Source organism: Pan troglodytes, chromosome 21 (assembly GCF_028858775.2).
Source record: "Pan troglodytes isolate AG18354 chromosome 21, NHGRI_mPanTro3-v2.0_pri, whole genome shotgun sequence".
Lineage (NCBI taxonomy): Eukaryota > Metazoa > Chordata > Mammalia > Primates > Hominidae > Pan > Pan troglodytes.
Genome location: NC_072419.2, coordinates 12,501,251 through 12,639,904, shown reverse-complemented (window position 1 = coordinate 12,639,904; position 138,654 = coordinate 12,501,251). Strand labels below are relative to the sequence as shown.

At 41.9% G+C, this 138,654-nt stretch overlaps 4 protein-coding genes and 1 long non-coding RNA gene across 24 annotated transcripts; 3 read left to right on the top strand and 2 right to left on the bottom strand.

The window, feature by feature from the left end:
- Positions 1–20,941: 20,941 nt before the first annotated feature.
- On the top strand, positions 20,942–34,252 carry LRRN4 (leucine rich repeat neuronal 4). Its single transcript, XM_001167419.7, has 5 exons — positions 20,942–21,172; positions 22,198–22,857; positions 24,019–24,223; positions 30,114–30,251; positions 32,555–34,252. Exons 2-5 carry the CDS (start codon positions 22,203–22,205, stop codon positions 33,777–33,779), a joined length of 2,223 nt encoding a protein of 740 aa, XP_001167419.3. The 5' UTR covers positions 20,942–21,172; positions 22,198–22,202; the 3' UTR covers positions 33,780–34,252.
- Positions 34,253–34,820: 568 nt separating this feature from the next.
- On the bottom strand, positions 34,821–69,361 carry CRLS1 (cardiolipin synthase 1). 6 transcript variants are annotated; one of them, XM_054674597.2, is made up of 7 exons: positions 68,866–69,331; positions 65,529–65,666; positions 59,959–60,088; positions 44,068–44,153; positions 43,364–43,432; positions 40,881–40,972; positions 34,821–35,038 (listed from the first exon to the last, which is right to left on the bottom strand). In XM_054674597.2, the coding sequence occupies exons 1-7, from the start codon at positions 69,169–69,171 to the stop codon at positions 35,005–35,007; spliced, it is 855 nt and encodes a 284-aa protein (XP_054530572.1). In that variant the 5' UTR covers positions 69,172–69,331; the 3' UTR covers positions 34,821–35,004. The 6 variants fall into 6 exon arrangements, with proteins under 6 accessions (XP_054530572.1, XP_016792909.1, XP_024207941.1 ...); XM_016937420.4 differs by lacking the exon at positions 34,821–35,038 and adding an exon at positions 37,397–37,716 and having other exon boundaries at positions 68,866–69,361; XM_024352173.3 differs by lacking the exons at positions 34,821–35,038; positions 68,866–69,331 and adding exons at positions 37,397–37,716; positions 68,584–68,716.
- On the top strand, positions 68,221–137,266 carry TRMT6 (tRNA methyltransferase 6 non-catalytic subunit). Of its 7 annotated transcripts, XM_024352171.3 has the most exons (13): positions 68,253–68,301; positions 68,744–68,857; positions 83,974–84,114; positions 128,586–128,713; positions 130,205–130,314; positions 130,866–130,957; positions 131,088–131,171; positions 131,436–131,560; positions 132,333–132,691; positions 133,083–133,168; positions 133,765–133,867; positions 133,971–134,057; positions 136,380–137,266. In XM_024352171.3, exons 3-13 carry the CDS (start codon positions 84,056–84,058, stop codon positions 136,569–136,571), a joined length of 1,425 nt encoding a protein of 474 aa, XP_024207939.1. In that variant the 5' UTR covers positions 68,253–68,301; positions 68,744–68,857; positions 83,974–84,055; the 3' UTR covers positions 136,572–137,266. The 7 variants fall into 7 exon arrangements, with proteins under 7 accessions (XP_024207938.1, XP_024207939.1, XP_063658675.1 ...); XM_024352170.3 differs by lacking the exon at positions 68,744–68,857 and having other exon boundaries at positions 68,221–68,301; XM_054674595.2 differs by lacking the exons at positions 68,253–68,301; positions 68,744–68,857 and adding an exon at positions 74,751–74,905.
- Positions 76,485–124,522, bottom strand: MCM8 (minichromosome maintenance 8 homologous recombination repair factor). Of its 9 annotated transcripts, none has more exons than XR_010154079.1 (20): positions 124,029–124,522; positions 122,951–123,103; positions 122,582–122,686; positions 120,412–120,494; positions 119,851–120,000; positions 117,902–118,005; positions 116,400–116,598; positions 112,102–112,187; positions 107,875–108,026; positions 107,436–107,631; positions 103,421–103,451; positions 102,241–102,381; positions 97,404–97,545; positions 92,256–92,451; positions 90,422–90,641; positions 89,295–89,504; positions 88,069–88,145; positions 85,577–85,759; positions 81,748–81,937; positions 80,324–81,139 (listed from the first exon to the last, which is right to left on the bottom strand). XR_010154079.1 is itself a non-coding variant. In XM_003953675.6 (19 exons), exons 2-19 carry the CDS (start codon positions 123,096–123,098, stop codon positions 81,047–81,049), a joined length of 2,523 nt encoding a protein of 840 aa, XP_003953724.3. In that variant the 5' UTR covers positions 123,099–123,103; positions 124,029–124,522; the 3' UTR covers positions 76,485–81,046. The 9 variants fall into 9 exon arrangements, 6 of the variants coding, with proteins under 6 accessions (XP_003953724.3, XP_001166933.3, XP_003953726.3 ...); XR_010154078.1 differs by having other exon boundaries at positions 85,664–85,759; XR_010154080.1 differs by having other exon boundaries at positions 85,664–85,759; positions 122,947–123,103; positions 124,083–124,434.
- Positions 87,445–89,313, top strand: LOC134809144 (uncharacterized). The gene is made up of 2 exons (XR_010154081.1): positions 87,445–87,532; positions 89,191–89,313. It is a non-coding gene; the product is annotated as an uncharacterized LOC134809144 (long non-coding RNA).
- Positions 137,267–138,654: the final 1,388 nt, after the last annotated feature.

The window sequence follows — 138,654 nt, the reverse complement described above, 5'->3', positions numbered from 1 at the left end:
AGATATTTTATAATATCTGTCTTCTAAAATCACTTTAAAATTTTATTTTTAACTCACAAGATTTATTTTTTGGGGCTGGGCATAGTGGCTCACCTTGTAATCCCAGCACTTTGGGAGGCCAAGGCAGGAGGCTTACCTGAGCCCAGGAGTTCAAGACCAGCTTGGGCAACACAGCAAGACCCCATCTCTACAAAGATTTTTAAAAATTAGCTGGGCATGGTGGCACATGCCTGTAGTCCTAGCTACTTGGGAGGCTGAGAGGATCCCTTGAGCCCCAGGAGTTCAAGGTGGCAGTGAGCTATGATCATGCCATCACACTCCAGCCTCAGTGACCCTGTCTCAAAAAAAAAAAAAAAAAATTTGGCTTCTACATTTAGTTATCTCTATATTCATTTTAATTATTTTCTCACATAGCGTGACTTTCCTGCCTCTCTCCTTTCCACCCCTGTCACCCCAGAATCTCTCAGTGGTAGGAGAAAGAAGGGGAACATTCCTCTTTGTTATTTCACCCATCTTTCCTTCTCATGCACCCTACAGCCAAGGACTCTTGAGTCCAGGAAATCATAGCTGGAAAATCTGAAAAACTGAAAAAGTGAAGCCCTTGGCCCTCACTTGCTTCAAAGTTTTTCCAATTCCTTGAACCTCACTGGAGTTTTGTGGAAATATTGAGTGCTATCAGAAAGAGGGGAGGCCGGGCACGGTGGCTCACGCCTGTAATCCCAGCATTTTGGGAGGCCGAGGCAGGAGGATCACCTGAGGTTGGGAGTTCGAGACCAGCCTGACCAAAATGGAGAAACCCCGTCTCTACTAAAAATACAAAATTAGCCAGGTGTGGTGGCACCTGCCTGTAATCCCAGCTACTCAGGAGGCTGAGGCAGGAGAATCACTTGAACCTGGGAGGCAGAGATTGCGATGAGCCGAGATCACACCATTGCACTCCAGCTTGGGTGAAAGAGCGAGACTCCTCCATCTCAAAAAAACAAAAACAAAACAAACAAAACAAACAAACAAACAAAAACAGAAAAGAAAAAGCTATCCTGACATTTGCACACACATCTCATGTTGCATCAAGACTCAGTGATTGGCCGGGTGTGGTGGCTCACATCTGTAATCCCAGCATTTTGGGAAGCCAAGGCGGAAGGATTGCTTGAGCCTAGGAGTTCAAGACCAGCCTGGGCAACAGCAAGACCCTGTCTCTATTTAAAATAATCATAATAATTTTTGTAAAGGCTCAGTTATCTCAGAGGAGTCCCAATTTTTAAAAAACCTGAATGAGAATGCTCCTTACTAACACCTGTGGGGAAGATTCTTTCCACTAAAAGGATTTACCTCTTTTCTCCAACTTACTCTGTGAGCTCCAAAAACACACATAATTCCCCATGTGCTGCAGTGTCTTCAGTCATCACAGAGGAAAAATCCTATAGCCGCTTCTCCCCAGCCACTGCAAATGACAAACGCTGAATGGGGACTTAACAGGATAGTGTCTCTCTTCTTCACCCCTGGAAGTTGGGCGGGGAGGCCTCTGGCTGCCCTCTGACATCCCTCAGTTGCAAAAGTGGACCGTGGAGAGAAGGCAGAACCCTGTGTGAGAGGAGCAGAGGATCTGGGGGAGAGAAGGGCCCAACACCCCAAGCCTGTGCCCTCTGACTCAAGAGATGTGTTGATGGACATAAATGGGGCCGGTAACAGGGAAGGTAAATTAAGTTCAAAAATATAGACAGCTATGACTGCACCACTGCACTCCAGCCCGGGCGACAAAGCAGTGAGAAAATTTTATTCTCTAAAAATAAAATTTTAAAATAAATATATAAATATATATATAATATAAATAAAAAATACATATATATAAAACTGTAAGGAAAGAGTAGGGCTTGCAGCAAGGCCTGGGGTCAGGGCTCAGTGCATAGGCTCTATTGCTGGTGATGGGGTAGCTGGTTTGGGCCCAGCCCCTGGCTGGTAGGGGAGGCTATTGGAAGAGAGCAAAGACCTCTTCCAGGCAGTGCTACAGAGGTCAGGAGGCAGAACTAATGGTGGGATATTCTGGGAAGCCAGGAGGGCTGGGGATGAAGGTCTGACCAGGTGCTTACAAAGGGGCCCTGAATCTCTGTGCTACCAACTTAATTTCCTGAAATGTCACTAAAGAACCAACATTATTGGCAGCCAGCTCAGCCCATGTGACCCAATGTTATTTAAAAAGAAAAAGAAAAATGTAGCAGAACCACTGTTACCTTTCTAGGAGTTACAGACATCCAACTTCAAAATGGAAACACCCTCATTGCTATTGAGGGTGAGATACCACGCATGAAACCCACGTGGACTGCAACTCAAAGTGTGGTCCTTGGCCCAGCAGCATTTGTCAGAAAGGCAGAATCTCACAGGGCCAGGACTAGGGTGGCACAGGTGAGGCATCCCGGGCACAGCATTTAAGGAGGCCCTCACTGTCAGGGTCGTACAGGGCACCTCCTCGGCTCACCCTAGTCCCAGCTCTGAGGTCCACCCAGAACTTTCTGAGTCAGAGTCTGCCTTTTAACAAGACTCTCAGCGATATGTGTGCCCAGAGAAGTGTAAGAAGCTCTGGCCTTAGAGATGTGGCATGGATTTGGCAGGGAGGATACCAGACACCAGAGGAATTGTCAAGAAAGAGTGTAGATGCCATAAATTCTGCCAGCCAGTGTACTGAGTTAATGGTGTCCCCCCACATTCACATCTGCACAGAACCTGTGAATGTGACCTTATGTGAAAATAGGGTCTTTGCAGATGTAATCAAGTAAAGATGACATCATACTGGATTAAGGTGAGTCCTAAATTCAATATGACTGGTGTCCTTAAAAAAAGGAAAAGGTAGGCTGGGCGCAGTGGCTCATGCCTATAATCCCAGCACTTTGGGAGGCTGAGGCAGGCAGAGCACCTGAGGTCAGGAGTTCGAGGCCAGCCCGACCAACATGGTGAAAGCCCATCTCTACTAAAAGTACAAAACTTAGCCAGGCGTGGTGATGGGAGCCTGTAATCCCAGCTACTGGGAGGCTGAGGCAGGGGAATCGCTTGAACCTGGGAGGCAGAGGTTGCAGTGAGCCAAGACCGTGCCATTGCACTCCAGCCTGGGCAACAAGAACAGAACTCGGTCTTAAACAAACAAACTAACTAACAAAGGAAAAGAGCGGGAAAGGCCATGTGATGGTGGAGACAGAGACAGGGGTGATGCAGGTGCAGGCCAAGGAGTCCCAAAGACCGCCAGCAAACACCAGAAGCCAGGCCATGTGATGGTGGAGACAGAGACGGGGGTGATGCAGGTGCAGGCCAAGGAGTCCCAAAGACCGCCAGCAAACACCAGAAGCCAGGAAGAGGCAAGGACAGATTCCTCCCTGCGCCCTTCAGAGACAGCATGGCCCTGCCGCCATCTTGATTTTGGACTTCTAGGCTCCAGAACTGTGGGAGAATAAATTTCTGTTTCAAGCCACAAGGCTTATGGTAATTTTGTTACACCAGTTCTAGGAAAATAATGCAGCCAGAATCTTCACATCTTTAAAAATGGGGATGCTACCTTTCCACTCTATCACTGGAAGAAATGTATGAGAGAATGGTGCAGAAATGCTTTTAAAACCATAATATGCAATACAAATGTAAAGTATTATTTTTAACAAGAACATATTTTTAATTAGAAAAGTAGTTTATCAGCTTATTTTCAAATAAGTGTGATGGTTTGTGTGACAGTTTGGATCATTGTTCAGCAAATATTTTCTCCCCTCTCCTCTCCCAGCATGGGTAGCATATACTACCTGCCTGTTGCTGTTGGGCTTGGCCATTTGACTTCCTTTGGCCAATGGGATGTTAGTGGGTGTGATGTGAGCAGAGGCTGCCACTATGCTTTTGCAATCCTTTTGCACTCCTGCCTCCACTGTGAGAACAGGATTCCCCAGGTCATCACCTGAGCCACTGAATGGAATCCATGCAGCAGATCTAAATGGAGTCCACAGCCCGGAGCCAAGCCGAGCTAGATCAGCTGACCCACAGACAATTTGTGTGGGAACAAATTCTTGTTATTGTAAGCCACTGAGTTCTGGAGCAGTGTGTTAAGCAGCATCATTGTGGAATAGCTGACTAATGCAGGATGAGATATCCCCAAAAAGGAGAATAAGAAATCTATCCCATTCTAGCGGTATCCTAAGACACAGCTGATGGCATTTCAGAGTGTGTCTTTCTCATCTTTATACCATCCTGTCTCCTGGTTTTTGTTTTTGTATTTTAATAAGCTATCTATTAAGCCATTTGAAATTCATGGAAATTGGCCAGGCTCAGTGGCTCGCGCCTGTAATCCCAGCACTTTGGAAGGCCAAGGCAGGTGGATCACCTGAGGTCAGGAGTTCAAGATCAGCCTGACCAACATGGAGAAACTCCATCTCTACTAAAAATACAAAAATTAGCCAGGCAAGGTGGAGCACGCCTGTAATCCCAGCTACTTGGGAGGCTGAGACAGGAGGATCACCTGAACCTGGGAGGCAGAGGTTGCAGTGAGCTGAGACCATGCCATTGTAGTCCTCCATTGATTACAGTCCATCTCCACCACAATCAGGTCAAGATATATCCCCTACTCAGGTGTAATAATCTGGGACCTTTGTATCATGCATGTGGTTTCTTCAGAGACTCCGGTGTCTCTCTGCCAACACAACCCCATTATTCCGGCCATGCCATCAGGTTAAATAATTTGCTGAATTTCAGGGTAGGTTGACAGGTTGCCATAGCAGTCAAATAGGCCCCAGGAGCAACAGGGATACCAAAAGGGTAAGTGGCTTTGCAAACCAATGATAGAGCAAGTGAAATCAGCTCCCACCTCTCCAAAAAGCAGTCTCAACAATAATATAGCAAACATTTACATGGCTAAAAGAATTAGAAAGCTCGTATGTATTAAGGGCTATCACTTTTGTCTCCTATGAGTTCTCTCAATTCATCCCCTAGGTGAGGAAGGTATTATCAGCCCATTGTACAAAGTAGAAAACATGCAGTGGTGCACCGGTAAATGTTTACAACTCTGTGGACTGGGGAAACACTGATTTGCCAATTCCCATGGTGTAAAGATTCCCACCACAGCCAACATGATGTCAGTGAACACAGAGTTGGGAAGAAATGCAAACATCTGTCTTTCCAGTGGGGATAAACCAGCTCCAGCACGCATCAGAACTGTGCACAGAGAGGTCAAGCGACTTGTCGAAGTCACTCAGCTAGTATGTGGGAAGCGAGGATTTGTATGAAAATCTTCTGACTTGAGCGTGCTCCTCAACACTACTCTTGGTTTCCCATGAGAATGGCAAGGCCTCCGGAGCCAAGGGCCCTAGATAGTCTTTACTCGTGACAATGTCCTTGAGTTGATTTTTCTCAGAACATGTTTGAGTAAGACCTACAGAACTCCATAGACACTTTTTTCTTCCAATTACTTTACACTAGGTTTCAAATGCCAAAATAGTGAAAATTTCTGCTAAAAAGTTCTCAGATTCCCACTGTTGGTCCAATGTAACGTTTGCTTGCAAATCTGGGTGAGAGGTGGAGTTAAGAAGGAGAGGAAAGAGTTCTGCCTTTTTCCCGACAAAGACGACACCAAACCAGAGGACTTTCCACCCCTACAACTGGTTGGCCCAACTCTCACTAGTGTGTGGCAATCGTTGGTGCCAAGTCCTACCAGAGAGAGGTGACTTTTCCTAAGGGACTGAGTTCTGTTTCTAGAGGCTGCATGAAATGTTTTTACCCTGAGCTTTTCCTCCTTTTATAAGGTTCTTTTAATCAGGTGGACATCAGGAGAGCAAACAGGCAGCCAACACTTGGCAAGAACCTGCTGAATCCATTGCATGTAACTCAAGCAAAGTTCACCCTTTTAAGATAAGGGGCTGCACATGTTACTGTATGTTGGGGTAAGAAACATACATGGGCACAATTGGTCAGATATGAGACCACAGGGATTTGTGAGGCATGCCCTTAGTATTCATGATTCTGGTTTTTGCTTTGTTTTGTTTGAGATGGGGTCTCATTCTGTCACCCAGGCTGGAGTGCAGCAGTGCCATCTCAGCTCACTGCAACCTCCACCTCCTACGTTCAAGCGGTCCTCCCACCTCAGCCTCCCAAGTAGCTGAGACCACAGGCACGCACCACCACACCTGGCTAATTTTTTGTGATTTTGGTAGAGACAGGGTTTCGCCATGTTGCCCAGACTGGTCTTGAACTCCTGAGCTCAGGAGATCCACTGGCCTCAGCCTCCCAAGGTGCTAGGGTTATAGGCGTGAGCCACCGCACCCGGCCATTTATATATGGCATGAGCCACTGTGCCATACCTAAAATCAGCTGCTGCAGAACTAAAATGAGCAGATTGCAATTGTGGCCAACACCATTTTTTACCCAAAACCATTTTCCCATCTTCCTTGCTAACAGAACTTGATTTGGGCTGAATCAATGTGTCCAGATCAGTGATAGATCTACACTGGTCTATGCCAATTATGACAATCTTATTCCCTAACTGATCAGCTTCCTTTGTAGGTTGGCGGGGCCGGGGAGGGGCCATGGGATCCAATTCTGACCAATGAGGCCTAAGGGGAAGTATGCTTTGGAGATTTCTGGGAAAGTTTTTTCTATCCTAACAAAAGGGAAAGTCAGCTGGCTTCACCCTTCACCTTCCTATTCTTCCTGCCTTGAATGTGGATGTGACTTTTTGTTATGTAAGAAAAATAAATGAATGTATTTAAGCCATTGTTAGGTAGGGTTTCTGTATCTCATAGCTGAACGCATTTCTAACTGATAGTGGTGAGCAATGAACAAGTGAATTTTACAGTAATGGAGCAGAGGGTCAAGTTGACCCTACAATCTTTAGTTTGACTAATTGAATGACTGGAAACCCAATTGGTAGATAAATATAAAGAGTGTCATAAGGAGGAGAGGTCAGAGCACATAGGTAAGTTTTATTTGGGTGACTCTAAGACCTCAGTCATGCCTGACATAATGGGATTCTGTGACGCATGTGTGTGGACCTTTGCAATGGAGCTGCTCAGAACAGCCTTGGAACCCCCCTTTGGAAATTCTCAGCAAAGCCTGATTCACCTTCTCTGTAATTTCTTTACTGTCGATTATTTTTCAGTACTTTCATGGGGGGTTGATTTTTGGAAATATCTGAGACTAAGTAAGGTGCATTATGAGATTAGGATAAATAAAATATTTGGGCGAGTGATTTAATAAATAAACAATCCTGATAATTGTAGAGTGTGTGTGTGTGTGTGTGCGTGTATCAGAAACTCCTCCTGAAAGCAATTCCAGAACATGAATTACAAACATGTTTTTAACACTGGAAGCATCATTTGCAAAAAGATTTCACTTACTAAGTAATTTTGCTGAAGACTGACTTTTGCCAAATAATCTTTTTTATCTCTCTTAAAAGTTGGCAATCCAAACATTCTCTCAAGTAAAACAAGCAAGTATTCTCCATGTTCTCAATACTCCTCCCTCAGAAATGGTCTCAGAGTTCTCATCTTGGGTCCTTTATCAGATTTACTTTATGAAATTGAATATAATTTCTGCAGCAATAAAATGGAAATAATAGCATTTGCCTCCCTCCTAAAGAAATGTGGTGAACAAGAGTTGGTCAGCAACACCTAGAATCTGGAGTATCTCTCATGGGTTCCATAAATAGTTGGCATAATTAATAACTGCTAGTAAAGAGATTGTGTTATTAATATATTACTGAGGATTAATAATCATGTATTATAATCTTTCCAGAAATGACAAAATATCATCACTATTAAAATCTTCTTCAAAAAAATACCTAATGTTCCAATTCTCCGAGATTACTGTCCTACCCTCTTTTCTTCTCAACCCTCCACATCTGCCCCTCAGCTGTTGAGCTCACCTGCACATTATCGAGCAGCATGAAGTTATCATATGGGAACAGCCTCATCTTTTCACTGTGCACCTGTCCTCGCCATATCTTATTTCCTTCTGTTTCAGTGAGGAGTGCCTTCAGAGTATTATCCCCTTGTGGCCTCTGAAGGACTTTATTCCTGCAGTTTCCTCTTCTCTCTTCTGCATCATTCACCTCTCCCCACTCCCCAGTGCCTTCTCATCTAATCTGTAAACATGTTCTGTATCTGTGGGGTGTTTAAACATGGCTGCAAATTCCTTGACAGTCTTCCCATCAAGAGGGAGGATCTGGCAGGGCACGGTGGCTCATGCCTGTAAAGCCAGCACTTTGGGAGGCCGAGGCGGGAGGATCACTTGAGGTCAGGAGTTCGAGCCCAGCCTGGCCAATATGGCAAAACCCCATCTCTACTAAAAATACAAAAAATTAGCTGGGCATGGTGGCGTGCACCTGTAATCCCAGCTACGAGGGAGGCTTAGGTGGGAGAATCATTTGAACCCGGGAGGCTGAGGTTGCAGTGAGCCGAGATTGCACCACTGCACTCCAGACTGGGTGACAGAGCAAGACTCTGTCAAAAAAAAAAAAAAAAAAAAAAAAGGAGGTATCTACGTCCCCACTAATTAAATCTGGGGGTGGGGGTTGTGGCTAGATTGACCAATAGAGTACAGCAAAAGGAATACTATGTGACCTCCATGCATAGGTCATGAAAGGCCAAGCAGCATCTGTCCTGTGCTGGAGCACTCCCTCACAGAGCCCTGAGACCACTTCGCAAGAACGTCAATTACCCTGAGGCCGCCATGCTAGAGAAGTCACATGTCTGCACTCCAGTCGATAGTCCTGGTGGAGCCTAGCCTTCTAGTCATCCCCATCAAGGTGCCAGGCATGTGAGTGAAGCCACCTTAAACCCTCAAACCAGCCCTTTCAACAGCTGACTACCAGCAATGACCCCAGTCAATGCTGCAAGGAGCAAAACAATCATCTAGGGGGGCGCTAACCCAATTCCTAACCCACAAAATAACGGAATCAAATACAGCAGGTCAAATCATATTGTTTTATTCAATATCATTTTCTTATAATGTGGATGAGAAAAAAAAATTGGTCTACTGTCTCTGTGAAGTTTGCAGGTTCTCCCCATGTCTACGTGGGTTTTCTCCAGGCATTCTGGTTTCCCTTCACGTCTCAAAGCTGTGTATATCAAGTTCATTGGCGTGTCTACATGGTTCAAGTCTGAGTGAGTGTGTATGCATGTCTGAACGCACCCTGCAATGGGATGGCATCCTGCCCAGGGCTGGTTCCAGCCTTGCACCCTGAGCTGCTAGGATAGGCTCTGGCCACCTGCTACCCTGAACTGGAATAAGCAGGTAAATAATGATGTTGTTTTTGTTAATCTTTCTTAAATATAAAATATATGTATAGCTCACATTTATTTTATTTATTTATTTTGAGACGGAGTCTTGCCCTGTCACCCGGGCTGGAGTGCCGTGGCACGATCTTGGCTCACTGCAACCTCTGCCTCCCAGGTTCAAGTGATTCTCCTGCCTCAGCCTCCCAAGTAGCCAGGATTACAGGCGCATGCCACCACGCCCAGGTAATTTCTTGTATTTTTAGTAGAGATGGGGTTTTACTATGTTGACCAGGCTGGTCTCAAACTCCTGACCTCATGATCTGCCCACCTCGGCCTCCCAAAGTGCTGGGATTACAGGCATGAACCACCGCACCAGGCCATTTATTTTAATATTTAACATTAGAAGTGTTTTGGTCTTTATTTATAAGGTTTGGTGATGTTTTTGTGACCATAAATATGCCACAGGAACCTAACTCTTGTTTATATCAATTCGCCTATAGTAAAATTGGTTTCATGATACATGGCTTCATTCAAAGTCACAGTTTCCAAGAACCTATCAACAACGTTAAGTGGCGATGTACTGAATAATGACTTGTTTTAAGCCACTAAGTTTTGGGATACTTGTCAGCAAGAAATAACCACAACAACGTCCCCCACCTTAAATAGTTTTTAAACTCTACCTCGCCCTATTCTTCTGCTCCATCTCACCCTAAAGCTTCTCCAGAGAGTTAAGAAGGCTAACACACACTTTCCCGTGTCCTAACTCACTCCTCTCCTGCTTCAGTCTCAACCCCTCAGTAGACCCTGCTCTTGTCCAGGTCATAAATGTCTCCTCTTATTTAGTCTCTAAAAACCTGATCAGCCATGCTTTCCTCAATGAAACAGGCCTCTCCTCTTTCACGGTATCAAACTTTCGTGAGTTTTCTTCTATCTCCCTGACTGCTCCTTCTCATCCACCTCAGCTCATTCCTCCTCCTCTGCCCACCTTCAAAGGATAGAATGATAGCTTAATTCCCTTCTCTTCCATCTCTACTCACCTTCCCTAGGTGACCTCAACCCGTCTATTGCCTTTAAGCACCATCTCACTCTGATGCCTCCCAAATGTAGCCCCAGCTCTCCCCTGAATTCCAGAGCTGGATGGCCAATTGTCTCCTCAATTGTCTTCCTTGGAGGCCTGACAGACATCTCAAACTTCACATAGCCAGAACGAGCCTGTGGTTTCTCTACCCCTCATAGGTTGCTCTCTCAGATCCCTCTATCCCAGGAAATGGCATCTCAATCCAGCCAGTTCTCAGCCAAAAGCCTGGGAATCCTCCTTCATGCCTTCTTTCCTCTCATCACTCACGTGGCTGCTGGAACAAATTATCACAAATTTGGTGGCTGAAACCAACCCACGATATTTGATATGGTTTGGATTTGTGTCCCTACCCAAATCCCATGTCAAGTTGTAATCCTCAATATTGAAGGTGGGACTTGGTGGGAGGTGATCGGATCATGGGGGAGGATTTCCCTCTTTGGTGCTGTTCTCATGATCGAGTTCTCACGAGATCTGGTTGTTTGGAGGTGTGTGACACCTCCCCGCTCTCTCTCTTCCTCCTGCTCCAGTCGTGTGAAGATTGTTGCTCCGCCTTTGCCTTCCACCTTGAGTAAAAGCTCCCTGAGGCCTCCTCAGTCATGCTTCCTGTACAGCCTGTGGAACGATGAGCCAACTAAACCTTTCTCTTTGTAAATTACCCAGTCTCAGGTATGTCTTTATAGCAGTGTGAGAATGAACCAACACAATATTGTTCAGCCGTAAAAAGCAATAACATCTTGATACGTGCTGCCACATGGATCAACCTTGAAAATTATGCTTAGTCAAGCCAGAGACCAAAGGACAAATATTGTATGATTCCACTTATAGGAGGTACCTAGAATAGGCAAATATAGAGACAGAAAGTAGAACAGAGGTTACCAAGGGTTGGGGGAAAGAGGGAGTTATTGTTTCATGAGTACAGAGATTTTGTTGGGGATGATGAAAATGTTTCAGGTATAGATAGTGGTGATGGTTACCCAATATCATTGTGAATATATTTAATGCCACTGGAGTGCACACTTGACAAACGGTTTAAATGATAAATATTACGTCATATATATTTTACCACAATAAAAGTAACAACGACAACATACACATTTATTGTCTCTAAGTTCTGGAGGGGAGAATCCTGAAATCAGTGTCGCTGGACCAAAGTCAAGGTGTCACCAGGGCCACATATCCTCCAGAGGACCCCATCCACTTCCTTGCTTCTTCCAGTTTGAGAACTGCATTCCTTACATTCTGTGGTCCTTTCTCTATCTTCAAAGTCATCCATGTAGTGTCTTCCTTTGGTTTTTGTTGTTGTTGTTGTTGTTGTTGTTTTGCTTTTCTGAGACAGGGTCTCGCTGCATCACCCAGGCTGGGAGTGCAGTGCAATCACAGCTCACTGCAGCCTCAACCTCCCACCTCAGCCTCTCAAGTAGCTGGAACCACAGGCATGTACCACCATGCCTGGCTAATTTTTAAACTTTTTGTACAGACAGGGTCTCTCTATCTTACCCAGGCTGGTCTTAAACTCCTGGGCTCAAGTGATCCTCCCACCTTGACCTCCCAAAGTATTGGGATTACAGGCATGAGCTACCATGCCCGGCCTTCCTTCTGTCTTCACATTGCCTTCTCTGTAGTAAGTTCTCCCTCTTCCTCCCTCTTATAAGAATAGTAGTGATTATAGGACAGGCATGGTGGCTCACACCTGTAATCCCAGCACTTTGGGAGGCTGATGTGGGCGGATCACCTGAGGTCAGGAGTTCAAGACCAGCCTGACCAACATGGAGAAGCCCTGTCTCTATTAAAAATACAAAATTAGCTGGGTGTGGTGGCGGCGCATGCCTGTAATCCCAGCTACTCGGGAGGCTGCGGCAGGAGAATCGCTTGAGCCTGGAAGGTGGAGGTTGTGGTGAGCCGAGATTACGCCATTGCACTCCAGCCTGGGCAACAAGAGCAAAACTCTGTCTCAAAAAAAAAAAAAAAAAAAAAGGAACGGTAGTGATTACATTCAGAGCCCACAGGGATAATCACCTTATCTCAAGGTCTTTACTTTAATCATATACACAAAGTTCCTTTTACTATATAAGATAACGTTTACATGTTCCAGGGTCTAACACATGGATATATTTGGGGACTATTATTCAGCCTAACACACCTCACTTCCAATCCACCAACAGATCCTGTTGATTCTACTTTCAAAACATATTTCAAATCCGTGTACTTGTCTTCGCCTTTACTGTCATTACTCTCAGGGCAACATCACCACCTCCCCCATGGGCATTTTCAACAGCTTCCTAATGTAACTCTCCAGCTTTGCTTTTGCCTGCAATCCACACAGCAACAAGGGCATCTCAAACATAGCCGGCTCTTTCTTGCTATTGCCTGGAACATAATTCCCATGGCCCTGTGCATGACAGCTCCCTCTCATCCTCAGGTCTCAGTTCAAATAAAGTCACCCTTCTTGATGACCATCTCCACTCTCCTTTCCAATTCCTTTATGTCACATCACCCTGTTTATTTCCTTTATAACTCTAATTGCAATCTATAATTACCTACTATGCACCCACAGAAATTAAAAAATTTAAAATAAATAAAAATTTAAAAATCCATAATGACCGTGTTCATTTATTTGCATATTGTCCGTGTTCCCCAACAGAATGAGAGCTCCTTGAGAGGAGGGACTATGCCTGCTCTGGCATTTAGAACAGTATCTAGCACAGAGCGGCATTCAACGTGATGAGTGAATGAATAAATGAACCTATGAACGTGACACTGTAATCAAGGCCTGTGTCAGTCCAAATAAACAGGTTATGCTGTGGTAACAAGCACCCAAAAACCACAAAGGTTTATCTCTCATAGTATCTATGCAATGTGATCAGCTCTGGGGGAGCTCGGGTCTTCCTAGGGATCCAGGCTGATGGAGCAACCACCATCAAATAGTGGCAACTGGCATGCCAGTGAGGAAGACAGAGCTCTGGAGGGCCTCATACTAACAATTGGATGGCATTGTCTGGAAGTGACACACATCACTTCCTGTTGCAAATCATTGGCCAGAACAAAACGTGGAAACATGGCCCCACCCACCCACAAAGGGCCAGGCAGTACAATCCTACCAGTAGCCAAAAGAGGCAAAACCTGAACTATATGGCCAATAGCCCTGATGACTACCACAGTGCCTTTCACAGAATGACCCCAAATAACCTTTCCAATCTCTCCTCCCTACACTCCTCCTCCATGGCCCCTACCATCCTCCCACCCCCCCCGCCACCATACTGAACTACCTATTTGCTCAACACACCATGCCTTGTCAAGCCTCCATTTCTTTCACATACTGGGCCCTCTGCCTGGGATGCTCTTAAAAGATAACCACTATTCTGACCATTGATTCAGAACGGGAATTCCCTCTGCCTGGGATGCTGTTAAGAGGTAACCATTATTCTGACCATTGATTAGTTTTGCCTGTTCTTGAATTTCATAAAAATAAACCCATATAGTATGTACTCTTTTGTGTTTGGCTAAGAGATTCATCTGTGTTGTTAAGCATGGCATAGTTCATTCTTTTTTGTGGCTGTATAGTAACCCGTTGTATGACTATACCATGATTTACGTATCAGTTTTTCTATTGATAGCCTTTTGGGTTGTTTCCATTTTGGAGCATTTATAAAGTTGCTATAAACATTCTTTTGGTGGCTATACACACTCATTTCTCTTGAGTATAAACCCAGGAGTGTAATTTCTGAGTAATAAGGTAGACATATGCCTAGCATTCATAGAGACTGCCAAGAAGTTTTCCAAAGTAGCTATACCATTTGACATTCCCACCAGCAGCATATGAGTTCTAGCCAGGCACCATTTAAGCCCAGGAGTTTGAGATTAGCCTGGACAACATAGTGAGACCCCCACCTCAAAAAAAGTTACATTTGCTCCACAACCTTGGCAACATTTGATATTGTCAATCTTTTGAATTTTGGCCATTCTGGTGGGTGTACTACAGTATCTCATTATGACTTAAATTTGCATTTCAGTGGTAAATAATGATGTTGAGCATATGCTCCTATACTTATTGAACAGCATGCATTTTTTCATTCAACAAAATGTTACTGAACATCCACAATGCATCTGCTGTTTCTATAGCAATGGGGAATAAATAACACTCGAGCTCCACAAGATTCCAAATCATTGCTTTGTTTGTCAAGCACTTCTATTTTTGAAAGAATTTTTGTTAACATATTAGAAATCTAAATAAATGCACAGACAAACCCCGACTGCTCTTCTGAAGAAAATTCCAAATAAGGAAATGTAACTGATCAGAAACAGGAGAAGGAGAGGGCACAGTCACACTCATTCATTCAGTAAATCTGTCTCTCTCTCTCTCTTTTTTTTTTTTTTTGTGAGACAGAGTTTTGCTCTTGTTATCCAGCTGGAGTGCAACGGTGCAATCTCAGCTCACTGCAACCTCCACCTCCTGGGTTCAAGCGATTCTCCTGCCTCAGCCTCCTGAGTAGATGGGATTACAGGTGAGTGCCACCACACCCAGTCAATTTTTTGTATTTTAGTAGAGATGAGGTTTCACCATGCTGGCCAGGCTCATCTCCAACTCCTGACCTCAGGTGATCTACCCGCCTCGGCCTCCCAAAGTGCTAGGATTACAGGTGTGAGCCACCGCGCCCAGCCCAGTAAATCTCTCTTAAGCATCTATGGTGTGCAGTTGCTGCCAGATACTCAGATGCAGCAGTGAACAAGTTAGACATAATTTCTGGATGAACAGAGCTCACAGTTCAACTTTTTGTGATGTGCTGTGTGCTCACACTGTGCATGATTTTTTTCTGTCTTCCATCCCTTCTAGGCTGGGAACTGCTTGAGGGAAGGGTCCAAGCCTTGTTCATCTCTGAGCCCCCGTGTTATATACTGAGCACCTGGGTCGTACACTAGCATGGTCTCAAGATACATGTGCTGAACTGCTAAGCCAATTCATTTACTTTACAGATGAAAAATAAGAGATAGACAGAAGCTTAAGAACACAGACACTGTACCCAGAAAGATGGTAGCGGTGTCGGAATGAGAATTCAGCGTCTTGTGTCCCAGTTAAGGTCCGTTTCCCCTAGTATGCTGCCTCTGGCTGTGGTAAATTCCAGAATATAATTTGTAAATTTTCCTATCCACTGTCCCATCCCACTTCCTAAAGTCACATGCAAAATAAAGTGGCAGGTTAGAGTCTGAACTCACATTTCTGTTTGAATCTTTTCCACTATGGATTTTAAAAGGATCTCAAATGGTATCTTCTAAAATTCTAAGCATTCTATCAATCCTCATGCTGAAATCTGACTTGGTGAGTGACACTTCAAAAAGAAAATAAACATGCGTCTCAACCCATTACTACTTTATTTCCTCCAGATCATTTCCTCACAGGCAGGGCAGCCACGTCAGTGAACCCACTCAGATATCTTGGTTTCTACCACTTGGAAGCCTCTTTTCTACATTCCATTTTGGGAGAGCTGGCTCTTCCCGGAGACTTGACAACCTGGTACCGTCTCCTCCCACAATCACCCTCCCATTCTTCTGGCTTATCTCTGGTGTCAGAGAAGAATGTAATCTTCAGGCGTGTACATTCTGACTCCCATGTTTTGGGGAAGACCCCTCAGCGTAGCTGACTGGCATCTGGAGAGCAGGACAGGGGCAGCTGGCCGAGCAGTCACCTGTCACCTGGGCCAGCCCTCATCACCCCATTGCAGGCTGCAAGAGTTGTAAAGAGAGCTGGACAGGACTCACTTAGAAGATACCAATTCTGGGTCTCTGGGGCAGTCTGTATTGGGAGTAATTATTCCTGGAGTTCTGGGGGTAAATGGGAACAGCTGGAGTCAGAGCCCCTGAAACCGCTCTGTGGCTCGATGCTTGCCAGGTGTGTTTACTTAGCCATACCTTCAGGGAAAGACTCACATTGCTAATATCAGGGCAGGCGAGACCTGGTTAGCTGTGCAAATAAACCCAGAGCCAGAGTGGAACAGTGAGAATTAGATCGCCTTTGCTTTTCACTGGGTAATTAGGAACTCAACACTGTGTGACCTCAGACAAGCCAATTTCTCTCTCTGGGGCTCAGTTTTCTCCTAAAATCGACAAGGAGGGATGGGACCAGACAACTTCTAAAGTTCTTTCTAAGGCCAAAGATCCATGACTCTGATTTTTATCTAAATCCATAAAAGTGTGGCCAAGTATATAATTACTGGCTCTTTTTTCCCCCTGCTGCTATAGTTTTACTGTCTAACCTTGTAATCTTCTTCCAACAGATTTTTTCTCTCAAAGATCCTAAGAATGTGGGGAATCTGAATTGGAAGGTTTTCTGGGACTCAATTTTCTACCTCCACTTTTGCTCACTCCTCCGTCTCAACTCTCATCTTAGCCCTACTCAATGCTGGGATGCTGGAGGACTTGAGCTGTGAATTTCAGGAACTTGAATTTGATTTTTACTGATTTGAGTCCTGCCCCATCCACTCCTGGGAATTGTGGAGAACACCATGATCCTCCATGTACACTGTCATACCTTTTCCCATTCATTTGTCAGAACATTTCTCCTGTGTGCCAGACGCCACCCCAGGCACTAGGGCTAGGAAATAAACCATGCGGCTCTGTTATCAGGAAGTTTAGTCCTAAACTACAGAATAAGCCACATCAATCTGCTTGATGACAGGTAGCCAATGTTACCTAGGAAAGAATACCAAGGAAGGCACTTAATTCGCCTGGGGGCATCTGCTTGGGTGAAATCTTGAAGGATGCTATAGCAGGTGCTGTCAGTGCCTACCCTATCCCCTTAGCCCTCCGTGGAGTTGCTTGATCTATGTGCCCGGAAGTTAAAGCCACAGAAGAACCCTCAAACCAACAAAAAGCAGAAGCTGGCAGATAGATATCCCCTCTTCCTTGCCACTTAATGGAACAATCCTGAGGTATGCTCTACACAGTCTTACAGAGGCCCCCAGCAAGATGAGGCCCCCAGCAAGATGGAGCCCCAGTTGTCCACGGCAGTCTCTGCTCATCAACACATCATCAGTGCCTTTCCTTCCCTGTCTCACTTCCTTATTCCATCTCCGCACTCCTTGAGATCGCCTCCCAAATAAATTATGGGTATGGCACCTAGGTGTGTATTTCAGGGTCTCCTTTCAAGAGGGCCCACGCTAGTTATAAAAAAAAATTAGCTGAAATAGAGACTAAGGCAATAAAATGGGGGGCATCCAGGCAGAGGAACAGCTACAGTAAAACCATGGAGGGCAAGCATGGCACAGCACTTGGCGTGGCATTTGAAGGACGCATATTTGTTGGTTCCAGGATTGTGTTGCAAGACCTTAGCATTCTTCTCTGGAGAGGACAAACACTTTAGTCCTCTTGTCCTGACCTCCAAGAAGTGCTAGAAGAGGAGAAAAGGCTGGAAAAGAGGGCTGAGCCTCCCTGAGAGGTGCCTGGTAGGCCCTACCCAGTCATCCTCCTCAGTCTTGGGCCCACAGTGACCCAAGAAGTCAGCCCTGTGTATTTTGAGAATGAGCGGCTCAACTATGGAAGGAAATTTCCCAGTGTCTTGGCTTCTCACACAATTTGGGTCTAAGTATTTGGAGAAGATTCTCTTGTGCTTAAGGGCATATTATAGTATCAGATGCTGAGGTCTATGGAAGGCAATGTAAGACAGTGGTTTGGCCAGGCGCAGTGGCTCATGCCTGTAATCCCAGCACTTTGGGAGGCCAAGGCGGGTGGATCACTTGAGGCCAGGAGTTCAAGATCAGCCTGGTCGACATGGCAAAACCCCATCTCTAGTAAAAATAGCCCCTAAAAATTAGCCGGGCGTGATGGCACATGCCTGTAATCCCAGCTACTTGGGAGGCTGAGGCATGAGAATCACTTGAACCTGGGAGGTGGAGGTTGCAGTGAGCCACAGCTGCACCACTGCACTCCAGCCTGGGTAACAGAGGGAGACTCTGTCTCGAAAAAAAAAAAAAAAAAAAAAAGACGTGGTTAAATCACATAGCTCACTCCATATGTGCTCCAGAATCTAGAGCGCAAAAACCTTTGCGAGCCTCAGTTTCTTCGTCTGTAATATGATAGTAAGTACCTGGGGAGGATTAGATGAGACTATGCATATGGCATTAGGCTCTGACTATAGTAACTGCTCAGTTTTTAAAAAGGAGATGATGAAGCTAAGCAGAGTGTACTACCCACTGGGGCAAGGCCAACCGACTGCCCCAGAAAGACCGATAAGCAAACCCTGCCATGTACGGTCTGCCATCAGCCTCCCCAGCTCAGAAGCTGCACGGGGCAGCCTGCCAAGGATGTGTGTGCTAGGGCTGGGTATGACCAGGGAAACAGGACAGTCCAGAGGGCCAACCTCAGGTCAGCCTGGCCAGGCCAGGCCCTTGCCACCACTGGCAAACTGGCCAGCAAGCAGCAGTGGCAAGAAGTTGGCTCAGAGGGCCTGGGGCTTCAGGCAACCACAGGATGATGCCTCCAGGGGGATTCCTCAGCCAGGGCCACTCCAGAACCCTCGCCTACTGGTGCACAGAGGAGTAGCACCCTGACATGGCTCCCCAAGGTCCTGTTTTATAGGCCTCCGCAGTGAACCAGCTTCCTTCCTCCTCAGGGTCTCTGTTCAGTCCAGGCGTGTTTCCATGGATTTGGCTCCCTCTCATCTGGGAAAGCCCTGCCTGGACTCCCCAGACCCCTGCTGGCCTCAGCATGGTCAGTCGCCTTACATGGGTGGACCTGGCTGGTTTAACTCTGAGGGAAACATGATGTTCTAATTCTTTTTGTTTGTTTGTTTGTTTGATAGAGACGAGGTCTTGCTATGTTGCCCAGGCCTGTCTTGAACTCCTGCCTTCCTGCCTCAGCCTCCCAACATGCTGGGATTACAGGCATAAGCCACCATGCCTGGCTTAATGTTTTAATTTTTGGGCGTGGAGCTCTCCGTGCAAAGGCAAAGAGGAAGCAGGCTGCCCACTGGTCTGCGTGCTGACCCCACCTCTAACTCTCTGACTTCTTCCCACCTGGCCTCCTATGTCTCCATGGCATGTGTTTATACCTCTGGGGCCTGGGCCCGGGCTCCCTGGGAGGTGACTGCATGAGCCCCAGGCTGGGGAGCACAGAGCGGCCTCTCCTGCCCCGCTCGGGCAGAGGAGCAATGCTTGTGAGCAGCAGGGTCCTAGCTGGCACTGAGACTGGAAAGATCTTCAGGCTGTGGGTGGAGAAGGCCTCAATGGAGATCCTCGGGAATTTCCAATTAACCAATCAACCCTAATAGGCCAGTTTCTGAGGTATCCTGGAGTTCCTCAGGGCTGTCCAGATAAGGACTGACAGGAGGAAAGTTCTGGTCTCAGTGGCTGTCACGCAAAGCTGCGGCTCATTAACCCTGACGAACTCTCAGATGGGGCTAGGCGGGATTGGGGGAGGATGCAGATCAAAGGCCCTCAGAGGAAATGACCGAGCTCTGCCTTGGGACTCTGGGGGAGAGAGGTGCTGTCTGCTCTAAACAAAAAAAAAAAAAAAGAAAGAAAATAAAGCCACCTAAATCCCGTCATCCCACCATCTAGAGATAATCACTTCTAAACATTTTGTTATTTAGTATTTCCTTTCATTATGACTACAACATAGAGTATAATAAGTGAACATTTATTATATATAGGTGTGTTAGTCTCTTTTCATGCTGCTGACAAAGACATACCTGAAACTGGGAAGAAAAAGAGGTTTAATTGCACTTACAGTTCTATGTAGTCGGGGAGGCCTCAGAATCATGACGGGAGGCAAAAGACTCTTCTTACATGGCGGCAGCGAAAGACAATGAGGAAGAAGCAAAAGCGGAAACCCCTGATAAACTCATCAGATCTTGTGAGACTTATTCACTATCAGGAGAACAGCACGGGAAAGACTGGCCCCCATGATTCAATTGCCTTCCTCTGGGTCCCTCCCACAACACACAGGAATTCTGGGAGATACAATTCAAGTTGAGATTTTGGCGGAGACACAGCCAAACCATATCAATAGGTGTAAAATAAAAATGAATATTTTTATTTAAAAACTAAAAAAAAAAAAAAAAAGGTCTCTAAACAAAGCTCACTCAAGCATCACATCTTCGGGAGACCTGGGGCTGGTAATCAGGACCCATCCTCCCAGGCATGCAGCGGGAATGTTCTTTCTGCATTTCTGTCCTCTGTTTATTCTCACTCCTTACGAGAGACAAACGTCCACACTGTGACTGAGCGGGGTCCCAGAGCCACCAAACAAACTCTCCTCCGGGCCTCTTGGGTCTGGTTTGAGCCTGCTCTGCCCCAGACCCTTCTGAGGATCCTCTCTCCTGCCACTTTTTCCTGGAAATCCCTGCAAGCTTCCTCTAGACTCGGATGCCTTCCCTCCTTTGGGAGAATTGGCTTCCAGCCATCCCAGAAAATGGGAGCCACCTGGCAGGAAGGATCAAATTCCTAAGTGGTGACAGCGCTGCTCTGCCTCACTGCACTCCACTAGCCCTCACCGCTACTCCTTTCATTTCTCCAGCCTGGGAAAGGTAGTGTTCTGAGAGGTAAAGATGGGGAGGGCTAGGAGGAGGTGCCAGGCCTGGAAAGGGCCAGGGGCAGGCCCTAGCGGGAGAGGAGGGAGCTGAGCAATGAGGGTGTTGGCTAAAGACAACAGCGTCTTGATGGGAAAGGAGGAGCAATGGGAAAGACTGGAGTATCTCAGGCCCTCTCAGTGGATGGGGGTTGTGGGAGAGAGGCAGCTGGGAGACAGGCCTCCCTCTGGAGTTCGTAGCTGAGTTGCTGTCCAAATCAGTGGTCCCTAGAATCTATAAAACAAAACTGAGAACTTCAGAGGTGCATCCAGAGGAGCCACACTCCAAAAGGACCACTTCCAGGTAAGCGTGACACACTGCTGGGTGCACACGCTCCTGGCTTCAGGTTCCAGGATCTTTCTCACTGCCTTCATCCCCAGCTAGTAATAGAGAGACCCTTCCCCTGGAGCCTGGGTGGTGACTCGGAGATCTACTGGTCAGCACAGAGAGCTGGGGCAGGAATACACATCTGCAGTGATGAGGGATATGGAGCAGTGACCTCATGGCCAGGGCATGGTTAACGGTATCTTTGCCACTCCCAAGCTAGCCCATGGCTGCCGGATCTTCCTCTGCTTGATCTCCTAGCTGACCTGTGCAACCCTAGGTAGTCCAGAAATTCCACAACTAGCAGCTCCCAGCCATCCCTCCTGGGCAGGGCTAATACTGGGGGATCTGGCTTTTGTTAGAACCCACATGGGACCAGCAAATGTTTGACTCCAGGGTTCACAGGGCTTTGTTCTTCTGCTGAAGGCAACCCTGAGCATGCTCCCAAGAAATGGACTCCAGGACTTATTTTAGGCAAACTAGGATTCCCCTGTGGCTGGGCAGTTCTAATGGGGAAAAGCGGGGTAACTGAGAGTTGTTGAACGGACAAAATCTTCCTCATGTTTCTAGCCTCGTGAGGGCATTCACGTTTATGGAGCAGTGACTGTTTTCCTGGGGAGAGTTTGCAGCAATAAAGGGGACATCCCTTTCCTGTAGAAGCTCACAGGATGGGGGTACATAAACGGAGGGAGTTATTGAGAGATTCAGGCCCAGATTGGACAGATGAAGAAGGCCTCTCTCTCACGAGAAGAGGAAAAGGCATCCTTGAAGGGAGGAAGAGCAGGGGGTACCACAGTGCTCCTAGGGGAGACGACAGGGCAAAAGCAGACAGGGGAGAGGTCACTGCACACTGGGCGACTCTGGGAACGTCTCCCCGCCCTGCAGGGAACATCCAGCGCCTGTGCTCCTCCTCAGAGCCCTGGAGGTGGGGTTGGGACGCGCATCTGACTCTTTGTGCGGGGGTTCCTGTGGATTTGATGGGCGTCCTGCTGTTCTCTCCCCAGACGCCATGCGGCAAACCCTACCGCTGCTGCTGCTGACGGTGCTGCGCCCCAGCTGGGCAGACCCTCCCCAGGAGAAGGTCCCGCTCTTCCGGGTCACTCAGCAGGGCCCCTGGGGGAGCAGTGGCAGCAACGCCACCGACTCGCCCTGCGAGGGGCTGCCCGCCGCGGATGCGACGGCCTTGTCCCTGGCGAACCGCAACCTGGAGCGCCTGCCCGGCTGCCTACCGCGCACACTGCGCAGCCTCGACGCCAGCCACAACCTGCTGCGCGCCCTGAGCACTTCCGAGCTCGGCCACCTGGAGCAGCTGCAGGTGCTGACCCTGCGCCACAACCGCATCGCCGCGCTGCGCTGGGGCCCGGGTGGGCCGGCGGGGCTGCACACCCTGGACCTCAGCTACAACCAGCTGGCCGCTCTGCCGCCGTGCGCCGGGCCCGCGCTGAGCAGCCTCCGCGCCCTGGCGCTCGCCGGGAATCCGCTGCGGGCGCTGCAGCCCCGGGCCTTCGCCTGCTTCCCCGCGCTGCAGCTCCTCAACCTCTCCTGCACCGCGCTGGGTCGCGGAGCCCAGGGGGGCATCGCCGAGGCGGCGTTCGCTGGAGAGGATGGCGCGCCCCTGGTCACGCTCGAAGTCCTGGATCTCAGCGGCACGTTCCTTGAACGGGGTGAGTCCGGGCGCCCCGCGTTTTCAGCCGGCCTGAGCGCAGAGCCAGGCTGCGCGTGCGCTCCGGGGGGCAGGGCTGCGTTCTTCCTCGAGGGGTGACCCGGGTGCCCAGCTCGTAGGAGGGTTCAAAAAGACACCAGCTACATTTTTCGAGCAAGCGGGCCCAGTTTGAAGCGCCACACAGGAGTCACTTTCTTGAATCCTAAGAGATAGGAACTGTTACCATCTCCTTTTTACATATGAGGGAACCCTAGCACAGAAAGGCGAAACTTGGTCACACATTAAGCAAATCTGAACCCAGGCATTCTGGGTCCAGAGCCCAAAACTTTAACCACTCTGTTCTGCTTCCCAGCATGGCTAGATAAGTGCTTGTGGAATGGGGAAGTGAGTGCATGCTTTGGGGCTGATGAATGGAAAAACTGAGCCGCAAACATGCAGTTAGCTGAAGTGACTGAGGCTTCCAGGATGAATTCACTGATTTTTCTACCTGGTTGGGCAAAATAGTTTCTGTGAATGTTTAATCACTCAAGCCACAGGAGAGTGGTGAGGATAACCGGTCTCCTGTTCTTGGTGTTCTTTGATTCACAAGGTCGGTTTTACTATTTTTTAAAAAACACTTCACGTGTCTACAACCACCTGTTTCATCAAAGACAAAGAGAAAAAACAGCTAGAATGGGGAATACCGAGGGGAAGGGGCACGTTCTCCATGTATTAGGAGAGCCACAAAATTAGGTTTCTGGGGGCCCCTCGCCTCCTTAATTACGTTCCGCAGAAGTTCCCCACACTTGACAGACATCAGAGCAAAGTCTGGTTATTTTCTGTGTGGACTTTAATGAGAAGGTGGAGCAGCAACAGACTTGGAGACAGTGTCCTGGGTTCAAGCCTTGTCTCTGCCGCTTTCCAGCTATGTAGCCTTGGGCCAATCAATCCCCTCTCTGGCCTTGGCCGACTCAGATTGGAAGAAAGGAAGGACTGCTTGTCCCTGAGCACCCTTCCAGCTGAAATGACCACAATTCTGAGATTCCCAGAGCTGCTAACTGTGCCCGTGCTCAGCGATGACCTTCACCATTCACCTTGCCACTCTCGTTCTTCCTTCATGCCGTGCTGGCCTCCTGGGTTTGTGCGTTCTGGAGTAGTTGGCAGTTTCCCTTCTGTGTTTCAGTTGAGTCAGGGTGGATCAGAGACCTGCCGAAGCTCACATCCCTCTACCTGAGGAAGATGCCTCGGCTGACGACCCTGGAGGGGGACATTTTCAAGATGACCCCCAACCTGCAGCAGCTGGACTGTCAGGACTCCCCAGCACTTGCTTCTGTCGCCACACACATCTTTCAAGATACTCCACATCTACAGGTCCTTCTGTTCCAGAAGTAAGTGCTTCTGAGGCACAGCTTCATCACATGACTGATTTTTGCCCATTACGCTATGTTGAATTTTATAGAACAAACCAGACCTTAATTTTTCTCCCAATACTCTTCCAAATCCTCTCTGGGGCTTTGTTTTCCCCCACCCTTTGGGTGATATCTTGGGTAGGTCCCAGATAGTCCACCCAGCCACCTAGCCTTGCAACTCAGTCCAGTTCAGAGTAGCATTAGAACGCCAAACTCCTATGCCTTTAAAGTTTATTTTAAGCCCAGTCTTAGAAATTTACAGTGGGAAGAGGTGAGGAGGACCTCAGGTCTCCTCTCTGTCTGGATCTGCTTTCTTCCCCACATGTCATGCAAGTTCAGTCCCTTCCAGAATTTGAGTGGGTCTAGGGATGAAAGTATTGATATTGTTAGAAAATCCCTTGGAAGTCTATGGGCAGGCCCTGTTAGTCCTCTTTTACACAATGCAGTCACTAAAGATGGAATTATTCTTCTAAAAGGATGAACAACTTTTCAAAGCAAAGGCAGAACCATTCACTCATTCTGTCCTTTATTCAATAAATAGCTATTGAGCACACGATGTTGTGAGGAGAAATGCTTTGTATCTCTGGCTCAGACTCCTTTGAGCTCGATAAAAAGCCAAGAACTGTGTAAAGTGCCAGGATACAAATATCAAGTAGTTTCTTTATCTGTAAGATAGAGCTATGACAATAAAAGTTTGCTTTGGGGCTTTTCATGAGAAAAAAAGTATATGGTTTATGTAGAGCACTTAGCTCAGTGCCTGGCATATGGTATTTGTCCTCTAAAATTAGTGAAGATGATGGTGGTGGTTATAATGGAGATGCTGATGGTGATGACAGTGATGGTGATGGTGTTGATGCTGATTGATGTCAGTGATGGTGATGGTGATGATGAAGGGTGTTGGTGCTAATTATAATGCTGAGGATAGTGATGATTGTATGATATAATAGTGGTGGTGAGGCCAGGCATGATGGCTCATGCCTGTAATCCCAGCACTTTGGGAGGCTGAGGTGGGTGGATGACCTGAGGTCAGGAGTTCGAGACCAGCCTGGCCAACATGGTGAAACCCCATCTCTACTAAAAGAAATACAAAATTAGCTGGGCATGGTGGCATGTGCCTGTAGTCCCAGCTACTTGGGAAGCTGAGGCAGGAGAATTGCTTGATCCTGGGAAGTGGAGGTTGCAGTGAGCTGAGATTGCGCCATTGCACTCCAGCCTGGGCAACAAGAATGAAACTCTGTCTCAAAATCAAAACAAAACAAAAAAATAGTGGTGGTGAGAACACTGACAGTGGCAATGGTGATGTGATAGTGGTGGTGATATTAATAAAGATAATGATATTGATGGTCATGATGACTTTGGTGATGGTGACGTTGACAACGTGGCCACTGCTTTCAGGGAGCTCACAGTTCAGTATAGGTAGCAGATATCTGCCATTTATCATAACACATCGTGATCCATAGCAGAGACACACGCCATGTGCTGTGTTATAAGACAGGTGGGGGTAATGATCCATCAGACTGGATCAGAGAGGCTTCTTCAGGAACAGCATAATTGGTCCATATCTCAAAAGGCAAGTCCAAGCTCACCGGGTGAATGTCAGAAGAGAAAGGCCATCCAGGCCCAAGAAGAGCAAGCGTCCCAGGTTGAGAAGTGATGACCACTTCCTCTCATCCCTCTACTTGTCAATTCACTGCAATCTGACCACCCACATCAGCTGCCAAGTCAGTGGACACTTACGTCTGTGGAGCCTATTGTTTATTTCCTCCCTCTTGACGTTCTCTGCCTCTTTGGCCCCCAGATGTTGCCCTGGTGCTTCTCCAGCCTTCCTGGCTAGGCCTTCTTAATGTCCTTGCCTATTTCCACTTATAACTGTCTTGCAGGTCATTTGTCACCCTATGCACTACTCCAGCACCATCCCCTTCCCTAAAGCCTAATGCGTCCTCCTCCATCTCTGTGCTGAGGATGCTTAGTTGAGTATCTCCAGCCAAGGCCTTCTCATGAGCCCCAGAATCACGTATCTAATTGCCTGCTGGATAGTAAAGATCTATGAGGCATCCAGGGGAAACGTTCAGTAATAATAACACGAACCTCTTGTACTGTGCCAGGCATAGTTCTAAGCATGTATTGAAGTATTTACTCTTGCAGCAATCCAGATAGGGAGGATTCAGTCATTATTCCCATTTCGCAGGTGAAAAAACTGAGACACAGAGACGTTAAATACATTTCCCCAGTTCACATAGCTAGTAAATAGCAGAATCAGAATTTGAGCCCAGGCAGTTTGGCTCCACATCTGATACCTTAAACACAATGCTGCATCAGACTGAAGCTTGGAGGAGGAGAGTCTGAGCCAGAGGTATAAATTTGGGAGTATAAAGATGATATTTGAAGCCAAAGAAATTCATGAGATCACCAGAGAGACAGTACAGAGAGATGAGGGCCCAGAACTGAGCCTTGAAGAACCCCAACTTTTAACATCGGGATGAAGAAGAACCAGGAAAGGAGATCAAGAAGGTGTGACCAGTGGAGTAGCAGAAAAACCAGGAGAATGTGATGTCCTGGAGGTCAAGAGAAGAGAGTGCTTAAGGAGGGAGGGAGTGGTTGGCAAAACCATCAGGAGCCCTAGTCAGCTGAGAATGGGGTGACCACGGGATTTGGCAAAATGTGGGACATCAGCGACATTCATTCCCAAGGGAGCCAGGTGAAAGGGGTGGAAGAGTCATTGCAGGAGTCAAGTCCCCAGGACTCGTTTCGTTTCCATCCCCAACAGCCCCTGTGCCAGCCCCTTCCCTTTGACCCTTTAGGGCAACTCTAGATCAAGTCCTCTTCGTCTCCCATCTTCCTTACTGCCTTCTGACAGATGTTTCCATCTTCACAGGCCCCATTTTAGACCAGGGAGGTCATATTTTCATTTATATGATGGGCCCTTTTGACAGTCTCCTGACGCCTGTGGGTCCGCTCTTTTTTTTTTTTTGAGATGGAGTCTTGCTCTGCCACCAGGCTGGAGTGCAGTGGCGCTATCTCAGCTCACTGCAATCTTCACCTCCCAGGTTCAAGTGACTCTCCTGCCTCAGCCTCCCGAGTAGTTGGGACTACAGGTACGCGCCACCACACCCAGCTATTTTTTTTTTTTTTGTATTTTTAGTAGAGACGGGGTTTCATCATGTTGGCCAGAATGGTCTCTATCTCCTGACCTCGTGATCTGCCTGCCTCGGCTTCCCAAAGTGCTGGGATTACGGGTGTGAGCCACCGCTCCCAGCCATGGTCCACTCTTACCAGAAGAGTGGTGTGTGTCTGTGTGTGTGTGTGTGTGTGAGTGTGTATGTGTGTCTGCTTCTTTAACACCTTAAGTGACAAAATCTACCAGTAAGTCTAATAACTTTCATCATTTTAATGATTGTAAATGACATGGAACTACTGGAAAGTGACATGGAAGTATCTGCAATTTCTATTAACAATTCTCCAATAGAAATTATTTAGGAGAGCAAATGGAGACTTTTTCCACACTAGGGCCCTATCAGAAGTAGAGAATACCCAAAAGTGACATGCATCAGGAACCAGCCAGGCTCTCTCCTTCCTCAGCATGTGGGACTTTATCACGTGTAGGTGGCACTGGGTGGCAGAAAGAACCACCAAAGCTAATTGTACCTTTTCCCCTAAGAATAATTTTCTTTACATGTAGAACATGTAACATGCTGTCTACCTCACTAAGTTGTCATAGTGATGTTAATGAGACAATGTAAGGAAAGGACTCAGCGGTGTTACTCAAAGAAAAAAAAAATGTAATCCTCTTCCTTTCCCACTTCAGGGAAAAAGAAAAGCATTTCCTTTCCACACACACACAAAAATACTGATTGAACTCTCATTCTAACATTTCCATTCTAGCTATGTAAAATCTGCAAAAACAAGCATACACGCATATATACATATATACACTTGTATATGCACATATGGCTTAAGTTTTAATATAAATGGCACATACATAAATCTGGTGTCCCAGGGGTGACTGTCACTTTCCCACTGGCCAGAAGTGATAGAGCAGATCTGGGTGACATGTCTTTCCTTTCCCAGAACAACAGCATCTTCTCCAGAGTAGCAAAGGGCAGGTTCCCAGGCAGACTGAGGAAAGCCAGCCTTTGGTCAGAAGAGACTTGAATGTAAAATGCAGCTCCCATTGCCCATGATGAATTATCACTGAGTACATGTAAATGAGGCAAAATCTAGGAGGTCCAGGAGACTCAGGGAGTCGAGAAAGTCAAGGCCAAACACTCTGTGAGACTCTGGGTGAGAAAGAGAAGGGAGCCAGGAGCAGATCTGCCATTGCTAGGTGTGGTAGACTCTATGCAAAAATGGCCTCAGTAATTCCCCCCATCCCTGTAGGCACAACTCTTTGCAACATGATTGCAGCTCCTCCTATATATATTTTTTTAAATTTAAATTGTTTAGAGTCAAAGCCTAGTTCTGCTCCCCAGGTTGGAGTGCAGTGGCACAATCATGGCTCACTGTAACCTCTAACTCAAGCGATCCTCCCATCTCAGCCTCCCAAGTAGCTGGGACCACAGGTGTACTCCACCATGCCTGGCCAATTGTTAAATTTTTTTTGTAGAGACAGGGTCTTGCTATGTTTCCCAGGCTAGTCTGAAACTCCTGGCCTCAAATGATCCTCCCACCTTGGCCTCCCAAAGGGCTAGGATTACAGGCATGAGCCATTGCACCAGGCCCCATATTTCAAGGAGTCTATTGCTCTACGTCTTGAAGCTGGGCTTGACCTTGTGATTTGCTTGGGGCCAGTGGGATATTAGCAAATGTGATGTAAGCAGAAACTAGAAAGCAATTGAGCACCGGGGCCTGCCCTCTCTTGCTATTGGGGATCCCTCCACTACCATGTGAATAAGCCCAGGCTAGCCTCCTGGGTGATGACAGACACATGGAGAGAAGTCCCAGCACACCCAGTTGAGGCTTACACATGAGGCCATCCCAGATCATCTGGCCCCAGCTGAGCTAATCCAGACCACAAGAACCACTGAGCCAACCCACAGAATCATGCAAAGGAATAAATATTTATTGTTTTAAGTTACTAAGTTTGGAGGATACTCTCTACTTAGCAAGAGTTCACTGATGCACTTAAATGAGGCATCTTCCAAAGGACTGGCGTTGAGTGTCACCAGCCACAGTGCAATAACACTGGTCCATAATAACAATATCTATTTGTATGTAGAGATTTGCATTTACAAACACTTTTATCATCATGCATTCTTTTTGTTTTTTTGTGTTTTTGTTGTTGTTGTTTGTTTTGTTTTGTTTTATTTTTTGAGACAGGGTCTCACTCTCCTGCCTATCCTGGAGGGTAGTGGTGTGCTCTTGGCTCACCGCAACCTCTGCCTCCCAGGCTCAAGTGATTCTCCTGCCTCAGCCTCCCGAGTAACTGGGATTACAGGTGCACCACTACCTCCCGGCTAATTTTTGTATTTTTAGTACAGACAGAGTTTCACCATGTTGGCCAGGCTGGTCTCGAACTCCTAACCTCAAATAATCCACCTGCCTTTGCCTCCCAAAGTGCTGGGATTACAGGTATGAGCCACTGTGCCCAGCCAACACACATTCTTTTTGATACAACGATCAGTCATGGGAATATTGTACCCAGTTGATATGAAGCATAATATTTCCTGTTAGGTTGGTATCTCCATTTTACAACAGAGGACAAAAAATGAAGTTCAAGGTCATTAAGAGTTTTGCCCAAAGCAGTATTCTCCAACCCCTATCAGAATACTTCTGATACCATGGGCATGGTTCTGACACCATGCTTCTCTGGGAATATCTTTGATACAATTGTAAAAACCTGACTTAATTAATTTTTTTGTTTGTATTTCAGCTGCAACTTGAGTTCCTTCCCTCCTTGGACCCTGGATTCCTCCCAGGTCCTATCGATCAACCTCTTTGGCAACCCCCTCACTTGCAGTTGTGACTTGTCTTGGCTCCTCACGGATGCAAAGAGAACTGTCCTAAGCAGGTAACACATTTACAAAGCAGATGGCTGAGGGCAGAGGGTCAGCCTTCAGGAGCTGAAGTTCTCCAGCTTACGTCTTGCTCATGTGACCATGCTTGGCACTTTAGCCATGTTGGGCTGGGCAGCCCTTCCCATGTAGTCATACTCAGGGATCCAGGTGATGGAAGCTGCCTCCATTCCAGCCAGCCAGAAGGGGCAAAGAGCATGGAGGAGCAGACCTGGAGGCTTTTAGTGAGCCAGGCTGGGAGGTGTTACTCCTCACTTCCACTCACATTCATTAGCCAGGAGCCACACCTACCTGCAAGGGAGGCTGGGAAGTGTAGTCTGGCTTAACCACTGGGTTCTACTGAGTCTTCAAGATGGAGCCTGGCCTCCTGCTCCCGGGTTATCCAGTCCTAGGCCCGTGGGCTTACAGAGCTCTCCTGGGAAATTCTTATGAAGACTATTGGCTAGAAAGAGCTGTTTTTGCAGTGAGGAGCCACATTTAGGCTGGCCACCAGGACAATGGGAGCTGGGGGGCTGGGAACACCCCCAGTCCTGAGCACTTTGAAACCAGTTCCACCAAGTAAACACTATACCTTGGGAGGCAACCCCCCCTCACCACCATTCTGCAGGATTCTTTTTGTTTATTTGTTTGGAGACAGGGTCTTGCTCTGTTGCGCAGGCTAGAGTGCAGTGGTGCAATCATGTCTCATTACAGCCTCAACCTCCTGGGCTCAGCGATCATCCTACTCAGCTTCTAGAGGAGCTGGGACCAGAGGTGCAAGCCACCACACCCGGCTAATTTTTTTTTAATCTTTTTGTAGAGATGGAGTCTCATCATGTTACCCAGGCTGGTCTCAAACTCCTGGACTCAAGTGATCCTCCCATCTGGGCCTCCCAAAGAGTTGGGATTACAGGCATGAACCACCATGCCCGGCCAAGATTCTTTCCTCATCTCCCACCCAAGCCCAGCTGTGAAGTGGGGCTCAGTCTGCCCCCCAACCCCACATTCCCTCCAAAGAGAAGCACCTGGGCCCTTTGCAGTCAAGGGTCTCATCACAGTATTAATGATGAAGCTGAGACTACAGGCTCTGGAGCCAGAGAGTCCAGCTTCATCCTACTTACTACTGTTTTATTAATTTATTTTAGAGACAGGGTCTTGCTCTGTCATCCAAGCTGGAGTGCAGTGGCATGATCATGGCTCACTGCAGCCTCAGACTCCTGGGCTCAAGCAATCCTCCTGCCTCATCCTCCCAAGTAGCTGGGACCACAGCCATGTGCCACCATACCTGGCTAAGTTTTTGTTTGTTTGTTTTGGTAGAGACGAGGTCTCACTATGTTGACCAGGCTGGTCTCCAACTCCTGGCCTCAAGTGATCCTCCTACCTGGGCCTCCCAAAGTGCTGGGACTCCAGGCATGAGCCACTGTACCTGGCCTACTTACTATTGTTGATTTGAGCTGAGCTATTTCACCTGAGTTACTTTGGCTTCTACCTTCTCATCTGTAAAATGGGGTAATACAGTCTACTGCAAAAGTAGTGCAGACTAAATTAGTTGACACATTGGAGTGTGAAGAATAGCGCCTAGCATGTGGGAAGCACTCAGAAATGGTAGCTTGTATGAGTATTTTTTTTTTTTTTTTTTTTTTTTTGAGACAGAGTCTCCCTCTGTTGCCCAGGCTGGAGTGCAGTGGTGCAACCTCAGCTCACTGCAACCTCTGCCTCCCAGGTTCAAGTGATTCTCCTGCCTCTGCCTCCTGAGTAGCTGGGATTACAGGTACCCGCCACCATGCCCGGCTAATTTTTGTATTTTTAGTAGGGAGGGGGTTTCACCGTCTTAGCCAGGATGGTCTTGACCTCCTGACCTTGTGATCTGCCCGCCTCAGCTTCCCGAAGTGCTGAGATTACAGGCTTGAGCCATCGCACCGGCCCGAGTATGATTTTTATTACTAGTGCTTTCTTGCCAGGAAACAGACAGGTGAGAACAAAATGGCAAATGACACTTAGAGAATCTGAACTCCTTCTCAGTGCTTGCCCCGGGGTAGGCTCTGCCATTGCTAGCTATGGTGTCTTGGGCAATTAGTTCCTCCTTCTAAACTTCTGTTTGCTTCTTTGCCCAGTGGGAGTGAGGACAGGAGCTTCCTCCAAAGGTTTCCCCAGAATCAATGAGGTGATGCGTGTGTGTGCGGCGTGTGTGCCCTGGGGTGCCTGGCAGAGACGCGTTGATGGGCTTGGCAGGGGGTGACGTCGGCAATGAGGATTCAAAGCTCTGCGCAGAAGTGTCCCTGAAGCCAGACGTCTTCTAACTGGTTGGCCTCCCCTCCAGGGCAGCAGACACTATGTGCGCGCCAGCTGCGGGATCCAGCGGCCCCTTCTCAGCCTCCCTGTCACTCTCCCAGCTGCCCGGAGTGTGCCAGTCCGACCAAAGCACCACTCTCCGGGCTTCACACCCACCTTGCTTCAACCGCTCCACCTATGCACAGGGTCCCACCGTCGCGCCCAGTGCAGCCCCCGCCACCCGGCCTGCGGGAGACCAGCAGACTGTCTCCAAGGCCCCTAACGTGGGCTCTCGCACGGTAGCTGCATGGCCGCACAGCGATGCACGGGAGGGGACTGCCCCCTCCACGACCAACTCTGTAGCAGGTCACAGCAACTCCAGCGTTTTCCCCAGGGCTGCCAGCACCACCAGGACCCAGCACCGAGGAGAACATGCCCCCGGGCTTGTCCTTGAGCCTGATATCTCAGCTGCCTCCACCCCACCGGCCAGCAAGCTCCTGGGCCCCTTCCCCACCTCGTGGGACCGCAGCATAAGCTCGCCTCAGCCCGGCCAGAGGACACACGCCACACCCCAAGCCTCCAACCCGAGTCCTTCCGAGGGCGAGATTCCAGTCTTGCTGCTGGACGACTACAGTGAGGAGGAGGAGGGGAGGAAGGAGGAGGTGGGAACGCCTCACCAGGACGTCCCCTGTGATTACCATCCCTGCAAGCACCTGCAGACCCCGTGCGCGGAGCTGCAGAGGCGGTGGCGGTGCCGGTGCCCCGGCCTCAGCGGGGAAGACACCATCCCAGACCCGCCCAGGCTGCAGGGGGTGACGGAGACCACGGACACGTCGGCGCTGGTCCACTGGTGTGCCCCCAACTCGGTAGTGCATGGGTACCAGATCCGCTACTCTGCGGAGGGCTGGGCGGGGAACCAGTCGGTGGTGGGGGTCATTTACGCCACGGCCCGGCAGCACCCTCTGTACGGGCTGTCGCCGGGCACCACCTACCGCGTGTGCGTGCTGGCGGCCAACAGGGCGGGCTTGAGCCAGCCACGGTCTTCGGGCTGGAGGAGCCCGTGCGCCGCCTTCACCACCAAGCCCAGCTTCGCGCTCCTGCTCTCTGGGCTGTGCGCCGCCAGCGGCCTGTTGCTCGCCAGCACCATGGTGCTGTCCGCATGTCTCTGCAGGCGGGGCCGGATGCTACGCCTGCAGCGCTGCGACACGCACCTGGTGGCCTACAAAAACCCGGCCTTTGATGATTACCCGCTGGGGCTCCAGACCGTCAGTTAGCCCAGCTTCTGGGATAACGCGTCTCATCGAACTGGATCTGAGCGCAAAAAGGAAGACACAGACGGTCAAAAACGACCCCATCCGCTCCTAGGGTTTCTAATTCCCGTGAAGCCAGAATGCCTTGGGCACACATGGAACTTGCCACACTGAGTGTCTGGGTCCAAGGAACAACTGCCCTCCCTTCCTTCTACTTAACTCTCTGTTCCCAGGAACCTGATGGTCAATGCCAGATCGCTCCCCACTGCCGCCAGGCCTTCTTGTGTGTTGGTTCATTTGCGGTTTTCAGCAGTCAGTGCCGCTCTATCCCGTAGAATAGTGTATGGAAGTAGGAAGGGATGAAACAGAGAAATTGCATAACCCAGCCCCTTTGATCATGTTAGAAATCACATCCTCAGGTCTTTCCAGCGGAAGCTCCTTCATGGTCAAGCTCTAAGACACAATGAGCTCTGTTATTCAAGAAATCAATTCCAGTGTATTTCCAGTTCCAATTCCTGAGAACTAGGGTAAGGGGGAGAGCTAATGGTTGCTTCCTAAGGCCTTCTGGGTTTATTAGTTCCATTTCAGGACATGACAAGAAAATGTACTCCCGGCTTTACAGTTAAAACCAGTTTTCTGGGAACATTTGTCAAACACAGGGAAAGGCTGTCCTTTTAAGTTAGTGTTTACTGCATTTCACCTAAGACTAAATGGACAAATGAATTATAAATTCATTTTTTAGGAGGCATAATAAACTTTGGAAATATTTTTTCTTAATTAGAGGGAAGAAATGAGCAAAAGAGAACCCGAGGCTCTAGCTAGAAGCCCAAGTGTTTCTCTGCCCTAATTGCATCAAACAATGCCTTAATAATCTGTCTTCATGTGGGAGGCATCTACTCTGTCCTCTACTTTTTCACTTTTATGCAAACTCAGGGGAAACTCAGGAAAAAATGATTCTATGAAATTATAATTAGAGCCATATTTCTAGATTTTAATTTTCAACATTGGCATTTATTAATTTCCTGCAGCTGCTGTAACAAGTTACCACAAACTGGTAAAACTGGCTTAAAAGAACAGAAATTTATTTTCCTACAGTTCAGGCCGGAAATCCCAAATCAAAGCATCAGTGGGGTTGGTTCCTCTTGGAGGCTCCGAGGGAGTTGTTCCATCTCCTCTCCCAGCTTCGGATGGTTGGCAGCAATCCTCAGTATTCCTTAGCTCGCAGACATCATTCCAATCTATCCCTCCATCATCTCATGGCATTCTCTCTCTGTTCACATTTCCTTTTTTTTTTTTTTTAACAAAAAAAAACCTAGTTATTGGGTTAAGGCCCACTGTAATCCAGTATGATCTAATTCTATCTTGATTGCATCTAAAAAGACCCTATTTCCAAATAAGGTCACATGTACAGTACTGGGGGTTTGAACGTGAACGTATCTTTCTTGGGAGATGCGATTCAAGCCACAAGAGCATTTACTTCTACTGTAAGAAGAAAACAAATCAAGTTTAAATCCCATGTATCTTTTGTTTCCAAACCATGCTGCAGAAACTAAAACTGAACTGCACTATATATATTTCTAGGTGTCTGAAGTTTTGAAAGAGCTTCCCAAAACTTTAAGGTAGATCCCTAGTTTCATCATAAATGTAACTAAAAGAATTGGCCTAAATGATTTCAAAGATCTCCACCAGCTCCTGGTTAAAAACTGCAAAGCTATGATGTTGTGGGCTTGTAAAAAAAAACAAAATACACACACACACACACACACAAAACTGCAAAGCACAGTTGGTGTGCACCTGTAATCCCAGCTACTTGGGAAGCTGAGGTGAAAGGGTCACTTGGGCTCAGGAATGAGGCCCCAACTAAAATTTGCTGCAAAAGCCCAAAATCTAGTTAGTATAAATTCCTCAGACATGTAATTAAATGACACTAATGCTTTAAGCTTACTGTCAAGGTTAAGTCTATTCTGTGAAGACACTGAAATGAATTTTCATCATGTTTTGAGTCTATAAACAAGTACATACTCAGACATGTCTAATACAATTCCAGTGTTTTATAAACTGGCAGAATTGATGTGTTTTATAACAATTCAGTATCCAAAAGCCTGAGGAGACTTGGACCATTTTCCTAAGGGATGAAGTGGAAAATGTTTATTAACCAGAGCCAGATTGAGACCTTAATAATAAAAAGATTATGGGTCCAACCCATAGGTCACTCCAAATGGCATCAACACTAAACCATAAATAAGCGTAACAAAGTGCAAAGTTCTAAATTTTCGCATAGCTACTTCAAGTCCTCTCTTTTTTAAACATTACTCTTATGTGGCTCACCCGTCACTAATGCAGAGACTCACTCAGTGTGCCTCTTGGGTGGTTCAGCAGTGGGAAGTCCACCTTCAGCCTAACTACTCCTAACAATGAAGCTGTTCTCCAGAGAGCAAGAATAGCCAGCCACATGCCCCCTTCTCTGCTTTTTCAACCCCCTCCATCTGATTCAATGGCGGTGTCCCTGGCTGCAGGCTTCAGTATGCTCCAAGCCAAGCGCAGCTCAGCTGCCAGTCTGAGAACAACCAGGACCAGCAAGCCACAGAGGGACACGCTGGTGCAGAATGCCTGGCCAAGAGGCATGAGTTTTACTTACAGCCTCCCATTCTAATTTAATGCAGCTCAACACGCTGAGAATGGATAATCTCACTGCAGTATTCCGTAATAGGCGTGGATTAAAACCAGGGACAATGGGCAGCAATAGGCCATAGGTTAAGCAGCAGCAACTAGTCACCACTGGACTGTCTTCTTCTCCCCTTCCCCATATCCCACATTCTCCTAAACATGATGTACGTGTAGCAACAGTCTTTTAAAGTCAGATGGTCAGACTAATTATTTTTACAATTTAAGTGTAAGTGATGTACATGAATGGACTCTGTGAATCGGAAAACTTACGTAACAGCAGAGAATACGTCTGTTATATGGAACAACCTGAGTTGAAGGTACAATTTTTTTTCCAGCTCTTTTATTCCTTTAACTGCTTAACAAAAGAAAGAGTCTCCAAAGTTTAAAAAACCTTTGAAAAATATACAGCTTGATATTATTTACATAAAATATGAATCCAGGTTCCAATATCAAACAAACATTGCTATGTCAGAAACACAGTGGAAGGCAGGAACGTAACTCACTGCCTTTTAGGTGCAAAGACTAATAGACATGTTCTCCTATCTCGACTATCTTTGTTACCTGTTATCCTCAAACATAAATTATTAGGCACCTGAGAGGTTGGAAGACTACCGAAAATGAACTTCATACCTTCTGTATGATTATTATCTTAAAAACTTACCGCATTTTAAATCTCTTTTATAACTTCACTTCATCTACAACTAACTTCACTTTCATTATCCCAAATGATCAGGTATTAATTACATGAACTGTTAATGTATACACAGACCTAAAAATCAAACAAAAATGTATTGCCCAGTTGTGTAGGATATATATTTGAACCCCACGACATTTCCTAGTGCTTTGTGAGCAATCCAAATTTCACTTAAAAGAGAGGTGTCAACTCTGCCTATGCTCTGGACTATGTTTTTAAAAAACATACAAAAAAGACTGACAATAATTGATCTCTTATAAATTAATCAAGAAACCTAAGATTAAAAATTCTAAATTACAATTTTATTTGTATTTAAAAATACATTGGAAATTCTGCATATTCCCATGATCAACCTTATTTTCAATGCACATTACTTAAATTTTGATGACACAGTTGATTCTGACAAGTCCTTTTTCAAGATGAACACCAAAATAGGGAAACTCCTGTACATTTCCATGGGCCCTGTTCCCATTGATGTATACTGCTTCCTTACTAACAGTGAGGGATGACTTTCATCAGTCTTTTATCACCTGAACAGTCTTCCGGCCATAATGATAGTAACTATAAGCTGATGCAGCTGTGGTGAAAGCTGTAAAACACCTTTTATGGAAGAAAAGAAATAAAATGTAGTTGTCAAGTCTAAAAAATAGTAGCAACGGGAATCATAATGAATACATGCAATGAATTTAAAATGTAAAAATGAATTTAAAAAGTAAAAAGGGCTCTGTGGTGTAATTTTTCTTAACTACAAGAGTCTAAATACACTGCTTTTCTTTAAGACTTCATTTTAATTAGTAACGTCAAACAAAATTATTCTAGATCATGAGCCCTACAAATTACTACGACTAGCAACTGTCATTTTTTACTCGGGCATCCTCTAGGTGTCTTACATTCTCATTTTATTCTTACAACGAACTCATCCTCCAGAAGGACTCATCCTCCAAAGGACTTCTCCAGAAGGGGGAAATGGAAGACCCGGATAACTTGCTCAGGGCTTATCACAGAACTATGTTTGAGCCTGACTTGGTTTGAACTCTAAAGCCCACATGCTCTTTCTACTGCCCCATGCTGCTCAGGGTACCAGACTCTTATTTCCTGCAGCTTTTGAGAATTCTAAAGATATCTGAGTCATTTTAAATAAATTTCAGCTTTCTTTACCAAACTACCCTTAACCGGATTCTCCTTGAAATGACATCACCTGACACCCATGGCATGCCGAATGCCCACAGCTAGATTACTTTTTAGTGCACCCACGCACTTCTGCTTTTATTAGGTGAGGCAGAATCAAGATTCCCTTTTGTTGGATCTTGAACCTGTTCATGCCACTTTGATATTCTAAATTCATACATAAACCAATGAAATATATGTGTTAGAAAAATTGCTATTTCTAGCTGGACGCAGTGGCTCATGACTATAATCCTACCACTTTGGCAGGCCGAGGCAGGAGGATTGTTTGAGGCCAAGAGTTTGAGACCAGCCTGGGCAACATAGTGAGACCCTGTTTCTACAAAAAATAATAATACAAAAAATTAGTGGCTGGGCACGGTGGCTCACACCTGTAATCCCAGCACTTTGAGAGGCCGAGGCGGGTGGATCAACTGAGGCCAGGAGTTCGAGACCAGCCTGACCAACAAGGTGAAATCCTGCCTTTACTAAAAATACAAAAATTGGCCAGGTATGGTGCTGGGCACCTGTAATCCCAGCTACTCAGGAGGCTGAGGCAGGAGAATCGCTTGAACCCGGGTGGTAGAGGTTGCAGTGAGCTGAGATCAGGCCATTGCACTCCAGCCTGGGCAACAGAGCAAGACTCTGTCTCAAAAATAAATAAATTAATTAATTAAAAAAAAATAGCCAGGTGTGGTGGCACATGCCTGTAATCCCAGCTACTCAGGAGGCTGAAGCTGAAGGATCGCTTGAGGCCAGGAATTCAAGGTTACAGTGAGCTATGATCATGCCACTGTACTATAGGCTGGGTGACAGAGCAAGACCCTGTCTCCAAAAAAAAAGAAATAAAAAAATTTTTAATTGCTATTTCTGAAAACTACATTGGATGCTTTAGAAAGACTCAATAAAGGTGACTTGATTAAAAAAAAAAATACTGTCTCTCTCTTCATGGGTTCCTAGGGGAAAAAAAATACTGTCAAAATAAATAGACAAGATGATTGTGAAAAGACCAGGGAAAATATCGAAACAGTTCTTAGACTGCTTTGCAAATGTTTTAAGTTCTTGCATCACCTTAAAGAAGTAAAAAATGAAGATCAGAGAGGTTTGTATTATGGATGTAGTTTATCCGAGAAAGAAAAAACTCCCACTGATGGACCTACACTCAAGAAGCCTTCATCCTATATCAGAAGGTATAAGATGAACTGGGGACTGATGGACCTACACTCAAGAAGCCTTCATCCTATATCAGAAGGTATAAGATGAACTGGGGACTGATGGACCTACACTCAAGAAGCCTTCATCCTATATCAGAAGGCATAAGATGAACTGGGGACTGATGGACCTACACTCAAGAAGCCTTCATCCTATATCAGAAGGCATAAGATGAACTGGGGACTGATGGACCTACACTCAAGAAGCCTTCATCCTGTATCAGAAGGTATAAGATGAACTGGGGACTGATGGACCTACACTCAAGAAGCCTTCATCCTGTATCAGAAGGTATAAGATGAACTGGGGACTGATGGACCTACACTCAAGAAGCCTTCATCCTATATCAGAAGGTATAAGATGAACTGGGGACTGATGGACCTACACTCAAGAAGCCTTCATCCTATATCAGAAGGTATAAGATGAACTGGGGACTGATGGACCTACACTCAAGAAGCCTTCATCCTATATCAGAAGGTATAAGATGAACTGGGGACTGATGGACCTACACTCAAGAAGCCTTCATCCTATATCAGAAGGTATAAGATGAACTGGGGACTGATGGACCTACACTCAAGAAGCCTTCATCCTGTATCAGAAGGTATAAGATGAACTGGGGACTGATGGACCTACACTCAAGAAGCCTTCATCCTGTATCAGAAGGTATAAGATGAACTGGGGTAAATGTACACTTAAATATTTTAAATTAAAATAAAAAGTTTAGAGTAGTTGTCATTTTTTAAAAGACTGCCTGGCTTAACTGACTGTGATTAGCCACCACTTTCTGGTCCAGACTGTACCAAGCAAGATAATTTTAATTCTAGTTAAAATTGTGCCAAAATATAATACTCCAATGTCAATGTGACTATTTTGAACTCTGAAAGCGTGAATTTGACACACTTTTAAGATGATAAATAAGCAATTAGTATAATAAAATTCAAACTCCTCTCTCCAGTTTTCCCTCCTACAACACCCTTTTCAACAGGCTGGACTCAGCTTCCCTACCCTCTCTCCTACACTCTATCTCTTGGCTTAGGCCCTGTCTTTCACCTAGTGGTCTCCTCTCAGTCTCTTCCTACACACAATCCACTTCATGCAACAAATGCCACTTCCTTCCTGAAACTGTCCCTCTTCTTCCTACGAAGTTATCTCTTCCTCCAAAACCCTAACACATTATCAGTACCTTTTATCCCTTTTAATTGGTATGAAAGCTAACTTCTCCATCTCATACTTGGCAGGAAGCGTCTTAACAATGGTATCAATCACCAAATATAGCCACAGCTTTACCCAGTCAGTGCTCAACAAATGCTGTAAGAACAAGGTCATTCTAGGGCTATCACCATAAGTCATTCTGTTGACATTCTAAGAGAGTGATTCTAAATTTAGCTTACCATAGTATCTGAAGATAAATGCTGTCAGCATAGTTGAAAACTGGAGCTGCCAAAGAAGCTGCCACCAAGATTAACTGGACTGCTGTATTCACCTAAATAAAAAAAGAAAAAGTTCTAAGTGAATAGTGCCAACTGGATCCTATTTCAAGCTTTCAAGACAAAAGCACAGCCCATCACACTATAACATGACATACCCTCAGCATGCTTGCTGTTCATCTACACTATCCCTGCCCAATAAGCTTGCATTCACAGGTGAGCACACACAAAAGGGTCAGCTTCACTAACTGACCCATCTGTCTGCACAGCTGCCCTTAAGAGCGAGAGTAATGACAAGTGTCAGAAAATACCACTACCTTGAATTCTCACAGCAACTCAAAAATGTTACAAAATTATTTGCCTTTTTTCCAACTGCCCATTAAAATGGAATATGAAAATAACTAAGCTACCTCTTCGTGGGTAAAAGGGTAATGAGTTAGGTGACTTGCCTGCAGTCACAGCAGACAACAGAACCAAAGCTGGAACCTAGATTTCCTGGGGCCTTATCCGATGCTCCTTTCTTGCCTACCTGTCAAACCTTGTGAGGTTAGAAAATTAAAAGGCACTCATCTCAGGACAGATGCAGTGGTTCATGCCTGCAATCCCAACACTTTGGGAGGCTGAGGCAGAAGGACTACTTGAGCCCAGGAGTTTGAAACCAGCTAGTTAAAAACCAGCCAAGCATGGTGGTGTGCACCTGTACTCTCAGCTACTTGGGGGGCTGAGGTGGTAGGATATTTTGAGCCTGGGAAGTCAAGGCTGCAGTGAGCTATGATTGCGCCACTGCACTCAAGGCTGGGCAGACAGCGCAAGACCCCCTTTCAAAGAAAAAGCACTCATCTCCATAAAAGAACCTCTCTCAAGGAGGAAATGAGTAGGCTTCCCTACACTAAAAGACAGCACTGGGGAGAAAAGAAAATAGAACAAGAAATACACTGGAGACTCCCTCTATCATCATGAGAAGCATTCCATGGAAGAGTCTGTAAAGTATGAAAAAGCGAGTGAAGCAGACGAGCACCTCTGTTCTATCACCCGTTCTGCAGCCAAATGAGAAGGATTCTACTTCATTTAAAAAATAAATAATAGCCAGGCGCAGTGGCTCACGCCTGTAAGCCCAGCACTTTGGGAGGCCGAGATGGGTGGATCACCTGAGGTCAGGAGTTTGAGACCAGTCTGACCAACATGGTGAAACCCCGTCTCTACTAAAAAATACAAAAAAAAATTAGCTGGGCGTGGTGGCGCATGCCTGTAATCTCAGCTACTTGGGAGATTGAGGCAGGAGAATCGCTTGAACCTGGGAGGAGGAGGTTGCAGTGAGCCAAGATCGTGTCATTGCACTCCAGCCTGGGCAACAAGAGCAAAAATTCATCTATAAAAAATAATAAAATAAAATAAAATTAAATTAAATTAAAATAAATTGAAATAAATTAAAATAAAATATAAAATAAAATAAAATGTAAATTTTATCCTAAGGGCTTCCTATAAGAGTTTAAGACACTTGTCCCCGTACCTCTTTAAGCACTTTCCATGTAACGCTACACTCAAATTGCCATACAATATAAATACAAGTCACTTGAAGCCAAACAAACAAACAAAAAACAACAAAAAAACCCCAAACCCTATGCATGTAGGTGAAAGTCCACCCCAGGGAGTTCTGTATAGAAGCAACCACCCTTCTCTCCTAAAAATGATGGGCATTCTTAACCTGTTAAATCCTTGGCATTAAAGATGGGACAAAAGAATGAACTGAGAAAACTTATCAAAACTACTAGAAAAACAAATATGGCTTGAGAGTTAGACTGGCATATACTTATTGCCCTGAATGCTCGGGAAAACAGAATGGACAACTAAGAGTAGCAGTTGTTTATTAGTGAACAAAACTTTTTCCTATTTTCCTATCCCTTTCCACTTAACTATCAATCCTGAAAATGAACAGCCATTTGGTATTTTCACCACAGGGAAGGAGGGAGTGAAACCACCAGGGACTCTTCATAATCTGTGAAGCTGAATTAAGAAGCAGTTACAGCCAAGCTTGGTGGCTCACTCCTGTAATCCCAATAATTTGGGAACCCAAGGCAGGAGGATTGCTTGAAGCCAGGAGTTCCATACCAGCCTGGGCAACAAAGTAAGACCTTGTCTCAAAAAAAAAAAAAAAAAAAAAAAAGGAACAATTACATTTCAATTCCCTTTCCCTAAACAGTGGCCCAATTACCTCATTCAGAGCTTAAACTCTCAGACCACCAACTCAAGGCACAACATGTGTAAGGATGATCCAAAAAACACGGAGGACAAACTAGGTTAAAACTGCCTGCCCAACGCCACTCTCCAGCCTCTACACTCAATGCATTTAAATTTGTCTCATTTTCAGCTGCTCTTGACTGAGGTTTATATCCTGTATAATAAAAATTTACAAAGGAGTAACTTCAAAGAACATTGCATTCTCTTACCTTGCTGATGAATGTTGGTTTTAACCTAGCAGTGGCATAGCAAGGATTGAAATACTTGGCAAGTGTTCGCTGGCAGAGGACCAAAAAAGATAAAGTAATTAACTTATTGTTTAAAATAACACATTTTTATTTAAAATAGACATTTTGTTATTATACTTAGGTAACAACATAACTTTATAAATCATACATTCAATATATACTGAAAATTGTTTTAAAAAATGTACAGATTTTTCAATTGCTGTAAAATTCGAACACAATACCTATCATATAGTTTGCTTTATAAAATTTTACTAAACTCAAAATTCCCTTATTCACTATTTTCTTTTTTGAATTAAAAAATAAAATGAACAAAATACTGCTCTATTTTCAGTAGATTGGGAGCCAAAAGAGGTTAATATGCTATGCGTATGTGTTCAAGTATTTATAGAGCCTGTGAATAAATATGCAAACAAACCATCCCATGTTCATACAACTGTGATTTTTAAAACCAATTCTAGACTATCCATGGTAGAGGTTAAATTAGACAATATGGCCTGGACCTATATGAAACACCTTTAAAGAATCTGCTTCTAGGGATAGGGGCTGGCTAGTCTGGGTTTCACGTGCCATCAATTGAAAAGACGTTGACGCAAAAAAAATGTCTTTTTGCTTTTTCGTTAAATCATATATAATGCTAAAAGAATACTTTTTGGAAACAAACTCACTGGTGTTGGAAGAGTTCGGTATCTGACATAAAAAACAGCAGCAATCAACATTACATCTCTCGAAATGATCATGTAAGTAAGTGGAACTGAAAATCAAACATAAAATAATTTTAACTGGGATTCTGAAGAGTACTAATATGCATTATGAATACAATAATATGTCATTCAGCCTTACCACAAACTGCTGTTTTCACAAATAGAAATTTTATAATGAACACCTATCGATGGTTTAGGGTCCCCTATAGCAAACTACTGATTTTTATATTCTTCTTTAACCCGCCCTCAAAACAAAGTGAAGTACAGACTATGGCTTTGAAGTCTGTATCTGCCTTTCAGTATGCTGATCTTCTCATCTGTTTGTGTTTTTTTCTTGCATGTTTTTAAGCTATTAGTCCGCAGTTATCAGCATCAGCTCTACTCAGCGCTATCTCCTCCTTTGCTACTTCGAAGCTCTGCACATTTGAAAAAAGACCACCATACTCAGAATTACATGAAAAGAGATTATAAAGAGGTGGAGAAGGATGTGGGAGGCCTCAAACTCTTCTGAAATCTCAGGAGCTTTGATTGCTTGTTCTGCATTTTAGACTATTCTCTGAAGAGTAAAATTTGCTGTTATGTGCAACTAGTAGAGAAACAGAATTTTTTTTTTTTGAGACAGAGCCTTGCTTTGTTGCCCAGGCTGGAGTGCAGTGGCACGGTATCGGCTCACTGCAGCCTTGACCTCCTGGGCTCAATGCAATCCTCCCACCTCACCCTCCCAAGTAGCTGGGAGCACAGATGCATGCCACCATGCCTAATTTTTGTATTTTTGTAGAGAAGGGATTTCACCATGTTGTCCTGGCTGGTCTAAAACTCCTGAGCTCAAGCGATCTACCTGCCTCAGCCTCCCAAAATGCTGGGATTACATGCATGAGCCACTGTGCCCAGCGTGAAATATTTTATACTTATCCAGCCAGTTCCTTCCCAGGGATTGCTGTTTTTCTCCCTGCCCATTCAATGAATGCAACTTGTCAATATTTTTGTCATCATTCCTCAGATTTTACACCATGGTCCCAGAGCCATAGCCAATAGAAGGATATTTTAAAATAAATACCCAAGGAACCCCTATTTCCTTACTGAATGGGAATGAGATGGCAGAGAACTTGCTTCACTTTATATCCTTCCGCACCACAGAAAGTTTTTAACTGTGAACATATCTTTTATAAGAAAAAAAAATTATTATTTTTAAAAAGGGGGGGAAAAAAACCTGAGTTCAAACACTCGGTTCAAACAGTATCCAAACTATTTCAAATAAATAAAGATAAAAATAAAAAGGATCATGAACATCCCTTCCAAAATACTTTCAAACAAATCTTTTATGAATTATTGGAGGCTATACTTATGGTCCTCTCCAGTTTTGACATTCAATTGGCTCTGCAATCTGAAGAAAATCTCTAGTTACAGATTTAAAATTTAAATCTCTGCTGTTATAAGCTATGATGTACATGTTGATCCTTGGCCTAGTCCTTGATGGATAATACTATTCCAAAGAAAAAATGCTTATCCACTCAAGTCACGGCATTTGGAGCAAACAAGATGTGGCTATATGAGCCAAGCATGAAAACAGTGAGTCATAATTTTTAGGAACATTTTTGTACCGGTAAACAAACTTTTCTGTAGCAATCATTAGCTGGCAAAATCTAACAACAATCATACTTTTAAAATGCAGCAAACCTGCACGGTGGCTCATGCCTGTAATCCCAGCACCTTGGGAGGCCAAGGCAGGCAGATCACCTGAGGTCAGGAGTTCAAGATCAGCCTGACCAACACGGAGAAACCCCATCTCTACTAAAAATACAAAATTAGCCAGGTGTGGTGGCATGCCTGTAATCCCAGCTATTTGGGAGGCTGAGGCAGGAGAATCGCTTGCCAGGAGGCAGAGGCTGCAGCAAGCCAAGATCGTGCCATTGCACTCCAGCCTGGGCAACAAGAGTGAAACTCTGTCTTTAAAAAAAAAAAAAAAAAAAAAAAAAAAAGGCAGCAAATCCATGCAAATTAAAATCTATGTATAGTATGCATGGAAGAACATGCAAGACTGCATTTAACCAGGAATGTAGGCCTATGAAATTCAGACTATGTTTGGGTCAGTGCATTAGGTTCCAACCCAACAGTGTGACCTAACAATTAGCATCTCTGGACTCAGTTTACCATCTGTAACCATCTGGTAGGGGAAAGAGCTATTAAAAAAAAAAAAATCAAGGGTTCCCCAAACTGACTGCCCATCCAAAAGTCACCTTGAGAGAGCTCAGTAAAAGCCTAGATGAAAGCTCTCCTCTGGGTGACTCCTATGCACAGCAAGGCTAGAACATTTCTGCACCAGGTGGTCTCAAAGGCCTCAGCCAACTGAAGGATATGGGCTCCTACTGTGGTTAAAAAATGTTATCAAATTTCCTGGCTTTCTCTCTTGGCCTCCTCTTCTCTTCTAGAGTTAAAACAGTTTTCATTTTGCCTACTAGAGTAAGAAAGTGATGGGCAGGACAGTGTAAAATGTGTCAAGGATTTCTCCAGGTTTTCCTCCCTACTTGCTAACTCTGAAACATGGGTAATATTTGCAATGATATTTCCAGTGTCTGTAAGTAAAATTTTATTAGAACACATTCATACTCACTAATTTAAATATTTTCTGTGGCTGCTTTCACACTACAACAGCAGAGCTGAGTAGCTGTAACAGAGATCACATAGCCCACAAAGCCAGACATCATGGACAAGTTTTATTAGCATTAAAGGGAAATAGTTCATAAAATCGTTTACATATTAAAAATGGTTAACATCAACACTATAGGTTTTTACACTGAAAACGGTAAACTTAACAGAATATTCTAGAAATTGACTTAAACCAGAAATAAGAATTTACCAGATGGTAAACCAGAAACAATATAATAATACAAAATATAATAATACAAAATAAATAAAATAATAAAAATAAAATAATACAAAAATGTGGCAGAACAAATACACACAGATCTAAGTTCAGTGGACATAAATCTAAGTAGAAATTACCTTGGATTTGCCTTCGAAGCACTCTCTAATCAACATATAAGCCAAAGAATCTGTTTTCATCCTTCTCCCCCTCCCATAAAAAGACCAAAAAGAATAGCAGAATGATTTATTATTCTAGCGAAGGAAGAAAGCAAAAAAATTTCTTGATCTCCAATCCTGCAGAAGATATTTCTTACTCTTAGAGAAACAAAGCTATTAAAATGAAGGTAGATGTGACTTTTAAAAAATGCAGCATAAAAGTAGGAACATGCAAGACTGCATATATGCATCATTCTACTTTCCAAAACTCTCCTAAAATGACAGTAAAGAAATGAAAGGATATAAAAACACAAAGAGAATAAGTAGAGGAGACAGATTTCAAAGTTTTAACCAGGCTTATTAGTAATAAGGTGAGAAGAGCCAAAACCTAAGTCCTTTAGAAAGGAATTCCCACAAGAGAAACTCAGAAGTCCATATAAAGAGCAGTTAGATCCCCGCCCCAAGCGTTCCCTAACACCTTACTGCTAGGGCTGTGGCCCCCTGTGGCTAAGCGTGATTTTTACATTTTTTAATGATTGGGGGGAAAAAAAGTCAGAAGACCAGTATTTCAAGACACATGAAAATGCTATGAAATTCAATTTCCAGGCTGGGCGGGGTGGCTCACACCTGTAATCCCAGCACTTTGGGAGGCTGAGGCAGGCAGATCACTTGAGGCCAAGAGTTTGAGACCAGCCTGGCCAACATGGCAAAACCCCATCTTTACTAAAAATACAAAAATTAGCTCGGCATGGTGGTGCATGCCTGTAATCCCAGCTACTCAGGAGGCTGAAGCACGAGAATCACTTATTGAAAGTTATTGGGAGGCAGAGGTTGCAGTGAGCCAAGACTGCGCCACTGCATTCCAGCCTGGGTGACAGTGTGAGACCCTGTCTAAAAAACAAACAAACAAACAAACAAAAACAGGCATGGTGGCCCACGCCTGTAATCCCAGCACTTTGGGAGGCCGAGGCAGGTGGATCACCTGAGGTCAGGAGTTCGAGACCAGCCTGGTCAACATGGTAAAACCCTGTCTCTACTAAAAATACAAAAAATTAGCCAGGCATGGTGGTGGGTGGCTGTAATCCCAGCTACTCGGGAGGCTGAAGCAGGAGAATCACTTGAACCCGGGAGGCGGGGGTTGCAGTGAGCCGAGATAGCGCCATTGCACACCAGCCTAGGTGACAGAGCGAAACTCCGTCTCAAAAAAAAAAAAAAATTCAGTTTCCAGTGTCTATAAGTAAAATTTTATTGGAATACATTCACACTCACCTGTATATTTTCTATGGCTGCTTTCACGCTACAATAGCAAAGCTGAGTGGTTGTGACAGAGATCACATTACCCACAAAGCAGGAAATAGTTACTATCTGGCCCTTTCCAGGAAAAGTTACCAACCCCAACTCCACATGTTACTCTCTGAACCAAGGGGCACTGGAGTGCAGTAGGGATCAAGCGAAGGTCTACATACCGAACACTGAGATCCCAGCCTCCTCCCACAGCTTAGCTCCCAAAACCCTGGTGGGAAGGCATTTATACTTCCCAAGCAGCAGATGGAGAGCTAGGATCTACAGAATAGACTTAAAGATACTGAGAATTCAGGCCCTGCACCCAGTGCCTACGGAGCTCCCAATGAACTTTTCATGCCTCATTCAAATATAAGTTAGCAGCCAAGGATCACCATACATTTCAATAAAGTCTCCATCACAAAAGAGAGGCCGAAACAAACAAAAAATAGAATCTGAAGGAAACAGACCCAATATAGAGGTTTTTAAATAAATAAATAAATACAAGCATACCTCAGAGACATTGAAGGCTCTGTTCCAGACCACCGCAACAAAGCTAATACTGCAGTAAAGTGAGTTGCACGAATTTTTCAGTTTCCCAGTGCATATGAAAGTTATGTCTACACTATAATCCATTTTGTGTACGGTAGTAGCACTGTCTAAATATATATATATATACACACACACACACACACACAAACACACACACCACATGCTAACAATCATCTGAGCCTTTAATGAGTCATAATCTTTTTGCTAGTAGAGGATCTTACCTCAATGTTGACAGCTGCTGACTGATCAGCGTGGTGGTTGCTGAAGGCTGGGGTGGCTGTGGCAATTTCTTAAAATAAGACAACAATCAAGTTTGCCACATAAATTGACTCTGCCTTTCATAAAAGATTTCTCTGTACCATGCAATGCTATTTGATAGCATTTTACCCACAGAAGAACTTCCTTCAAAATTGAAGTTAATTCTTTCAAGCCCTGCAGCGGCCTTATCCACTAAGTCTGTGTAATATTTTAAATCCTCTGTTGTCATTTCAATAGTGTTCACAACATCTTCACCAGGAGTATATTTCATCTCTAGAAACCTCTTTAAAAAGCAACTCAGGTAATTTTTATCAAGAGATTGCAGCAATTCACTCACATCCTCAGGCTCCACTTCTAATTCTAGCTATCTTACTATTTCTACCACATCTGCAGTGACTTCCTCCACTAGTCTTGAACCCCTCAAATCATCCATGTGGGTTGGAATCAACTTCTTCCAAAAATCCAGTTAATGGTGATATTTTGACTTTCTCCCATGAATTACCAATATTCTTAATGGCATCTAGAATGGTGAATCCTTTCTAGAAGGTTTTCAATTTACTTTGCCCAGATCCATCAGAGGAATCACACTATCTATGTCACCTATAGCCTTGGGGAATGTATTTCTTAAATAGTAAGACTTGAAAGTCAAAATGACAAGGACTGAAGAATGGATGTGTTAGTAGGTATGAAAACAACATTAATTTTCTTGTATATCTCCATCAGAGCTCTTGGGTGACCAGGTGTGTTGTCAATGAACAGTAACATTTTTAAAGGAATCTTTTTTTTCTGAGCAGTAGGTCTCAATTGTAGGCTTAAAATATTCAGTACATCATGTTGTAAACAGATGTGCTGTCATTCGTGCTTTGCTATTCCATTTCTAGAGCACAGGCAGAGTAGATTTAGCATAATGCTTAAGGGCCCTACAATTTTCAGAATGATAAATTAGCACTGGCTTCAACTTAAACTCACTGGCTTCATTGGCCTCTAGCAAGAGAATCAGCCTGTTCTTTCAAGCCCATGCACTGACCTCTCTCTACCTATGAAAGCTTTAGAGGGCATCTTCTTCCAATAGAAGGGTGTTTTGTCTCCATTGAAAATCTGTTTTTAGTGTAGCCACCCTCATCATTAGCTAGATTTTCTGTATAACTTGCTGCAGCTTCCCCACTAGTGCCTGCTGCTTCATCTTGCACTTCCATGTTATGGAGATGGCTTTTTTCCTTAAACTGCACAAACCAAGGTTGGCTAGCTTCCAACTTTTCTTCTGCAACTTCTTCACCTCTCTGTGCCTTCAAGGAATGGAAGAGACTTAGGGCCTTGATCTATTATAGATTAGGCTTTGGCTTAAGGACATGTTTTGGCTGACTTGATCTTCTATTCAGACCATTCAGACTTTCTTTCCATAAGCAATAAGGCTGTTTTGCTTACTTAACATTTGTGTGTTCACTGGAGTAACAATTTTAATTTCCTTCAAGAACTTTTCCTATGCATTCACAACTTGGCTAGCTATTTGGCACAACAGGCCTAGCTTTCAGCCTCTCTCAGCTTTCGAAATGCCCTCCTCACTAAGCTTAATAATTTCTAGCTTTTGATTTAAAGTAAGAGACATGTAACTTCTTCCTTTCACATTGCAGGGTTATTAATTGGTCTAATTTCAATATTATTGTGTCTCAGGGAATAGGGAGGCCTGAGGAGAGGGAGAGTGATAGGGGACCCACAGATTGGTGGAGCAGTCAGAACATACACAACATTAATCGATTAAGTTCACTCTTGATTAACAGGATTTTGGAAGAAGTTGATTCCAACCCTCATGGATGACTCTGACGGGTTCACTGCATCCCAAAGCAATTAGACAGTAACATCAGAGTTCGCTGATCACAGATCACCATAACAGATTTAATAATGACGAAATCTGGAATACTGGCAGAATTATTATAACGTGACACAGAGACCAGGTTCTGTGGCTCATGCCTGTAATCCCAGCACTTTGAAAGGCTGAGGTGGGAGGATCACTTAAGCCCAGGAGTTCGAGAGCAGCTTGGGCAACATAGGGAAACCCCATCTCTATAAAAAAATTTAAAACTTAGCTGGGTGTGTGGTGGTGTACATCTGTAGTCTCAGCTACTCAAGAAGCGCAGGCAAGAGGATCCCTTGAGCCCAAGAGGTCAAGGCCGCAGTGAGGCATAATTACACCACTGCATTCCAGCCTGGGTGACAGAGCAAGACCCTGTCTCAGGAAAAAAAAAAATGTGACAGAGAGGCAAAATGAGCACATATGTTAGAAAAATGGTGCTGACAGACTTGTGGACATAGGATTCAAGGACATAACCTTGAATCTGTAAAAAATGTCACTTTGCAAAGTGCAATAAAGTGAAATGCAATAAAAATGAGGTATGTGCATGTATGTATAGATATCCTGAATGACATTCATCCACGATATAAGAACTTTTTTTTTTTAACGAAGACAACATGAGCTCTTGAAAAATTCAAAATGAGAGCCAAAAAAAGTCAACGGAAGGTGGGGAATGGTAATGTTGGGGGAATCTTTCGGAAGAAAAAAAAAAAAAACAAAGATTTTTAAAAGAAAATCTGAAAGATAAAAAGAGACTCAATCCATGAAGCTCAGTTATGATGGGGTGACAGTAGCTAAAGCCCAGAGCCCTCGAAGTTGGGCTCTGATAAACCACCTTCTAGCTTGCAGCTAAGATATGAATGACTATTCCCACAGGGTTGGGAGAAAAGATGGGCCAAAGTAAAACAGGACTCCCAGGATTGTCTCATCACCTGGTGGTCTATGTGGTCCCAGACTGTTAGCATTCCTAGGCACCTGGTAGAACAAAAAAATCTTCTCTGGTGAGTAATGCCTTGTTCATAAGAATCAAATATTCCTCCAAATTATTTTTCAAAGAATGTATCTAAACAGAAAAAAAATAACAAAGAATTAAAATACCATGAGTAAGAATCAACACAAACAGTGAACAAATGAAAGAGACTACCAAAAGATGTAAGATTTTTGAATCATCAGAGTCTATAAAACAACTCATGTTCAAGGGGATAAAAGTCAATACTGAAAACTTCAGCATGGAACTAAAAACCATAAAAGACGACTTAGCAAGTCCAAAAAAGAATAAAATAGAAGTTCTATAGTTAGAGAATACAATAAAGTAAGATTAAATAGATTTGGTACAGCTACAGAGACAGGTAATGAAATGAAAAATAGTAAACCCATTAGTACAGCCAGAATGGAGCTCAAAAAGATAAAATGAGCTAACACAGAAAAAACCCACTGAGATGTAATGGATATGGGGAGAACGTCTAACATAGGTATACTGTAGCCCCAAAAGAAAAGAAAGAATACACAACAACAACATTTAAAGAGATTGTGGCTGAGAATTTTCTAGCACTGACTTCAAGATATAATGCACAGATTGAAAAGTCCAATAAATCCCAAGCAGAATAAAACAGAAACTTGTAACAAGAAATATTATTGTGAAACTGAGAAAAACAAAACACAAAGAAAATCTTAAAAATAGCCACAAGAAAGCAAAATTGCCTTCAAAAAAAGCAACATGGCCGGGTGCAGTGGCTCTTGCCCGTAATCAGAGCGCTTTGGAAGGCCAAGGTGGGTGGATTGCTTGAGCTCAAAAGTTCAAGACCAGCCTGGGCAACAGGCAAAACTCCATCTCTAAAAACCATATAAAAATGAGATGGGCATGGTGGCACACACCTGTAGTCCCAGCTACTCAGAAGGCTGAGGTAGGAGGACTGCTTGAGCCCGGGAGGCAGAGAATGCAGTGAGCCGAGATCATACCACTGCACTCCAGCCTGGGTGACAGAGCAAGACCCTGTCTTGAAAAAAAAAAAAAAAAAAAGCAATGGATTAACAGCTGATTTCTTATTATCAACAATGGAAGAAGATGACTGAGCAATACCTTAAACATGCTAAGAAAAACTAATACCAACTTGGAATTCTATACATAACAAAAATATTCTTCAAGAATAAAGGCAAAATAAAAACATTTTCAGAGAAAAAGAATTTACCAGTACACCTACATTAAAAAGAATTCCAAAAGAACATACTTCAGACAAAAGGAAAATGATCTCAGATGGGAGGTCTAAAATACATCAAACAAGACAGACTAGCAAAAAGTAATAAATATGAAGATAAATTTAAATGAACATTGTATAAACAATATCTGTGAGTTTAAGAAATACATAAAAGTATGACAACAGTAGCCTAAGCTGAGAGAAATAATTGGAGTTCAAGAATTCTAAGGTGCCTCCCATGCCCAGAATGAGTACAGAATTATTAAGATCGTATTTTTATAAAGATAAATGTTTTAACTTGGAGGAAAACTGGATGGAAACTGTGTAAAACTTTCAAACTAGTAGAGTGAAAGAAAATATAATTTAAAAATACTAAAAAGGACAAAACATATGTGCCAAATAAAATACTTCAAGTAAAATAAAAGACTGAATGAAACATCTATCAATCACAATAAATATTAATGGGTTAAATGCTTCTGTTAAAAGACTATATGGGTTAAGACAAAATGGGTTTTATTTAAAATATGTTATTTACATATATATTTACATAAATATGTTATTTACAAGTGATATCTAAAAAGATGCAGAAATGTAGAAGGTAAAACATTTATCATGCAAACACTACCAAAAGCAAGCCAGCAGAGCTTAAGAGCCCACAAAATATATTTTAAGGTAAAAATCATTACTACAGCTATAGAGGGTCACTTCATAACAAAACATTCACTTCACCAAGAAGACGTAACAATTCTAATTCATATTCACTTTAACAACATAACTTCAAGACACACAAAGCAGGCCGGGTGCAGAGGCTCACACCCATAATCCCAGCACTTTGGGAGGCCGAGGCGGGCAGATCACTTGAGGTCTGGGGTTCAAGACCAGCCTGGCCAACATGGTGAAACCCCGTCTCTACTAACAATACAAAAATTAGCAGGGCATGGTGGCACGCACCTGTAATTCCAGCTAGTCAGGAGACTGAGGTAGGAGAATCACTTGGACCCAGGTGGCAGAGGCTGCAGTGAGCCGAGATGGTGCCATGGGACTCTAGCCTGGGAGACAGAGCGAGACTCCGTCTCAAAAAAAAAAAAAAAAAAAAAAAGATACAAAACAAAATCACAACTACAGAGACAAATACTGGAGAACTAGACACACAGTAGGAAACTCTAACTGCCGAACAAACCAAAAGCAAAAGAACAGTCAGTGAAGAAACAGAAGACTTAAAAAGCAGGATTAGGCCGGGTGCGGTGGCTCACGCCTGTAATCCCAGCACTTCGGGAGGCAGAGGAGGGCAGATCATGAGGTCAGGAGATCGAGACCATCCTGGCTAACACAGTGAAACCCCGCCTCTACTAAAAAAAAAAAAAAATACAAAAAATTGGCTGGGCGTGGTGGCGGGCACCTGTAGTCCCAGCTACTCGGGAGGCTGAGGTAGGAGAATGGCGTGAACCCGGGAGGCAGAGCTTGCAGTGAGCCAAGATTGCACCACTGCACTCCAGCCTGGGCGACAGAGCAAGACTCCGTCTCAAAAAAAAAAAAAGCAGGATTAAAAACTTGATCTAATAGACCTATGAAGAACATCATACCCAAGAACTGCAGAATATACATTCATTTCAATTCATTTCAAGTATTCATGGAATATTTATAAAATCTGACAGTAGTGGGCTGAAAGGCTGAAATCACAGAGCATGTTCTCTGAACACAAGGTTATTATGACTGAAATTGTTAACAAAAAGATAACTAAAAAAATCCCCACAAAAATGGCAACAAATTAAGATATATTTATTTTTAACCTAACAGGTCAACGAAAGAATAATAATGGAAATAGGAAAATATTGTATACTGGACAATGACACACTAAAACCAACATAGGAGATGCAATGAAAGTGACACTTAGAGGAACATATACAGTCTTATATGCAATCTTTAGAAAAGAAAAGCTGAAAAACAAGTTAGGTATCCACTTACAGCTGCACTGCTCAAAACACACACTAGACTATGAAGGCGTATAGGAAAAAAATTCTCATTAATTTATTGATTACATGTTAAAATGACAATATTTTTGATATAGTGGATTACATAAAATATATCAATTTTCATGTTTCCTTTTTTAAAAACTACTAAAAATTTTTAATTACATAAGAATCTTCATTTTATTTCTAGACAGAATTGATCTAAAGAATTTAGAGCCAGGAATGGTGGCTCACACCTGTAATCCCAGCACTTTGAGAGGTAGAGGCACCTAAGGTCAGGATCACTTCAGGATCACCTGAGGTCAGGAGTTCGAGGCCAGCCTGGCCAACATGGTGAAACTCCGTCTCTACTAAAAATACAAAAAAACTAGCCAAGTATGGTGGCACACACCTGTAATCCTAGCTACTCAGGAGGCTGAGGCAGGAGAATCACATGAACCCAGGAGGCAGAGGTTGCAGTGAGCTGAGATCATGCCACTGCACTCAAAAAAAAAAAAAAAAAAAAAAGAATTTAGAAAAAGAACAGCAAAGAAAACCTGAAGAAGAAAAAAAATAAAACAGCAAGATGTAATGAAGTAGTAAACAACAGATCAGAGAGGCTTGACAAAACCCAAAGCTGATTCTTTGAAAAGATTCATAAAACTGACAAACCTCTGGCAAAAAAGATGAAAAAAAAAAAAAAAAAAAGGGACAAAAAATAATCAAGAGGAAAAGGAGGACATTACTACATATCCTACAGACATCAAAAGGTTAATGAGAGCTATTCTGGGCCCACTCCCTATAGGGTAGCCCTGCTCCACAAGGAGTAGTAAGTAAATAAATAAAGTTAATGAGAATACCATAAACACCGTATGATACATTTTTTATAATGTAGACCAAATGGACAAATTCCTAGAAAAACATCACAACTTAAAAACTGGTCAAAAGGTGTAATATGGAGTGAGTTGGTTGAAGGTTAAAAAAAAAGATGTACTTTAAACCTGAATCATCCCGTAACAATTAAAGAAAATGAATTACCTATTTTAAAACTCTGCCCTAAAGAAAACTCCAGGCCTCAACGGCTTTAACAAATTCTACCAAACATTTAAGTAGAAATATTCATAATCAAACATCTTCCAAGAATGGAAGAAAAAAAAAAGTCCCCAATTCATTTTATGAGGCTAGTTATAAATTTGATATGAAAACCTAACAAGAATATATGAAGAATTCCAAGCCAATCTCATGAATTAAAATTTGAAATCTTCCACAAAATATTAGCAAGCCAAATCCAGCAATCTCTTCATAATATATCATGGCAATGTTGGATTTATACCAGGAATTGCAGCTTGTTTTAACATTAGAACTAATATTGCATTAATATGTGTAATTCACCACACATGAACAGCTAAAGGGAAAAATGATATGACCATAGGAATACACAAAAGGAGTTTGATAAAATTTAATATCCAGGCCAGGGGTGGTGGCTTATGCTTATAATCCCAGAACTTTGGGAGGCCAAGAGTTCAAGATCAGCATGAGCAACATAGCAAAACCGCATCTCTACAAAAAACACAAAAAAATTCAGTACTCAATTGTGAGAAAAACTCTTAAACTCCCAACAGAAGTGAACTTCTTAACTTGAAAAAGGATACTGACAAAAACCAACAGCAAACATCATCTTTAATAGTGAAACGCTAAAGGCTTTTCTATGAGGTTGGGAATAAGACATTGACACCACTCCTTGCCAACACTGTACTACTCAGTGCAGTAAGGCAAGTAAAAGAAACAAAGGGTAAAAGGACTGGAAAAGAAGAAATACGTTGTCATTAATTACATACAAGACATAAATAAGCATGTAAAAAATCCAAGCGAATTTATATGTATATTGTTAGAATACGAGTTAGCAAGTTTCGCTAGACATAACAATCAACGTTAGAAACAGTACTGATTTTTTCATATCAACATGGAGTTATAAGAAAATAATTTTTTTTTTTTTTTTTTTTTTTTTTTTGAGGCCAGAGTCTCACTCCATCACTCGGGCTGGAGTGCAGTGGTATAATCTCGGCTCATTGCAACCTCTGCCTCCCAGGTTCAAGATAGTCTCATGCCTCAGCCTCCTGAGTAGCTGGGATTACAGGCACGTGCCACCACATATGGCTAATTTTTGTATTTTTAGTAGACAGGGTTTCGCCATGTTGGCCAGGCTACTCTTGAACTCCTAATCTCAAGTGATCCGCCCACCTCAGCCCCCCAAAGTGCTGCGATTACAGGGGTAAGCAATTGTGCCCGGCCAGAAAATGAAATTTAAAAGCTACCATTTATAAAAGCACCAAGAACTATCATGTACTTAGGAATAAGTCTAACAAAAGTGTTTATTATCTTTCTGGAGAGAACTATAAAACTTTGAGAGATATTAAAGCAGACCTCAATAGAGTAGATACTGGATTGGAAGATTTAACATTGTAAAGATGCAAATTCCTCCAAACAGATCATAAGTTCATTGCAATCCCAATCAAAATCCAAACAGATTTTTCTCTGGAAAATTGCTGATTCTTAGAAAAGTTGATTCTAAAATTTGTAACAAATGGAAACAAATGGAAAGGGCTAAGAATGTCCAAGGTGGAAGGACTCACTCTACTGGATATCAAGACTTTTAGCAAAGCAATAAGAAGAATGCCACTGATGCAAAGACAGACAAACAATGGGGAAGAAAACAACTTAGAAATTACCTTGCACTGAGTCTGAAAAATACAAATTTTTCTATAAAAAGTGCTAGGATAACTGGGTAGCCATATAAGCATTAGAAAATGAATTAAGAGAGATAACTTTTTAAAGAAAACATCAATTAGGAATCACATTTTCTTAAAATCCTAAAAGCTTTCCAATGCTAAACACAATCCCATGTAAAGGAAAAGGTATCCAAATGATAAGAGACTGCTCCGTAGCAAGTTGGAATCTCCAAGTCTATGGAAGAGGGTCTTCACAATTCTGAATTAAAATCATCTGCAATTTAAAAATTATGCCTCCAGCCTGGGCAACGTGGTAAAACCCTATATCTACAAAAAGTACAAATATTAGCCAGGCGTGGTGATGCACATGGTGGTAGGTTCTTGGGAGGCTGAGGTCAGAGGACTGCTTGAGCTGGGAGGTTAAGGCTGCAATGAGCTGAGATTGCACCACTGCACTCCAGCCTGGGTCACAGAGTGAGACCCTGTCTCAAAAAGAAAAAAAAAAGAAAAAAACATAAAAGATAAAAAAAAGTGATGCCTACTGTCAATCATGTATGGAAGACAAAATAGAGACATTGAGATGTCTAAGACCTCTAAAAATCTGGCTGCCACACTCCATCCTTCTACAGAAAACAACTGGAGAAAAGGAGTAACTTAAAGCAAAGGAAGACATGGGAGCCTGGAAAAACAGACTCAACACAGAAGAAAGAAAATGGAAACTCTTAAGATTGCCAGTGAAGGGAAGTCTCAGCTTGGAAAGCAACCTACACCAATCATATAAGTAAAACTCACGGCAACATTACCCATAATTCCAAAAAACCTGGAAACAATTTCTATGTTCAATAGCAAAATGACTGGCCAACCTTTGTAAAATACTACATCAAAATACAATGTAACTTTGAAAAAATGGCAGGGGCCAAGCAAGGTGATTCAAGCCTATAGTCCCATCACTTTGGGAGGCCGAGGTGGGAGGATCACTTGATCCCAGAAGTTCGAGACCAGCCTAGGCAAGAAAACTCTCACACACACACACACACACACACCCCCCACACACACACCACCATTCCCCAATCACATACACACCTCAATTCTAACTTTCAAAGAAGCACATAAAAGTAAACATTAGTCCAATTTATTTTTTATTTTGGTACGAGAACTTAGAAGACTAAAAATCAGAAAGAAAAATAATTTCCAGTTGGGGGAGACTAGACTGAAATGCCACTATACTTCTTTCTACCAAGTGTCAATAATAACATGATACCGAGGGACCATGTGGCAGCTTCTTTGTTCTCAGATACAATTTCTTTCTTTCTTCCTTTTTTTTCCTTTTCCTAAACCTCAAAAATGCAAACTCTTAGACTGACAGTGAAGGGAAGTCCTAGTGTGATCAGATATGATTCCTAGCTCTTGGGAAAAAAACAGTTTAACTTGGTCTGAGGGAGAAAAACTGAGAAATACAACTGAAGAAGAAAGTGAACAATCAGAAAAGCACATGCAAAATACAAAGCAAAAAAATCATGAAATCTTATCAGAAAAAGTATTCATATAATGTACAAACTATATATATGATTTAAAAATTGCGTAATAGGGTCTACATAATGTGAAATTTTATAGACATCTTCAGAATTTCAGAGTTCTCACTTATGATTAAACGATATTAATAAAGATAATAAACGTAGGAAACCTAAATTGCTTTTGAAAAGCTAGGCACTAAAAATACATAATGTATCACCAAAAAATTTCAGAGTAATATGAATTGGCACTGTGAAATATTTATTCAATTTTAATTTTAAACAATCTTACTAGGAAAGCAACTGATTTTACTAGTAAAACAAGGACATAAATTCTAAAATCCACAAGTAGTTTGACAAAACAGTTCAACAGTTTAAAATCAGGGAAACAGTTTAAAGCTGAAAACTATATTTTTGGAACAAAAATTATTTGTCTCTCAAGAGAAATCCTAAGCTGACTAATGTCATTCTTCCCTGTGCTATTCCAAAGTATGCATGACGCGTTCTTACCTGGAATAAGATCTGCATAGGTCAAGCTAACATATAAGATACTGATAAGTATTTTATCAGCAAGTGGATCAAGAGCACTTCCCAAAGCTGATCTTTGATTGGCCCAGTTTCGAGCAATAAATCCATCCAACTGAAAATAGAAGTTTTTTTTTTATATATATAAATGTCATAACAGGAACAAAGCAGATATTCTGAAGCTTAAGATATACCAGAATAACAATTATACTCTCATAAAATGTTAACAAAATGTCTTCTGTTTCTTATCCCCAAACATTCTCATTCTTTCACTGGTATACATTTCGCTTTTAAATTAGCAACTGGTCTTAAAATAAATGCACATTTATTTTCTTTCCCCCTCAAGCCCTTCTGGTTATTTCTCGGTATTTTCACAAGGCCCCTTTGTGGGATGAACCCAAATACACATTTAGAGATACGGTTAGTGATGTATTTACAGCTATAAAGAACCCAAAGAAAACTCAAAGAAAGCATGAACGGCAGAGCCTGGACTAGGATAATATAATCCAACTCTGTTAAAACTTACCATTTTTCTGTTTTTCAACTCATTTTGCTCAATACCACTGTTTATTCCATATTCTGACTGTATCTGCATTACCTACATTTGAATAGAAAACTCAATCCTCTCTACCTGGCCTAGTTAAAATTCTGATACTTAAATTATTTATTTTTATATTATTGTGATTAAAAATAAACTATTTAAAGCATAAGTCACATCTAGTTGCCAGTGGGCCAAATGGGGCCTGTAAGCTGGTTCTGTTTGACCTATCAGAGCTTCTAAAAACTGTAATTAGTTATCAACATGTAAGTATTCAATTCTTCCCATAAAAACCCAGGTCTCCATCCTAACTTGAGAAGGGAGCGGTCTGGCCACTCTGGGGCCACAAAATGGACTGAAATCAAGTACTATCTATTCACATTAAACAAGGCAGATATTTTCTGGTTTATCCAAGTCCCTTCCTGGCTTTTACTCATTTAACTTCAAGTTTCAACAAATGTTTGAGTTCTCTAATACTATTTCTAAGGGGAAAAAAGATTAATTTAGATGCAATTAATCATGGTTTATTTTAAAGAACAAGTAAGTTGTCCATATCTCAAGTATTCCAATGAGTTAGAGGAGACAGCGGTAGTCCAGGACCGTGGCAAAAAAAAAAAATGTGGTCTTTGTAGCAGAACAGAAGCTGTTCAAGTCCTGGCTCTGCCACTTAGTAGCTGTGTGATCTTGGATAAGTTATTTGGCCTGACTAAGCCTTGGTTTCCTCATCTGTAAAACAGAGATAAATTACCTACCTCAAAGGGGTGGTTGTCTTCAGCACACAATGTGATTAATACTTGTTCAGCACTCAGCACTTAGTAAATCCTCAAAAAAAGCAGTTACTAGCTATTACTATTGCAACTGAAAAAAATCTATTTCCTTCTTAAGCATACGAACAGAAAAGTACCTAGCCTGGGGAGCTGGGACCTTGGAAGATAAGGTTTAGTTCAGTTTCTGACCTCAGGGAACTTAACCTTTCACTTTTTCGCCATCATCACCCTCTCATCTTCACTATTCCTCTAACCCACACTAGATTCCAAGGTCATCAACATCATTCCTTTATAAACATCTGTAACTCCCCTTCACTCCACTCTCCTTCAACACTGCTTAAAAGCAACTCTCCATGTACTCTGGGCCTGCACCTAAGAGCTGAATAGTGCTTAAGGAAAACACACAAATGGGAAGACTGGTCTCACTTCAAACTGATGACCACAAATCTCCCATGGGCACCCAATACTGCCTAGCAATCCCACACCTGTTTACCATATTCACCCTCTCTTTTCACACTGTCTCTTCCACACTGTCTCTGCTCTCACCTCAGACCTAACTCCATCCCTCTCGCTCATGGTCATGTCTGTATTTTCCTTAAGGAAAAAGAAAAACGTAGTCAGCCCATCCTCATATTCCCATCATCAAATCCCCCACCTACCTGCATCCATTCATTCTCTCTGCCTTCCTTCATCCGTTCCCATGCCCTCTCACCTTCTGTGACCTGCCTCCCTTCTTCCCCATCTCCCCTTGCATCATCCATCTCTCCCTTTCATTTAATCTCTCTACCTGATCATTTAATTAATCAGTTAACTAACAACAAAAATTCACTGGGCACAGTGGCACACCTATAGTCCCAGCTACTTGGAAGGCTGAGGTGGGAGGATCGTTTGAAGCCAGGAGTTCAAGGCCAACCTGGGCAACACGAGATTTATCTAAAAAAAAAAAAAGGCCAAACAACAATTCCCCAGTATATACATATACTCCAGCATATATTTTTATATATAGGATTTTATATCTATCTATATACACATAGATATAATTCCCCAGTATATATCTTTTTAAAAGACCCTTCTGTGATCCTATTTCTCTATCCCCCTACAAAGCAAAACTGCTTCAAAGGAACGTCCAATGTCATTACCATCTCACATGTGTTCATCGACCCACTCCAATCGTCCCCACCCCTCCAGAGGTGAGGCTCATAAAGGTCACCAAGGAATTCCGCATTTTTAGAGTACCTGACATCGACACAACTGAAGCACTTTCTCCACTTTCTGGGAAATCTCACTGCCTAATTTTCTTCCTCGCCAGCTATTCCTTCCCAGGGTTCCTGACTGGCTTCTTTTCTGGTGCTTTACCTGTTGCTCATTTCTCTGACCCTTCATTCCTGTTACCTCAGCCTGGATGATTTCACCCAGATCCAACCATCTATATCTGACAGCTCCCAAATTTCTCTCTCTGTAACGATGACTTCCTCCAACTCCAAACTACTAAACTGCCCAGCTGATACTTCTATGTGGATAGGCAACAGAATTCTTAGTATTCTCCCTTAAACTCTGCCCTACTCAAGTGTTGCCCATCACAGAAAATGTCATTTCCATGAACCTGGTTTTAGAAGAGAATTCTTTTTTTAAACTAAGTCCCTAGTATTCATATTTGACTCTTCCTACTCTCACTCCGTATCTAATCCATCAACATATTACTTCTGTCTTTAAAATATATCTCAAACCCACATACTTCTCTCCAACTCCAAACTCCAACCCCAGTCTAAGCTCCCACCACTGCTGCCATGGATCACGGCCAGCCCCTAACCAGTTACTCTGCTTCCACTCTTGCTGGATCATGGTCAGCCCCCTAACCACTTACTCAGCTTCCACTCTTAGCTGTCTATAATCCATTTTCCACACACAACGCAATCAGACTTTGTCATTCCCTGGCTTAAACTGATGAGTCTGACCGCCTCCCAGTGGCCAATTGAAAGGCACTAAAATCTCCATGGAACAAATGTGAAATGTGGCACCAGTTAACTTAGGTTTCCACAAACATCATCTTATATATTTAGAAAAATGTTAATGGGGCCTCTCTAACATTCAATGAATACTGCAATCTCATGTGGCAGCTTACAAGAAAAAAAAAATGTAGCAGACAAAAAAGGAGACTACAGTAACTGAAAAAGATCTTGTCTGTTATGTTAAAAAAAAAAACTGTTATCAGTATAATGGCCTTTGACAGACTTGGAGATAATATTAACAATGAATGCAGGCTTTGAGATAAAAGAAGGGACAGGCCAGGTGTGGTGGCTCACGCCTGTAATCCCAGGCCGAGGGAGGCCGAGGTGGGTGGATCACCTGAGGTCAGGAGCTCGAGACCAGCCTGGCCAACATGATGAAACCCCATCTCTACTAAAAATACAAAAATTAGCCAGGCATGGTGGTGCATGCCTGTAATCCCAGCTACCTGGGAGGCTGAGGCAGGAGAACTGCTGGAACCCAAGAGGCAGAGGCTGCAGTGAGCCAACATCATGCCACTGCACTCCAGCCTGGGCGACAGGGTCAGTCTCCCGTCTCCCAAAAAAAAAAAAAAAAAAAAAAAAAAAGCAGGGACAAAAGAAAAGGAGAAAGATTGTGAGAATGGGAAGAGGTAGTGACAAATATCAGTAGCCGCTAAACTCTGGAAAAAGAGAGGTAAAGCCAATTTGGGAGGCTATGTTTGAAGCAGGTTTGGAAATGCCATGTAACAATGCAAATGCTCTCTTTTGTCTGCACTCCAAAATCTTCTGTTAATTTTATGTTGCCCACCAATGCTACTGCTACTAGGAAGGTGGAATTTTGTTTCTATGAACCTCGAAGAGAACAGCTGATGTTACAAAGAAAGACGGCATACAACTTTTATTAATATAAAACTAGTTTCTCTCGATTCTCACTCAATAAATATTGAGCAAAGCTTTTCAAACATAAATTAGTTTGAAGAGGCACCAAAGCACCGCCTGTCTGGATGCTCATATAGATCTCAGACCAACCTTGTACAAGAATATAATGTATCTATTTCTCCTGCTAACTCTGCCCTGGTTTAAAATTATTCCTCCATCTTTTCCACACTTCCCTCAACTATGTTTTTATACAGCATGAAGTTTTTCCTTTTTTTTTTTTAAGAGACAAGGGCTTGCTCTGTCACCCAGGCTAGAGTACAGTGGTGCGATCATAGCTCACTGCAGCCTTGAACTCCTGAGCTCAAGCAATCCTCCTGCCTCAGCCTCCTGAGTAGCTAGGACTGCAGGCATATGCCACCACGCCCAGCTAATTTTTAAATTTTTTGTAGAGATAGGCTCTTGCTATGTTGTGCAGGTTGGTCTCAAACTCCTGACCTCTCAAAGCACTGGAATTACAAGTGTAAGCCACTGTGTCCAGCCAGTTTTATAATGCATTTCGAAACTTTTTTGAAATAAAGTTGGTAATACAAATAATGTCATACATGATGATGGCTAGCCAGTCCACAAAAGCCTATTTAATGTAGCCTTCTGTTATAAAATTATTTTCCAGTTCTAATTTGAGATCATCTGAATAAATCCTCCTCTCCTCTATCAAAACTAACAATGTAGTATCAAGGGGAGCTCCTCTTCTTTGTCCATCTGCTGAGGGAGGAGAAGGAAGGAAGGACGTCCAACTGTCAGCCCAGAGCAGAGTATTCTGCAGGGCAGTCAGAGGGGTGTAGAGCAGAGATCAGAAAATAAATCTGTGGGGGAGCCTACAGCCTTCTGCTAGCATGAAACCTGAGCAAAGCTATGACTTCTACATGCTCCTGGTCATATCCCAGTTCCCTGGGTCATAACAACTGGTCCAGTTTCCCTCTCCACTAGGAAAACCAACTTTTTTTTGCAGATCTGAGTATTCCTCTTTACCACAATACAGAGAAAAGTCATCTCAGATCTCCTCTCCTTTATTTCTATCCCTAAAGCAAGCATTCAGCTCTTTGGAAATTTCTAAGGGTGTTTCTTTCACTCTTAAAAACCAAGAGTACAAAGTATCCCCTCCTTTACTTCCCTACAACCTTCGCTTCCTCCCTGAAATCATATGAAAAAAAAAACAAATCCCATATAGATGCTAAAGACAAAGTCCTCACAAAAAGTACTATGTCAAATTCATCTTGAGGTTTTCCTCCCAAGGAAAAGCAGGCTAAGGCTATGCTATTTCGGTTTAGTAGTACAGACCAGGATTTGGAAGGAGAGCAAACTGGGAGTGCATTTACAACTTACCAAATCTGTTAGTCCAGCTAAAGCAAAAACTCCTAGTGCAATATTAAAATCTTCTTCAATAATCAAATAGCCCAGAACTGGGGCCAAGCCAATTCTCGTCATTGACAACATATTCGGGATTGTCCATGGGTTTTCATACTGAAACACAAAGACAACAAAATTTAAATAAAATACTATGAATTCATACTTTGAATAACTATATACATACATTAGAAAAATATACTTCATCAACTTCAGTCAGAAGCTACATAAACTTTAAATTTAGTACATTAAATTGAATTTTAAAATCCATTCTGTTCTTTTTACAGATATCTCCCTAAAATCTTCTTTCAAGAATACAGAAGACGGCTGGGCATGATGGCTCACGCCTATAATCCCTGCACTTCAGGAGGCTGAGGCGGGAGGATCCCTTAAGCCCAGGAATTAGAGACCAGCCTGGGAAACATGGAGAGAATCCCATCTCAATTTTTTTTAATTAAAAAAAGAAAAAAAAAGAATACAAAAGATGAAGATGTATCATGTACCGAAACACAGAGTAAGGTGTCTTACATATTATAGGTTTCCTTTTCTCTTCTTCTTTTTTTTTTTTTTTTTGAGATGGAGTCTAGTTCTGTTGCCCAGGCTGGAGTGCAGTGGCACGATCTCGGCTCACTGCAACCTCCACCTCCCGGGTTCAAGTGATTCTTCTGCCTCAGCCTCCCAAGTAGCTGGGATTACAGGTGCCCGCCACCATGCCCAGCTAATTTTTGTATTTTTAGTAGAGATGGGGTTTCACTGTGTTGGCCAGGCTGGTCTCAAACTCCTGACCTCGTGATCCACCCGCCTCGGCCTCCCAAAGTGCTGGGATTACAGGCGTGAGCCACTGTGCCCGGCCTATTATAGGTTTTCTTAAGAGAGGGAAGACAGAACACATGTATTATCTGCCATATAAGCTAAGCCTTTAATATATAACTTCATTGTAAGAACTCAGAACTTTCAACACTCTGCTTTTAAAGGTGAAACTTCAGGAAGATCTTGTAAATAGACAAACAGTGTCTACTTACAAGTAAAAGTGTCAGGAAAAAAGGCCAAATTATCAACTCCAGGCATTCAGCTTTAAATACTTACTGCAAAAATCTCCCTCACTCCCTTACACATATCTAAAGAATGCTAAATGCTATATAGAGTGTATGGAGGTTTGAATGAAGAGAACAAAAACAGATTTAATTCTATAACCTCATCACTAAGTCAGAGAACTGCTAGAAGAAAATGGAGATAGGAATAGGGATTGTGATATTTGGAAATCAAGAAATTGTGTAAATTTGTTCAAAACAGTCATGGAAATGTTAAGATCCTCAACTAAAAACCAAGGACTTTCACAGTTCCCATCTGGGGGCTTTGCAATTCCTAGACAACTCATTTGGAGCCAAGCTGTTTGAAGTTGGCACTAACAAAAGAGCTCTTTGGCAGCTGTCTGAAGAACATCCCCTTCTTGCCAAACAGAATCTGACTCATGAGAGGGTATTTCAGCTTTGAAAAGCCTCGGCCCAGCGGAGCTAAGACACCTTGCACAACAGGGTACAGAAATAACAACAAGAAAACGCCTTTCCCTGAAGCCTAGATTTTTTTTCTCCGCTGTGTCAAGACTGCCAATTCCACTCCATGGGACTTTCTCTTCTCTAGAACCCCTTTTAACCTCCTTCTTAATCAGTACTAGCCAACTTGCCTGAATCTTAATTTTGGTTGTAAAAAAGGTGGCAAAGGCCATTTCTGAAGATTCTTTTAAAATTCTATGAACTATCCTGTAAAAAAAAAAAAAAGTATTCTCTAAAGACACTATGTCTGTGTTTATAAAAGAAACCCAGCAAGAAAGCACCTCAGCTTGGAGGGATAATTAAATAGTTATTGCTGGGGTCAGGTGGCAGAATACTGTCATTGAAAGCTATAGAAAAACTTCAAATTATCCGAAGAGCAATCACAAAACAAGAAGCAATACAAACCTCTACTCTGAGATCTTTTACTGAAAGTAATCCACATTATACAATGAAAACATTCTTGGAATACATCCCAAATTCAAGTTCAAATATCAGAGTGTTTCAGAGTCCAAAGAAAAAAGATAAGTCTGTTGACCATACTATGGTAGAGAATAAGTCAAATACTGATCAAAGGTTACAGCAACTCAAAGGGAAGAGTGGGAGGGGAGAAGGCTGCACATGGTTGCGAAAAAGCAGTAAGCAAAAGATCAGAAAAAAGGTCCCCAAATTAACTTCAGAAATTATCCACAGGGCAAAATTAAAGACAAAGTTGTAAACAGAAACATCATTTCATTTGGCGAATTAACAAACAGAACTGAATGTTGCTGGAACAGTGAAGGGAGTTCTTTTTAGCTCCACATAGAATATTTCGGTTAAGGTGTCTCATTAATTTGTAATCACTAAATCCGTAAAAGTTTCAAAGTTAACATTAGGAGAGCTAATCTCAGATTACTCAACCAGATAACCTGTGGCATACTCGACCAACTACTGCCGTTCTGGGAAGGACTTCAGTCAGGATATGGCAACTTCAAAGTATCCAGCATTCAAACCCCAACATGCTTTAGCTATCAGTGGAGTTGAGACCCCTGCCAGGATCTGGCCACCTCAACCCATGCTGTACAACTGATGAAAGCAGTACAGGGGCCACTGAAGACATAACAATTGAAGATGTAATAATTGCATGAGTCTTGCTAACATGACATCAAAAGCTCTCCCACACTCATGCTCGGGTGTCTTCTGTCTGGGCAGCATATCAACAGGTAAGTGGACAAATACTTCCCTCCGTTACCTCAAGAATAGTTTAAATCTTTTTCTATAATTAAAGGTTAAAAGATCTTTTAATTACGACCTAAATTATTTAATTACCTTCATCCTATAATGTGTAAGGTTACCAAAGGTCAAATGATGGTGAACGGAACTTGCACAAGCAAACAGAAGGGCCTGTATACCTTTCTAAATATTCCCAAAGACTTGCCCTAAACACTGGGGATTCACTTCAAAAGAATTAAAAATAGGCTTTTAGTAAGACAAGCGAAGGCTACCTTTATCAATGCAATATGCAGAGGCGGCCCTTCCAGCAACGGGTGCAGATAGAAGGGGGATGACAGGATTTCTAACTTGACCACAGAGACCGTAGGTGGACCCCGCTGGTGACCCTGAAATTCATCCCGACCGAATGACCTGCCAGTAACTTCTTTTCAGGGAAGAGTCTAAAAGTTAGGAAACGGAAGCGTCCGAGCTGCACCACCCAGAGCATGTTACTTGAGTACAGGGGCGGCGACCCCAGCCCAGGGCCGGCCCGCCGCCGCCTCATCGGTACGTACCAGGCTGGGGGTGCTCGCCGGGCCCCACTGGCCGCCCGGGGCTTCGGCAGCGGCGCCCGCTCCGGCCGCTGGCCTGGGGGCCGCCTTCCCCGCGCCCGAGCAGTGGTTCCGCTGGCCGATCCCGGGCAGCCGCAAGCCAAGAGCGGCCGGACGCAGCCTCCAGCGTTCGGCCAGGCAGCCCAAGCAGCAGGGCACGGGTGGCAGCAGGGCCCAGCAGGCGCGCCGCTTACTCGGCCGCGTTCCCGGAGCCCAAGCGGCGCCGCGCAGGGCCCCCCACGAGCCGCGCGCCACGCGCAAGGCTAGCATGGCCCTGCGGCCGCGCCGCGGGGACTCGGGCGGCGAGAGCTCAGCAGCCTGGGACACTGGCGAGCCGCTTCTCCATGGAGACCCGGCAACCACTCAGACACTGGGCCACCGCTGCCTCCATACTACTTTACACACCCCAGCACGCTCCACTTATACAGGTGGCAGGAAGCCGCCAAGGGCGGACGCCTTCGCGACGCTTTTACGACACCGTCGTCGTCGGACTTCCCGGCGCCCCTGGCACAGCGGAGGCGCGCGCGTCAGGCTCAGTGGGTTTTGGGAAGCAGCGGGTACGAGGCGCTCTCTTCTCTTGGCCCGCAGCCGGGAGCCAAGGCCCGGGGGTGGGCGGGGGAAGGGGAGAAACGAACAAGATAGGATGACCGCGCAGCCGCCGTAGCTGCGACGGGGCCGGAGCCACCTCAGGCCCTGGCCTGAAACCCTCTGAGGCGGGTGGCCGGCAGAAGGGCCCCCTCCAAGGTGCGCGCGGCGCCCTACGGTTCTTGTGGGTGGTTTACAGTATCTAGTACAGAAGAAATGATTAATAAATATTGGCTCTGTAATTCTCTCCTTTTTGAGCATTGAATAAAGATGCATATGCTAAAAATATAAGCATTAGTAAATGTTAGTAATAGCAATGGCTGATTGTTTTGCTGAAAACAGTAATCCTATATTATCCAGAATCAATGTTTACCTATGAGAATTATTTTTAAATAGTTTTTAAATTTTAAATTTTTACATTGCTAGTACAAAAGTTTCAATTATACTATATAACCAGGCTATAGTGCATCATCCCGTTTAATCCTCCCAACTACTGCAAGATGAGGGTTCCATTATTACTTTTACAGATAAGGAAACTTAGGTGTAGAGAGGTTAAGAAACTTGCCTATAATATCCGAGACAGTTATGAATCAGTTCACCATTAATTAGCTGATTAATATATTCAGATTAGTATACTAAACATATTGGTACATCAATATTTGCAATGTTACAGAATTTTTTCTTGTTGAATTCAGTGTTGAACTGAATTTGAATTATTGCCGCCTCTCCACTATCGCCCCACTAACCCCATCTATGATGGCTGAACTACCTTACAGTTGAGTTTAAAGTCTTAATTCGGGTAGTTAGGAAAGGGAAAGGCCAACTGAAAGTGAGCAACATTGTAGATGACGCAGCGGGTATTTATCCAAAAAAAATCTATTTCTTACATTGAAATCCTGACATTGAGAGAAAAATTGAAACTTCTGCAACAGCAATGTAAAAATTTTAAAAAATTTTAAAACTATTTAAAAACACAGTTCTCATAGGTAAACATTGATTCTGGATAACCCTGGCAAGAGGGAGTGGGCAGGATTCCAGTCTCTCCCTTCCTTTCATGAGATTGCCTTTATTCACTCTCCGCTTCCTAAGACACTCATTGTGTCTTGGGACTTCTTTCTATTCCCTATATTCAGTCTGTACTTCATCTGCCTCTAATCCTTGGCACTGAGGACACAAACTTGCTTTTGTGTTTTTTCCATTTGTTGCTCTGATAGGTTTTATTTCTATTACTTATGGTATTTGTCCAACCTTTTATTAATTTTTTCTAAATTAATTCTAGTTACTGTGTTGATTTCTTCAACTTCCATACTACTATTTATGGTAATCTAGTTTTATCCAGGCTTTGTGCCCTCAAGAATAACACCATTACCTGAGCTCTTCACTTATTTGCCTTATTGTTTGGAGCTAGCATTCATAGGTTTCTGTTTTAGATACCATTTTAGTTGTATATATTTTTTGTATATTTCAAAATATGGAATTAAATTATACTGTTATCAATGTTTAAAATAGAACATCCCCAAAATTATCTATGTAGCAAATTTTATGTTCTTCCTATTTTTCACTTCAATATAAAATTAGAGAAAAAAACTCCAAGATACAATAGAGTCCGCCAATTAAAATATAATAAACTGTTTTGTATTTAAAAAGCCAGCTCTACTACAAACTGCTGATGGCTAATTGTCTTTAAAAAGTAGGAAAATAAAGTGGCTGGCATTTTGGCCTGAAGGACAATGTCTGCTCAATACTTATGACTAAAGAGTAACATGCTTTTAACAAACTGTTTCCCTAACATTTTAAGACGGGAGAACATCCAGCTATCAGTCTTTGATCTCATTTTCTAGAACTTGACAGAAGTCAATAAATGAACAGGTTAATCTGGGATAAAGGATGGAGAAAATGCAGAAACCCAGTGAAGTAGAGTTTAGAGCAGGGCAGGGGGCAGAGGAAACCAAAATATCCTACAGTTAGTAACTGGTTTATAATGTTCATTTCCTGTTTTATGAATTCTGTAATAATTTCTATCCAAGTAGATTAAACACACAGGCACCTCATATGTCTGAAGGGACTGGGAATATCTGTCATTGAACTTTTTTCCCAAATGGGGAAAAAATTAGAATAGTAAGTCTGTAATAAAAATATAAATAAAAATCTATATATAAATTCTAAGTTTCATGAAGTTCATTTCAAATTTTTCTCTCTCCACCCTTGTATCAGAATTATTTTCATAAGTAACCAAAATGTACTGGTCAGGTGTCTTATCCCAACTTCTGTAGTCAATCATGTAGTGCTTACCCCAAGAGAACGTGAAAAGAGAAAGGATTGTTCAATCTTGAATAATTGGCCTGTTAACTATTTAGTTCATCCTTTCATTGATCCTTTGCTGAGTTGTGAACATAGAGGGTTCTGCCCCTAGAGGGTAGTGTTGTCTTGCCACTTTTAATGTTTTCCTTGGTTAAGTTGCAAAGTGCTGTGTATGACTGTGCTGTATATTGGAACAAATTACCTCTTTGCTACAACTTCTTGGAACCTGTTTTTAGGCTGTTTTTGTTTTTTTTGTTTTGTTTTGAGATGAAGCCTCGCCCTGTTCTTGCCCAGGCTGGAGTGCAATGGCGCTATCTCGGCTCATTGCTACTTCCGCCTCCCAGGTTCAAGCGATTCTCCTGCCTCAGCCTCTCAAGCAGCTGGGATTACAAGCGCATGCCACCACGCCCGGCTAACTACTCTGTTTTTAGTAGAGACAGGATTTCACCATGTTGGTCAGGCTGGTCTGGAACTCCCAACCTCAAGTAATCTGCCCACCTCGGCCTCCCAAAGTGCTGGGATTACAGGTGTGAGCCACCATGCCCGGGCTGTTTTTAGGCTTTTGAAAATTCTGCAACCCAATCATTCTTTCTCACTTATCACTTCTATTTGAAGTTTAAGCTTTTTGAGAAGAAAATCTTATTCCAAATCTATTATGAATATTTTCTGCCTGGGGATAAATGAACAAAGTCTAGATATATGTGTACTGCGTTCTTATATCAGATATGCAGTGTAATGTAGTGTTATTTGTGTTATTTAGTCTAGGACACAATAAACTTGGGCTACTTTTTGTTTCCTAAAACCAGAAGAAGATAATGTAAAGAAGGTAGTTTTGCAAATGAGTCTTATGTAAATATTGATTGGAAGTTAAATCAAATTAAAACAGCTGGATATGGTGGCTGATACCTGTAATCCCAGCACTTTGGGAGGCCGAGGTGGGTGGACTGCTTGAACTCAGGAGTTCGAAACCAGCCTGGGCACTGTGAGGACCACCGCCCCCCCCCCCCGCCCCCCCCCGCACACCGTACCCCCCGGCTCCCCCCGCCCGCCATCTCTACCAAAAATACAAAAATAAACCTGGGCATGATGGTGGGGGCCTGTGGTACCAGCTACTCAGGAGGCTGAGGTGGGAAGATCGCTTGAGCCCAGGGAGGCAGAAGTTGCAGTGAGCCGAGATTGTGCCCCTGCACTCCATCCAGCCTGGGTGACCCACCGAGACCTTGTCTCAAAAAAAATTCTCTAGGAATCAATGAGAGTTAAATCTTACAGGAGTAAGCTGTAATTACCAGGCACTAAACCCAAAGATGTGTTTTGAATAACCAGGAATCCAAATAAGGCACAGGTTTCAATCATTGTAATAAACGCACCGTCCCACAGCCTAAATAGGAAAAAACTAAATGATGGGATTTAAGATTTGAAACACATGTAAGCAAAAGAGTGCATTGCTGGTAGGGCCAAGCACCTTGGGCATAGCTCCTCAGGACTTGCAGAGATTAACTCCACCTAAACTCTATAATTTAGATTACTGTTTAAATTATCAAGAGATCTAAACTAATTCTCCTTTTCATTTTTGTTATTTTATTTTTTATGTAAGAGACAGGGTCTTACTATGTTGCCCAGGCTAGAGTGCTGTGGCTCTTCACGGGGCGATCCCACTACTGACCGGGACGGGAATTTTGACCTGCTCCATTTCTGGCCTGGGCAGGTTCACCCCTCCTTAGGAAACCTGGTGGTCCGCCACTCCCAGGAGATCAACATGTTGATGCCGAACTTAGTGTGGACACCCAGTCAGCATAGCACACTATAATAGCCCAGAATTCCTGGCTTCAAGCAATCCTCCTGCCTCAGCCTCCTGTGTAGCTGGGACTACAGGCATGTGCCACTGCACCTGGCTAAACTAATTCTTATGTCAACTTCTAGTGCCAACCTTTCCACATTTCTTCCTGAAAATGTATTGATGTCACTAGAATATGTGAACAATTAAGTCATTACTAAGTTTTTATATGGTTGTTTTGGAACCTTTAAAAAAAAATAACATTCTCATAAGGCAGGCATTATCTACAAATAAGAAAGTAAAAAGGGTTGGTTTTAATATTTTTTTCCTCTCTGCTCATATTTTAAAGGTGATAAAGGGATTGTTAACATCATTTAGTGTACAACTAGCTTTATTTTCCATTCCATTCCTCCTTCCTGTAAAGATTTAAGAATCTTGTTTTCCTTTTGTTACAGGGGTCCCCAACCCCTGGGTTGTGGACCAGTACCAATCCATGGCCTGTTAGGAACCAGGCCACACAGCAGGAGGCGAGCGGCAGGCAAGCGAGCATCACCACCTGAGCTCTGCTTCCTGCCAGGTCAGCAGCGCATTAGATTCTCATGGGAGGGTGAACCCTACTGTGAACTGCACATGCGAGGAATCTAGGTTGTGCGTTCCTTATGAGAATCTAACTAATGATGACTTGAGGTGGAAGTTTCATCCCGAAACATCCCCCCATCCAGGTCCGTGGAAAACTTGTCTTCCTTGAAACCAGTCCCTGTTGCCAAAAAGGTTGGGGATTGCTGGTTCAGAAAGCCTTGTTTTAACATTACATCCAACTATCCTTTCTATTCAGATCATGTGACAGAATTTCCAAAAATGGTAAACCACCTGTTTCCCTCTGGTCCTGCGGAAAAAAAATTAAACCAGTACTGTGGTCTCTTTAAACAGTTTATTTCTGAGAAGAACCTTCAAATGCGAGCACAAGATAATTTTTTCCCCTCCAAATCCTAGGCATTTTAGTTCATTTAAAATGGGTTTATGTAATACCTGCAAATGGAACACAAACATAACCATTTTTTTCTTTCTTCTCTCAGCCACATGAAGAATTTTGTTTTTGAACATGGTAAAATATTCTTCAGCTATTAATTTCCTGTACATACTTCATAGTCCTTATTGTTTATATTTTGGGTATTTTTTTTTTTTTAAGAGACATTGCACTCCACATAGACTCGCTCTGTACCTAGTCTGGAATGCAGTGGTGTGATCATGGCTCAGTGCAGCCTCAAACTCCTGGGCTCAAGCAATCCTACTGCCTCAGCCTCCTGAGTAGCTGGAACCACAGGCACATGCCACCATGCCCAGGTTATTTTTTTTTTAAGAGATAGGGTCTCCCTATATATTCCCTGGGCTGGTTGGTCTCCAACTCCTGACCTTCAACAGTTCTCTTGCCTCGGCCTCCCAAAGTGCTGAGATTACAGATGTGAGCCACCATGCCCAGCTCTGTTTACATTTTTAAAAACCATGTCGCCACACAAGCGAGCATTTTTTATTCAGTTAAATCAGATTGTTTAATAACCTTAACTGTGAGGCTGGGCACAGTGGCTCACACCTGTAATCCTAGCACTTTGGGAGGCCGAGGTGGGCGGATCACCTGAGGTCAGGAGTTGGAGACCAGCCTGATCAATATGGTGAAACCTCGTCTCTACTAAAAATACAAAAATTAGCCGGGCGTGATGGCGCGCACCTGTAATCTCAGTTACTCAGGCTGAGACAGGAGAATTGCTTGAACCCTGGCGGCGGAAGTTGCAGTGAGTCGAGATCTCACCATTGCACTCCAGCATGGATGACAGAGCAAAACTCCATCTCAAAAATAAAAAAACAAAAACCTTAACTGTGGCATACATACTGAGATGTAAAAAAAGATTCTAGAGCCACCCACAGTCCTTGGCTGAAGGCCTCCTTCCCTCATCTGCAAAGCCAGCAATGCTGCATCTGTGCCTTCTTCTGTAGTCACATCTTCCTCTGGCTCTCTTCTGCCTCCCTCTTCCACTTTAAAGGTTCTAATTATATTGGACCCATGCAGATAATCCAAGATAATCTCCCTATTTTAAGGTCACCTGATTAGCAATCTTAATTTCCCCTTGCTATGTAACCTAACACATTCACAGGTTCTGGGCATTAGGATGTGATGTCTTGCAGGGCGGGTACTATTCTGCCTAGCAAACATGTGAATGCAGTGTTCTGAGGTGCTTCTCAGGACTTAGAAGAGTCATTTTAATACTAAAGATAATATACATTCTCTAAGGAAGAGGAGTTTGCAGACTATCCAGTGTTTTCAATATATCTAGATGTTTCAACCTGAGGAAGCTGATTACTATATATATATATATATATATATATATATATGGAGAGAAAGAGTATATATATATACTCCATAGAGTATATATACACTATATATATATACTCTACTCTCTAGAGTATAAAGACTATATATAGTGTATGTATATAGACTATATATAGTGTATATAGAGTATATATACTCTATACATATCTATATAGTATATATATACACTATAGAGTGTATATATATACTGTAAGTATATAGTATATATAATATAGAGTATACAGTATATATAATATATATACTCTATATAGAGTGTATACTCTAAAGTGTATATACTCTATAGAGTGTGTATATATATACACACTCTATATAGCATATATACTGTATATGGAGTGTATATATATACTCTATATAGTGTGTGTATATATATATATATACACACACATATATACTCTCTCTCTATATATGACATGTTGAAATTACTATACATTTCTAGAAGCAAAGACTAAGAGTCTGTAGTCCCAAGGAATTACTCAGTGACTTTGCAAGTCTATGTACTAAGAATAATTCTGATTTAAATGTCAGAATCTGGCTCAGTTTTTGTTTTAACCTTTTTTTTTTATTTTTAATCAGTGTTATGTATACATATGGTAAGTAACTCCATGGTATAGAAAAACTGATGATGGAAATCAATAGGTGCACTCTGCCTTTCCATTCCCAAGCCCACACTCTAGAGCAAGCCTGGTATAGCTTTTGTTTTCAGTTCTTCTGAGGGTTAAATAAAACGAGTAGGTAGTTTTGTGAATTAATATTGCCTTATAATTTTAAGTATAGTACATGACCCAGGTGGAGTGCTTTAGATACAGATGTATGAGTGATTAGTTGCAGGAAACACAAACTACTGTAGCTAGCCACATTTAAAAGGACTGTAAAACAGGGAACTGGATGCTTGCAATATTGTCACAAGGGCTAGGAGTGGGTTCCATACTGGGTCTCCAGAATTAACTCCCAGAAAAACACTGCAGGTCTGTCTGGCTTGCCAGAGGCGCTGCTACCCCACAATAATGAGAAAGGTGAAGAATCAGGGTTGCATCCACCACGCCACTTGCCTCAACAACTGACTGCAAGAATTCTGCTGCAGGGAAATTAAATGTCTCCTCAACCACACATGCCACCAGAACACAAGCAAGAGGAAGATGGCTCTCTCCTCAGTTCTGCATTCCAAATCTCACACATGGGTGTCTGATCAGTGGAACCCAATTCACATCTGGAAATCTACCTGCAAAGGGAGTCTGGGAAATGTGGTTATTTTCTCACCTTCCAGCCCCTGCATTATAGGAAGGCACACTAGGAGAGCAGAATGGACACTGAATACCAAATCACCGTATCATTGTATCTACATTTATCCACCTCTTTGGCTAGTCAATATCCACACCATTGTTTATGAATTCAATGCATTCATAAACAATATATGAATATTGTTTAATATTCTTCTGTATAACAACAGCAACTATAACATGCTAATGTAAGTACGATATTTCCCTTCTTTATCAAAGGAGAGCTATAAAGATCCATCAATCACAGGGTGGTGTTTATTCCTCTTCTGGTTCAGTTATACCCTCACCTTGGTATCTCTATCCTAAAAAATGAAATGATCACGTTGATTACCACCAGTACAATTTACTTAACACAACATTGGAAAAGAGAGGAGGCTGGGCATGGTGGCTCACACCTGTAGTCTCAGCTACGCAGGAAGCCCTGGAGTTTGAGACCAGCTTGGGCAACAAAGGAAGACCTCATCTCTACTAAAAATCAAAATTAGCTGGGCATGGTGTTGCATTCCTGTAGTTCCAGCTACTCAGGAGGCTGAGGTAGGAGGATTGCTTGAGCCCAGGAGATCAAGGCTTGATCATATCACTGCACTCCAGCCTGGGCGACAGAATAAGACCCCCATCTCTTAAAATTTCATCTCGCAGCCAGGTGTAGTGGTGCATGCCTGCAGTCTCAGCTATTCAGGAGGCTGAGGTGGGAGGACTGCTTGAGCTGAGTAGTTCAAGTCCATACTGGACAACATGGCAAGACCACCATCTCTTAAAAAAGAAACTTTTGGCCGGGCACAATGGCTCACGCCTGTAATCCCAACACTTTTTGGGAGGCCGAGGCAGGCAATCACCTGAGTTCAGGAGTTAAAAACCAGCCTCACCAACATGGAGAAACCCCGTCTCTACTAAAAATACAAAATTAGCCATGGTGGCACATGCCTATAATCCCAGCTACTTGGGAGGCTGAGGCAGGAGAAACGCTTGAACCCAGGAGGCGGAGGTTGCGGTGAACCAAGATCACGCCACTGTACTCCAGCCTGAGCAAAAAGAGCAAAACTCTGTCTCAAAAAGAAAAAAAGAAAAAGAAAAAGAAACTTTCATGATGTAATGTTTTCTTGCTTTGCATGTTTCTGTTCTGACATTTGTACTTAGGATTTGTTTTAATCAGCAATGGTGACATAGAAACAATTGCCTATGGAAGATTACTTTCATCTCCCAAGAGGGCATGCCATGCCACACCAGGCCACATGAGGAAACACCAAAGTCAGTCAGGCAGTAAAGAAGCAAGTGAAAAGCCTAGGCCAGAGCTTTGTTGCTACAGCGGTTGAAAGGTGTGGGGACACCCACTATTGGGCAGGAAGTGAAATACTATATGTTGGGGTTTGTGGTTGGAGGGACTGTAATGTGATGTTTGCACACCCATAAAAGCTGGATTGTAAGGGAAAGCTAAACAACTTTTGTTGTTAGTTTGGCCCTGTGATTAATGGATGCTAAATACATAATCTAAGGAAACACGGAACAATTTCTTCTGAAAATGTAGGTTTATGTCTTTTTAAAAATAAATTTATATAATAGCCTTAACCTTTGAGACTTATTTTCCTCTTTGAACAACAAATTAGTATATTTTCTCTTCTGTCTACCACTTTATTTTGGTTGATATTATTTATGTGTTGACTTTTGTGAAATGTTTTAAATTCTATTAATAGATTTTTTTTTCAGCTTTAAATATCTCTTATTTATTTAGTTTGGAGAAAGAGTCTCACTCTGTTGCCCAGGCTGGAGTGCAGTGGTACGATCTTGGCTCACTGCAACCTCTGCCTCCCAGGTTCAAGTGATTCTCCTGCCTCAGCCTCCTTAGTAGCTGGGACTACAGGCACACACCACCATGCCTGAGTTATTTGCTTTAAATATCTTTTAACCCCTAGCTTTTAAAGACTTCACTATATTTATACTACTATCTACTTTCTCCATTTTTTTTTTTTCTTTAAGAGACAAGGTCTTGCTCTCTTGCCCAGGCTGGAGTGCAGTGGTATAATCATAGCTCACTGTAACCTCAAACTCTCAGGCTCAAGTGATTTCCTACTTCAGCCTCCACAGTAGCTAGGACAATAGGCATGCACCACCGTGCCCAGCTAATCTATTTTTTGTAGAGATAGGGTCTCAATGTGTTGCATAGGCTGGTCTCAAAACTGGCTTCAAGTGATCTTCCTGCCTCGAACTCCCAAAGCTCTGGGATTATAGATGTCAGCCGCTGCACCTGGCCCCTTTTGATTCCTGATTTTTCCTTCCTCACTTAAAAATTTACATTGTGGTCTATGGCAATAGTCTCCGCATCTTAGTTCTGGTCCTATAGTTAAACATCTGATATACACTGCCAGTTCTTTTTATTTACATTTTCCATTCATCTTCGTTTGCGGGAAGCCATATTTTAGTAGATTCTCCAACAATGGTTCACATTTCCTGAGTTCTTGGATGTTACAAAGTGTTTGTTGGATTTATACATGATTGACAGTTTGGCTGGCAACCCTGTAACATTTGAATCCTCTCACAACATATGAGAAATTCTGGTCTTATTGATCCCACCACCTGAAAGTAGAACCAGGAAAACTCCCTAGCAGCCTATGAAAGGGGCATATAACATACCCTTTTTCAATCAGATGTCTTTGTATGCGACTTCTTTTTTGAATTCAGCAATTTAGGGAGGCATCTCATGCAGAATCCTTTTGTTGCTGTTCCGGTGTGGGTGGGGGCATTCTTCTACCTATTCCTGCTGCAGAAGTGGCAAAGGTGGGGCAGGGAGGCAGCAGCACTTTCTTCCAGTGCCCTGTGTGGCAGTGGAGTCTCAGCAGCTTCTTCCTTAGTCCAATTCTAAGGCACGGTTTTACAAATTGCTGCTGGAAGCTTACCCTCCTGGTTCACCTGCCTTCTAATAATTCCGTGAGCTAAACAAAATTCTTTCAAAAAACTTCTCCTGCTTAATCAGTCTGTTTCTATTGTTTCAAGCAAGACTACAAACTACAGCCTGTGGAATAAATAAGACCTATTATTAAATAGCTAAAAACAAAACTCAAGTATTTTGTATTCTTGACATGGGAAAATTTTATGAAATTCAAATTTTAGTGTCCATAAATAAAGTTTTATTGGAACACAGAATATGTAATATATTCATTGGTTTATGTATTTGTATGCCTACATCTGATATGCAAAACTATGAAATATTCATACATATAAAAGGCAGGTCAAAAATATAACTATAAAAAACTTATAATTTACTTTTAGCCCTTTGGAGAATTTATTTAACAATTAACACATGGCTACCACTACAATTTTTTTTATTTTTTTGAGTCAAGAGTTACTTTATTGCCCAAGCTGGAGTGCAGTGATTGGTGTGATTGTGGCTCACTGTAACCTCAAACTCCTGGGCTCAAAGAATCCTCCTGCCTCAGCCTCACAAGTAGCTGAGACTACAGGCATGTGCCACCATACCCAGCTAAGTTTAAATTTTTTTTTTTTTTAAAGAAATGGGGTCTTGCTATGTTGCCCAAGGTTGGTCTCGAACCCTGGCCTCAAGGAATCCTCTCACCTTAGCCTCCTGAGTTGCTGTGATTACAGTGTGAGCTACTGCATCTGGAGACTTTATCACTTCTTAAATTAGTTTATTATATTTAATGCTTTTTTCCTATTATAATACTTTTGGGACATCATTTTTCAGAGAACAGTATTTGACTGTGTGTGTGTGTGTGTGTGTGTCTGTCTGTCTGTGCATGCGCGCATATCTTCACTGAGATGGCTTTAATCTGCAATAAACCCAGGAGGCCCTAACTTGGTGAAGTCCTTTTACATAGTTTGAAGCTGGTAAACTTTTGGGCCTTTTTTCAAGAGGTAACCCTGGTCATTTAGTGATCCAATAAAATTTTCAAAATCAGCAACCTGGAAGAAAACATCAAAAGGTTTAGCCCATTAAGTAACATGTCAAAATATTACTTTTAAAATAAATCTCTCAAATAATAATATGTACCTGTAAAGTTTCTTGGCCAAATAAAATTATTTTTATTTCTTACAGAGCAAACTGCCTATATTTGAGTTCTGGATTCTATAATGCCTAAATAAATAAAAAATAAAAATTCCAATATGCAGAGAATATTTTACATTTGTTTTAGGTTAGCTGAAAAACAAAAATCAAGCTAACTTTTGAAATTAAGAAGTTAATTTTCCATAATGTGTAACAGCCCATGTTTGAAGTGCTATTACATTGATTTTCACGAGAACTTTGAAGTAGGAATTGGTATAATCATGTCCATTTAACAGATGAGGGATCCAACGTTAAAAGATGTTAATATGACATATCCACAAGAGACAGTCAGAAAAACATAGAGACTGTCTTACTACAATGTTTCCCTCTGACTATCAAGATGCTGAAAAGCCTTTGAGAAGAAGCAGGTATGAATCTTAAATAAGTAAAAACTGTTTCTGTTCTACTATATATTAACAAGGACCTCCTGAAATTATTACAAAAGAGATTAACTAGTTTAACATACCTGAATGTTTAGTTCTTTGGCAATCTGCCGAAGTTGATGAAATTGAAATATATTATTATAAGTTCTTTCAGCAACGTTGTTGAGAGCAGAAATAAATCTTTTCGCTGTTGACCTGTTGCTCATTCCAGAACCATGCTGGGATCGCTCAAAATCTAGGTTCCCAAATTCATCAGAGTAAGTTCCTAGCATGCTTAAAAAGAAAGGAAGAAAAAATTACCCAATGTAGCACTGCCATAGAAATTGTTGTCCTGGGCTTTCAGGTTACAGAAGAAAAATTTGGAAGTAGCCACAAGGCTCACTTAGCAAACATTTCAACATGTGTTTACTAAGGGGCCACTCTGAAATTCACTATGACGGATTGATAAGGAATAAAAATATTTTGGACACAGTTACTGCTTTTAAGAAACTCCTAAATTTGAAGAGAGAAATGCATAAAAACACAATATTGATAAACTACAATATAAATACCTGGGACATTCTTTTTGATTCATGAAGAAAAGAAATTCTAAATATAATAAATTTAGACTTCACTGAATAAAAATGTGTCCTATCTCCTGGAGCAGCATCTGGCCGCACCAGTATTTTAAATAAAAGGTATTTAAAATACTCTAGGAATGAACTAGAAAGGTTATGGTGAGTTGCATTGATACTGGTTAGATATTAAAGGATGCACCTATTACTGCCAGATTTCTTCTGCTTTCTCTTATTTTCACAATATTACCAAGGAAAGAAGTACGTACTTGATAGTGAATTTTAGCTAAAGTCTGAAAACACTAGTTAGAAACATAATTAACCATCCTGTTTAATCCAACTCTATTGCTGATTCCCCGCCTGAACAATGGGATAGCTATATTTCACAGCCGGACTAATTGGCAAAACTGTTATTTAATCAGGAATTAATTAATTAGTCAAATACATACTGGTCACCTGCTGGGCAACAGGCTTACAGTGGTGAACAAAACAGGTATAATCCCTTCCCTTAATGAGCTGCCGGAATGATTTTAATGGGTTATAAACAATAAAGCTCCCTTTTGTTCCTTGAACAGTTAAAAGCCTACATTATGCAAATAGGAATGAGTCATTCAAATAAAACTATTAAAATGATAAAACAGTAAGATGGTAAGTGTTTTCCTCTGAAATACAGCATAATCTCTTTTAAGATGAACCTCCCATATGCTTGTTTCTCATGAGAAAGTTGTTAAAAATGCTTTCAGTTAATAATAATAGGTAACATTTGTCTTAATTATATTTGTTTAACATAGGCTATCCCACTTAACCCTCCCAGCAATCCTGTGATTTAGGAACTATTCTTATTCCCATTTTACGGATGAAAAAACATTCTTATTAGGCTGGTGCAAGAGTAATAGAGGTTTTTGAAATTGCTTTTCTTATGGCAAAAACTGCAACTACTTTTGCACCAACCTATGCTAAGCTTAAAGTGACTTGCCAGAAGTTACACAACTAGTAAGTGGCGTATCTCAGATTTGAATCTGCTACACTGCTTCAGATTTTAAAAAGCTATGTAAAATATTTGAGCCAGTTTCCTGAAATAGAAAAAAACAATGATCTCTCACCTTTAAAGGTGGCTCTGTTCTCTTCTGCTACCTAGTATGTTTTCAATTTTAGGAGAAAGCTTATGTGAACTGTCTACTAAATATAAGCATTTAGTTTTTTAAAATACAGCTAAGTGCTCTGGTAACTCAGACAAGCTATGTCACAGTTTAAGAATTTTCTTATTCAACTGTTGGCTTCCCAGTTAAAATGTAATCTTAAAAGGTTTAAAACCACATTAAGGGCAAAGATTGAACGAAGCTGAAGAGATGAAAACTCTGAAATGGAAGATTTAATGAATGAATGAATCATTACTAAGGTCAACTTTACTATCAGTGCAGGACATTTACTGAAGGCCTACTTTATGACAGGCATGATTCTGGGCCCTGGGAATATACTGGTAAATGAGTCAGATAAGGTCCCTGCTCTCATAAACTAAGGACGGAATGCATGTTGAGCATAACAAACAGATAATTCATAATCTAATTTCATTGTGTTTCACTGGATCTTGATCTCTACCATGAACATAGTGTCAGGTAATTCCAATCAAACTATTTTCTTTTTCCTGAAAATTTTTATGAATGCCAGTAAACATACTGAGACAATTCAGGGAAACAATCTGGTAATGTCATGTGGGTACTGTTTACACTTAATAATATGACCTCTTTTTTTCAGGGGCCCAGATGTAAACTGATCTGAAACTTGTTCAAATTTACCACCAAAGCAATTCTGGGAAGCAGTACGAATACAGAGTTCCATGAGGCAACACTCAAGAGTTCCTCTTGGACAGGAAAGCACATGCAAACACTGTCCAACGTGAGTATTCAGACATGCAGAGAAATCTTATACCAAGTATAACCAACCATAAATGGGCAATATAGCATTTTTATTGAAAAGGTAATTATAGCCTAATTTACTCTGCTTAAGCATGATGCTCAGATAGGAGAACTAATCTACCGTGTCCACAGACCAATGAATTTACTGTGGGGAAACAGTAAACAGTTGAGGTGACGCCTGTGGTCTAAGGCCTGCAGAAATTGAGCAATGGTAAAGCCTCAAGAGGAGAATGTTACAGGTTAAGAGAGAAAAGGAGCAGGGTAGTGTACCCCTTAATTTGCTCGACAGATGAACAGTCTACAAAGTAGAAACATGACATTCAGGAGAGCCAGGCACCAGAAGACCCAGAGGGCCAGAGATCATTAAAAGGAAAAAGAAATCAGGAGTGGGAATCTCAGCCACACTCCCAAAGGTGGAGGGTTCAAGTGCAGGATGCAGAGAAAGCAAGATGCACACATTCTAGACTGTAAGTCAACAGGCAACTTCTCATCATTAAATAAGAAGTGCCTATTTTTGGTCTTTGTTTTTTTTATAGGAAAAAAAGTTAAAAAAAATTCTGAAATTTTGGTTGGGTTGTGACTTACTTTCCTAATGGGAAAAAATATCTCTGCTAGGTCAGTCTCTAGTCTGGTCTCTTAGAAAGCCATACCCACAAGAAGTCAGGCAGACAACTAGATTTTGTGGCCATTCTTTTACTTCATATGCTAGCACACCATGCCCCTAGCAGCAAGTTGTATGAGAAAGTCTAGTAAATTCCTAGACTATCTGGTTGCTTATAAATGGCAACTAGAGGGTCTCCAACATAATGAGATCAACTGGAGAGGGACTAAAGCCAGGTTGGTAAAATTTTCAGCTACAAGATCCCTCAAACCCTAGTACTGAATCACATAAAGAGAGAAAATTGATGGGTCAAGGACTGTGTGATGTCAGGCGCGGTGGCTCCCACCTGTAATCCCAGCACTTTGGGAGGCCAAGGTGGGCAGATCACCTGAGGTCAGGAGTTCAAGACTAGCCTGGCCAACTTGGCGAAACCCCGTCTCTACTAAAAATACAAAAAAATTAGCTGGGCGTGGTGGCAGGTGCCTGTAATCCCAGCTATTCAGGAGGCTGAGGCAGGAGAATCGCTTGAACCCAGGAGGCAGAGGTTGCAGTGAACTGAGATCACGCCACTGTACTCTCCAGCCTGGATGACAGAGCGAGACTCTGTCTAAAAAAAAGAGAAAAAAAAAAAAAAAGCACTGTGTGATGCCATACCAATAGGATACTTAGACACAGAAGGTAAGTTGTTAGAAATTAGCTGAAAGGGTTGGGAGTCAATAATTATTAATTTTTCTTATTATGAGGCAGTTACTTTGGTGCCACCAATAAAAAATTAAGAGCTGTCAATTCTAGAATCTTTAAAGCTTTCAAAGACAGCCGGTAGAACCTCACGGTTGCTTACAAACTCTGTGACTGAATTAAGGAGAAAGGTTCCTCTTCTTCCATGGACTCCCTCTAAGGGCAGGAAACAAGCTGCAGATTCTTGTACCTTCAGGAGGTGACATGGGTGCCCTTCTACCCATCTGCATACTTCTAGAGGCAGCAGAGAGAAGACAGCAGCCTCCAGGGATGGGCCAGTACCAGGCTGGGGACAAAGAGACAACTAGGTAAAGTCTCTCCCTATGAGGAAAAGACAAGAAGAAAAGGATCTGCAGCTAAGACATACTGCACAATTTAGATGGAGAGCACTGAGGACTAGACCATAAAAATTCTTTGAAAAGGGTAATTTTGGAAACTTCTTATCTAGGGTGAGATCTGCCAGTTTTTGAGGCCTTCGGTTTATGGTATAACTCAGAGAAAAGGGGATCTGTTCGGCCTCATCTGAGTATCAACAAAACTTGCACTATCAGGCCAGGCGTGGTGGCTCATGCCTGTAATCCCAGCACTTTGGGAGGACAAGGCAGGCAGATCACTTAAGGCCAGCAGTTTGAGACCATCCTGGGCAACATGGTGAAACCCCATCTCTACTAAAAATACAAAAATTAGCAGGTGTGGTGGCATGCACCTGCAGTCCCAGCTACTTGGGAGGCTCAGGCAGGAGAATTGCTTGAACCCAGGGGGCGCAGGCTGCAGTGAGCCAACATCACACCACTGCACTCCAGCCTGGGCGACAGAGCCAGACTGTCTCCAAAAAAAAAAAAAAGACTTGCGCTATTGATAGTAAACAGTGTTTACTGAGTGTTCTCTAATGTATCAGAACCGTATTTGTCACTTTATTGAGCATCACTGCATGACACCTCAGAGCACAATCCTTTGTGGTGTGTTTTACACCAGAGGAAACTGAGAAGCAGTGTGTAACTTGCCATGGCAGCTCCAGGTTGAACTCCAAAGCCCTTGCTCTTCCAGCTATGCTGCACTTTTATTCACAGCCAAAGGGGAACAGCTGGGCAAAACCACCTGGTTCTGACACCATGCAAACCTCAGAATCAGCAGCTACTAGGACAAAAGAATTCATCTACCTTAGAAGAATTAGAAATTACTTAACAAAATAAGATAATTTCATCTTCAATATATTTTTTGGTCTTGAAAAAGTAGATTCCTAACAGATAATGTATTTTCATTGCTATCAGAGGATATTAAAAATGCATTCTAAATGAAAAAAGCAAGGTATAGTATGTATATGGTATGTTGTTATAGTTACCATTTGTCTACAAAGGGGAAAAAAGAATATATAGATACGTAGTCACACAAAAAACTGCTAATAATTGCCACTGGCTAGCAGGAAGAACGGGGTAACTATTAAGCTGAGTAGGAGGAAACTTTTTCCACTATATACTTTTTTTTTTTTTGAGACAGAGTCTTGCTCTGTCACCCAGGCTAGAGTATACAGTGGCACAATCTCAGCTCACTGCAACCTCCACCTCCCAGGTTCAAGCAAATCTCCCGCCTCAGCCTCCCAAGTAACTGAGATTACAGGCGCTAGCCACCACGCCCGGCTAATTTTTTGTATTTTTAGTAGAGACGGGGTTTCACCATGTTGCCCAGGCTGGTCTGAAACTCCGGACCTCAGGTGATCCACTTGCCTCGGCCTCCCAAAGTGCTGGGATTACAGGTGTGAGCCACCATGCCCGGCCTATACTTTTTGAACTTTGGAATTTTGAAGCTTATGAAAGTATGGACCTATTAAAAAATTTTTTTTATCTGGAATAAAAAAAACTACCTAAAATAATATTACTGATTTTTAAAAATCTATGTCTAAGGTAAACATATATGCTCAATTAATTTTTCTTTTCTACCTTCTAGGAATCATTATCTACTAAATGATGTAAAATGCAAAGGATACAATTTAGCAATATTTATCAAAAACCTATAGTATTTACTGTTGAACCCAGAAATATCGCTTCTGAGAATTTATCATGTAGGTGCACAACTTACCCACATATGAAGTATCTTACGTAGAACATTACTCACTGTAGCATTATTTAAAAGCACAAGAATGGAAAATATTTATGTGTCAATAGGGGACTGATCAAATATACTATATAGTATATCTACACAATAGAATACTCTAGCTATAAAAAAAGAGTCTCTAATAAAAAAAGGTCTCTGGATATATTGTTAAAATTCAAAACCAGTACAGAAGAGTATAAACAGCGGACTGTGGAAAAGCAATGGGTGTCTGGGTGAAGGGCGAGTAGGTGGTAAATAGCTCTTCTCCAGTAGGTTTTGAAACTGATTTTAGCACTATGTAAATGTATTACTCATTCAAAAAAATTTCTAATGTAAAGATTATTTACACAGTGAGAAATATTTTAAACTAAGAAACGGTACTCTGTTTAGGAGGAAAATAAGTGACCCAATGGGCTAAATAAAAGTAGCCTTGGCCTATCACCTAATTTGAGATGGGAAGATAACTGGTATTTCATGTAAAACAATTTGAAATTTTTATCTTACCTATATTTCATAATTTCCACTATATCCTCAGCATCTTCTTTGGTTGCTTCCTCTCTCAATTCCAACCTTGCTCGTGCCTTTAAAAGAAAACACCATTTTCAGATGATGAAAGATGAATATATTTACCATAGTATGTCTAAGCTTTACTTCATTTACTCATTTTACACAAAAACTGACCTTTAGGCGAAGAAGGTTATAACATCAAAAGTCAAAATATGAAAGTAATTCTCTGGGCTGGGGGTGGTGGCTCACGCCTATAATCCCAGCACTTTGGGAGGCTGAGGTGGGAGGATCACTTGAGCCCAGGAGTTCGAGACCAGCCTGGGCAACAAAGTGAGGACCTGTCTCTACAAAAAAATTTTCAAATTAGCTGGGTGCGGTGATGTATGCCTGTAGTCCCAGCTACTTGGGAAGCTGAGGTGGGAGGATCCCTTGAGCCTGGGAGGAGAGGCTGCAATGAGCCTTGATCATGCCACTGAACTCCAGCCTAGGTGACAGAGGGAGACCCTGACTCAGGGCAAACAAACAAAAAAAATCTGTGAAACCTTGACTATGAAAATTACAACTCACTTAAAATAAGGATAAACCTCATTTTTACTTATTAACGTATATTTCTGAGTAATCATTTCAGGAGATTTGATGATGAAATATACTTGGTTTTCCCTTGCCTTTTACTTTTAGGAAATCATACCTAACCAATATGGTAAAACAACAAAGAAGAATTAATCAGATTTTAGGAGCAAAAAGCCCAAACTCTGAGCTAGCTAATTTTTACTGCCAGAGTTCTCTTAGTATTTCAAAATGTGAATAGATATTACTGCTGTTAAAAACACAGGAACTATCCTTGTGGACCTGTCATGTAAAAAATAAAATACTCAAGATACCTGACACATTCCATGTTCCCATATACTCAACTTGGGTCTCATACTCCTAGTTAACCTAACCACTTTTCAGATATTCCAGGAGTCTCCTAAGGGTCAGTCAAAGAAAAACAAAAGAAAAGTTGCATGCTAAGTAATTGATTCTGTGACTAGAAAGAAGTAGCTATACTTGGATATGTTATAGACATGACAAAATCTTTTAAAAAACTTTCATCCATCCATTTCTAACATCTCTCTATAGAAAGAAAAATGGAGTCAATTATGCAGAAAATACTTCAAAAGAGAAGTCAAGGCACACCCTTCCCCTTTAAGCCAAAAAAAGCATGACCATAAAAAGAAACAAACCTCTGTCAGACGAATCAAAGATTCCAGCTGCCTGGTAGTGATTGGTGAGCTATTTAACCTCTGGCTCTGTTTCCGGAGCTCAAGGTAAAAATCTTGAAGAACTTGAGCAGCTTCTGTGGATAGCCTTGGGTACACATACTGCCGAGCATAGCCAATGTACTTTCTCAATAGCTGGTGGGGAATGGGATCTATTGTTTCTCCAGGAACCACCTGAAGCATGATTAAAAGGCCCAAGATAACAAAGATAAGTAGCAAATAAAATATTTCTGCTAAAATAACTTGTTTAGGCCAGGTGCAGTGGCTCACGCCTGTAATCCCTGCGCTTTGGGAGACCAAGGAGGACACATCACCTGAGGTCAGGAGTTCAAGACCAGCCTGGCCAACACAGCAAAACCCCATCTCTACTAAAAATACAAAAATTAGCCGGGCGTGGTGGCACGTGCCTGGAGTCCCAGCTACTTGGGAGACTGGGGCAGGAGAATCACTTGAACCCGAGAGACAGAGGTTGCAGCGAGCCAAGATCACACCACTGCACTCCAGCCTGAGCGATAGAGTGAGACTATGTCTCAGAATAAGTAACTTGTTTAGATACATATACAATTCTAAAAGACTCTCCAAATCAACCAAACACTTTATCTGTAGGTCTCATCTTAGCTGACTTAGATTCCTTTTTTTTTTCTTTTTTTGAGACAGTTTCGCTCTGTCACTCAGGCTGGAGTGCAGTGGTGCGATCTCAGCTCACTGCAACCTCCGCCTCCCAGGTTCAAGCAATTCTCCTGCCTCAGCCTCCCAAGTAGCTGGGATTACAGACACGCGCCACCATGCCCAGCTAATTTTTGTATTTTTAGTAGAGATAGGGTTTCATCATGTTGGCCAGGATGGTCTCGATCTCTTGACCTCATGATCCACCTGCCTCGGCCTCCCAAAGTGCTGGGATTATCGGCATAAGCCACCGCGCCAGGCTGACTTGGATTATTTCAAATGAAGTTTACATAAACTCTAGTATGGAAATATTAAAAAGTTATGGTAAAAAAAAAGTTTGTATTCTACTGCTCTACAATAAGCCACACACTGAACTCTGACATTCAAACAGAACCAAACTGAATAAGGAGAAGAAACATTTATACCTTTAGTCTTTCTGATAATGGTTTCTCAGAAACTACTTCAAGTACCGAAGTATTTGAATCTCGACTATTCATACGAGCTACTGTGGCACTGCTAATGGTTCTCTGCTTTCCAGCTCTTATTGCAATCACATGTTCAGAGAGTAAGTGATCATGATGCTCATTTGGAGTATCTAACAGGATAAAGACCAAATCAAATCTGGATAGTAGTGCACTCCCCATTCTATGAAGCATGAAAGAAAGAAGAAACAATGATTGGAATCAAAAGGAAAAACTAGAAAACTGTTTACTCACTTGTTTACTACTCAAGTTCCACGCAGAACTTGAAAAACCAAGATTTAGATTAAAGAAATAAGCAAATAGCTTCTTGGATTCGATATATCCAACCACTGCAACATGGGCACAAGAATTACATGTATCTACCCTGGGTAGGTTGAGGACATGGCTCTTTCTCACACCCCCAAACCCACTGAATTCTTCATGTCCTATTATCACTAATTGGCAATACTGCTACATGGGATATCAGAGGTTAGCTAGTTCAGTATTTTGTTCATGATACCATTAAAAAACAGAATCCAAGTCTGTTGGATTTTTGTTCAATAGATCTTTCTGATTTTTCTAATATAGCACTTTGTCATTTTACTAAAGAAAAACTACCAGTAGGTTGATTTTTTTGGTGGTGGTGGTAAATACCCTAAATCTCCAAGTACACATTGTGTATTTCACTATGTATCAAAGACTGTTTCTATATTGATACATTATTAAACAACAGGAAATTAACTCCACCCCCACTAGGCTTAAGGCTCTAATTTTTCAGGAGGTACTCTTTTGTCTTTTTCTCACTTTTGTATCACTTAAATATATTTTTCCTTTTCCACACATTTTGTCCAAGCTGTACAGAATGAATTAGAAGAGAAAGCATACATACAGATATAAACATTGTTTTTGAAAAAAGCAGGATCATACCACATATTTAAGTTTGTTAATGTGCTCTTCTCACTTAATAGTACAGCACAGACATGTTCCCCCATTAGTACATACAAAGCCACTTTTGTTCTCATAATCACTACAGTCTTATTATAGTTTTAAGGTGTTTCCAATGTTTGGCAGCAATAATGCTGCAATACCCATGCTATAAACCTATCGTTGTGCACTTGTATGACTATTTCTGTGAACAGTAGTCCTAAAAGTAGAGTGGCTATAACAAACAGAATGTGCATTTAGAATTGTGATCAACACACCAAGGGGTCCCACAAAATAATAAATTGTGTATGTGAGAAACAATTTCTTTTTCTTTTTTTTTGACATGGCGTCTCACTCTGTCACCCAGGCTGGAGTGTGGTGTCACAATCTCGGCTCACTGCAACCTCCACCTCCCAGGTTCAAGCAATTCTCCTGCCTCAGCCTCCCAAGTAGCTGAGATTACAGGCGGCTGCCATCATGCCTGGCTAATTTTTGTATTTTTACTAAAGATGGGGTTTTGCCATGTTGGCCAGGCTGTTCTCAAACTCCTGACTTCAGGTGATCCACCTGCCTCAGCCTCCCAAAGTGCTGGGATTACAGGCATAAGCCACCCGCCCAGCCACTGAGAAACCATTTCCACACTACTTTGCCAAAAATGATTAATATTTAAAATGTTTGCCAATCTGGTGGATCTCATTGGTACTTCATTGTTTTACTCTGCAGTGTTTAAGCACATTTTTGTACATTTATTGGACATTTATAACTTCTGTGAAATATCCATGTTTTTCTCCTGTAGTTCTGTGAACTATTTCTTTTTCTTATTGAATTAGAGTGATTCAATATATTAAAGGTATAAATATTTGAAGAGACTTACTTTAAATTCTCAGAAACTGTTTTGGCTTTATTGTAATGTCCTCCAACTGGATTTGCAGCAGCAATAATGGAAGTTCTCGCAGGAAGGCTACAAACCACACCAGCCTTAGCAAGACTAATACTTTGCTGCTCCATGGCTTCCAACAAGGCTTGATGTTGATTCCCCATCTTATCAAATTCATCGATTCCACAAATACCTACAATCAAAGTAGAATAAAGCAGAAAAAACATTTTTTCTTTGGTCGAGTTCCAAATTTTATAGGATAGAAATTGTTTCACAATAATTATTTCCATTTGTTTCAGCAGTTAAAATTATAAAATGTCATACAATGGAGAATTACTGTTTGTTCCGCAGCAAGTTAATACATTTGTCTTATTTAACTAAGTTTTGTGTAATAGTTATTCCTTCAGCATTTTTCATACGCAAGGCACTATGTTGTGAGGATTACAAAAATGAAGAGGAGGTAAGAGTAATTCTCAAAATGCTTAAGGAGTTAAATTCAAATGGGTGAGATGTTACATACACACACACACACACACACACACATGCACAATAAGTATACCTCAATACACATATAATAAGTTTATATGTTTAATAAGTATATTTCAAAACCTATACCAGGTATTGACTATACACTTGAATGCACTTACAGGGAAATCACTTAATCTCTTTAAACATAATACAATGCACCACCACTAACTAAAGGCACTGTATGTACCAGGAATGTCATGTCTATTGCATAAGTTATTGGAGATTCTCTAACATTACCTCGTAATATTTGTCTTCCTTTCTCCCCATACCAGTTAGTTTAGTATCTGGGGGTCACATCTGAAGGGCTTTGCTGTGGTTAAACCCCTCCATATCTACTCTATACCTAAGTAAGCCTTACTAGCACAGAGGAGTATATGGAAAATAACTGCTGATTAGTCTTTTTGACCCCCAGCTGCTAACCTAACTGGTATGGGGAGCAGGGAAGACAAATATTATAAAGTAATGTTAGAGAGTCCCCAATAACTTGTGCAATAGACATGACATTCCTGGCACATACAGTGCCTTTAGTTTATTTCAACAGATTTTCTTCTATCCTTGAATCCATTTCTGGTTTCATGTTTGGGTGTTCTACTTCATGGAACCAATTATGTTGAATTTCCTTTGTTCTCTATCTCTGTTACTTCCCCTCTAATTGTATTAAGCTTTGTTCTTTTGCATTCACTGCGATTATCTCAAGCCTTTCCTCTTTATAATTTCTCATTCAGCAGTGTCAATTTTATATATTAGTTTAATAACATTGTTAGTCATCAATTTGTCTCTCATAGCCTTATCTTTTTGTTTTGAGCTATTTCATTAATGTTCTTATCAAACATGAAACACTCATGGGAAATTTTCATTTGTTCCTTAGATTATAATTTTGTCTACAGTGAGGTCTTTTACTGGGCATATTAAATGTCTTTCTTTCTTCCTACGTTATTTCTTCACAGCTGCTATGCTGTCTCTTTGTCTTGCTCATGTATAATAATGGCTGCTCTGTCCAAACCTATTTTTTCCGACACAGTATATATGAATTCTTGTCAATACGCTTTTCCCAATGTAATTTTGACCCATTTTTTCCTTTCCAGCTACAGTTTGCACTTTTTGGTAACGTAATGATTTAGGAGGGGGAAGCAAGGGGGGCTTTGTTGAACTTTGTGCCACCTTTCTTGCTGATCTCTTCTGAGAGTTCACCCCCCTCTGTTGGGAATGTGTCCCATATTCATGGCAGGGGATCCCAGTGCATTAGCCTGTTCCTGCTGTTCAATGTGGGGCTCTGGGACATAGTGAGCCTTCCCTGCCTGTGCTAAGATCCTAGCAGTGGTACACTCACAGGCTTTATCTCCACCTTTCCCTGAGCTGCCTATTGCTCTGTCTGCCTATACCTCTCTGGATTCATGGTATTACTGGAAATTATCAAGATTGCTAATGCAATTCCTCAGAGATGGGGTAGGAACAAAGTCAAGCTACTTCCTACTTTGGCTGTCACTTTTCAAAGTATAAAGCAGGAGCTGGTAAGCCTTTTCCGCAAAGGTGCAGAAGTATATATTTTAAGTTTCACAGGCCATGCACAACCTTACATATTCTTCGGCTTTTCTGTTTGTTTGTTTGTTTGTACTTTACAATCTTTTAAAAATAAATAAGCCAGTTTTAGCTTGTGGACTGTACTAAAACACGCTGTTGGCTGGTTTGACCTGTGGACCAAAGTTTAATGACCCCTTGTTTTAAAGCATAAAACATAAACTTTGAATTTTTTTTTTTTTTTTTTTTTTTGAGAGACAGAGTTTCGTTCTGTTACCCAGGCTGGAGTACAGTGGCACCATCATGTCTCACTGCAACTCCTTGGTTCAAGCGATTCTTGTGCCTCAGCCACCTGAGCAGCAGGGATTACAGGCATGCGCCACCTCACCCAACTAATTTTTGTATTTTTAGTAGAGACAGGGTTTTGCCATGTTGGCCAGGCTGGTCTCAAACTCCTGGTCTCAAGTGCTCTGCCTGCCTTGGCCTCCCAAAGTGCTGGCATTAAAATTTTTTTAAAAAACCTCCAAATCACCTTCTACTTCTAGTTAATGAAAAGTTTCATGGTTTCATGAGTATCATCTTTTTATTACTATATTTTACCTGGTAACTTAGCAAAGATATTCTCACTTCTGATGAGCTATATAATAACGAGATACATGTTTTTGGTATTTATTTATTCAGCAAATATTTACTAGATATAAATGCAATAAATTTATAAATTCAATAAACTGAATGCCTTCTATATACCAGTACTATGTTCTAGGAATGCCAAGTATGGCACTGAAAAGACAAAATTCCCTGCTCTTGGAAGCTTATGTTCTACTCAGCCAATAGGGGTTCTAGGCAATAAAAAAGTAAACAATATAGAAGGTAAAAAGTGCTATGGAAGGAAAAAGTAGATTAGGGTAAGGAAAATAAGGTCTGCTAAGGTGCAGCAGGGGCAGGGAGGTTATAAGTTAAAATACGGTATTTAGGGAAGACCTCACTGGGATCAGGACAGTTCAGCAAAACATTAAGGGGGAAGAAAACAAGCCTTTGCAGCTCTATCTGGGGCAACAAACATTCCAGGCAAACGGAACAGCAAGTACAAAGGCTCTTATGAGGAAATGTGACGTGCCTGGTGTGCTGGTGGTGTCCAAGGCAGAGCCACCAATGGAGCTAGAGAAGAGGAGACATGGGAAGCAGCAGATAAGGAGGCAAAAGAGGTGAAAGGCCAGAACATGAATGGCCCTGGGCCACTCTCAAGACTTTGGCTTTCACTCTGAGCGAGACGGGCAGTTACTGGAGGGTTGTGAGCAAGAGTAACACAATCTAATTTTTAATGAGATTACTGTATTAAAAATAACAGGAAGGGGCAAGCGTGGTTACAGGCATGCCAATTAGATTACAGTAATAATCCATGTGAGACATGATGGTGCCATGGACCAGGGTAATGAAGAAGTGGTTAGATAGCAGATATATTTTGACGGTACAGCCAACAAGATTTGCTGACAGATTAATGTGGGGTATGAGAAAAAGTCAAGGATGGCTCCGTGTTTTCTGATTTGAGCAATTATAATGAGAGTTGTCATTTACTGAGATGAGGAAGACTGTGAAAATAGATTTGAAAGGCAAAATCAGGATTTTAATTTTAGACATGTTAAGTTTGAGAAATTTGTGGAGATACTGTGTAGACAATAAGAAGTATGTGCCTGATATTCAAGGGAAACGAGATTATAAATTTAGAATTTTTCACGGATAGGTAGGTAAAGCCAATGAAACGATACAAGATCACCAAGAAGGTAAATACAGACCTAGAAGACAAAAGGTCCAAGAACTAAGCACCTTAGTTAACAACAGGTAAGAGGTTGTGGAGATGAAGAACCAGTAAACGACTGAGAAAGAAGTAAAGAATGAAGTAAAGTGGCCTGGAAACCAACGAGAGTTTCAAGGGTCTCAAGGAGGAGGGAGTGATTAACTGTGTCAAATGTGGCTACCAGGTCCTGGGTTCAGAAATATGGAAGTCACTGGCAAACCAGAAGGAATGAACGACCTTAACTGGACTGGAATCTGGACACTGCCTGACACATGCATGGAAACATGTTTTCCCAATAAGGTGAAGGCATCACAAAGAGAAACTTAGGTGACAAAGCCCAACGTAGAGGTTTCTTCTTGCTGGGCCCTATGCCTGGATTTCTTATCACCTGTCACTCAAATCCTGAAAAAAACCCAATGAGTTCAGTTACAATACGGCAAAACTATTCATTCTCAAGTAGGCCAGGTGTGGTGGCTCACGCCTGTAGCCTGTAATCTCAGCACTTTGGGAGGTGTGGTGGGTGGATCACTTGAGGCCAGGAGTTCGAGACCAGCCTGGCCAACATGGTAAAACCCCGTCTCTACTAAAAATACAAAAATTAGCTGGATGTGGTCACGCACACCTGTAATCCCAGCTACTCAGGAGGCACGAGAATGGCTTGAACCTGGAAGGCAGAGGTGCAGAAAGCTGAGACTGCACCACTGCACTCCAGCCTGGGTGACAGAGCAAGACTCTGTCTCATAAAAAGAAAAAAACATCGAAAGTAACACCTGTAATCTCCTATTGCAAGTCCTCTGTGAGCAAAGGATGACATCCACCTTTTTGTCAGTGCCAAGGTTTCTAAACTATTTAGAGCTAAATCATAGTAACGCATTCAATAAGTATTTACTGTGCCCCTATGTACTAGGCAATGGGAACATGGCAGTCCACAAGACATCCAAATCCCACCATACAGGGAGCTTACTACAAAGCTTCAAAACAGGCTTTTAAAAAAAATGATCACAAATGTGATAGGTGGTATGAAATGGGAAGTTCAGGGAGCTACACATATTTATTTGATTTTTACATATACTTGTATCTGCTATAAGATTCTGAAAATGAATGACATTAACTACAGTTTCAATTCTGTAGTATAAAAATGATGATACTGCATTTCCAATCATTATTTCTGACAGTGTCAACTTACTGGTTAGGACTTTGCTATCTAAATGTTTCTCTTAAACAGAATGTAAAGAAATCAACTGAAAAGGAAAAGGCTTTTCAAAAAGTCCCAGAATCACTAATTATTCCCTTTGGCCTCTCACCTTGATCACCAAGTACCAGGGCACCAGCTTCCAAAGCAAAATCTCCAGAGGAACTATCTTTTGAAAGAGTTACCGTCAGACCAGAGGTGGTCGTGGTGTTACCACAAACATACACGCCACGTGGGGCAACATTGCACGCTGCCTAAGGAAACAAAAAGTTTAAGAGAATCATCCAAAGTAAAAGGGAAGTAATAGCTAACAGCAGTTGCTCACAAACGTTAGGTATAGGCTAGGTATTCTTTTAAGAGCTTTAGTGTACAAGGTGCACCATCACCAGCAGAGAAAGGTATTATTATATCCTGATTTACTGTTGTCAAAACCAAGGCCAACAAAGAGTGAATGAGGAACTACACAGCTATGAAGGTGGAAAGTCAGGATTCAATCAAACCCAGGCAGTCAGATTCTGAAGTCTGTGGTCATATAAATACTCAACACAATTCCAATTTATGCTTCATTTTCAAGTTCGAAAAGCAAAAACATGAGTACCAATTTTAATTTTGAAGGTTCCAATGCTTCTTTAAACATCAGGTAATAAAATGACTTAATACATGCTCACCTTCTGAGCAAACATGCTATAACAGGCCAGAAAAGTAAAGAGCACAAGAGTTAAAAGCATAGCTCTCTGGAGTCAGACAGACCTGTTTAAATCGTGGCTCCACCATGCACCAGCTGTGTGGCTCTCAGACCTCTCTGAGCCTCAGCTTCCTTATGTTTTATCACAGCATTGCCCTGAACAATAAATGAAATCATGTATGAAAGGCATTTAATTTGGTACCTGGCACATAAGTGCCCAATGTAAAACTGCCGTGTATGGCAGTGCACTGCCCAATTCCAGGGGACAGTATTCACATCTCGAACACCCACTGTTATCCTATGCTGCTGGCTCAATAAATAGTAATTATCATTATTTTTGTTACTTATATAGTCTTTCTGAGAAACCTTATAACACACAGAGTATGATGGTTTACTAGGTGGTAAGAAGAAAACACAAAAATATAAAGTAAATGGTTCATAACAGTTGGTGTTAGCCTAATTTTTAATTTGTTTTGTTATATTTATTATTTTTGAGGCAGGGTCTCACTCTGTCGTCCAGGCTGGAGTGCAGTGGCACAATCCTAGCTCACAGCAACCTTGAACTCCTGGGCTCAAGTGATCGTCCCACCTTGTGATATCCTACCTTGTTTTAACCTGAGTGACTCTCTCCTAGCAGAGAGAGAGCCGGACAGACTCCAATTTAGTTTCTTCACTTGTAAACCCTTTCACCTCCCTCCAGGCATAGCTAGTGTAAAACTGACTCAAAGCACGTCTAGGAATGCACCTGTTGATGAGATGCTGAGGCGAGTTGCACCAGCAGCTCCTGGGGGCACGCGCAGTGCATGGCACCCAAAACCCCTACATTTATCTCTTTGTGATAGTTTAAGCCCCTGTACCTGGAACTGATTATTTTTTTGTAACTGCATTTGTAACCAATTAATTTTTTTAACTTTCTGCCAGTTCTGCTTCTGTAAAAATTGCTTCAGCTAAAATCCCCCCTCCCTATTTAGACCATGGTATAAAAACAAAACTAGCCCCTTCCTTGGGGCTGAGAGAATTTTGGGCGTGAGCTGTCTCTGGGTCGCCGGCTAATAAAGGACTCTTTAATTTGTCTCAAAGTGTGGCGTTTCTCTATAACTCGCATGGTTACAACAACCTCAGCTTCCCTAGTAGCTGGGACTATAGGAGCATGCCACCATGACTGGCTAATTAATTTTCTGTAAGAAACAAGGTCTCACTATGTTGCCCAGGCTGGTCTAAAACTTCTAGGCTCAAGTGATTCTCCCACTTCAGCCTCCTGAGTAGCTGGGACTATAGGCACATACCACCACACCTAATTTTTTTTAAAATTGTTTTTAGAGATGGGATCTCACTATATTGTCCAGCTTGGTCCTCCTGCCTTGGCCTCCCAAAGTGTTGGGATTACAGGCATGAGCCACTGCACCCAGCCTGTTAGTCTCGTTTTTAAAAACCCTGGCTTAGTGTGGCTTACATGCCATACTCTATACTATTTAGGATGTTTAATTTCCACTAACATTACAGATTCTATTTTTAAATTGAGCCAAAGGCATTATTCCAGGTCTGAAAAACAAGAAAAACTGCCAATGTAACTTCTTGGTATTAACACTTTCAATACCACTAGACACATTTTAGAACAACTATCTGCCAAGAAACATTTATTAAAAAAAAAAAAAAGGCCAGGCGTGGTGGCTCATGCCTGTAATCCCAGCACTTTGGGAGGCTGAGGCGGGCGGATCACAAGGTCAGGAGATGGAGACCCTCCTCGCTAACACGGTGAAACCCCATCTCTACTAAAAATACAAAAAATTAGCCGGGCGTGGTGGTGGGCGCCTGTAGTCCCAGCTACTTGGGACGCTGAGGCAGGAGAATGGCATGAACCTGGGAGGCGGAGCTTGCAGTGAGCCAAGATCACGCCACTGCACTCCAGCCTGGGCGGCAGAGCGAGACTCCGTCTCAAAAAAAAAAAAAAAGAGAGAGAGCAAAAAAAGGAAGTTTTATATACTGCAAGCAGTATGTATAAATTATGAGATTTGTACAGATAAGACACTCTAGGGGTTAAAACAGGCTCCCACCTATAATTCACTAATTCCAAAGTTACACACACAAACATGTATAATACCACACAAAAGACAGAAAAGAAAGCTGTAACAATTCAGATCCCCACTTGCATCTTTTCCTCCATATTCTAAACATAATGTTTTCTTTTCTTTTTTTTTTTTTTTAAAGACAGGGTCTTGCTCTATTGCCCAGGCTGGGGTACAGTTGCATAACGATGGCTCCCTGCATTCTCCAACTTCTAGGCTCAAGCAATCATCCTGCTGCAGCCTCCGGAGTAGCAGGGACTACAGGTGTGCACCACCATGCCCAGCTAATTGTTTTATTTTTTGTAGAGATAGGGTCTCACTTTGTTGCACAGGCTGGTCTCGAACTCCAGGCCTCAAGTAATCCTTCCGACTTGGCCTCCCAAAGTGTTAGGATTATAGGCGTAAGCCACTGCACCCAGATTCCTGTTCATGATGAGCTTTGTTTCACCTGTAAGGGGTACCCTGAGCCTCTGTTGTCAGGCTACATTGTAGCGAGGTCTCAGAGCAGAATTTATTTTTTAAAAAGTAGCCCCAGATGGCCAAAAGGAACCAAACATAGATGAAATATCTATGGAATTATAATAATATCTAGGAATTAAAATGACTGGTTTAACACTCAACCACAGGCAATAAAGGATGACTCAGATATGAAGGACAGTGGGTTTATAATGTAATGACAAGATCAAAGCAGTTCTCAAGGCTGGCTGCATATTAGAATCATCTGTGGACTGCTGTACACATATAAACACTAGGACCCTAATAGAAACTCTTAACTCAATTGGCTTGCAGTGGGCTATGGTATTTTCAAAGAGCTCCAAAAGTAATTAAGATGTGCAGCCAGGGTCCCAATCCTTGGAAAAAGATTTAGGAGCCACACTACTACAACTTACTAAAGGGCCAGAGAAGCCCTGGTCAATTTTCCACATCGAGTGAAGAAGGGGGCCACAGGCATTTTTAGAAAGCACAGTGGCCGAGCACAGTGGTTCACACCTTTAATCCCAGCACTTTGGAAGCTAAGGCAGGTGGATCTGCTTGAGCCCAGGAGTTCGAGACCAGCCTGGGCAACATGCCAAAACCCCATCTCTACAAAAGAAGCATTAGCCAGGCATGGTGGCACATGCCTACAGTCCCAGCTACTTGAGAGGCTGAGTTGGAAGAATTGCCTGAGCCCAAGGTGGAAGCTGCAGTAAGCCAAAGTTGCGCCACTGTACTTCAGTCTGGGCAAAAGAGGGAGACCTTGTCTCAAAAAAATCAAGTAGAAAGCACATTACGGCTGGCTTACCGGGTGTCACTTTAAGGAAACTACAAGCATACCAATAAGCAGCACCTTCTAAAGCCATCATAAAACCCAGGAAAGGAAAACCACTAGGCTCTGACTGGCAGAGGCAGAATTTTCTTGGGGATCTGCAAATGACCGATCACAGCAGTTGCCTTGCTTTGGGCCGAGCGTGGTGGCTCACGCCGGTAATCCCAGCACTTTGGGAGGTTAAGGTGGGTGGATCACTTGAGGCCAGGAGTTCAAGACCAGCCTGGCCAACACAGCAAAACCCTGTCTCTACTAAAAATACAAAAATTAGCTGGGCGTGGTGGTGCGCACCTATAATCCCAGCTACTCAGGAGGCTGAGGCACAGGGATTGCTTAAAAGCGGGAGGCAGAGGTTGCAGTGAGCCCAGATCATGCCACTGCACTCCAGCCTGGGCAACAGAGTGTGACTCTGTCTCAAAAAAAAAAAAAAAGGTTGCCTTGATTTGGACTCAGAAGCAGCGGAGATGTATACAGACAGATCCCACACCTTTAGCAGACTGTTCTTAAAGCCCAATACAGTGTTTACGTACTTGTATGAGGGAGAATAGGTGACCCTGCTTTAACTCCCCTGAACTATTCTGTTCATAGGTGAGGTCACATAACAACAACAACAAAGACTAGCAAAACAATGGTTAGAGAAATGGTTAATATTTCCTAATAGTTGATGTCTCAACAGACCAAGATGTTTGTACAGCCTCTGTAACAGGAGACTGGCTCAATTTAAAAATATGGTCAGATGTAAGTTACATATTACTCACACAAATTCCAATTCATTTACACCACCTAACCATGTCCTCTGGAACACACACTACATGCTTTGAGAAAATTCACTTGTGAATTATTAACGCATTTTACAAGCAAAAGAACAAACACTAAATGACTGATTGTCTACCTGTAGCATCTGACTTTTTCCTAGGCCTGGATCTCCAACAACAAGGATGTGTGGGTCTCCCCGAATTGGAATTCTGTTTTTGTCATCTGCATATTTCTGGCTTCCTCCAAAGAGTGCTAATGCCAAACCTGCTTTAACAAGCTCAAGTGCGAAAAAAGAACAAAAAACAGAAGTAAGGAAAACATAAAGGTGACTAGTAAAGGGGGTATTCCTCCTTCTATAATATTAATTTGTTTGGGGATTGTTTTAAAAGCATGATAATTTTTTTCTAAGAAAAGGAAGTCTAAAAACAAACTTCTATCATGTAAATGATTAAAAACTAAAAACTTGAAAGCATATAAAATCAGAGAGCTATCTTAGAAATTACTAAGACCTACCTTGCAAGGCATAAATCCATTCCACAAAAAAGAGAAATATTTGTTTTTGCTTTAATACTGGCAGTGTCTAGTCACTTTAAAAGCCCATTTCTTACCAAAAGTAGCTGGGTCTGGTGGCGCATGCCTGTAGTCCCAGCTACTCAGCAGGCTGAGGTGGGAGAATTGTTTGAACTTGGGAGGTGGAGGTTGCAGTGAGCTGAGATCGCACCATTGTACTCTAGCCTGGGCGACAGAGCAAGACTCCATCTCAAAAAAATAAATAAATAAAATAAAAGCCCATTTATATTTACTCTAGTTGGTAAAAGTTTTTTCTTAAAAGGAGCTATACGGCTGACACCTATAATCCCAGCACTTTGGAGGCTAAATTGGGTGGATCACTTGAGGCCAGGACTTACAGACCAGCGTGGGCAACATGGCAAAACCCCATCTCTACACATCTCTACAAAAAATACAAAAAAATTAGCTGCACATGGTGGTGCATGCCTGTAGTTCCAGCTACTCAGGAGGCTGAGGTGAGGAGGATGACCTGAGCCCCAAAGCTGGAGGTTGCAGTGAGCCATGACTGCGCCATCACACTCTAGCCTGGGTGACAGAGCGAAACCCTGTCTCAAAAAATTTAAAAAATTTTTTAAAAAAAGGAGCTATAGTTTGCTTGCCTCCCATATCATTAATTTACAAATAAAGATTCATATTAAGATATAAATAACTGGCCAATAGAAATGTGCTACTTTCTGTAAAGTTTTTATATGTTATTTTTGCTAACCTTATAAACTTTTTGAGTAAAGATAAAGTAAAATACTTACTTCATGACCAAAAATGACAGGGCAAAGCGAGCTGAAAAACAGAACACAACTTATAAATTCTAATTTATACTTCATTGATCCATTAGGAGATCTCCTCTACAATTTGTTTAACTTGCTTAATATCAACAAAGACAAATGTAAAAAATTTACATCCCCTCAACTGAAATTTTATTCTTACAGTACATTTCTCAAAATTCTTGGTTAATCTATAAAGGTTAGAATTTTTTAAAAACTCTGCATAAGGAAAAGAGGATACTTGCAAAGCATCTTAAAGTAACTAAATACAATGTTGCTCTTCTTACACAACTAGCCTTAAAATGCGTCACAATCATGGTCTTCCATTTTAGGATACGGGATTATATTGTATTTTATGTGAACAGACATCTTGAGACTGTGCAGCCAAGTCACTGAAAGGAGACTAAGAAGTGAACTCAGTATATAATACTCTAAGATGGGATAAAATTTCATTTTTTTCAGTTCAAGTCAAAAGGTCAAATTAAATAAGAAAATTAGGCCGGGTGCAGTGATTTGTAGAACCAGGAAGTCCAGAAAGGTGGGATAACTAAAGCATGGGCTTCCAGCCTACAGGTAAATCTAAACATTTTCTGGTTGACAATTGGTTGAGTTTGTCTAAAGACCTGGGATCAATAGAAAGGAATGTTTGGGATGCAAGAGGTTGTAGAGACCAAAGTTTTATCATGCAGATGAAGCTTTTAGCTAGCAGGTTTCAGAGAGAACAGGCTGTAAAATGTTTCTTATTAGATTTAAAATCTGTGTTGATGTTAATGCCAGAGAGGTATAATAAGGCATGTCTGACCCCCACTTCCCTTTGTGGCCTGAATCAGTCTTTCAGGTTAAATCTTAAGAGCCCTGGCTGAGGAGGAAGTCTGTTTAAATGGGTGGGGGGCCTTGGAATTTTATTTTTGGTTTACAGGTTCATGCCTGTAATCCCAGCAAGCACTCTGGGAGGCCAAGGTGGAAGAACTGCTTCAGCCCAAAAGTTCAAAACTAGCCTGTGCAACAAAGTGAGACCCCAATATCTATAAAAAAAAAAAAATTAAAAATTAGCCAGGCGTGGTGGCACACACCTTTAGTCCCAGCTACTTGTGAGGCTGAGGTGGGAGAATAACTTAAGGCCAGGAGTTTGAAGCTACAGTGAGCTCTGATTGTGCCATGGCAATCCAGCCTGGGCAACACAGCAAGACCCTGTCTCTAAAAAAAATTAAGAGAAAGAGTATAAAACAGTACATTTATATTTGTCAATTTTATAAACAAGGAACAAACAAAAATAGGGTGGGAGAGAAAATCAGGAGTAAAACGTGAGTCTTTATTCCCTTTTAATATATGTAAACACAGAAGGAGGTGGTGGTGTGCTCATATCCCCTTGGCACTCACTGTTCAGTATGTTCCGGCTTCCTACTGGCATCTGCACCTGTCTGCCAAAGACCTTTCTATGGCCACACAAGCATCGCCGGCAGGCAGGATGGGCAGGCCAGAAGTGCTGCGGTGTTTAATACTCCTGGGGGCAGTCCCAAATGTAGGCCCTTAAATGGACAAATACTGAAGCTGGCTTTCCACAGTGGAGTTTTCCACTGGCCCAGGAGGATTATGTCCCAGATGCTAGTGGGTCACCTGTTCGTTAAGGCACCTACACTGGCTGCCATCATTTCCCTACCAGTAACTCCAGAATCACCTCCCAAGTAAACTATGTTGATCCAAATCATTGCTTCTGAAGGAATCTAAACTAAAACATAAACTTCTACTGTCACCTAGGCTGGGTTGACAAACTTTTTCTTAAAGGGCCAGAAAGTATTTTCAGCTTCACAGGCTATACTGTCTCAGTCACAACTATTCAACTTGTAGTGTGCAAGCAACTGTGAACAGTAATGTAAGTAAACTGGGTGGGGCTGTGTTTTAATACAATTTGACTTACAAAAACAGGCAGCCTGCCTAGTTTGCCAATCTCTGCTAAACTGATAATAGAGGACCATGAAAAATTCTAGTTTTGATGCTGAAATCACAAACATGGAGGGGGAAAAAGCAAACTGTGGGAAGAAAACTAAAGTTTTCCATACTTACTCTTCTGTAAGTATGGGAGAAGAGGGACCACTAAAAATGTTCAGTTTTAATTTACAACTGTTAAGAGGAACCAAAGATGTTTGGATTGTCGACCAGGTTGCTTCCTTGGCCACCTGCTCAAAGGACTCACTCCAAGACCACCCCAGCAACCCTAAGTTAGAGCAGCCTCTCTTCCAGGGTGGGTCTGAATGGCTTTTATTCAGAGGGAAGTAGGATTTAAGGACAAAAAACCCCTGTGGAGCACTATTCTTTACTCAGTCAGCTAATTAACATATTAAAGCCAGAAAGAAAAAGCATCAAATCCTCTTACAGACCTGAGCCTACTGAACAGCAAAGCATGACAAAATCTTTTTTTTTTTTTTTTTTTTTTTGTGAGACAGTCTTGCTCTGTTGCTCAGGCTGGAGTGCAGTGGCGCGATCTCAGATCAGTGCAACCTCCGCCTCCCAGGTTCAAGAGATTCTCCTGTCTCAGCCACCCAGGAAGCTAGGATTACAGGCACCTGTCATCATGCCCAGCTAATTTTTCTATTTTTAGTAGAGACAGGGTTTCACCATATTGGTCCAGTTGGTCTCGAACTCCTGACCTCAGGTGATCCACCCGCCTCGGCCTCCCAAAGTGCTGGGATTACGGGCTTGAGCCACTGTGCCTGGCCAAGATCACTTTTTATAATATAATGCATTTCAAAACGTTCTCAGTTCTTTACCTCTCTTAGATATATCTATTATTCAGTCTCTCTCATTTTCTCCTATTTCTTCAAAATTACCCCACAGTTGTCAAAAAATTATCAAAAGTAACAGTATGTTGCAGTAGTTATGTTAAGTACATTATAAAATCCCACTTAATCTTTAGAACAACCTTCTGAGGTAAGTCTTATTATTTCCATTTTAAGGTGATACAAATAAAGGGGAAATTAAGTAATATGTCCCAGATCACACTGGAAGTAAATGCCCAAAGCAGGAGTCTAACTTAGGTTTGTCTCCAAAGAAAAGCTCTTAACCACTAAAGCAAAAAATGCCTATACTTTGCTGCTTCTCCACGGCATGGCAATAGCATGGAAATAAAATTATCAAATACTTTTTGAATATATGTTAATTCGATTTGAATCTCTATGAGCAACACCCTACATAGAACTAATTGAAATGGCTTTGGAATTCACTGTTCCCTCACTCTTCCGTTGAGCGACAAACTTCTTGTATAAGACAGTAAATATTCTGTATTGTTTAAACTAGAAATCAGCAAATTTTTTCTATAAAAGTTTAAAGCAAAAATATGTGAGCCATATATATATTCTCTGTCACAACTATTCAACTCTGCCACTGTAGCACAAAAGCAGCACACTATGTAAATGAATGAGTGTGGCTATGTTCCAGTAGAACTTTATTTATGGACACTGAAATCAGAATTTTTTTTTTTTTAAGACAGAGTTTCACTCTTGTTGCCCAGGCTGGAGTGCAATGGCACGATCTTGGCTCACTGCAATCTCCATCTCCCGGGTTCAAGTGATTCTCCTGCTTCAGCCTCCCGAGTAGCTAGGATTACAGGTGCCCACCACCAAGCCTGGCCAATTTTTGTATTTTTAGTAGAGACAGGGTTTCACCATGTTGGCCAGGCTGGTCTCGAACTCCCGACCTCAAGTGATCCGCCTGCCTCGGCCTCCCAAAGTGCTGGGATTACAGGCGTGAGCCACCATATCCAGTTGAAATCTGAATTTCATATAAGTTCATGTGTTGTGAAATATTCTTTTAATTTATTTCAACCATTAAAAAATATAAAAACCATTCTTAGTTCATAGGCCATACTCAAGGGGATGGAGTGCTGGATTTGGTACATGGACTGTAGTTTGCCGACCATTTTGACTAGTTTTTTGTTACCTGTAGCCAAGAGAACCCCCAACATGCATCTATGTAATAAAATTTCAAATGACAGCATACATACTTGACAATGAGTTTAAACAGGTTTTCTTCAGCTTGAATCTCTTGGATGGCATAAAGGTCTTTAAGTGAGAACTCCATCAACATTCCACGCTTACACCCATCCTCAGAAGTCTTTGTTTTCTGTCCTTTGCTATTACTAATAGAATTTGCTTCAATATACAAAAGGAACATACACTTGTCATTCTTATTTCGAGAACCTGTAAATTAAAAGTGTTAAATACAATAGTTGGTATTTTCATTTTCCCTACAATGACTCAACTAGAATATAAAACAAAGTCATAGGGAGCTACAAATACATGTTTTTTTTAAAAGGGAATATTTCATCTTATGTAAGCAACAAGAAATTCCTCAAATTATTTGAGGTTCAGGAGCATCTTAGAAAAGATGAACGTTGATGAATCATTATTGAGAGACAAATAATGAAAAGAGTTGTACCATACCTTCTTCCGCATTTGAGACTTTGACAATTCCAGTAATAGTCACTGTGTCTCCCGGGACACAGCTATCCACAAGATCATGAACAAGCTCACATTCTATTGTTCGTGGAATCCGACCTGCTTCTCTCTGATCATCAGACATCAACTCCTGGATTCTAAAAAGTTTAAATAGTTTTCAGTTAGAATACTTACTTTGGATGGTTTCTGCAAGATATTAACTATTCAGGGTTCACATGATGCTGAGGAAGATAAAAGCAGATTTGCTTATTAACAGTTTAATGGTATATCTAAAATTACTTCAGCAGTTTCCAATTCAAGATAGCCAAATGAACATATGTATTTGCCTAGCCTCCCTCCAAAATGTCCACCAAAATGAGTCACTAAAAATTTGGGGGTATGTAGAGGTATCATCAGCAAATGAGATATTAATGAAATTTTTGAAAACGGCAAATGGTAAAGATGGATAAAACAAAATAAAGTCCAGAATACACATGGGCAAAAGCTATAAGCGTACAAGAAAAGTGGGACCCAACATTCTTAGCAGAGCCCCAGAGAAGCTTCCAAGTTGGATGTGGCAGGAATAGAGAGCAGGAGTAGATGGCTGGAAGAAAACAGTAATCAACAGAAAGACAAGTCATTGAATAGCTGTTGAGAATTTTTGGAGAAGGTGAGTGGACAGGTGGGTAGGGGAAGAATGCGTACTTTATCATCTGGCAAAAACCAGAGCACTGTTCTAAGGAAACAAACCCATCCCTTCTGTGAAGGGAGCTAAACTGTGCAGTGAGAATATCAGAGCTTCAGAATAAAGACTCTTCATTCTACCATTTGAGAAACCCAATTCCAATTCAAAAACACATTCATAAAGCAAAATCTGATAGCCCAAACCCCTATCTTTGTATTCAGAGGTAAAGTCTTGTGAGAAAAAACTACTACCTAAAAAATTGCAAAGGAAACCTATCCTACCTACTTCAAATACTTTCTCATTCCTCGTCAGACATTTGAAAATTAAATGGCAATAATTCAGGGAGTATTAAAAACAAACTGCCTAAGAGTTTTGAGAAAATATTGCCATGATAAAACAGGAATAAGCCACTACAAAAAGGGAACTATGGGGAAACAAGTACAAAATCAAGAAAATTTAAAGCATGTACATAAAAATCAAGCATTTATAGAGAAGACATAAGAAAAAGCCAAAGAAATCTAGAAAACAGAACAAAGAAAATGAAAGAATGAGGAAAAAGTTAAAACAAATAATCCAAGGAATGCATCTGATAGGAAGCTGAGAAATCAGTCAGATATTCTAGAGTTGAAGACAAAAGATCCTGCCAATCAAGCAGGATAGAGACAACTAGATACACTTTCACTGTTTCACAGCATGATAGATAAAATGGTTACAAAGAGGAGGAAAAGTCCAGTCCTCAAAGGAATGAGAATCAGATGAGCACCAGACCTCTCATAAACAGCAGAGAAAATTAAAACCAAATAGACTTCAATAGCTAGCAAACTCTTAGCCAGACTAAGATCCAAATAAAGACATTTTCAGACATGCAAGGGCTTAGAACTTTTTACCTGTCCTGTATACTTTCTGAAAATTTACTTGGGAATATTCCTTAGAAAAAAATGCAATGAAGCAAGATCCCAGGATGAAGCAGGAATGCAGGTCTGGAGAACTACTGATCCAGACTCAAGCAGAAGGAAAGTGTGTTTTTTTGTTTTTGTTTTTTAAGAATAAAAGGTGGATTCCATGTATTCCATAGTATATTGAAGAGAGAATGGAAAATTTTGGTGAAATGGTACAGGCATACTCTAAGAAGTAAAACCAGCACTTAGAAACCTTAGGAAAAATAAAGTACTAAATGACAAAGTTACAGTCCAAATATGATGCACACTAAAATGTGGGATAATTCCAAATAACTAGCAGAGTATAAGAAAAGATAATTTGATGCTTGAGTCATTTTCATTTAAGGGGTAAAAACCAACAAAACAAAACCCAGTGACATAAATTACAGCTCCTTTGCTTGGCATTTGATCATTCACTTGGTTCTTTGTTGAGCTATATTTACATTTTTATGTTAATAAAATGGGAAGGGAAAGGAGTAGAAGGACCGCTGTAATAAGGACTTACCAGACGAAAAGGGGTGTTTGATATTGGGACAAAGCTGGAGGTTTTATGTTAATTATTGTGGTAATAAAGTTAATGGCCCCTAAATTGGAAGAGACAGTGGAACGTGAAGATGGTTAGATCCACAGAGGCTTGTGCATGTGCTAGGTTTTTTGCTAACAGGGGATAAACCGTCCAGCCAGTTCCAGCACTGGCTTCGACCACTGAAGACGCAAGTAGGAGTAGAAAAGATGGAGGGAGAAGTCAGAAGCTCATATTATTTATCCCGGGGAATGCCATATCGGGCATTTTTATTAACATAAAAATGTAAATGCCTGTTTATTGTTTTTGTTAGACATGACCTATAAATAAACTCTGGAAGACATTATAATTAGAAGACAAAAGGTAAACCTTGACAATTTAAAGTAATGTCGGAACTGAGAAAGTCTAGAAGATAAAAGAACAAGTATGTTTCTAATGTCCTCAGCTCACATAGAATGACTGCAGTAAAGCGAAGGATGAAAGACACAAGAATGATATCTAAAGTTATGTATAATGTAACAGCAAGTTGTGGGGACTGTGCCTTTCCACACTGATTGAATTTTTAAAAACATGCACATGTTATTATATTAAAGCTTTTTTTACTTAATAATTAATGTAAGTACAATCATTGAACATTAAAATAATAACTTTGGAATACATTCATCATACATCTAGACTACCTCTCAATGTTTTTCAGGTCATGGGCCAGGCGCTGGCATCCACCTAACGTGCACGACTTCAAACCTTGCTCCAAAGATCACTCACCACTTCACAATCAATTCACCCCCCCACACCCACTTTTTTAAGATGAGTCAAGTGCAGTAGTGAGAAGGGAGGAAAGAGTAGAACAAGAAGTTTGATCTGTAAGTGACTGTGAATAATCAACTGAAATAACTTACTACCTCCAGACTAACCCTTTGTCCCTCTTAAGTGGTAAAAGTCCCACAGACTGGGTTGGAAATCAGGCTCTACTATATTCATAGGCCACACGATCATACTCAAGAGTCTTAACCATTTCCTCTTTTATAAAATGGGGTGTTTGTAAAGATCTCACTATAGTACAATTAATTATTATATATGTTGGTCTTAATTTTTCAGGGAAGAAGGGGGTGAAGCAGTTAGCAGCAGATCGTCTTATCTTTTCCCTAGGTTCTTAGTTCTTAGGACCATCTCATTTCAGCCAGGTTTGCTAGAGAGCACTGACTTCAAAACCATTCATTATTTTATATTTAGGGATGAGCTATAGATCTACAGCTAGAAAAAATGTAATCAATTATGGGATGAAAAATACATACACAAAGAAAACTCTGACTTGCAAAAAAAAAAAAAAAGCTATTAAAAAACCCTATAGTAAAATGCCCCATTGCAACATTGAGAACATAAAATGAAACATGCCATTTCAAAGGAAGTCTTTATTTGAAAACTTCAAAACAATATTATTTCTATCACAGCTCAATATGGAATGAAGCATACAGCTTTGCTTATGGCCTGTATCCAGTTCAATTAATCACATAATTGAGATATAAAATCAACTATTTCTCATTAGGACACAATATTTGCATAATGAATCCTTTCTGGAATCTGACAGAGAATAAATTTCAAATAAAGACAATTAGGCTAGGAGCGGTGGCTCACGCCTGTAATCCCAGCACTTTGGGAGGCTGAGGCGGGCAGATCACGAGGTCAGGAAATCAAGACCATTCTGGCTAACACGGTGAAACCTCTAAACTAAACCTCTACTAAAAATACAAAAAAATTAGCCAGGCATGGTGGTGGGCGCCTGTAGTCCCAGCTACTCAGGAGGCTGAGGCAGGAGAGTGGCGTGAACCCAGAGGGAGAGCTTGCAGTGAGCCAAGATCGTGCCACTGCACTGCAGCCTGGGTGACAGAGAAAGACTCCGTCTCAAAAAAAAAAAAAAAAAGAATTATTTTAACATACAAACTCTTCATCAAATAAACCATCTATTATACACTATTATACACTTTGTCATTTAGATAAAACGTACAATATAATACAGTAAAATTATGGATTTTCTCAACAGTGTGACATCTAAAGCCTGCCTTTTATGTAACAGTCTGATCGCTTACTTGATTGACTGCCAGTCCATTGTAACTGTGAGAGGAGAGCTGCGGAGAGCAGTAAATGACCTGCCTCGACACACAGGCACAGGACACTGAATGAAACAAAAGTAATTCACATTCAGATTTTGATAAACTATAATCACACCTCAGGAAAATTCAGTTAAAACATTTCATTTAATATTGTTTTAAAAGTTGGTCTCAGGATGCTAGTAAAGTAAAATCCACTGAGAGATTAATGACTTTCTATTTCCTCCTGCAACAATTTAATATCGACAGCTTTTGAGGCACTTTCCAATTGATCCTTCTCAGTTACTGTTCTCATCCTGCTATGGGTATGCAAGGTGCTTTGCTTGCCTCCCAGACGAAGCACTTATTGCTTCCTCTGTGCCCATGCCACCTCTCGCTCCTTCAACAACCCTCTCATTCTGTCCCACATGCCCAATGCCAATCCTCTCCTTTTCAAAGGGCTTTCCAGGGTTTTCTTTAATCCCCAGCTTTCTCATCTAGGCTCCTTTTGCACTTTCTGTAGAGTGTAATATTTATTATGCCACACAGGCACTTGTTTGGTGTTTGGATCTCAAGAAGCATTTATAAATTCAGATTGTGGCAGACTGTATTTGCCAAATATGATCGCAACAATATTTATCTTCAAGCCTTTTTAGAACCTTGCTACTCCTCCATTAAGAAATGAAGGCTAATTCCTTCTCCTGGAATTTGAGAAGGCCTGTGACTCACTTTGTAACCAACAGAATGTGACACAGTGATGTTGCACGACTTCTGAGACTAGCTCACAAAAGGCAAGGCCATTTCTGCCTACCAACTGCACTTCTTGACTTGAAGCTGTCAGCAGCCATATAAGCAGACTGAGTGCCCTGAGCTGCTATACTGTGTGCAAGAAGCCCAAACTAGCCCACACAGCCACATGGAGAAGAAGATGCCTGGCCAGCCCCCAGCCACCTTGCTGTACTCCAGCCACCATCTGACTACAACTCCATGAGAGGCATGGAGTCAGAACTAGCCAGTTGAGTAGTTCTTCCAAACTCCTGATCCACAGAAATCATGAGAACTAATAAAATGATGGGCTTTATTTTCAGCCACTGAGTTTTGGAGTGATGTGTTACGCAACAATAGTGGCAGGAATAGAGATCAACTGAAACAGCCATCTTTCTGTCACTTCAAAGCCCCACAGTTCAGACAAATGGAGGACCTCTTCACGACATCACTCATGAGTCAATGCTACTACCTAATTTATTAGGGGGCATGAAAATACACTGAACAAATACTGTCTAGAAAATATCTGATTTAAGGAGGTCAAGGCTGCAGTGAGCTGTATTCATGCCACTGCACTCCAGCCTGGGTGACAGAGTGAGACCCCGTCTTCAAAATAAAAGGAAGAAAATATCTGGTTTAAATCAGGATTTAAATTCTGGCCTCTAAGCTAAAGGTTATACCTTGAACCTTAAGCCAAGACAAACACCAGATGAAACCCATCTATCAACACCACTGATTATTCAGAACCAATAGCTGAATCTCACATACCCTCTTCTTCTAGTAAGAGAAAGAAGCCTTAGGAATTTCAAACATAAACATCTTATGTTTCCCTTTTTAATTCTTCAAGGGACGATTTACCTCACTAAGGATTCAACCCTTCACATGAGCAAAAATTTAGCAAATGTTAAATTTATTAAAGCCCAATGGTGATAAAGATGACTCTGGGTACCACCGAGGAAACATTATACATCCATGGTAACAAGGGCTTAATTAATAAATGGTGTCAGGATAAATAGCTTTTCACCTAAAAATTATATCACCAGTTTGTTTTTTTAAGAGATGGGGGTCTCACTATGCTGCCCAGGCTAGTCTCAAACTCCAGGGCTCAAGCGATCCTCCTGCCTCAGACTACTGAGTAGTTGGGACTACAGGCATATGCCACCATGCCCAGCTTATATCCCTAGTTTTATGCCCTTCACCAATGGCTTAAATTCCAGATGGACAAAAGATCTAAAGATAAAAAACAAAACTTAGGATTCTTAGAAGCAATGTAGGAAATATGTTTATAATGCTTGAGTGAAAAGGGCTTCTTATTTATTTATGTATTTTTTGAGGCGGAGTTTCGCTCTTATTGCCCAAGCTGGAGTGCAATGGCTTGATCTCGGCTCACTGCAACCTCTGCCTCTTGGGTTCAAGCGATTCTCCGGTCTCAGCCTCCCGAGTAGCTGGGATTACAGGCATGTGCCACCACGTCTGGCTAATTTTGTATTTTTAGTAGAGATGGGGTTTCTCCCTGTTGGTCAGGCTGGTCTTCAACTCCTGACCTCAGGTGATCTGCCCGCCTCGGCCTCCCAAAGTGCTGAGATTACAGGCATGAGCCACCAAGCCCAGCCGAAGAACGGCTTCTTAAGCAGGGCATAAAATATACAAATTATGGAGGAAAAGACAACAATTTGATCATGTCAAAATGTAAAACTGTACAACAAAAAAACCCACAAAGTTAAAAGACAAACCAAAGACTGGGAGAAAATATCTAATGTATATAATCAACAATAATTAGTATCTAGAATGTATAAAGAACTCCTATCAATAAACTAATAGAACCAGGCACAGTGGCTGGCACCTGTAGTCCCAACTACGTGGGAAGCTGAGATGGGAAGATCACTTGAGCCCAGGAGTTCAAGGTTGTAATGAGCTATGATCATGTCACTACACTCCAGCCTGGGCAACAGAATGAGACCCCATCTCTAAAAAACAAAATTAAAGAATAAACCAATAAACAGGAAAATGAACATTAGATATAAATAGAAAATTCGATAAAGAAACTGAATGGCCAGTAAAGATATGAAAAGATGCTCAACCACAACAGAAATCAGAAAAATTCACATTATAAATGCAGTATTATTTATACCTAACAAACTGTCAAAAATGTACAAGTCTAACAATACCAAGTGTTAATGAAAAGACAGAGAAATGGTAACTACTTAACACTACCAGCAAAGATTTAAGTTGGGAACAATACTCTGGAAAGTAATTTGGTAACATCTAATACAGTTAAAAATAAGTACAGCCGGCCAATCCCAGTACTTTGGGAGGCTGAGGCAGGCGGATCACGAGGTCAGGAGTTTGAGAACAGCCTGGCCAACATAGTGAAACCTTGTCTCTACCAAAAATACAAAAATTAGCCAGGCATGGTGGCGCATGCCTGTAGTCCCAGCTACTCGAGAGGCTGAGGCAGGAGAACTGCTTGAACCCAGGAGGCGGAGGGTGCGGTGAGCCAAGATCGCGCCACTGCACTCCAGCCCGGGCAACAGAGCGAGACTCCGTCTCAAAAAAAAAAAAAAACAGTACAGCCTACAACTTAGTATTCCTCTGCTAGGGAGACATGTACAAGAATGTTCTCTGTAGTACCATTTGTTCTTATAAAAAACTGGAAAGAGCACAATTGTCTACCTCCAGGAAAATGGATAAATTGTGGCTATTTATTTAAAGCAACACTCCACAATAGTAAAAATGAAAGAATTTGATATGTATTAAAATAGGTAGAACTTCAAAATAACCAAGTAAAAAAACAGCTGCGTGTTACATTCAGGATACCATTTACATAAACACAATACAAAAAACTAACTCTACACACGTAGTCAAGAATAAAAATGTAAACTTGAAGAATACATGCCAATTTCAGCATAGTGGTTGCATCTGGGGAGCAAATAAAGGGAATAAAACTGAGAACAGAGAGACTTCAACTTTATATAACCATATTTTTGTTACAAATTAAGCTAAAATAACAAAATATTAATATTTGCCAAATCATAAATGTTAATTACATTATTCTCTGCACTTTTCTATAGCTTTAAAATCCAGTTTAATAAAGGCTAATAAAGATTTAAAAAAACCCATCACTTCTAAATAGTAGAAGAAATAAAGGGGAAAAAAACTTGGTGTGTATACCTAGAAGTCAACAGAAATATGAATGGAAGGGATGCATATTATCATAACTTCAGGATAATGATCATCCCTGGGAATGGTATAGGTAAAGGGTAAAAAACAGACACTAATTGTGCCAGTAATGCTTTATATCATTAAAAAATGTGTCCGGAGCTGAAAAATGTAAATTCGGGGTGATGAGTAGTGGAATGTTTTATTTATTTCTGTATTTTTCTTACCCTGAAGTATTTCATAATATAAAAGCAGAAAATTGAAAATAAAAAATAAAAATAAGCTCTGTGTTCAGAAACACTGGGAAATGTTTTCTGTATTCTGATTTGCCTTCTTTACCAAGATAAATAAAGAAGCAGTTAAAGAACTATTACCTTTGTGGGAAGACTGTATTTTCCATCTGGAAGAGGAAAGCTCTGAATTTCTCCACATGCAGCACAAAGAAAAGCCATCTTGGTGCAAAGAGGCTTTATATTACTGACACGAACCACTGTCCCTCTTAGAGCAATGTATTTTCCATAGTAATTTGCTCGGACATTCTTGAGCTGTGTCAAAGGCTCATAGTTGTACACCCTAAAGACAAAACAGGAAGTAATGAACAGAAAGTTGATGTTTTTTATATTTTCACAAGTTCCTTTTAGGAGCAACTATGGAATTCTCAAACCAAATAATCCCTTCGATATATCAGAAATATCACAAGAATTAAACCATTCTTGTTTTGTTTTGTTTTGTTTTCTTGAGACGGAGTCTCGCTCTGTCGCCAGGCTGGAGTGCAGTGGTGCCATCTTGGCTCACTGCAACCACTGCCTCCCGGGTTCAAGTGATTCTCCTGCCTCAGTCTCCCGAGTAGCTGGGACTACAGGTGCGTGCCACCACACCCAGCTAATTTTTGTATTTTTAGTAGAGACAGGGTTTCACCATGTTGGCCAGGATGGTCTCGATCGCTTGACCTCGTGATCCGCCCGCCTCGGACTCCCAGTGCTGGGATTACAAGCGTGAGCCACCGTGCCCGGCCAAACCATTCTTAACAAGAAACAACACTAAATCTTACTTTTTCTTCTTGTCTCATAGGCTGTTCTCAAGGAAAAAAGAAAAAAAAAATTTAAGGAAAAAAATAATGCCAAAAGGAAAATCTACTGATTCAAAAACCTTTGGGTTTCTAAGTTCTTTTTAAAGAACTGCTAGGAAATTTTCTTCTATAAATTCTGGAAAAGAAAAACAAAACGCTGATGATTACCTTATAATGAATTCTTCTAATGAATTTAAAATCTTAAAGATGAATTCAAGAAAAACAAAATAATTTCATTATTCCCTTGTATCTAACAGAAACCTAATAATTTAACAAAGAACACTTAGTGTATTACAGACTGAGTATATCCCTTATCCAAAATGCCTGGGACCAGAAGTATTTTGGAATTTTTGGTCTTCCAAATATTTGCAATATTACTAGTTGAGTATCTCTAATTCAAAAATCTGAAGTGCTCCAATGAACATTTCCTTTCAGTGTCATGTCAGGGCTCAAAGTTTTGAATTTTGGAGCATTTTAGATTTCAGATTTTCAGATTAGGGATACTCAACCCATACATGGATTATTAAACTTACACAGCAGGGTCTTGATAAGTTCACATCCAAAACCAATGTTTACAAAAATCTGCAGGTTAGGAAATCAACATTTTCTTCCTTATTTAGGAAGTATCTGTCATGATGTCTTTGAATAATTTTCAATGAGTTTATTTCAGTGTGATGATCAATGAGATGGCAAGGAACTCATGTCCTTTTTACTGATTTCCTCATTTTTATAAAATGAGCGTTTTCATTCTTAAATGGCCTTCAATGTCCCATTCTAAGTAATACTTTAATACATCAAATTCCTCACCTTGCATGAATATGTGGCACATTTACCATTGTTTCTCCATCACTAGACAATCCTTCCTGGGCTTGTAACTCAGCTGCATGCCTTTCAAGGTCCTTAGTTAACACCTAAACAGGACAGATATTTACTCTGAAGTTGGAAAACAAAACATCCTCTTTATAAAGAACTCTATTTTTATAGAGAATATAAAGTTTATGGACAGAAACAGAATAAAAACAGAAAACTTTAACAGCCCTTTAAAAATCTAATATTTAATTATGACTACTTACTTTATAGTGGATGTTTTACTTTGGATTTTGCTGTCCCTGTGCTGAAAAACTCCAGCATCCCAGTCTGCTACTTTCTGTCCCAACTAAACCTAACATTAAAAGCCCTTATATTAGTCCCCAAAACCATCACCTCTTGATACTAATTAAAAAAAAAAAATGCATTCCTATTTCTCTATATTCACTGATCAATCAAGACACAGAAAATAAAAATGACCTTTAAAATACCTAATACTCACTCCCTTGGCATTTAACATTAAATAATATAAACAGGCTGGGCGCAGTGGCTCACTCCTGTTATCCCAGCACTTTGGGAGGCCGAAGTGGGTGGATCACCTGAGGTAAGGAGTTTGAGACCAGCCTGACCAACATGGTGAAACCCCATCTCTACTAAAAATACAAAAATTAGCCAAGCGTAGCGGTGCATGCTTATAATCCCAGCTACTTGGGAGGCTGAGGCAGGAGAATCACTTAAACCCGGGAGGCAGAGGTTGCAATGAGCCAAGATCACCCCATTGCACTCCAGCCTGGGCAACAAGAGCAAAACTCCATTTCAAAATAAATAAATAAATAAACAACAAACAAACATTTAATACCACTTGTACACAGCAGTTTGCTGGCAACCTAAGAGGCAAAATAAGATGCATATATACAGCTGTAATTGTCATAAGGACCATAAAGATGTACAGACAAAATACCATGCAAGTTTTGAAAAGTGGTCATGAGAAAGGTTTTACAGAGAGACAACTGAGCTAGGCCCAAATAATCTGTCCATGTGAAGGGAAGGGGATTCTATATTGAATGGACAGCACAGGCAAGAGGTAGAAGAATGCCCCTCTGAATGCCCCAGCACTTTGTGTATGCCTATCCTGAGATTTGCTATTCATTACCTTGAAGCATGTATCTGTTTGCTAGCCTAAAAAATGTTTTTGGCCGGGCAAGGTGGCTCATGCCTGTAATCCTAGCACTTTAGGAAGCCGAGGCAGGTGGATCACAAGATCAAGGGATCGAGATCATCCTGGCCAACATGGTGAAACCCCGTCTCTACTAAAAATCCAAAACTTAGGATACAGTGAGGTTACAGTGAGCGGAGATCATGACACTGCACTCCAGCCTGGCAACAAAGTGAAACTCCATCTCAAAAAAATAAATAAAAAATAAATTTAAAAAATTTAAAAAGTTAAAAAGGTTTTCATATATGTTGTATTACCTGACCCTGAAAAAAAACTCAGGCAAGCACAGTACAAATTGTTATTTACATTTGATATACAGGGACACTCAGTGGTTTGCTTCATGCCACAGAACCTAAATCTAAGGTTGTTCTTTTTTGCTCTAAGTTCATAACTGATAACACCATGATTCCTTGTTTTATCTTCCCTATGAGATTGTATAACTTCTTGAAAGCAAAGTTTAATTTCTGTACAATCTTTAGCAAGATTAAGCAAATCCAAATAAGTTGGAAGTAAATATTTCATTTAGATAAGCTGTTGTATATAGAATGAATGGTATCTTTCAGAACAGAACTGCAACCTCTCAGTTCTAGCCAACATCTTTTCGTAAAAGCTAAGTATCTCTTATAGAAAGTACAGTCACTGTAAAATCTTCCTTTAAACTTAGACAAGGTGTGCATGTGTGTGCAAACATTAAAAAAGTTTAGACAAAGGTATGCATAAGACAAATAGTTACCTGATGTATTGCCAAACCCATGCAAGCCAAGGTTTTCTCAGGTGCATCTCTTAGTTCAGTTGCTATATCTGGTATCAAGTTAGTTACTTCACCACCTTCTGTCAGTTCTTTAAAATCCACCAAAATACTTCCCTTTCTTTCTATTTCATCCTATAAAATATAAAAGTATGAAAACAATAATTGCTTTTCTGTAGTCAATTACCATTAACTGAGCATTCTATTATAGACTTTGAGAAAGCATACAATGTTTATATGTGATAATGGTAAGTATGACATAAGTATAAGCTTTGTGCCAAGCATGGTTCTGATATTTTAAATATATTAATGTATTACTGCCTCTTAACAATCCTTTGAGGTAGGTATTTATACCTCTATCTCCAAATGAAAGAAAACTGAGGCACAGAGAAGTAATTAATCAAAGTCCATACTGCAGGTAAGTGGCAGAACTGAGGTCTGAACCAAGGAAGTCTGACTCCAGTGCCTACGATCATAATCACAAGTACCTCGAATACATTGGTAAGATGGCACATGACTGGTAGCTTTGCTGTAGAGGAATCTTACCTTGTCATACAAATCAATATGCCTTGTGAAAAATTTTTCAAATGCTTGAATCTTCTCAACCAAAGGAGAGCTATCGCTGTAAACTAATCCAACAAATATGGCATTAGCACAAATAATCACACATGTACATGCATATTTTTCATGAGACAAAAGCAGCACTATATACAAGGTAGATGATTTTTTTCTAATTGCTTTGTATTTTGATTACATTCATATAAGAACTAGTATAGAATGTAAACTTAAGATTCTAAAACAAATTTAGGTTTGCATAATGTGAAATGCAGACAGAAACTCTCTCTCTCTAAAAGCCCCACTATCTGGGAAACTTTGTTTTGCATCTTTGACACCTAATAGGACATGTTAGTTCAGATAATTTAGACAATAAGCTTAAACTAAAAATTAAAATAAAGCCAAAGCCAGACACATAAACTAAGCTCTTACTCTGACAGAGCTGAAGACAATCACAACCACAGTCTTTCCTGAGATCAGGAGACAGACCAACACTTGACCCTGGTGGCAAAACTGAAAAGCTTTTTTTTTTTTTTTTTTTAACACTCTAAAGTTCTACATTTTCAAATATGTCTCTCACAGAAGAACAGTACAATAAAGTAGTTTGGAAGCACAGATGGTGAAGGCTAAGGCACCTCTTGAACTCCATCTTTAGGACTGTCCAAAGATCACTTACAGTGTTCTGAGCTATCTGCTAGGGGAGCAATGGGAGTGCTGGTGGCTAATACATCCTAAAGGAACAAAAGATCATTCATGAAACAGATTCTATTGATGGAAAAAAACAAACAGATTTCCAATAAAGAAAACATTTGTAAAGTACTCTATTCATTCACAAAATGACTACTGCATGCCTGGTATGGGGCAGGGAGGGTCCTGGACCTCAATCGTCTAGTTTTCCTTAAAAAAAAAAAGTATGCGGCTGGGTGCGGTGGCTCACATCTGTAATCCTAGCACTTTGGGAGGCCGAGGCGGGTGGATCACGAGGTCAGGAGATCGAGACCATCCTAGCTAACACGGTGAAACCCCGTCTCTACTAAAAACAGAAAAAATTAGCCGGGTGTGGTGGCGAGTGCCTGTAGTCCCAGCTACTCGGGAGGCTGAGGCAGGAGAATGGTGTGAACCTGGGAGGCGGAGCTTGCAGTGAGCCAAGATCGCGCCACTGCACTCCAGCCTGGGCGACAGAGCAAGACTCCATCTCAAAAAAAAATAAATAAATAAAAAGTATGCACACACACACACACACATACACACCCCTCATGAGACATAAGAAAAAAATGGGTATTTTAACAGCACAAAAAAGACAGTTCCCTGCACCTAAACAGACTGATGTAGGTTAACTGGTATTCCTAATTATCAAAGGGAGATTCCTTACCTGTGTTTCTACACAAAGCTGTATTTGTTATTGTCCCTTGATTTCAAGCCCACTGTTCTACTTCCTGCTCTGCGATGCTATAATTCAGATCTGTACCCTACATGTCTCAGATTCTCTTTAAATTCTGCCAACTGAAGGCACTTTAGAGACTGGAAGGTGGCAGGAAGAGAAAGGAATTTATTCTTGTTTCCAATTCTTTTCAGCATCTCTGCAGCTGCAGAAGATAACAATAGTGCTAGCCTCCAGTTCCAAGCACCACTGAGTCATGGCCCCTCAGTTACCAGTGGCAACCAGCTTCATTTGCCTTAGTGGTCTAAGCACAGCTCTGTAAGGTAGCCTTCAGAAGTCCAAGCATAGCTTTGTAGGGTGCCCCTCAAAAGTCAAAATAACAGCTATGCTGTGACGTCTCCAACCTTTGAATTCCCACATTCTGGTAACCTCAGAACTTCTTTTACTCTCTTAGCCATAAGGATGGTTGCTGCTTCCTGAATTACTACTTTCTGGGGGGTTACCTCAATATTTCCTTTCTGCTCTTTCAGTCTTCCATTTTTGTATCCAATTTCTTGTATTAAGTCCCCTTTTTGAAATACCTAGTATGGTTTCTGCTTTCCTGACTGATATAAAGTCTAAAATGCTTTTGAAACATAAACATCATTTAATTGTTTGGGTGAACTAAGGTTAAAGCAGGTATATGTTAGTAAATGAATTACAGTAATACAAGATGTAGCATCCAAAGACAAGTTAAGAAAATATGATTTATGGTGCTTTTTTGTACTTTTTAAACCCTACCTTCAGAGAAATAAAGCTTCCAGCCTTTATATGGTATGAATTGATCCAATGTTGACTGCATTGACTGTGGGGTCTTTGTTGAAAGCAAAAACTGTGGGGTTTGTTCTGAAAAAAATAAAATACTAGGTTAGTAGAAACAGAGTAAACATTTTTCCAATATGCTTCTCTTTCCAAATGAGACTCTCATTAATAGAGTATCCAAATTAGAGGTTTTAGTAAAAATCTGGGACATCAATGTTTAAATACTTACTAAGGAGTAGCATGAAATAAAAGACAAACCAAAGTATGAGATAAACCGCCTTGTATGATAGACGTGAATTGCTTCCTTCATTAAGTGAAAAAGATTGAACAATCATTGACCTCACCTACCAGAAGTACGTTTTCCTGTGGTTTTACTCAGATCAGGTCTGTGTTCTCTTTCTCTCCATTTTCCTGAGAAGTTCCCACCACCTCTTCCCCTTTTCCAGCTTTGAAATCTTCCTCGTCCAAATCCTCTGCCTCTATACTCTCCATTCATCTCTCCTAAAAGATAGATATTAAAAAGGTCTTCGCCAAAACTGTAAGGAAAATAGTGCTCCTAAAAATGTATTAATAAAAAGGGAAAAATTAATGTATTCTAGGTTCAAGAGTAGCAAACAGGCTTGCAAAGTTGTACAGCTATGATACAAGACCCAAATATTCTGCAGTTAAGTTTCTAATCTCTATCGCTTTTTAAGGTATACCATAATAGTTTAATAACTATTAAATATGGTTTACGTATACTAGACGCTCACAGGTTAAAAATAAGGACAGGTACTGTACCTGTTTACAAGTCCCCACTACAGAAATGAAAATAGGACAGGTAGTTAACTCTATGAAAACTTATTTGCAGTATTTGAGACTTATTATTATAGGGCAGGACAGGATGAACATAATTCTGGCCTCTGAGACACTAGGGATACATCATCATAGCTTCTTACATACAGTCAATCCTGCAGTGTCACATCCACTTTTTGTGCAGTTTTTCTGTAAATCCAAAACTGTTCTTATAAAATACACGTCTACTTAAAAATGATTCATATCCTAAGTATACAAGTAAATAAAGATATACCTGTACACTGCAGTGCAATTCATTATCAAATAATCTACCCAAATCCTTACTTAAAAGGGGTTTAGTTAATAAAACAAGATAGTAACTAGAAAGTTCACGATTTAACGGCATGACAGGGCTCCAGTAATTAGGCATTACACATTATGACACTGATGCTCAAAGAAATTAAGCAAACCGATCAAGATCAAAGTTGTTTGTTGACAGTACAGAGATAAAACTTTCAGCCTCCCAAGCTGAGGCGCTCCTTCAACAACGCTGCGTGCCATAAAACGAGACGATATGCTGAGAACAGTAACAAATTCAAAAAAACGTTAAGAAGTAGGACTGGAGAAAGAGTAAAAAGAAACAGTTGGGTACCTGTGCTTCTTCAAATACTACTTTATTTACATCTCCTAAGGCTAAAGTTCTTACTTGCTCGGGACAGAGCTCCCAAAGCTCTCCCAGTTCACAACTGGGCCGGCTCCAGGATACGCGCAGATCTGTCCGGCCGGATTCTCCCTCCCTCCCTCCCTCCCGCAGAGAAGCACCACGGGGCTGAGAGTCTCCGGGATCTTAGCTCCTCAGGCGACGCCTGCCAAGTCCGCAGTTCTCTTCAGCCGCAGCTTTCCTGTCGTCCCCGCGCGGTGCTGAACCCCACTGTCTCAACGGCTCGGGAAACTCAGTTTCCCCACTGCAGCTCCCAGAAGGTGTCTGTAGCGCACAGCGCCGCAAAAATGCCTCAAGCGAAAATCAGGTCTTCCCCTAAATTCTTTTTTGGCGCTTCAGTGATCCAACTTCCGCTCAAAGAAGCGGCAAGACGGGAGGGGCGGGGCGGAGTGCAGCCAATCAAGGAGTTTGGCCAGACGGAAGCCGAGAGGCTTCCGGAAGCGGTCTTGAGGTCTGGGCCGGAAAGCGGAAGCGGCGTGCAACACGTGGGGGCGGTGCCGGTCGGAGGGCTCCTAGTGCGCCAGGTTGTGGGAAGTGAGGCTGGCGGTGGCGACAGCCGAGGAGGAGGGGCGGGACGCCGTGGAGCACGGCGACCGGCTGAGCGTCATGGAGGGCTCAGGGGAGCAGCCGGGCCCACAACCACAGCATCCCGGAGACCACCGCATCCGCGACGGCGACTTCGTGGTGCTGAAACGTGAAGATGTGTTTAAAGCAGTACAAGTCCAGCGGAGAAAGTAAGTCAGATCGCTGATTTTAGGGGTCTCCCGCCCCCACCTTGTAGATACCCCCTCCCTCCAGGTTTCTCCACAGAATTCTCCCGCCAGGGTGCCATTCTTGGCTCTCTCGGTCCCCATTCCCCGCCCTCGTTGTCTCCTCGGGTCTTTCTGTCACAGAAGGCTTTTCCACCAGGATCCCGTCCTCGAACCTCATAATCTCCCTTAACCCTCCTGTTTTTCCCGGAGCCCCCTCCATGATTTCATATCTGGCCGTCCACCTTCAGCATCCTTTTCAGTCTTTCCACAGAGTTCCTTCCCCAGAATTCCATTCTTGGCCCTAGGGTGCCAATGCCTCCCTCTCCACACCCCTAATCACCTGTCCTGAAGTTCTTTCCCTAGGACCTTGGGATCTTCAGTGTCTTTCCAGAGACACCCCCTCCTTTCTTCACTTTAGGATCTCATCCTTGTCTCCAGAGTCTCCTTCAGGTTCCCCCTTTTTTTCCACCATAGATCCTCCTACTTCCCTAATCCCCCAGTCAGGATCTATCCCACAAAAAAGGAAACGTCTCCTACCTAGTCTGGCTTTCTATCCTCTTCTCTACCCAAGCAGGATACACAGAATAGATGAAGGAGACAATTCACCACAGAGTGTGGAATCACTTTGAGTTTCCCTCGTTTTACTCACCAAAGGATTCAACGCTGGGAAAATTGCTAAAAAGCAATTTGCTCAAGGCCTCAGAACTCGAAATTAGGTTTGGTTTGTGCACCTGCTGACTAGTATCGCTCTGTTTTATAGTAGTAAAGAAGTGGGATTTTGATAACTTTCTGGAAGGGCTGGTGAGGTTGTTAAGTCCTAAGAGCTTATTAATGGTGAAAATTTATTGGGATATTTGGATTAATTTATCTGAGAAATACAACCACAGTGTTTTTGTTTTTGAGACGGAGTCTCGCTTTGTCACCCAGGCTTTAGGGCAGTAGTGCAATCTCGGCTCATTGCAGCCTCTGCCTCCGAGGTTCAAGCGATTCTCCTGCCTCAGCCTCCCTAGTGGCTGGGACTTTGGCACCATCACACTCGGCTAATTTTTTTTTTTTTTTTTTGTATTTTTAGTAGAGACGGGGTTTCACCATGTTGGCCAGGCTGATCTCGAACTCCTGACCTCAGGTGATCCACCCGCCTCGGCCTCCCAAAGTGCTGGGATTACAGGTGTGAGCCACCGCACCTGGCCACAGTTTCTTTTGAGCTAGGTTATTGTATTACTTTAGACAGAGATAAGTTGAATGCAATGTCAGGAGAACAGCTTTCTGCAGACTGGGAAGTATGAGATTTGGAATTTCTGATAAGTACTTACTTCAGATGAATTCTTTTACTCCTGGTTTAAGCAAACTGTTGACTGGTATTTAAGGTGAAGCAAGCATCATAAAATAGTCAAGAAACAAGTCTCCAGAGCACTAAGCTGGTGATAACCAAGCTTTTTGCACAAGCACTAATTTAGTAAAGATAAAAAGTTTCTTTTATGAGGGGTATGTTTCTTTTAGTCCGGAAATGTAATACCTGCACCAACCTTTAACCATTTTTAAATTCTTCTTTTCTTTCTTTTTTAAACTAATTAATTTTTTTTGCAGAGACAGAGTTTCACTATGTTGTCTAGGCTAGTCTCCAATTCCTGGGCTCAAGTAATTCCGGCCACCTCAGCCTCCCAAAGTGCTGGGATTACAGGCATGAACAGTGGTTGACCTTCCCCTTTTGTGGTGCCAAAAGGGTTGGAGACCACTGCCCTAAACATTTATTTGGAAATACTTTTCAACAGGCCCTCTTCTTCGCAGAAGTCATAGTGGCAGTTTCCATTTTATTTAGGAAATGACTCTCTAAGCTCAGCTGCATCCCAGGTCAGACTCCCTCATCACCCTTGGGGCTACACTCATCTGATTGGGCAAAAAACAGTCCAGGCTCTCTGAGAAGTAGACTCTGCAAATCCTACTCCTTCCCAGTAAAGATGTGGCCTCCTTATCCCTCTAACTGGGCCCCACATTCCCGACTGGGGCAGTGACCTGTCAAACCAGCCAGTTTTAAGTGACACGCATCATCCCCTCTGCATATCACATAGGCTTGCAGAGAGGTAAACCCACCCATCTCAGATCCAGTGTTTTTGTTTGGTTTGTTTGTTTGTTTGTTTGTTTGTTTTGTGAGACGGGATCTCACTCGGTCCCCCAGGCTAGAGTGTAGTGGCGTGAACTTGGCTCACTGCAACCACTGCCTCTTGGGCTCAAGCAATCTTCCGCCTCAGCCTCCTCAGTAACTAATTTGTGTACTTTTTGTAGAGAAACTCCTGAATTCAAGTGACCCTCCTGCTTCAGCCTCCCAAGTAGCTGGGACTACAGGTGTGTGCCACTACACCTGGCTAATTTTTTTATTTTTTGTAGAGACGGAGTTTTTCCCCGTCAGCCAGGCTGGTCTCAAACTCCTGGACTCAAGTGACCCACCTGGCCTCCCACAGTTCTGGGATTACAAGTGTGACCCACCACACCTGGCCAGATCCAGTGTTTCAATAGCACCTAGATGATTAAAGGATGAGGGTAGGGGGTGCACATCTGGGCTGAGCTGAATTGCAACATCTGAGGAGGTTTACATTAGCAAATATTTTGAGTGTCTGTTACATTCTGTTGTATGTAAGTATCTAGGGACCCAGCAAATAACAAGAATTGGCCATATCTGAATCGCTTACGATCATACAGGATTTCCCTCAGATGGTTTGAGTAAGCTTTAATGAAGATGCGACGCAAAAGTGTGGCCGATTTAGGGAACCAATAAAGGTGACACACCCAGAGACCAGCAATGGTGGTAAGCCTCTGACACGGGAGCGTGGGTGATGTGGCAGTATATTCTGTCGTAGTCAGCTTCCTGGCGGCACAGAGAAAGGAAGAGAAGGAGTGGGATGGGGCACAAACAGAATTAACCACCACCTGATTCCCAGAATTCAGTGTTCTGTGCACATGGGCCATGTCCTGAAGCTAGGTGGGCTTTCTACCGTCCTTAGGTCTTTGCTGGAGTAGACCGTGTGGTATAGTGGAAAGAATGAGGCTTGGGGTCAGACACAGGTTTGAATTTGAATCCCAGCTCCAACAACACCTTGCAACTGTGAATCTTGGACAAGATACTTCTCCCTGGGCCTCGGATTGCTCTTCTGGAAAGAGCTATGTCCCAGGATTACCGGGAGAATTAAATCAAAAAGTGTGAATCACACCTAGCACACACTGCCTAGCCCCTGGTTGGCACTCAGCAGATGTTAGTTTTCTTTTGAGAAGAAAGGATTGTGTTCCTGTGGGATTTCTCTTTTAAATTGCAATAAGATAAAAAATCTATGTCATAGGATACCTCAAGTTGCCTGGTCCTCAGTAGAGCATTGTCAGTGTTAGACTCCATTTCCAAGTGTGTAGATTGTCAGTGTTTATTTGCAAGTATAATTTGCTTTTATTAGATAATTTTCAAATAAAATGGCCGATCAGACCAAGCCCAAGAAATTTGTTAAATCCTTGTTACTTCGATGAGTCTTTGCTTCCCCTTTCCAAAATTCAGTGTTCTTGTGGCTTATTCATTAATTTTATGTCTCTATCCCAACCAGGTTCTCTCTAGTTCCTTTGTTGCTTTATGTTCAGAGATAATGCTGCTGATCATCCATTGTGGAGACCACTTTTGAAATAAACTGTAGTGAACATGTCTTTTCTGTACTGGATACAAAAGATATTCAGTTAATTGATTACTTTTTTTCCCTAGAAAAGTAACTTTCGAAAAACAGTGGTTCTACCTGGATAACGTCATTGGCCATAGTTACGGAACTGCATTTGAAGTGACCAGTGGAGGAAGTCTACAGCCCAAGAAGAAGAGGGAAGAGCCTACTGCAGGTGCATATTTTGGATGCGTGAAATAGATGCTCTCCAACTGACTAGTCAGAAACATCTCAACCTCCACCTAATTCCCAAGTGCTAGGCCATGCTATCCCAAAAGAAATCTTAACTCATAATCTAAGAACTGCAGCTCAGTGGAGTGAAGCAAGTACTGCCTTTGGCCATGAGATAACCTGGATTCTGGCTCCAGCCCACCATTAAATGGTTCTCTGTTCTTGGGCCAGGCATTTAATCCCATGAGTCGTTGCTGCGTCATTGCAAGAACATAATGTAAAGTTCTTTCAGTGCCCAGAAGTTATGTAACAGCTGTGAGGTGGTTAGCATATGGTGTAGAGGTTAAGAGGTCTGGTTTTGGATCCAGCTAAGTTCAATTTCTACCTTCATCACTTGCCTTGTACCGTTGGGCAACTTATTTGATTTCTGTGAGTCTTATATCCTTATACATGTAAAATAGGGTCATAAACACATTTAATGCCTAGGTTGTATTGAGTGTTCTATGATATGACTCATAGGAAGTTCTGAATAGTGTCTTGCTTTTAGTAAGGGCCCATAATTTTAGCTATTACTATTATTATTTCTTAACAACCTCTTGTCCAAAAGCTGCTATTGTTAATTAAAATTATATTTATTAAAATGAACATTGAGAGTATCTTATTAATTAAAACACAAGTAATTATTTGAAGTTAAATACTATTAAAGTTTTGAGTCAAACCTGTTATTTAGATACATTTAAATTAATATCCATATTTTTACTAAGCACCAAATATATGCCAGGTATAATTTGGCACTGCAATTATAGCAGTTCATAAGATAGACTGTCGTATAAAATGTGCTTACCAGTTGGAACACCAAAAATAATCAAGTAGACAAGCAAACAGCATGATTTCTGATGGTGAAGTGACACATGCTATGAAGATAATAAAGCGGGGGCGTGTACTAATTCAGTAAAGTGAGAGAATGAGCTCAGCCTCAAGTGATAGAAAGGATCCAGCCACTCAGACATCTGTCATAGAACCTTCCAGGCAGAGGAAGCAGCAGGTGCCAAAAGCCTGCTGTGGGACCTTGCTGGGTGTGTTCAAGGAACAGAAAGAAGGCCATTGTGGCTGAAGCTAAAGTGTCAAGAGATCAGGCCAGGAATGATAGGCAGGGGCCAGATCATTTATGACCTTGCAGGTCATCTTTGGAGTGTATTCTTATTGCTATGGGAAGCCACTGCATGGTTTTAAGCATGGGGTAGATGAGTCAAATTGCATTTAAACAAAGAGCACTCTGGCATCCAGGTGGATAGTAGGGGGGCAAGACTGGGAGCAGGAAGATGACTTAGAGGCTTGGAGTAGTTTTGGCAGGAAAGGATAGTGTGATGGGGGCAGTGCAGCTGGGAGGCCAGACTTGAGTGGCTGATGGACTGGATGTGGATATGAACTCAGAAAAAGAAAGTGTCAAATAATTTCAGACCATAAATGTCAATAGAGCAATTTCTTTCCTTAGAGACTAAAGAAGCGGGCACTGATAATCGAAATATAGTTGATGATGGGAAATCTCAGAAACTTACTCAAGATGACATAAAAGCTTTGAAGGACAAGGGCATTAAAGGAGAGGTAATATTCAAAGGATTTTTAGTTTTGTTTTTGTCTGTTTGGCATTTAGGAAACTGTTTGGTTTTTAAAGCAGACTGTACCTAAGGTAAAACAAAAAAATAACGTTATAGCTTTGACAGAAATAGGTTGAAATGTACATGTTACTCAACATTTCAAAGATTTTATGTCTTATATACAGAAATATAAGTGAATGACATTACTAATGTCAGTGGTAGAGAATGTAATAACAGTGCATATCAGGATTTAACTTTGTTCATTTTCAGTAATGTTTTCAGCCAGTGTCTTCAGAAATTAGTTTCCTTTACCTCTCTTCTCCTTTTGTTGGATATCTCTGTTCTTTTACCTTGGTTTAAGTGGAGTTATAAAGTACTTGTATTTTATTATGAATTCCAAATAGAGTATAGAAATATAAAGTTCATCTATTTGGACTTCTGTGGAAAAGGGATTGGAGAATCAGACCATTGGATCCATTCTTGGGTAAGAAGCCTTTGGAAATTACTTGTTTTGTGAAAGTAAAGTTTCAGAAAATCTACCTGCTCCTTTTCTTATAGGAAATAGTTCAGCAGTTAATTGAAAATAGTACAACATTCCGAGACAAGACAGAATTTGCCCAAGATAAATATATTAAAAAGAAGAAAAAAAAGTAAGTAGTTTTTATTTTAAAAGGCCGACAATATTAAACTTCTTATATGTTTATAAAATATACATTTTATTACAAATAAAATATTTTAAGTCATTTTTTAAAATCAGCGTTCTGTTTTTTCTTCCCCCAGATATGAAGCCATCATTACTGTTGTGAAGCCATCCACCCGTATTCTTTCAATTATGTATTATGCAAGAGAACCTGGAAAAATTAAGTACGCTTTGTTTCCTTTCAAAAGTATAATTGGGGGAAGTATGTCTTTAAGAAAGTCATGATTTTAAGTAAAATGAAAAAGCTTGCTCACCTGCATAAAGTATCCTCCTACCTCATAAATTGTAAGTCCTTTTACTGTCACCTCCAAAGCAATCAATAATCTTATCAACACAATTTTAATAAAGCAAACAAAACTTGAAAAATGATGATTAAAATAATAGGCTTTACTTAGCTAAAAATGAACAAATTATTGTTTTTACTTTAGCCACATGAGATACGATACACTAGCCCAGATGTTGACGTTGGGAAATATCCGTGCTGGCAACAAAATGATTGTGATGGAAACGTGTGCAGGCTTGGTGCTGGGTGCAGTGATGGAACGAATGGGAGGTAAGATTTAATATTTCCATTTTCAACAAAACCCCACCCTGATGTGAGTAAAGGTGGTCCAAAAATGTAAACTCATGGAACGCCAAATTGAATTACTTCAGGGTTAACAAAGTGACTTGGGTGAACCTGCACGGCTCCTAGCATGGGGACCTTCTTACACAGTCTCCATCACCCAGCCCCCCACCCATGGGTACCCCCAAACCCATGGCAATTGTCCTTTCTAGCTTCACTGTCAGTGGGCATGATGCTGGAGCCTGTGGCTGGCTAGGGCTTTCGGGACAGTGATTTTAGTAAACTACTGGGTAGCTGGTGCTCATTTCATTGGGCCTAAATTGAAGGGATTGAGTGGGAAGATTACTAAGCATGTATTCTCTCTGGAAGAATACAACACAGCCTGATTTGTCTGGTTTTTTTCTGACCCCATAGAAGGTAAGAACTTGTAACTGCTCCATTTGAGGATCGGAGTGAGGGGAAGCAGAGTCAGTCACCAATCATGTGACATCCAAATTTGCAGACACAGGGTTTTACAGTAGTATCAAGTGGGGATAAGCTTCTCTGAGTCTTCCTGCTATCTGCTTTAGAATTATATTGCCTCCATTGGTAATACTCATAGACTCCAAACAGACTCCCTGAGGAGCTGCACCATCCTTCAGCCTCTGAATAAAGTACTAATAGAAAGACCTTCAGTCTCATTACTGTGGAGGACTCACTGAGGGTTTACGTGGTCTAGAGTCACTCCACGGGCAGATGTTTGTTTCTTTTATCTGTTCAGGTTTTGGCTCCATTATTCAGCTATACCCTGGAGGAGGACCTGTTCGGGCAGCAACAGCATGTTTTGGATTTCCCAAATCTTTTCTCAGTGGTCTTTATGAATTCCCCCTCAACAAAGTGGACAGTCTTCTACATGGAACATTTTCTGCCGAGATGTTATCTTCAGAGCCAAAAGACAGTGCTTTGGTTGAAGAAAGTAATGGCACACTGGAGGAAAAACAGGCTTCTGAACAAGAGAATGAAGACAGCATGGCAGAGGCCCCAGAGAGCAACCACCCAGAAGACCAGGAAACAATGGAAACAATTTCTCAAGATCCAGAACATAAGGGGCCTAAAGAGAGAGGAAGCAAAAAAGATTATGTAAGGATGCCAAGAGTCCCCACCACCCCCATAATCTCAGTCCCTCAGTTAACTTCAGTTAAGTCATGAGATTTAGTTTGGCTTTGGTATATTAGCTCCCAAGATGATAACTATCAAAACAGAGAACGAGTGTGTGTACATGTATACAAACGTGTGATTCGGTCTTTGGGATGGAGCTTTAGGATACAGAAGCGTTGCATAGATAGCTTAATCATGGTTTTTATAGTATATAGGCTTTCTTGTGTATTTGCAACTTCCTTATAAACAGCCTGCTTCTATTGGTTTAGTCCAAGTTGATAAATATTGTTGAAATGTTTTGACAGGCCAGAGCATTTCCATAAATTTGACTGAAAGACCCCAGTACATTGATTTCTTATTTTTCTTTCTGAAGATTCAGGAAAAACAGAGGAGACAAGAAGAGCAGAGGAAAAGACATTTAGAGGCTGCCGCTCTGCTGAGTGAAAGAAACGCAGATGGGTGCGTTGATGGAAGAAGGCAGGAGACTCCTCAGTGCCTGTGGGCTCTGCTTCAGACAGATTGGCATTCTCTTTCTCCTTGTCTGCTTTGATTCTAGTGGGACCCGAGATGAGGATTTTGTCTTGGGGGTTTTTTAAAGAAAGGAGGCTGAGGCTGGCAGGGGTGGGGAATTGATGATGCTGGTTTCAGAGTTTCAGAAGAAATTGAATCTTCTCCATCACTGCATCAAGATGGGCCTTGTGGTCCCACTGGATGCGGGGGATGGGGCACTCAAATGCTGCGATACAGGCTATAACAGATATCCACAAAGCAGCTTATGCAGTGTTGGATTTGTTTCCAGGTGACTTTTTTTTAAAAATCAAGAATGTCATTAAATGCGACTTAGAGTTGCCAAGTACCACAAGAGCTTCTAACCTAGTTCGCGTTTCCTAGAAAGAAATAGCTCATGATTGTATTCTGTTTTGGATTTCTAGAATGTTATATTTAAATCTCTTTGTGAGTCATGCAAATTAAATACATCATTTTAAATGCATTTTAAAACCTGTGCTCCACTTTGAGGGTGTAGAGAAATAATTTGTCTGGCATTTTCCTTACAGTTTAATTGTAGCTAGTCGTTTCCACCCCACTCCCCTGCTGCTGTCTTTGCTGGACTTTGTGGCCCCTTCAAGGCCGTTTGTGGTCTACTGTCAGTACAAAGAGGTAATACTGGAATGGAATGGGCAGGAATTCTTATGTCTGAATGTTGATTCTTAAACTGCATCCCAGGAAGTAGTTCTTAACAGAATTCTGTTTTTGTCTGCAGCCTCTGTTGGAATGCTACACAAAACTGCGGGAGAGGGGAGGGGTCATCAACCTCAGGCTGTCTGAAACCTGGCTCAGAAATTATCAGGTACGTGTTCTTACAGCCAGTCCCAAGAGCTGCCCTCCCGAGACTTGACTGTCCTTGCAGTAGTACTAGAAGTCATTAAATAGAGTTATCTCAGCCAGGCACAGTGGCTTATGCCTGTAATCCCAGCACTTTGGGAGGCCGAGGCAGGCAGATCGCTTGAGCCCAGGAGTTCAAGACCAGCTTGGGCAACATGGTGAAACCCTGTCTCTACAAAAAAAAATACATAAATTGGCTGGGAATGACCCTGTATCTACAAAAAATATAAAAATCAGTCAAGCATGGTGGCAGGTGCCTGTAGTCCCAGTTACTCAGGAGCTGAGGTGGAAAGATTGCTTGAACCCAGGAGGTCGAGGCTGCAGTGAGCCGAGATCCCACCACTGCACTCCAGCCTGGGTGACAGAGTAAGACCCTGTCTCAAAAACAAAACAAAATAAAAATAGAGATGTCTCTGTTTCTTTCTACAGGGATGGAGATTTCTCATGGCTGTTACTCAGAGAATATGCCCCTGACTTTTTGTGACCCTTTTTTTCTCTTGTTATGTCAGAATATATTACTCTGTAACTCTGCCCTAAAGACATTTAAAATGCAAACCATTATGGTTCTTATTTCCCCAAGGCCTCAATATCACTGTGGATGATGTAATTGACAATAGCAAAATTCCCAGGTGGATGAGAAACTGGCCCTTTCCTCTCTGCCAGGATGTTTTTGCAGCAAGTTTTCAGGATTTACTGGTGGGCTCTGTGTCAGTTCAGGTCTTCTAGAAGACATATGCTAAGATGGAAGTTGAAGTGTAAGAGATTTATTGAGGGAAATGCCTTAGAAAGATAAGGGGAGAGGGAGCAAGATTGGTGGTGCAGGTTGATGCCTGGGCAAGGAGTGGGTAGAGAAAGGAGGATGGTAGGAAGAGGCTGCAGTGCTGCTCTGGAGAAAGTCTCCATGAGGCTGATGGCGAGCCCAAGTGGAAAGATCGCCATTCAAGGAGCCCTGTGTTAAGCAGAAATGCTCCAGCTCTGGTACCCATGCTCAGTTACTGACTGGAAGCAACCCATGGCCTCCCTCAGTGTGAATGCTGCAGTGGATCCCAAAGGAGCGGCAGCTGGAGGTGTTCTACTGCCTGAATGCCTCTCAGCCGTTCCCTCATGAAGGGAGATCTGAGGGGAGCACCTCCATGCTGCCGTAGGCCCCGTCTCATTGCTTGGTGTCTTACCACACTGTAGTGGGGATGCTGTTGAGCCTTGGGTAACCCTGCCCTTTGTGGAGGTTGTCTGTCTTGGCTAAGGTTACAGGAGAAAGGAGAGAAGCTGCCTTGGCAGAGTTAACAGGGTAGCGGGGAAGGGAGGTTTGGAGTGTAGTACATTCAGTAGCAACTTCTCCATAGACCCAAGCTCCATTATTGGCCATGAAGCTTCCTGAAGCCAGGAGAAAGAAAGCTATATGCACAGTTCTAGAGTACTGCCAGGACCATTACCCATTCTCCACCAGAAATATGCTTCAGTTTCTAGATAAATCTGGGCTGAACTGAAAACTGCTTCAGTTCTTTTTCTTCTCTTTTTTTTTTTCATTTTTGAGACAGAGTCTCGCTCTGTCGCCCAGGCTGGAGTGCAGTGGCGCGATCTTGGCTCACTGCAACCTCTGCCTCCCGGGTTCAAGCAATTCTCCTGCCTCAGCCTCCCGAGTAGCTGGCATTACAGCTGTGTGCCACCACGCCTGGCTAATTTTTGTATTTTTAGTAGAGATGGGGTTTCACCATGTTAGCCAGGCTGATCTCAAACTCCTGACCTTGTGATCCGCCTGCCTCAGCCTCCCAAAGTGCTGGGATTACAGGCGTGAGCCACCATGCCCGGCCAGTTTTATTTTTCAAAAGAAAATCAGTTAAACCAATTTCTACACTTTTCTTTGCATTGTAATGTGAAGAAATGGGTCCTTAGAAGTTGGTCCATTTAAAGCCTGGTGCCGTGGCTCATATCTGTAATCCCAGCACTTTGGAAAGCCAAGGCGGGAGGTTCACTTGAGGCCAGGAGTTCGAGGTTACAGTGAGCCAAAATCTCACTACTGCACTCCAGCCTGAGGAACAGAGTGAGACCCTGCCTCTTAAAAAGAAAGAGAGAGAGAGAAAGGAAGGAAGGGAGGGAGGAAGGAAGGGAAGGAAGGAAGGGAGGGAGGGAGGGAGGGAGGGAGGGAGAAGAAAAGAAAGAAAAAGAAATGTCCATTTAAATCATCAAGAGAACCTGTGTTGTTTAAATTCTGATTTTTGGTATATGTGTTGTTAGCATGGACTTTATTGTCTTAGGAAAGCATGAATGTCTTTTCTGTCTTGATTAGGTTTTGCCAGATCGAAGTCATCCTAAACTGCTGATGAGTGGTGGTGGGGGTTATCTTCTCTCCGGCTTCACCGTTGCCATGGACAACCTTAAAGCAGACACCAGCCTCAAATCTAATGCAAGCACTTTAGAATCACACGAGACTGAGGAGCCTGCAGCTAAAAAACGAAAATGCCCAGAGTCTGACTCTTAACCCTTTTGAGAATTGCTCTGAATTTTGTTCTCAGGCATTATACAGTTAGTAATTAAACTTTAAATGCCATTACTACTTGTTTTTTCATATCCCAAGAATAAGAACATGTCTATGTACCCGTTTCTAGAAAGGAGGAGTATATGCCTTTTGTCTATTTCTGACACAGATGCATTTGGTCTGTCAAAACTGCAACCATGGGGTATGTAGTATGACCAACTGCATTTAACAAAACTCCTCTAAGTACTTCTAAATATTCTGTGCAAATATCTTGAGAACTTCAACATCCTAAAAATGTGTTTCTACAAGACTTTATATTTTAAGCTAAGTGGAATAATACAACATAACTAAAACATGGCGGGTACCGAAAGGAGGGCAATTCATGGAAGAAATTTCCTCTGTTCATTCCGTTCTCTTCAACCTGAGCAGTATGGATGTGTGAGTGTGTGATTTATTATGGTACCAAAAATGTCCACCTTCTTTCCTGCAGTGGAATAAGCTTTTTTGAAATGCTAAGGTTTTATTTTAATAGTTGACAACCTGGGAAAGTTCTGAGTATTTATTTTACTGCTCTTTTTTGTGCATAGAAAGGTTTAGTAGGGTACTTTTTTGCATTAATTTGCCAATACTCTTATTCTTTGTTCTAAATAAAGTGACTAGAATTTTTGTGTACTATTCAGTTAAAGGAAACAAATGTCTTTTCCCCCTCTGTGGTCTTATGGATACACATTTGCACACACACACATGTATGTATATAGATGTTGGTATATATACACACATATATTTATATATACATAGATATATACATACACATGCAAGTGGAGACATAGATTGTACCACCTGTATGAATATGTATGTACACATGGGGACAGAAAGAGTGTGCAATCTATTTGAACTATATCAAAGTCTTGTGCAGGACTTAGACCAGTTCTCATTGTGTTAGTGTCATTCCTTGTCAAATGTCCCTAAAGTGCCTTTCTTGATTATTAATGCTGAAGAACTCTGTCATGATTAGATGGTTACCCTTTCTAAGCTCTGAAAAACTCTAATCATTTGATCATGTGCTGTAGCAAAGAAAGTGTTTAGAATCAGCCAAGGCTCTTGTTCATTTGAGAGATTGAGTCTTGCTCACTGGAACATGGTCATCGTTTGCGTTGCTCCTGTCATAGAATAGGCCTGTATCATACAGCAAGGAACATCTCAGAAAAAAAAATTTTTTTTCCAAATAGCATGTGCTATGCCAATGTGATTACTAAGTACAATTTTGAGTCCTTTATCCTAATTGCTATTAAAGAATAAAAATGTTGGCCGGGCACAGTGGCTCATGCCTGTAATCCCAACACTTTGGGAGGCCCGGGCAGGCGGATCACCTGAGGTCAGGAGTTCAAGACCAGCCTGACAAACATGTTGAAACCCCATCTCTACTAAAAATTCAAAAATTAGCCATGCGTGGTGGCTAACGCCTGTAATCCCAGCTACTTGGGAGGCTGAGGCAGGAGAACCGCTTGAACCCGGGAGGCGGAGGTTGCAGTGAGCCAAGATCACGCCATTGCACTCCAGCCTGGGCGACGAGTGAAACTGCCTCAAAAAATAAATAAAAATGAAAATGTTTCCTACTGTGATTCTTCTAACAGTGATGCAGTCAGTGATGTCATGTGGGCTTTCGGCCGATTGTGACATATGGTCTGTCTATTGTAGAGGACATGCCTGGATTGGCACCTCACGGAACGTGTTGCAAGCTGGTGTCACACACACATATAGCGAATCAAGTTTGGACAAGGAGAACAGAAAACTGCATAGATTAGAATCAGTAGTGGCTGGTCTCCTGGTTACTGGTTTGCAAGTTGCATTCCATTCCCTAAGTCTTTTCTCTTGAGTTTCTTGAGCAAGGGGTCTGGGGTCTGAGCTACCAAGGCCCTGCATTCTCATGTTACCTTGTGAACTCATCTTACCAATGCCAACAGCATAAGTTAATCTGTATTTTTTTTTTCTCATTCATATAGTTTACTTAATCTGAGTACAGATGACTGAATTCTGTGGTTTGCAAACTTAGCATTGGAAAACTTAGAATCCCCTGGAGGGCATG

Excerpts from the sequence above, each read along its gene's own strand:
- LRRN4 (XM_001167419.7), top strand. The coding sequence starts at position 22,203 with ATGCGGCAAACCCTACCGCTGCTGCTGCTGACGGTGCTGCGCCCCAGC. Across the intron at positions 22,858-24,018 it reads CGGCACGTTCCTTGAACGGG|TTGAGTCAGGGTGGATCAGA; the intron begins GTGAGTCCGGGC and ends TCTGTGTTTCAG. Across the intron at positions 24,224-30,113 it reads CAGGTCCTTCTGTTCCAGAA|CTGCAACTTGAGTTCCTTCC; the intron begins GTAAGTGCTTCT and ends TTTGTATTTCAG.
- CRLS1 (XM_016937420.4), bottom strand. The coding sequence starts at position 69,171 with ATGCTAGCCTTGCGCGTGGCGCGCGGCTCGTGGGGGGCCCTGCGCGGC. Across the intron at positions 65,667-68,865 it reads CGGCGAGCACCCCCAGCCTG|TATGAAAACCCATGGACAAT; the intron begins GTACGTACCGAT and ends TTTGTGTTTCAG. Across the intron at positions 40,973-43,363 it reads AACCAACATTCATCAGCAAG|GTGAATACAGCAGTCCAGTT; the intron begins GTAAGAGAATGC and ends TTTTTTATTTAG.
- MCM8 (XM_003953675.6), bottom strand. The coding sequence starts at position 123,098 with ATGAATGGAGAGTATAGAGGCAGAGGATTTGGACGAGGAAGATTTCAA. Across the intron at positions 107,632-107,874 it reads AGTCTCAAATGCGGAAGAAG|GTTCTCGAAATAAGAATGAC; the intron begins GTATGGTACAAC and ends TTTAATTTACAG. Across the intron at positions 81,938-88,068 it reads GTGGAAATTATGAAATATAG|CATGCTAGGAACTTACTCTG; the intron begins GTAAGATAAAAA and ends TTTCTTTTTAAG.
- TRMT6 (XM_001166710.5), top strand. The coding sequence starts at position 124,704 with ATGGAGGGCTCAGGGGAGCAGCCGGGCCCACAACCACAGCATCCCGGA. Across the intron at positions 130,315-130,865 it reads ACAAGGGCATTAAAGGAGAG|GAAATAGTTCAGCAGTTAAT; the intron begins GTAATATTCAAA and ends CTTTTCTTATAG. Across the intron at positions 130,958-131,087 it reads ATTAAAAAGAAGAAAAAAAA|ATATGAAGCCATCATTACTG; the intron begins GTAAGTAGTTTT and ends TTCTTCCCCCAG.